Raw genomic sequence first — 121403 nt, 5'->3', positions numbered from 1 at the left:
AATGACTACCTTCTTTTCCTTAAAGGTAAAGGTACTCTTGATTATTCCCATGGTTTGGTTAGCTTTTTTTTACTGCTGCTACCACTTGTGCAATTTTATGAATGATGAATTCTGACTCCAAGGTCCTTCTCTTCTTCTATCTGTTGTAAGGTAGGACTGTTAATTTGGTAGTTGTGACGTAGATTGTTATGCCACCACATGCAAATCTTTTATTTATCGACATTGAAAAGCATTTGCCAGTCATCCGACCTTTTGTGGAGTTCATGTAGAAATCTTTGTAAGGTATCAATATCACTTTCACTTCCCATTTTACCATAGATCTTAGTGTCATCTGCAGATTTGATGATGTAGTTTGTAATATTCTCATCTATGTCATTGATGTATATGACAAAAAAGGGTTGGCCCCAAAATGTACCCCAGAGGCACCCCCACTTAGCACATTTCCCCAGTCAGATTCCTTCCTATTTAGCACGACCCTTTGTTGTTTTATGTTTTAACCATTGTTTTATCCATTCCAATATTCTCCCATTTATTCCATGTGCCTGTAATTTCCTTACCAGTCTTTCACGTGGTACCTTGTGAAAAGCTTTAGCAAGGTCCATGTAAGCTACATCTACCGGAAGACCTTTATCTGAATAGCCGCTTACCGTTTCCAGAAATGTGAGCAGGTAAGGCATGATCTATTTTAAACAAACCCAGGTTGCGTTGATTTTACAAGATTGTTCTCTGTGAGATATAGGATGATTCCCTTCCTTAGGATTTTCTCCGTGAGCTTGCAGATGTGTGATGTCAAGCTGATCGGACGATAGTTTTCTGCCGAGCTATTTCTGCCTTTTTTTTTAAATAAGGGTAACATTTGCATATTTCCAATCCAGGGAAACTATCTCTTGGTCCAGAGATTTTCTGAAAAGGAGTTTCAGTGGTATGCATAGTGCATTTGTCAGTTGCTTTACGACTTTTGATTTAAATCCATCCACACCCGGGGCTTTTGAGTCTTTTAGTTTGTCAATGCTGTCAATGCTGACCTGATGATTTATTTGATTTACCAGGGTACCCAATGAGTACCCTGTTGGTTTATTTGTTTCCCTTCTAAGTAAGGCTTTTGACACTTTTGCCTATAATAATCTTCTTAAACTGCAACATTATGGAGTCAGAGGTCACTCCCTCCAATACCTGTAATCTTGCATCAGTAATTGGATTCAGTATGCCTCTGTAAATTATACTACTTCTCCCACCCTACCAATCAACACTGGTGTTCCAAAGGGCAGTGGTTCTCTCCTCTTTCTTATTTTCATCAATGACCTTCCAAATACCTCTCTACAACTCGAGCCAATTCTATTTGCTGACGACACAACTTTCATTTTCTTCAGTCCTAATTATTCAACGCAAAATCAGCAATTTGAACAATAACAATCTCAAACCCAAAACAGGACTCAGGGCCGCTTACTTACATACTTTGCATATGTTAGATATTAAGTCACTATATATCCTCTCAAATGCATTCTATTATATATAACTGAACTGCAATGTTAATCCCAACCTTGATTTAAACGTTTCCTAGAGGGCTCTAACAGAACCCATGGGCACCTCACTACAAACAAAGATCTATTTGATATTCCAAGAATGCGACTTAACCAGAGCAGAAATGCTCTGCAAATCAAGGGTCCCAAAATGTGGAATGACCTCCCTAATCCAGACAAATTCTTCAAAAGGTCAGATGTAACATACAAGGAGCAACGGTTTTAAGCTCAATAAGCTGCAATGAGCATCTCACTCAAAGGGTTATATATACATGGAAACGACTACCCGCCTTTTTTTTTTCAGACGGGAGACATCTCCCGTCACGCAGGGTGCAGTCGCACCTCCACAGATCTCCAGTATCATCTATTGATACTGGTGATGGCTCAAAAGGGCCACCACTTACGAGCTATTCATGCCCGTGCCACCTTTTGGGTGGCTTCATCTTCATCTTAACACATTCACATGGGAGACATCTCCCGTCATGCAGGGTGCATTCGCACCTCCACAGATCTCCAGTATCAGCTCTTGATACTGGTAATGGCTTAAAAGGGCCACCACTTACGGGCTATTCATGCCCGTGCCACCTTTTGGGTGGCTTAATCTTCATCAATCAATCAATCAACCCGCCTTTTACGGGCTATTCATGCCCGTGCCACCTCTTGGGTGGCTTAATCTTTATCAATCAATCAATCTACCTGCCTTACGGGCTTACCATAGCCCGTACTTTTTTCTCATCCTCATATCGGACATAGACAAGAACACAACGTATAGCACTGTATCATCCTTTGCAGATGACACTAGGATCTTCATGAGAGTTGGCAACATAGAGGACACGGCAAACCTCCAGTCAGATGTAGATCAGGTCTTTCTATGGGCTACAGAAAATAATATGGTGTTTAACGAAGATAAGTTCCAGCTCATGCGCTATGGAAAAAATGAAAATATAAAAACGGAAACCACGTACAAAACTCAGGCAAATCATAACATAGAACGTAAAGGCAATGTAAAGGATCTGGGTGTACTCATGTCGGAAGACCTTACCTTTAAAGAACACAATAAAGTAGCCGTCACAACTGCAAGAAAAATGACAGGTTGGATAACAAGAACTTTTCACACTAGAGATGCTATACCGATGATGACACTTTTCAAAACGCTTGTGCTCTCTAGAGTGGAGTACTGCTGCACAATGACAGCCCCTTTCAAAGCTGGAGAAATTGCTGACCTGGAGAGCGTGCAGAGATCCTTTACTGCTAGAATCCACTCAGTAAAACACCTAAACTATTGGGACCGACTAAAGAGCCTAAATCTGTACTCCCTTGAGCGCAGGCGGGAGAGATACATAATAATTTACACGTGGAAAATATTAGAGGGGCTGGTCCCAAACCTGCACACAGAAATAACATCACATGAGACCAGAAGACATGGCAGGATGTGCAGAATACCCCCGTTAAAAAGCGGAGGTGCATCAGGTACTCTGAGAGAGAATTCTATCAACATCAGAGGCCCGAGACTGTTCAACTCGCTTCCGCTACACATAAGGGGCATAACTGGCAATCCCCTCACAGTGTTCAAGAGAGAACTGGATAAGCACCTCCAAAGGATACCTGATCAACCAGGCTGTGACTCATATGTCAGGCTGCGAGCAGCCGCGTCCAACAGCCTGGTTGATCAGTCCAGCAACCAGGAGGCCTGGTCGACGACCGGGCCGCGGGGACGCTAAGCCCCGGAAGCACCTCAAGGTAACCTCAAGGTAAGGTACTACATGGACATTTCGTTCTGAGTAGCTGAATCTAAAACAACAACAGCCTACCCGCCGAACCCGTTTATGCCAAAATTCTGCTTAACTTTAAAATCCAGCTAGAAAAAATAAAGACAAATGGGAGGCCTTTGACCAGTTGCCGGCTTCCTGTCCTCGACAAGACCATTAGTGTGTTAGTGGCCTCAGGTAAAACCAAAATTTAAGAAGTACAAAGGTTCGCAACGTGATTGGTGTCAGAGCTAAGAGGGTTAAGCTATGATCAGAATAGGCTACTGGAATTAACTCTCATAACCCTAGAAAATAGAAGGAACAGAGGGAATATGATCACAACATACAAGATAATGAGGGGGATAAGGTAGACACGAATAGCCTCTTCAAATTGAGAGAAAGTAGGACAAGAGGACACAGTTGGAAGCTAGAAACGCAAATGAACCTAAGGAATGTAAGGATATACACGTACCCTGTACGGTCGGGTAGTTAACAAGAGGAATGCACTGAAAGAATAAGTTGTGGAAGCCACCTCAACTACCCAACCTCTTGGGCTGGACGGTAGAGCGACGGTCTCGTGTCCTGCAGGTCGGCGTTCAATCCCCGACCGTCCAGGTGGTTGGGCACCATTCCTTTCCCTCGTCCCATCCCAAATCCTTATCCTGACCCCCTTCCAAGTGCTATATAGTCGTAGTGGCTTGGCGCTTTCCCCTTGATAGTTCCCTTCCCTTCCCTCTACAACTGGTCAGATTCGACAATGAATTTGAACGTCATAATAGTTCAGTTGTAATACAAGAAGGCTAGTAGGCGGGACATGAAGAGCTAGACCTCACTTCCCCGTAGACACTGCATGATTGAAATTGAAATTGAAATTGAAATAAGTTTATTGAGGTAAAATACACACAAAGGGATGAGGTAGCTCAAGCTATTCTCACCCCGTTCAGTACAACGTGTTAATATATACATATACACACATCACAAATAAACATATTACCAAACATTCTGAGAGGTAAAAATATACATTTCCTCCCTCACAAAGAGTATGGTATCAGACGTACACACAAATACTTTTATGACCTAGGTATACTGTATAGACAATTTGCAAGACACCTGCAGATAATTCAAAAAAATATTACAATCTTGGTGCAAAATTCTTATATCTCTCAAGAATATCATCAACCTTTCCGTTGTGACACATCCAGGCTATTTGTTCAGGAACAGTCCTTATCTCAGTGTTTCTATATACACTAATCAACGGACAATCAAGAATATAATGGGCAAGGGTGTGAGACCTTAACATACCACATAGTTTACACTTCGTGTCATTACCATGAACATCTATCCCATATTCCCAGTAATATTTGTACCCAAGCCTGAGCCGCATGTACACAGAGTCACTCCAAGCATTTCTCCTTTTACCATAAGTGAAATGGGTGTTTTGACTCACATACATGTAGTGTTGCATGGTTTGACTACTCTCATACATTATCTCTCTCCTCTCCACTCCCGCCTGTGCCTGAATATTTCTGATTTTGCTTCTTATTTGTCTCATTGTGAATTCACATTCGATGTCAACTTGTGGTTTTGATGTGGCACGTTTGGCCAAGTCATCCGCCACCTCGTTGAGCACTATTCCAACATGAGATGGAATCCACATGAATTTCACACTATAACCTTTCAGCTGTATCTCAGTTATTCTTCTCTTACAGTCCTCCACTATAGACATGAAGACTGGGTTTCTACTGTTTAAGGACTCCAGTGCTCCTCGGCTATCGACAAATACAAAAACATTTTTGTCGTCATGACGTACTTCCTCCAAACACGCCAGAATGGCCTGCAGTTCAGCTTGTGTGGATGATATATAATTACTAAGCCGGAGTTCAATTATCCTGTCCACAGTCCCAAACTCCGTATAATCCCTTATTAGGACACCACACCCTGCCCTGCCATCCTCCGCCACCGACCCGTCGCAATATACATGTAAACTGTTGCCTCTTGGTAACCGAGATATCATGCTTCCATACAAACACCGTAATTGTCCCGGTTCATGATGAATCTTTTTCACCTTGAGGGGTACAATTTCGACGTCTATTTTCTGTACTTTCCAGGGAGCAGACATATTACACTTTCGAGAGGGTTTACAGCAGTCAAGTACGTCGTATTCCCTGAGGTCATGAGCTAATCCTCTCGTATAGCGAGTCTCCCTCAGTTTCCTGGAAGTGTGTACGTCACTCAAGCAGGTCTGGACGCTCTCAAACAGCTTATCCCCTCCTTTTCTCCGCATGAAACGAATAGATACTCTAGTGTTAATGTCACGGACTCTATCACACACACTCTGTAAATTTAATTCCATTCTCATTATTTCAATCATTGCATTTCTTTGACATCCAAGAATAATCCTCATAGCCTCGTTCTGTATCAGCTCTATTTTTTGAATTCTGCCTTGGCCTGTGTAAGACAATACGGGTGCTGCGTAGTCTATCAGGGATCGAACAGTGCTTATGTATAACATCCGCAAGATAGGTACACCAACACCTTTACCAGAAAAAGCCAGTGCTTTTAGAGGATGCAGACGGGCTTTACATAAGGTGCTGATATGATTTATTTCAGCATTTTTACTCTCACATGTGTATCCAACATACATGCCCAGATACTTGTACTTCTGTACACGGCTCAGTTCCACACCATTTAGAGTAAGTGTTATATTTCTTCGTTTCCTATACTCGTATTTGGTTTTATCTGCATTTATAACTAAGCCTAACTTGTGACAGGTTGTACCAAGTATGTGAAGAGCATCTTGAATTTTGTTCCCAGAAGTGCCTTGTATAAGAATGTCATCAGCATATATGATCGTCGTGACCCCTGGAGGATACATCTCTGATGCTAATCTGTTCATTAATACATTGAATAAGGTGGGACTTAATACTCCCCCTTGTGGGGTACCTAACTGAAACCTCCGTTCCTCAGACATGTATCCCTGGTAATACACCTGACCTTTTCTGCCTTGCAGGTAATCCCTTATCCAGTGTAGCAATCTCCCTGTTATTCCCAGATTGGCTAATTCGTATAAGATTACTTCCCCATTGGCTTTATCAAACGCTCCTTGTAGATCAACAAAAACTCTACAATTGTCATCCACATTAGACAAACACTTTAAGAGACAATCCGCAGTACTTTTGCCTTTGATAAAACCAAAGAGATTATTGGACATGTTATCACCTACAAGGTAGAGTAGCCTATTTAACAAAATCCTTTCCATCATTTTACAAAAGCAGGATATTAAGGAGACAGGTCTGTAGCCTCCGTTTGACTTAGGGATAGGAATGATGACAGCCTCTTTCCATTTTCTTGGTAACTTTCCCTCTCTATAACTCATATTAAACAAATCAAGTAAGGGATTAGGTTTCATACCGGCTAAATAATTAAGTATGTCATACGTTACTCCATCTTTTCCCGGAGCAGTGGAGCTGCCACTTTTTATAGCATCCAGTAGCTCATCGTGGGTTATCTCAGTGCATGCTATAGATCTTGTATTTAAGGCACATAAAGTTACTCCATTTCTAATATTTTCCCATGACTCAATGGTGACTCTCGTGTCTGCAGGTAAGGACTCCATACCAGCAGCACTTGCCCATTTATCTACTAACTCATTAGCAACTTTCCCTGGATCTGAGTGAGCAATGAATTTAGTCTTACAACCCCTGACTTTATTTACTGCTCTCCATATGTCTTTAAGGTTCTTAGTATTACCAATGGCCTGAGCAAAGTCTTGCCAGTATCTGTCCCGCGCCTCCTTCCTCACCTGACTGCATTCCCTAGCCACTTCCAACATTGTATTTTTCTCTTCATCCCTCATTCCATTTTTTAACCATGCTTTATGCGCACCCCGTAGCATTCTCTCCCATCCCTTGACTTGCTGATCATTGGAATATTTAAATTTCTTAGGTCCGTGCGTCTTGCTTCCCCTGCCCCCGTTATTTTCCCTCTGTACTAATTTCTCTATGTTCTCGACCATGTCCTCGTAAAAACTATCAACGCAGAGCGGCGTGTAATGTTGATACCAATCTCCCATATTTTGAATAAAATAATTTTTCATATCTTTCTTAATATTTAGCCTTTTCCTTTGGAAGTGGACTTGTTTTTTCCCCAGTGGTAATTCAACGTTCAAGGCAAAGTGGTCACTAAGTAGTTCCCGAACAACCCGAGCCTCCCCCATAATCCCCTGAGAGTTTAAAACGCAGGCATAGTCAAGCCGTCCTCCCCTGATGTGAGTTGGTTCATTGTTTCCCAATAGACAGGTATCTGGATGATCTTGTAGAAACTGTAACCACTTGACCCCATTAGTATTAATACTACCCACTGTCCCAAGGCTTGTGTGCCGAGCATTAAGGTCCCCAATGACCAGTGAAGGATTAGTATAAATGCAGTCAGGTAAATAGTTAGCGTCGAAGCAGTTCCTGGATACATACAAATTAACTACAATAAATTCCCCTTCCCTTAATGATAATTTAACACAGACACTCTCTATACCTTGCGTTTTTGATGGCGGTTCTACTAACTCTGCTGGTATGGAGTTCTTAACATAAATCGACGTGCCTCTGATGTTATTTGCGGCGAAGAGGTGAAACCCTTTATAGCCATTTAATTTCAATAATCCTTCATTCCTATCCCCTGTCTCCTGGAGAGCTACAACATCAATATCATTTCCCATCACATAACAATGAACATCTGTAACCCTGTTTCTCAAACCATTAACATTCCATGACAACACTTTCAGTCTAGGGTGATCCATTATTAATCAATTCATTGCCTAAGTCATCCCCAATAAGTTCACTAAATGATAGCCATACCTTGTATAACATCTCCCACCTCCTCCCAAGTTCACCAGTAAAAGCGACATTGCGATTCTCAAGAGATTTTTTCAGCCCTGAGATGTCCATTATTGGCCCAAATGATTCCTTCATTTTATGTGTAATTATAGGGTTCTTCCTTTCACTACGACTACCATCATTCACACACACTTCACTTTCCTTCATTTCATCACTCAATATTTCATTTTTGTCCTCAACCACTATATCCTGACTATCCTTCACCGTTTTGTGATTTTCCTTGACCTCCTGAACGTTTAATTTAGCCTCGATGGACTCGATTCTCTGCCCCAGATTTTGGAGGAACTCACCAACTTTTTTAAGTTCAGCCCACACTTCCTTGACCATATTATTATGACCCTCTCTCTGAGCCACAGTAGCCACTTCACTCACCGTTACACTGTCACTGCCGGAGTCCTGAGTGGTGGCGTGGCTGCTTGTTGCTGGAGCCTGCCTAAGTAAAGGTGACTCCTTTACCCACGCATTCGTCCGGTTCACTGGCACTGTTTGGGGCAGACTGTTTTGCTGTGCTCCCGGTGTCTGGGTAAGAGCTCTTGCTTGCTCTGTAACATTCACCGGCCGGAGAACAGCCATACTCGGCCTCTTGCTACACACAGCCGAGCTCGCATTGTGAACACCTCCACAGTTGCAGCATCTGGGAACTATTTTCTCACCCAGATTCAGTCTGTTTCTACACACAGTAGAGAGGTGAGACTTTCCGCAGAAACGACATCGTGGATCATTTTGACATCTCCAGGATTTATGCCCCCATCTGCAGCATTTCAGGCATATTATGGGCTCTTCCACATACTTTGCTACATGCCTGTAGCCAGCCCCGGTGATGAACACTTTTTCGGGTACGTCACCTCTCACTAGAGCCACCACCTGACTCCTAGCTTCACCTTTAATAAGGTGACGCTTGGCCCACACAAATCGTTGGTCGTCGAGTATAAACTCGGGGTCCAGAATCTGAGGGTATTTATAGATAATTACCTTCGTCAGCTTCTCGTTCCCCTCCGGTATTTCCATAAGAATTCCATCGTATCCTTGCTGGGTAAGATACTCCACTGCCTCCATAGAACCTACCGTTAAGTAAGGTCTGTTTACACCTTCCTTCAGCAGGGGCTCGAACTTGCGGTGTTCTCTTCCGAGTTTGACGGTCCACAGCAGCTTCTGATGATAGGCCAGCGTGCATGAGGCAGGGAAGAGAAGCCTCCATCTCCGCTGATCCTCACCTTCCTGACATCGTTCCGTCCGTTTGTCTGCATCAGTCTCGGCGTCGTTCTTCATTCTTTTATCGTTTCCGTTAAGTGTATTACTGTCCACACTACGCCTTGCATCCTGTCTTCTTCGTTTCTTCTTATTCCTTGTCAGAACTTCTTGAAACACGCCCTCCTCGTCTGACTGGCTGCTTTCAGAGTCCATGTTAATATCTCCGTGGGAAGTAGCCAGTTCTACTGGTGACTGAGTCTCCATCTCAGTACCCAGCATGGGGGGAGGGGGGGGGAAGGTGCGGAGCAGGTATCTTGACCCGACCGCGTCCCAGGTAACACACCATTAGTGTGTTAGTGGCCTCAGGTAAAACCAAAATTTAAGAAGTACAAAGGTTCGCAACGTGATTGGTGTCAGAGCTAAGAGGGTTAAGCTATGATCAGAATAGGCTACTGGAATTAACTCTCATAACCCTAGAAAATAGAAGGAACAGAGGGAATATGATCACAACATACAAGATAATGAGGGGGATAAGGTAGACACGAATAGCCTCTTCAAATTGAGAGAAAGTAGGACAAGAGGACACAGTTGGAAGCTAGAAACGCAAATGAACCTAAGGAATGTAAGGATATACACGTACCCTGTACGGTCGGGTAGTTAACAAGAGGAATGCACTGAAAGAATAAGTTGTGGAAGCCACCTCAACTACCCAACCTCTTGGGCTGGACGGTAGAGCGACGGTCTCGTGTCCTGCAGGTCGGCGTTCAATCCCCGACCGTCCAGGTGGTTGGGCACCATTCCTTTCCCTCGTCCCATCCCAAATCCTTATCCTGACCCCCTTCCAAGTGCTATATAGTCGTAGTGGCTTGGCGCTTTCCCCTTGATAGTTCCCTTCCCTTCCCTCTACAACTGGTCAGATTCGACAATGAATTTGAACGTCATAATAGTTCAGTTGTAATACAAGAAGGCTAGTAGGCGGGACATGAAGAGCTAGACCTCACTTCCCCGTAGACACTGCATGATAGTACAGTATTAGTGACACGAACGCTTACTGTCAGAATGTTGGCTGGAGTTGACGAGTCAGCAGCCCGCCTCCCACCACCACCACACCGACAACCACAGCAATATACACACTGCTTACCACACACATTTTCTTGTCTTCTGCTGATCGATATCCGCACTTCATATAATTTATTACTGGTGAATATTAATAATCCAAAAAAATAATCTTAAGTTTAGCTATAGAACAGGGCTAATTATATAATTTTATTCCAGGCAACGAGGCCCACGCAGGAATATACCTGAAAAAAGCAGTAATTATATTGTAATGTTCATGTTTTACTGTTTAAGTCTACATATTTGTTTTATTCCAGTCAAATCATACCAGGATAGACCAGCACAAAACATGCAGCTGTGTACATCAACCCACACCAGATGGCACTCACAATATGCTACAATACCATACTGGGCACTGTACTGTAGATGCACAATCAAATTTAAAGCACCCGCTGGCTGCAGGAATAGAAAATGTCAACTGAAGATTAAAAAGAGGGAACCAAGTGCTGAAGCTCAACCCGCGTAAGCACTGTTAGGCGAGTACTACTTAGGTGAATATGCTGTCACTAAGATCCATTGTGAATGACGTCCCCCCCCCCCCCCCGACATGCTAAGTCTGCCTGTTGAGTAATCCAGTCCTTCCTCTGTGGAATTATATTCAATCTTTTAAATAAATGGCTTGGATTATTATCTTTCAATTGGTTCAGCATTTTAAAGGTCTCGATGAGATCATTCCTGAGGCCCTCAAGTTCAAGTATGCTTATTGAGACAAGAAAGAAATACATCTCAAGGCCCTCAACCTCTCTGGGTTTTAAAGTTTTATTCTGGGATGATGTTTGTCATTGAGCTAGTTAGGGCTAAATCCAGTTACATCTACGTTAGCAATTTTGCACACAGCTCAAATTGGTAATTTGGTGACGTGGCCAGAACCCAATAAGTGATAATAAACTGTAAAAATATATATATATTATCCACATGTGTCATTCTATTTTGGTAGCATACTTAAGAGGAATAATAGTGGGGAGGGAATCTTTGAAAAGCCGCCGCCTTCCTGTCCCCGTCGAGGGTCATGCACTAGAAATGGTGGCCCTCAGGCAAATTAAGATAAATTCAGCCGAGCTATATCCCTTCATAGCTCTTCTTAACCTTACCTATAATAGCTTTTCCTGGCACACGACCCGCCAATCGACTGACAACCAGGTTCCCAATTACTGTTGGATGAACAGGAGCGAACAAGCAACAAGGAGTGGCACCACAGTCTATCCTTCCCTGCAAGCACATGTTGGCAAGAGCGGCGAGGGAGGGAGGGAGGGAGGGGAAGAGGGGTAAACGTCTTGCAGACGCCAGGGCATTTTAGCTCGTTATTCAATCACTGCCCCACACTATCTACTCCGTAATGGAGATGTGTGGCTCTTTTCTCACATCATGACCCACTCGTCTCTCTCGATCGTCATGGTCCACTCTCCTGTCGCGATCGCCAGAGCCCACTCTCCTCTCTCTCTCTACTTCTCTCTCAATCACCATGACCCACTCTATTCTCTCGTCGCCATGACCCACTCTCCTCTCTCGTTGCCATAACCCACTCTCCTCTCGACGCCATGACCTACTCTTCTCTCTCGTTGCCATGACCCACTCTCCTCTCGTCGCCATGACCCACTCTCCTCTCGTCGCCATGACCCACTCTCCTCTCGTCGCCATGACCCACTCTCCTCTCGTCGCCATGACCCACTCTCCTCTATCGTTGCCATCATTCACTCTCCTCTCATCGCCATCACCCACTCTCCTCTCGTCGCCATCACCCACTCTTCTCTCAGTTGTCGTATGTACAGTTTTTCTCCTCTCTTGATTGTCAATATCCACTCTCCTTATTGCCATTATCCACTCTCCTCTTGATTGCCATATGATCCGTACTTCTTATTACAATTGGCATGGTCCATTTTCCTCTCACAATTATCATGGTCTGCTCTCCGCTTTCAATTGTTATGGCCCACATGCCTCTCTCAATCATAATATGCATGGTTCACTCTCCCCTTTCAATCACCATAACCCATCCTCCTTTCTCATTTGACTTGACCCACTCTCTTCTCTCAATTACCACACTTCGTTTTGTTTTTGACACGAGAGAAGTTGAACAAAGTTCAGGGGTATGCCATAAATCTTGTCCCAAAACTAAGAGGGAAATGAGTTACAAGGAAAGGCAGTAGTAATTAAACCTCACATCACTGGGAGTCAGAAGAGTTATAGACAACACATTACTACAAACATAATTCTCAAGGGAAATGATAAAACAGACAAAGTTTAGCATGATTGATAGTATATGGTTCTCAAAACAAGCAGATACAACAGAGTACCCAAATGAGTCAGAGAGAGAGAAGTAGAGGAGGCAGACTCCATGCACAGCTGAAACTGTAGGCACGAGAACCCGTACACCACACTTGACATTTCGTGTGATCTACCGGGTTTCCATACAAGCTGAACTGCCAAATATGTTTTCTCATTATTGGGGATAGAAAACGTGTTTGACTTATCAAGATGAAATTATAGGCTGGGTAGTCTAAAATCAAACACTGCTACATAATGAAAAAACATGATCTTTGAAAAAAAAGATGGCAATGGGTTGGTTTGAACTTGCCAAATATATATATGTAATATAAGTTGCTTCACCATTCTGATTAGCCTAATTATTTTTGTGTCATCAGCAAACACTGATATGCAAGAGTTTAATCATTGTTAGGTTGTAATATTTATTAAGACCAGGATGGGCCCCAATACTGATTCTTGTAGTATTCTACTTGTTACCTCTTTCCACTCTGATATCTACTTTCTCACTGTGACTGCTTTCTTTCCAAGACATACTTTCTTACTTTCTTCAGTGACTTATCAGATACACAAGCTTGTTTCACTACTTTAGTTCGTAGGTCTTTTGTTTGGCACAGTGTTAAATGTGTCACAGATCATGACCTAATACAGTGCAAATTACAAGATTAAAGTAAGTTGAATTTTAATGAATTTAAAAAGGCTGATATAATACGTGTATAAAATTTTGGTTACATAGTGCAATTTCAGTGTTTGCACTGATGATGATTCATCTAAAACCTTCCCTATCATTCTCCTAAGGAAGTTGTCAGCACAGGATCACTCAACATCCAGGACCAGGTTGTAGTTTAGGGACATTTAGTGACTACTGATATACCAAGATATTGATAGTCATTTTGATAAATGACTCAAATTTAAGAATTGAAGTGGTAGATGTCTCATCTACCACTTGAGTCTACACCAAAAGAGCAAATAACGCTTTGCCCTGTGATTGGTAAAAGGAGTTTATTTTGTTGTAAAATTTATTATTATTATTAATGAGGATAAATAACAAATATTCTACAATATCTATGAATGACATCATAGGAAAGAGGAATCATCTTTGTATACTCTTAACATGAAGAAGCTGCTGTCCTCCCAATTATTTAAAATAGAGAAATATAAATACAGTATAAAGAAAATATGGGCTGTCGGTTCTTTTAGTTGTGACTTGTTTAGTAAGTAAAGGATAGTGTAGTGAGTATTAGAGAGGCTTTGAGTTTTGTAAGGAAGTGTCTGCACAATTAGATCGACATTAGCCATATTACCAAGTTCCATTTCCCAGTTTATGTTACCAGCAGCAACAATAAAGTTACTTACCAAAGTGAGCCTTGAACTCATGACAACCGGAGTGAAAGACAGGAGCTCCCAGGAAGACAGGACCAACTCCCAGTTTCTATTGTGGTGCAATTTCAGCACAGTTTTTAATTTAATCTTGATACATGCACAGTTTGCGCTGAGCTCACAAATGTGAAAGAAAGCTTGAATGGTCCTCGAGTAATAAATCACTAAGAATGACCAGTCTCTATGATGGACCACCAGTAAACCACTCTTTGTCCTATATTGTAGTATTAGTTTTATAGAGTCCAGGAAAAATATAGCTAAAAACCAAACTTAAATATTCCTAGGCCTAGTACAGCACATATATGTACTATATTAGGCCTAGGACCAGGGGGGGGGGGCCCTGACAGCTGTGTGGACAGCACTTCGGAATCCTAGTCTTGAGGTTCCGAGTTAGAGCGGAAACAAAATGGGCAAAAAAAATCTTTCACCCTGATGCCCCTGTTACCTAGCAGTAAATAGGTACCTGAGAGTTAAACAGCTGCTATGGGCTTCTTCCTGGGGGCGTGTAACAAAAAGGAGGCCTGGTCGAGGACCGGGCCACAGAGACGCTAAGCCCTGAAATCATCTCAAGATGACCTCAAGATATTGTGCATTAAGTCTAGAATTGCTAGAAGAGGTTAGGTAAGCACTTATATTTATGTTGCAGTTAAACTGTTTCCAATTTGTCCAAATTCAATAATAAGGTCAACTTTCTGGTGGTCCGTGACTATATGATACCTGGTTGATATATATTGGTACTTTCAACCAAATAGTTACTATAACTACTTTCATGTAAGGAGGATGGGCTGAATAATAAGATTTTCTTCCTAGTGGGTAATATTTGCCAGAGATACACGAGTTCTTTACTACTGTAGAACAATATTATGGACTTACAAGCAGATTTAATTTTATCTTGTTTTTTTATGGTGCTAATTTTCATTTTTTTTTTTACACAGTTGGGTGCAGGAACAGATGACTTTTGGCTCCTGTTAGCAGACTGAGAGCTTTTCCTGTCCCATAACACATGGTAAACTTTATCCACACGTTTTCCCTGGAACAAAACCTGCTAATCAGTTATCAACCGAGTACCCAATTATTACCAGGTGAACAAAGGCAAATAGTTAAGAATTGGTCTTTTGTCAGTCCTCCCTGGTCAGGATACGAGTCTTGGACCAAATCGCTCACAAAACAAGTGTGTGTTACCCCTGCACCTCTGATGTTAATTGCTGTGTAATCATGTGCACCATTATATATAAATTGATGCATGTTGTAGTCTAAGGTAAAAAGCATAAATTTCATAAAAAGTACCATATATTATAGTTATTTTGTACTTGACCACTTACAAAAGGACTGACCAACAAAACACACACAATCATATTCAACAATAAGTACTAAAATTTGTAAAGCCTAAAAGGCAGAAGATTTAAAGCAAAATACAGTACAGGTATTCATAGTTTTATAACCTGCAATACCAGCAGGCTAATACTGTTCTTTGCTCTTTTTTCTTGTGTTTAACAAAACATTAACTCTTCCTGTATCACAGACTCTGGTGTAACTTTAATATTGTGTCCCAATATAAATACAAGCTTTAATAACTACTACAGTATAATTAAACAAAATTAGATTGTCTTTTCCAATTATAAATTAAATTTACAATTAATAGACACTTAGGGCCAGATTTAGGCATAAACTAAACAAGCTATGATTTAGGGCCTCACAGTCTGGAAGGGCCTCTTAAAATCTTATAAGTTTACAAAAGAATTTGACTCGTAGGATACATTGTCAACTCACTGAGAATCAATTTTCAGTACTGTATTACAGTATTTTCATATTAATATCCTGAACCTCAATAACTGAAGTGATATTTATAAAGTTCTAAAGGAGTAACTCTTTTCCCCACCTGGCACAGATTTGTTGTGCATCGTCATGGCATTTGTACCGTCAGTTTATTTGTACAAGTTCAGTTGTTACACAGCCATATTCTCTGTGAACAATAACAAAATAGGGCCTCTACAGCATCTCATACCTGTATTATATTAACCTATTAATATTGACATTTTCATTGAGAAATATACTTCATTTATTACAATTCCCTAAACTATTGGTGAAAAACATGTAATAAATAATACCTCACTATCCATGAACTACTGCATCTAAAGGTGAATTTCTTCATGAGAATCACTGTGCTGCACTTGTATTAAAATGTAATAGTCTGAGTTTTAATGTTTATGACATAAAAGCCATTGTGATCTCAGAATACTATCAATTTTATAAAAAATAGATTGTGTAAAGACACTGTCATACATTGCATAAATATTAAACTTTTCATTCCATCACAGACAACAGTCAAACTTTATACATATTAATTATGCATTCTGGTTACACTATCACCCTATTTTTAATTGTATTGTCACAGCAAGTAGTTTATTTAAAATTAAAATTTTAAACAAATGACATATATATTGTATCATTCTCTGGAAACTCAGACCAGTCCAGCATCTTTAGCCATTCCAAAGAAAATAGAATCTTTGTTTTGAAGCAGAGTAGCTGGTGCGTCAAACTCCTTAACCTCTCCTTTGTCTAAAACAAGTACCCTGGGATAAAAAAAAAAAAATCCACACATAAATAAATGGAAATTAATTTTATCGGGGGATAAAACACACACATGCAAACCAGCTTTTAACGTACGTATTTAAATAAACAATGTGAATTAGAGTAAATTTACCATAACAATATTTTTCTTCCTTTGCATATACAGTACAGTACTGCCAAAACTTCCTTTATCTCCTAATATTTACTCTTAGTATTGTCCCAGTTATCAAATTCCAGAGTTAACCAGAAATAAATACATTTAGTTGACCAGTTTTACCTATAATAAACTGATATATGCACTGATGGATTCCCGATTAACCGAGTCATCTCAGTAGGTTACAACATTCATTTAAATAAAACATTATAAAAACTCTACCCTACCTAACCTAATCAAATAAACATATCCATGTTATCTAACTGTAAATAAAGTGAAAGGTGGAAGAAATGCAATAGTTATTAACACAAACATCCATAAATGCCATGAGAATAGTTGTATGTATGATTAAGAGATTGCTTAACATTACTGTATTCTCAATATGGCTTTCACCAGCGTCACTGTGTGTTCAATCCTCAATAAACCTCCCTTTCTGTTTTTATACACACAATCAACTCATCCACAATATTTTATCCAAAATATATAAGATCATACAGACAACATTTATCTACTTTTTTTAATAAAATTGAAATGGGAAAATATTGTGTGTTTGATTGCTTATGTACAGTATAGTATTAGTGAAGAAGGGGGTTTTGAGAGAAGGCTGGTAGCTTACTGACTGGCTGCCTTACACACTACTGATAGTTAGATTATGTCTATATCTCGGGTCAAGTAAACACTATCCTATCCTAAATAATCTCAAGGATTAGACAAATAGAATACTTATTACCAGTTTAGATAACGCAATACTTTGCAATAAAATCCTACACAACTTCGATCCAAGTGTGTACTAAACATCGATTGTGAGGTGGTTGAAATATTAGTACTGTACTGTAGATCAAATAAGTGGGAACAGCCATGGCTTGAGAAATTACCACCTATATTTGGCAATTTTGTGTATGTCATGAGTTATTTTTGTTTGATAATGTTTGTATAATAATTTTTCATGTTAGCTTTTAAACTGTTAAATACAGTACAGCATTTTAAACCTATAAATTATGGCTACTGTATTATCAAAATGTCACCCTGATAATGCACAATAATGATAATTAATTAATTTACTAGTTTTTCTTATAAAATAACATTGAAGAAAAAGTACTGAATGATAGTTAATATCAAACATGACTAACTTACCTTACTGAGTCCATGATTGTATTAAGTCTATGGGCAATGGTGAGCACAGTACAGTCATCAAACTCCCGACGAATAGTTTGTTGGATGAGGTCATCTGTCTCCAAGTCAACTGCAGCTGTAGCCTCATCCAAGATTAGCACACGAGTTTTGCGTAGAAGAGCTCGAGCTAGACAAACCAGCTGTCTTTGGCCAACACTAAAATTTAAAACACATATGGACATTTGAAATTAATTTATTATTTTTTTAAGACATTCTATTTTTTTATGTTGAATACTCTAATCATTATATTTTACACACAGAACTTTGGTATCATTTGTTTGTTATATAAGCATTACAGTGTTTACAAAAAATAAAGCAAAAGCTGTTTTTTAAAAGTAAAAAAAAGGTCAAAACAGCTTTTTTTTTATACAAATTTAAGAAAGTCAATTACTGTATGCAATAAATACTGCATAATACAATATAATATATGCTGTATAATACAGCTTAATATGATAAGTTTTATATACTGTATATAGTACAGCATTACAATATTATACAAGTACTGTTCCTATACAATACACATTCACAGTCCTGCTCCTTTAGTCACCACCTCTCATTTGCAGTTCTTTCCAATTTCAAATATTTCCATGTTTAATGGAAGACATCTCAGTACTACATTTCCCTGAAACTTAACACCACGGCAGACAACAACTCATACAAGACTAACACCAATTGCCGATACTTCACTTTTGACAATTGACAGCTAATAACTTACACTATAACAGAAAGCACTCACCTGAGGTTTTCTCCACCTTCTGATATCTCGTGCTGCAAACCACGTGGCAGACCAGAGACAAATGTCTTGAGGTGAGAATGTTCTAAAGCTGACCACACTTTGGCATCATCATACAAATTGAATGGGTCAAGGTTCATGCGTAGTGTACCACTGAAGAGAACTGGATCCTGCATAGCACAAAACACAAATAATAATAAAATAATGGAAAGGTGGAAAAATGGTTTGTCATCCAGATAACTATTTTTACAATAAATACTGAATATTTCTTTCCACTGGAAATTGTATTTCTCTATCATTTTTTATTTTCCTGTCTTGTACTGTACTTATCTTAATTCAAGTCAAACCAGTCCCCATTCCACATAAAATAATCTCAATCTACTCTGTATTTATGCCAGAGTTAGCAAATATAAGGGTATACAAGACTAGCAAATATACTACAAAACTTAGTAAATTATCCTCTCAAACTCACCTGTGGAATGATAGTTAGTCTACCACGGAGATCATGAAGACCTATAGTTGAAATATTAACACCATCGATAGTGATGTTTCCACCGGCTGCTTCAATAATGCGGAAAAGCCCTAAGGTTAATGATGACTTCCCAGCTCCTGTTCGACCAACTATTCCTATCTTAAAGAAAACATGAAATCATTTATTTATTAGTTTATAATTTATGATTATGAAAAACAAAATGTTAATTGTTGCCAGAGTACCACAAAAATATTACAGGTGCAAATTACGTACCTTTTCCCCCCCAATAATGTGGAATGAAATGTCCTTCACAACCAACTCCAACCCATCACGATAACGTGTGGAGTATTTGTTGAATTCCACCACTCCTTGTTGTGGCCAGTCCTGAAACCAAATAGTGTACTATATACATAAATCTTCATTTAAAACTTCAAGATTGGTCAACAATGCACTCTAGTAAATGTAATCATTTTAAACATGCAGGCATTTTTTTTAATTTCTTAATCTAATTTGCCTTCCAGATTTAATCTCATTTATTTATATTAAACTAACATTATAAGTTCCTTCATTACATTCATGATAGCTTCATGCACTAAGCTTAACCCTTAAACTGCGCATGGCGTATATATACGCCCTGAGTAACATGTCCCATGGTGCGCATGGCGTATATATACGCCATAGGGTGCCAGGCCTGATTCAAATGGCCCGCGGCTACACGGGGTTCACAGTAGCTTCCTCAGGGCTCTTGTAAACAGATGCCATTTTAAAAAAAAATCGTGGGCAATATTCTCAGGTGTGAGAGGCACAGTACTGTTGGAGCAACCAAGGCCGGCGCACGCAGCATGAGCGAACAGCATTGATGTTCAGCTTGTGACCACAGCATCGCCGAAAAATGTCAAAATAAATATATAATTGTTATTATTTAGCGATGACAATATTACAGATGACCAATGACTGTGATATAAATAACCAGGGTTGTGATAATAGCAGGATTGTTGTAATAATTAGCGCTGTGTGAGGAGTGATGCTGAGAGACGGAGGGAGACAGCATCGTTTACTGACTGTGTGGCCACCTGTTATTGTTTGCGTTCACCATACCAGGTCAGTGGTTCTCTATGGTGAACACAAATGTAGATACTTATATATAATGTGTGTATTAGTGTAATAACAGCAAAAGGATTATGCTGGGAGGAGCCATATGGGTGACGGAGGTGACGTCGTCTGCACGATTTCTCTAGCTGTTTAGAGGGTGGCCACTATGCTCTTTGGGCGCTCTACAAGCTTAGGTGTACAGTTACGGTGCATAAAACATGTAGATATTTATATATAATATGTGTATATAGGGTAATAACACTGCAAAAGGTATTGTTGGGGGAGAAAGTTTAGTGCGTGTGACCTTGAAAGAGTGAGGGAGCCGCCAGCCGCCATCTGTGTATAGCGACGACTCTTGTGCCTGAACTAACTATATCTGCTTAGCTGTACAGTTGTGGTGAACAAAATATACACATACTTATATATAACGTCTGTATATAGTGTAATAACACCACAACTGGTATTGTTGGGGGAGAAAGTTTAGTGTGTGTGTTGAGGGAGTGGCAGCGAGTGGCTGGCTGGTGTGTGGCGGTAACTCCTCGTTGCTTTTCGACTCTCAATACCAACTTAGTGGTTCGTTATGGTGACCAAAACATGCCAATACTTATATATAACCTGTGTATAGAGTGTAATAGCAGCAAAACTATTTGTTTATTGTTTTATAAACATAATAATTGAATCACTAATATGCACATCATACTTTTGAGTATAGCGATTATTAACCACTTTTATTATATAAATATATTACAATACACACTATTGAATAATATTACTGCAAAAAAACTAAGAAAAAATCAATCGGAGACATTGAAACAATTAGGTAATAATATCTTTGTGGCAACTCCCATCTGTCAACGCGGGTGACGCTGACCGGGTCTGACGACCGCTCTGTCAACGCCCACTTTTTGCCAGACTTCCTCGGTCAATTGCGCCCAAAATATGTCACCTACGATTTTTTTTTATTTTTTCCGTGCTCAGGGGACACAAATTAACATGTTTAGAAGACGAAAAAAATTTTTTGAATTTTTTTTTTCTTGCGCACAGGGGTGTAAATGTCTATATGACCCCTGAGCAGTGTAAGGGTTAATAGAAGGGTAAAGGTGCCTGTATCTGACCACTTGAATAGCAAAATAAAAAATTCTCTAAGTGGAATAAAAATATAAATATTGGATTATGTTATTGAAAAACCCATTAGATAAATCAAAAGAAGAATTTTTAATCTATACAATTATCTAGATACAACACCTATGGAGATACAGTATTACACAAAATATCTCGGCAACTAGAATTATGTTGAGTGGTAGGTATCCAGCTACCATGATACTAATATCTGGTCAAATAAAAGGCAGTCTCCCTACTATGAATGGGTTACATTCTGAAAATGGGTTCATGTAGCATTTGTTCGGAACACAGAAAATAGATTTCCCACAGGCGCAATGCAGTAAATGGGGGATGCATTCCCAAACCATAAAAAATCCACATTTTTGGTTTTGTGTTTTTTTGTGGCATAATATAAAAAACACAACATATTATTTACCTTAAATTATGGAGTTATCCTGCTTGTTAAAGTTGGCTGTTTTTGAAGAGTGAAGAGGTCTAATTACATGAATAAATAAAAATGTGTGCGCACTATATTAAAAGTCAGCTACTGTAATTCGTTTCATGCCTAATCACCTCCCACCCTTCTTTCATCACCATCACATGGACCCCATCCACCAGGAGAGTAAACATGATCTGGTTTTGTTCAAATTATGTGAGTTTGTGGGGTTACTGAGGACACATAAGAGCCGCCACTCTTATATTAACACTGTCATCTTCCCGGAAACATTATTCCCACAGAGACCGCTGACACACCCACCCACTTCTAACACAACTCCTCAGATTCACTGAAATGAGGTTCGCTGAATAAAGTTTCCAATGTACTGCAATTCAATATTTATCTCCTGCATCTCTCGGCACTCAGCAACTTTTAGAACATAAAAGCTAATAAGAAATTATTATTATATCAACTACTTAAACAATGACAAAAGAAAATGCTAGATATATAAGCTGAAAGAAAGCTGAGCAGTCATGAACACTTACTAATCCCTGTCAGCTTGAATCATACCTTATGTGGTTTCTTGTTAGGAATATCCCAGTCAGCTTCTTGAGGTACTTCAGTATATTCTTTAATGCGTTCCACTGACACGATATTCGTTTCTACATCTGAGGTCATACGTACCAACCAATTTAGGGTCTGTGTCACCTAGAACAAATAAAAATATACAAATTAGTGTAAATACTATAAAAGCTTGGTAATCTGAATTCCGATAACCCAAATCTTCAAGCAACTTAAATGAATTCAGTTAAAACGTTGGTAAACATTGGGATTAATTAGGTAAATGACGTGAGTTCCATGAATAGGTGGTTGTGGCACAAAAAATTTGTGAATGTGTTCATTTTTGGATATCTCTAGTAAAAAATTTGGCCGAGTCAAATGTTTGGTTAACTCGCATGGGATGGGCTATCCGAGCATAGAAAGTACATATTACTATATCAGATACAGAAATATTAAATAATAATCAAATGTATTACTACAAGCAGGCTATAATGATTATTTAATGTGTATATAGTACTGTACATGGAACCAAAAATTTTCATTAAATAATAATGCAAGACAGGAGGAAAGGATGGATGGACGGACACACAGAAAGACTGAAAAATTGCTAGATGGATAAAGATAGACAAAGATATGACAATTGGGTGGAACCACATGCACAATCCAAGAGGTTGTTTTGGAGAGTGTAACATGGTGGAGTGGTGACAGGCAGACTGCTGACATGATGAAAAATGTTCTAACTGCCAAAAAGATGAGGGCAGTAATCAGTGACAATTTGTGAACTGGAGAAGTGTTACTAGCAGAGTACCACAGGATTCAGTTCTTGCACCAGTAATGTTCATTACCTATATAAATGATCTACCAAAGGAATACATTATTATACAGTATGAACATGTTTGCTTCAAGATGACTGACAAAACAAGTGTATAAAGCAACATTTGTCAAATGGAATTCAGTGCGAATAAAGAGGCGATATAATCACTGCATACAAAATAGTAATAGGAATTGAGACAATTAACAAAGAGGAATTCTAGAAATTTGCAACTTCAAGAACAAAAGGTCATAGATTCAAGTCAAGGAAACTAAGGTGCCAAAAAATATTAGAAACTTCTCTGTTGAAACATGAGAAAATACTCATAAAAATTGATGAAAGATAATAAAAATGCACAATTTCATGAAATCCAGAATGCAGTATTTGAATGTATAGAAAATATCTGGAACAATACAGTATACAATTTCTGTATTATAGAGGTTACACTATGCAGTAAGTATTTAAGTGTAATTTACCGGTACATTAAATTATTAAAGAATAGCCAATGTTTACTCTAATTAATTACTGCTATGACTGAATAATCTGAGGGACCTGTGAGACTACATGGAGATAGAATATTTTTAAACAATATCAAGTTTCACCTAAATAAAAATGCGCTTACATGGACAAGAAGTTATTGAAATAAATAATAATAATAATAAATAAACAACAGCATTAACTTACTGACATAGCATAGCTAACTGAAAGTCCAACTACTCCTCCTGAGATACTACCCCGGCTCATGACAGCAAACATGGCAGCAGAAAATGTCATGATGTTGCCGATGAATTCCAACCGAATAGCCAGCCACCTAAAAATATGTAGACAGAAGAAAAAAAAGAGATAAGAAATGGCACAGGCATGAATAGACTGTGGGTGGTAGAGGGGTTACAAGTTCTTGTGCTACAGGATATATAGCCAGGGACGAGATGAAGGCGAGGTGAAAGTGAAGGACCTCACTTATGGGTCAATAGGCCCATTGTAACTAATAGGCTTATTGGCTGATAAGTGTAGTCAAAGATTTTATTGTAGTAATGTATTATGTGCTGGCTTTATGGAAAACTAAGGTGAAAGGGAAGGATGAGGATGGGAAAGAATGAAAGAAAGGGAAGAATGGAGTACTGTAAATGTTATAAGAACAGGAATGAAAGAAAATGATAAATAAAAAATGGATATAAGGAAGAATCACAAAGTTATTATTACCCCATTTTCATCTTTTATGGGGGCTGGAGGGCCTGTGTCTAGAGAAAAACTTTAAATATTATAATGAAGGACGGTTTATATGTATAAGAAAAGAGATACGTCACTTGTTGTTTCATGATATTATTTACACTATAATCTATAAGATAAATAAGCACCACTACCATACATCAAAATTTAAATATAAATCTATATTTTCTCATTTCTAACAATAACAATTAAACAGTATATCCAATATAGTTAAACACAGAACATTAGTTGTTTCATTCAGTACAGTACCTGTTAGCCATGACACTTGGGTTGGAGCTACGGAGATTAAAATCCACTTTGGCCTCAGAATTTGCAATAAATTGAGGCTCCCTACCATACGCACGGATGGTTGATGCTCCTATGAAAATAGAAACCCAATTACAGGGATGAAAATCATATGGTAAAATATGATTTTACCAGGGTATATAAATAACAATTCAATTGTTATTAAAATTTATGCTGAAGAATGCCATTCAAGAAGAAAATTTTAATGAAATTATGTTTAAATAAATGTACATCCAGAAATGGTATTATCCTTAATATTTTTCTGAACCTAAGTATCTTGGTCACTTCCATAGACAAGTCCGACTTAGATGCAGGGCATTTTTACCTCTAGTCACGACAAGAACGACCTTTGTCTTTCTCAAGCTGTTAAGAATCTTTGCAAACATTCTTGATAACCACAAAGGAGAGAGACACTAGATAATTCTCAATCCAGCCATGAATGACCATAATAATGTGCATTTCTTTACATTAAACAAAACCTAAAAAATGCAATATGTGAGATCAAAGAAATCTCAAATAAAGCTCTGCACCCGAGTTTTTTCATGACACCTCTGGATGCTCAGAAGCCCGTCTCTGTTGTCCAGTAGGCCATGTGTGTTTAAGTTTCTCGATTGTGAATGTCTCAAACTTTACTGAACCTACATAAAGAGAGTTATCTTCTGGAACTCTCCTTTTGAGGAACCTCTTTCTCTTACATAATTTTAAGGATCTGATCCCAAACTTGGGCATTTAGGCTATGAATGCATTTTCATGGCCGTTTGGTTGTGCCTCTGCAATGTGGGTACAATACCAGTATGTGCATCATTCAGTTTGGGTCTTCTGAACTCATTTTCCACCCTATTTTTGTATTGTCTGCAAATAAGATCATGCAGTTTAATTGTGGATATTGTGGTTCAGAATGAAAATATATTTTCTCCCATATGAATGAGGTAAAGTGACGGTCTCGCTTCATGCAGATCGGCATTTAATCCCCAACCGTCCGAGTGGTTGGGCACCATTCATTTTCTCCTGTCCCATCCCAAATTCTCATCCTGACCCCTTCCAAATCCTATAACGTTTTAATGGCTTGGCATTTTTACCCCCTGATAATTCCTTCCCCTCCCATATGAAGGGAGATTTAGAAAAGACCGGGGTAAATCCTGATTTGAAATGGGGTCGTTCATTTTGGAACACATTGCCACGTAACATACATGAAGTCGATAGATTATTTCAAGAGTATGTTAGAAAATATATTGTACTAGTAATTGTGGTTTGACATACAGTATATATACAGTATATATTTAGGAAATTACATACCTTGTATACTTTCTTGGAAGTGAGAGTAAATAGGAGAACGGGACACAGATTCAATTCGCTTTAGCTGCCTTGAAGTAGAGACGTATAGAACCTAAAAATGGGAATATAAATCTTATGATACAGGAATGCAGTGTTCATCTATTAGCTTTTGATGTCTTCTTTTCTGGTGTCAAGTGATCTGTTATAGCTCATGTGTATCTTTGGTCATATAGTCATGGTCATCTCAAATCATAAATGCTGAAAATGTTAAATTTTTAAGTGTCAGTAGAATTTTTTTTAACATTTTATCATTTGATGCCAGTTTTTTTTTTTCCTTTTGCAGGGATATTCTTACACAGGCCCTAAGCTTCTGGCTTGCCCACTAAGTGTTACTTGTTTCTGTTTTACTTAGACGGAGTATGAGTATCTATGACTCAAATGGTCACTTCAGTAAGATTTGTCCCATGTGTTTAACAACTTCTTCTGCTCTGTTGAATCTAAATTGAAATCTTATTTGGTTTGTAACTGTACACTGTGTTAGATAATGTTCCAATGGTCTGTTGGGCACTTCTCCGATGCCAGAGTTGAACATGAACGAGCCACTTTGCACCAAAAGTGAACACTGCATCATTAGTTTAGGTTAATATAATGACAGAAAGCAAATTTGTTAAAAAAAAAAAAAATCATATTTACATAAAAATTTTCCCACATATAACACATTTCTTGAATTGATTCTAATGACATTATTTAAAGGGATAAAATATTTTTAGTTCTGGGAAAGTTAGTCAAGATGCATTCTGGCAGGCATATGTAAGATATATATATTTGACAAGGCTTGAAAAGGTTCAACAATGAAGGTAAAAGATTATATGCAAAATATTTAAAAATTTATATAAAGCCTATGCTATGATTTATCATTAAACCAGCATATGAAGTATGTTTGTAGAACAAGATAATACCATCGACATTTATATTATGGATTTTGCCTCGTGCAGTATGTATTTTGCTTACTCTGTTCTTTCTTGATTTACATTAGTTTAACTAATACAACTGTTTCAACACAATTCCTATCCTTCTTGACCAACTAAAAACAGTTAAGATGTTTCTTACTTGTACAAAATAGTAGATGATCATTGTTGGGATCATAACTAGAACAAACTCCGGAGTGGCACTGATGATCACCACAAATGTTGCCAAGACCTGCATGCCAAATAAAATTCAGATGGCAATAATAAAAAATGAGAACATATAAACTTTGTTAATAATATATAATAGTTTCCCTATCTGATATATAGAGCATGACAATAACCTTTTCATACTGCATGCTGATATGCAACTATAGTTAATTTGAATTATAGTAAATAATATATGTACTGTAATATGTCTCATACAAAGTCAGACAATTTAACTACAAAAAACATGTTTAGAATATATAACAGTATCAATGTGAAAGAAAACAGTGACTTCTTGAGAAGGAAGTTATCTTGGGCACCTTCCTGACTGTCATGATACTTGTCAGCTCTTACTGTAGGGAACACCTGAAGGTTACAGCTCAAAAATATATATACAGTACATCACGGGCAAACACTGAAAATAACTATATACTGTATGTAATTTGAATATAAAACATGCAAAACAAAACGTTTTTTATTACATACATTTCATAAAATGTTAATTTGATTTTCCATCCATAGTACTAAATATAAACACATGAACCAAACTGACAGACTTTCCACCAAATTCTAGAAGTACATGCAATAGGTATAGGTATAGGTAACTATGGTAATGAAGATTATATGTAATACTTATTCAGCAGGGCTTTCAAAATACAGAAGATTTAACTAAAAAGCTTGAATTGCCCGAAGCAGAAAAATAGTGAAGATTTACTAAATATGGTACAGAAAGCACAATACAAAACAGAGGGCATGCTACCTACTACATATTACATTCTCTCTCTTCTACCATTCACTTCTCTCTAACTTGTCTCTAGTATTTAGACTTGCTGACTTACTACTTTGTAGAATGTTTAGAAACTCTCTCATCTCTCTCTGCTTTACAAATAAAAAATAAAAAATAAATAACTTGAGTATTTGCATGAGACAATTAAGACCTCAAATATTGATGTTCAGGGAATATATTGGACACCATAAATAAATAGTGCTGTACAGTACTATATACTGCTACTATACTGAATGACTGAAAACCATATCTCATTCACTCTTGCAAACATGGCTAGACAGATAACAGACTTCCAGACGTTTTTCAACCACTCGAGACACTGCATGTTGATCTAAATGTCATATTTGGTTCAGTACAGGTATATAGAAAATATACGGTAATTATAAAATCTACCTTTGCTTTTAAAGCTTTTTTTTGCATAATGAATCATTGCAATAGTTTATGTTCTTTGAATCAGGCCAGCCAATATAAATTTTCTTGCATAAATTTATCTCCAGATAATCACTTAGGTCTATTACATTATAGTATGCTTTAATACATTGTATTACAATTTGTTCCTCGAAATACTGAAGATGACTTTCACACTGTAATCTCAACTGCATGAATGTTATGTTACTAATATTATTTAATCCTTTTCTGCGATTTCCAAAATGTAATAATTAATAATTAATAACAATTAAAATGTAACAATTAATGAGGGTCCTGGTAGCACAGTCGGATTTGTTCTCGACACACAATCTAGAATTCCAGGTTCGAATCCCCGACAGGACAGATGTGGTTGGGCACATTTCCTCTCACCTAATGTACCTGTTCACCTAGGAGTAAGTATGTACTCAGGAGTTAGTCAGCCTCTTGTGGGAAAAGGGGGGGGGGGGGTTGCATCCTTGGTGGGGTTAGTAATTTGACCTTTGGGAGGGAGGTGGAGACCTCAATATAAGCCTAACGTGTATGAATACACTCTGGCTTCCTGTCCCCCATTATTATTACTATTATTGTTATTATAATACGCTCTTAACTCCTCTAACATCTCTCTCAAAACTTTACTTATCTATATGCATTTTTATACATGCATAAAATAACAGTAATTAGTAAGCAAATATAGAAACAACAGTATAAAACCATGCATGTCTTGTCAACAGCTTTAAACCAGCCAGTAGATAAGGAACATCACCTGTTTTTAAATAATAGCAAAAGCTTTGTTCAGCAGGAATGGTGGTGCATGCAGTCACATTAACACTTCAGTGTTACATACCGTGAAAAAGCACACGAGCCAAGACCTTATTGTAAAAGGTAAGACATTGTCAAGTGTGTCAACATCCTTGCCAAACCGATTAATTAAACGACCAAGAGGATTTGTATCAAAAAAGGACATCGGCAAACGTAGAACATGTTGAAGCAGGTCAGTATGTAGTTTCCTTGCTGCTTCAAGAGCACCAAACGACTGGGAAAATGCTCCTCCAAGGATGAAAAGAGCTGTAGGAAAAATATATTTATGACTGATTTACTTCAACCATTTGTCTTCATGCCCTGAATTATTATGTGGCCAACTTTGCCATGTTCCTACCTCATCTACAAAACTAAGTTATTATTATACTCTGGTTTCATTCTTTCGTGTTAAATTCAATCAATTACATTCAATAAGTCAGTGCATATTCTTTAAGAAGCATACACAAATGTGTTATTCCAGATATATTATGAACATCTGAAGAATTAGTCAAGTATTTAAGGTTACTCAGGTGTAGAAATTTGGTGAAACCACTACCAATCACACTGTGGTACAATATTCTCTGCACCCCCTCTGTTACTGGCAGAAGGATGGGGCAGGGGGGGAACAATCATTCCAAAATTTCTTCCCATTAAACAGGAAAAATGTTTTGGATTTGAAGCCCACAGCTGCTAAGTCTCAAGATATTAAAGGAAGATTTATATTGTTTTTAATATTAGAGGAATAGATGAGAAACATAAGCTGGAGATGAAAGATTTGATAAAAGATAGTTTGATGTGCTAGATTTATCCAAAAAAAAAGATACAAATTAAGCATTGAATGTAATGAAATGCACTTTTCTAGTGGACTACTCAATAGCTACCTGAGCAACAGCTTTTGATCTCCCAAGACTTAGGGAATCACATAGGACTGAGACCCATTTGAGCATACTGGGAGCCAGGAACAGAAACTAGCTTTCACTACAAGACAAGAAGAGTAAGGATCAGAGATCAACCTGGCTGTACCAGACATACAGCCTGACAAAACATCTTTCTATTTTAAGTTTTCCTTTCGCTCACATTTTATGTGCAATTCCACCATGATCTCATTTGTTGAAGGCTTTTGCATTATCATCTTGCTTGTTTCTTTCCAACACATCTAAGGTCATATAATAATGGTCTCACACTCACACGAGGCAGGACCAGCCTACGCAAAATCAATATTTGGAAGGATTATGTTTTTGTGTCAATCACAATTTGATATAGTTGAGGTTAGGGACCTGATATTAGCTCCTCAATTTAATACCAACCTTGGTAAAACTAGTTCCATAATTTAAAACTACACTTGGTATAATTGCTGTAGCTTCTTAGTTTAATACCACTTAAGGTGAAGTTAATTTGTATATACAAAAGTTAATTTGTATACACAAAAATCTTTGGCATATCTTCAATTAATTATTAGATGTGGAATAACTCAATGTCATTCTTGATATAACAAGTGTTTTAACTTAATGCCACCCTTGGTATAAAGAGTTACTCAATTTATTACCATCTTTGGTACAATTAGCTTCTCAGTTTATTACCATATTTGGTACAACTAGCTTCTCATTAACTCATTATTATAATGAGTTAATGGATCATTAACTTCCTAACAAACAAAACCCAGAGTGTCATTGTCAACAAAGTAAAATTTGGATCATCCACCATGAAAAGCTTAGTCCCCCAAGGTACCGTACTTGCTCCTGTACCTCTCATCCTCTTACCAGACATAGGACAAGAATACAAACCATAGTACTGTATCAACCTTTACAGATGACACTAAGGTTTTTATGAAAATAGACAATATAGAGGACACAGGAAGCCTTCAATCTGATATAAATTAAGTCTTTCACTGGGCAACATAATAATACAGTATGATGTTTAATGAAGATAAGTTCCAGCTTCTGCACTAAGGAAGAATTGCAAATATTGTATAAAAATGGAAACCACATATAAAATTCAGTCAAATCACACAGTAGAACAAAAAAGCAATGTAAAGGATCTGGGAGTAATAAGGTCAGAAGACCTTACCTTTAAAGAATACAATAAAGTAGCTGTCACACCTGCAAGAAAATGAAAGACTGGATAACAAGAATTATTAACAAGGAATGCCATACCACTGATGATACTTTTCAAGACACTAGTGCTCTCTATGGTAGAATATTGTTGCACAATAACAGCTCCAATGAAAGATAGAGAAATTGCTGGCCTAGAGAATATGCAAAGATCCTTTACTTCTAGAATCCATTTTATAAAACATCAAAATTATTGGGAACGAATAAAGTTTTTAAATATGCATTCTCTATAATGCAGATGAGAAAGGTACATCATAATTTACACTAAGAAAATAGTAACAGGACTGGTTCCAAATCTGCACACAGAAATAATATCACATGAAACCAGGAGTCATGGCAGGATGTTCAAAATATCCCCATTGAAAGGCAGAGGTGCAATAAATTCACTGAGATAACTCTCAACATCAAAAACCCAAGACTGTTCAACACTTCCCCTCTTCACATACAGGGCATAACTGACTGGCCTCTCATGTTTATGGCGTTCTCTCTTGAACACCACCCCACCTTCATGCACCCTGCACGTATTGCGAAGAAGAAGACGAACACCATCTCCAAAGATTACCTGATCAACCAGGCTGTGATTCATATGTCAGGCCATATCCAACAGCTTGGTTGACCAGACAACCAGCCTGAAGGCCTGGTCAGAGACCAGGCCGCAACATGTTGATCCTTAAGATCACCACACAAGGTTGATAGAATCCTGTGATCACAGTAACTGGTTCACAACCAACAGGCCCTGGCTTCAGTTCCTGCACAGAATGAATGTAGTTGGGAACATTTCCAAACACATAGTAATAAGCAGATTTCCAAACTACCTAGTAATAAATAGATAACTAAAAAGTTAGGCAACTGATGTGGTTGCATCCTGTGGAAGATCAAGGGAGGATTAGTGAGGCCCTTGATAAGGCTAACAGCCTTCCAGTTCCAAAGAATGGGAAACAGAAATCAACTCTTCAGTTCAATTCACTATTTTAAATGAGATACAAAACTACTTCATATTTAAACTTCCTTGATGCAAATAATTCACTGGTGTGTCTTCACCTGATACAAACAATTCCACTATTTTACAAGCAAAAATTAATGCCAGCTACTGTTTTATATATTTCAGTATATTTCATGTTTCTACTGTTTTAGTCGATTCGCTAAACTGGACATTATTTGTTACCATTCAAGCAGTCTTCATGCCACAACAAAATAAAAGATTCAACAAGGCCTTTGCAAGGTTTTTTTTCATAACTATGGGCAAGACCTACTACTGCCACATATACTCTAAAGATGCATCATCCATCGTACAAACAACATATATAACTAATATATTATTTGCAATACGTAACAAGAAGCACACAAAACAAAATGTTGGAAAATATAGAACTTCACAAATATTTTAGAGCAGACAGTATAAAAAATAAGTTCCCACAATAGATTATTTAATACTCAAACGAATGATTAAAGCAGCAAAATCTCAAATCATTGCTTACCGATATTAAACACCCAATCCACGACCTTAGATTAGCAGGAAGGGATACATCGACAGTGTCCAAATCCTTGGCAAAACGATTCACAATTCGCCCAATAGGAGTCATGTCAAAGAAGGACATTGGGCTGTGTAAAACATTATTTAACATCAACTTGTGCAAAAGCCTTGATGAATTAACTGTTCCTTTTGCAATGATCATGGAACCAGTCAAGATGAACACCGCTGTAATTAGCAGGAAAAGGATATTAGCAGCTTTAAAGGAAACTTAACCTTCATTTATGTATATCAAGTTTCATTTGTAAGCTATCATTGGAACGGATATACAGTATACACCAAGAGATGTTCCACGTTTCTTGGTGCATATACTTTAGTTCCGGGCTATGCTTAGGATTAAGGTACGTTTTCTGGTTGGCCAGTAAACAATTGCGGTGTCTTTAATAATCATTCCACTCTTGATAGGCATTAAGGCCAACACCAAATCCAACTAGAATTTTTTTCTCAGTAGCTTTATATGTTATATTCTAAAATAAATTATTTCTTCAGTATCTTGAAGCATCACTTCCAATAACCTTTCCTGTTTGATCTTGTCAGAGTGTATCCTTATTATATAACGCATGTCTAATTTTTCCACTAAAAAAAAAAAAAAAAAAAAAAAAAAAAAAAAAAAAAAAAAAAAAAAAAAAAAGGGTTGAATGTAATGAAACGCCAATTTCTGGGCGAGTCTCGGAGGCTCCCTGAAGCTATCGTACATGGATCAGTGCCATACTATCAGGTGCCATCAGTTGTGGAGTTCTATTGGCCTACCGGGAACCATGAGCCAGAACCTGGCCTGGCCCCCCTCAGAAGAGGAGCAGGGAACGATGGCCTTTGAAAACTTTAAATATAACGTTTAATCATACTTGCCACCACCAGCAAAGCACCCAGAAATGTAGGTGAACCAAAAACTACATGGTTTAAAAACAAGACTGTAGCCTCAAAACTGTCAAAAGAACTCCCTCAACAATGAAAACAAATCACCAAAATTTTCATGATAAATATACTGACAAAACTATTACAAAGTTATTAAAAAGTTCTGAAAAGAAAATGTGTAGCCTTCCTCCTGCAGTAGAAACTTAAATGACAGTGAGGTCATAATTAAAACATCCCTGGCTTGATTCCCATAGGAGGATAGAGATGACTGGGTATGTTTCCTCTCACCTGATGCCTCTTTTTTATCTAGCAGGTGGATGCAGTCTGCAAGGCATGTCTGGATCTTGTTAATGCCTGGTGCTAGACTATGCTGATGCTTCCTGTTTTATCCTCTGTTTCACTAATTGTTTTATCACTGATTTTCTTTATTTACATTCAGAGAGCTATTATACCCAATTTGCATCATACATGTAAAAACCCAGACAAATGCTTTAAAAGCATCATACAATGACCGCATTCCCTTAGTAACATTCATGACAATAACCGCATTAATACTATGAAATGGGATATTTTGAGGTATTGTTTACTATACTTTACTATACAAAATACTATGAAATTTTGAGGTATTGTTTAAAAACTTGCCTATCACAGTAAACTGATTCCATTTTAATTTACATGTTAGGAGAGTGCCAAGAGATAGAATAGAAGAGAGGTTGTAGTGATAAAATAATACATTAAGGAAGAATAATTTGAATGATTTAACATTTGTAATACTTCTACAAAATAGTGTGGCTACAAAAATACAGCAGGTAAATACTACTTCAGTATTCTAAACTTAATTTGTATTATAAAAATAAGAAATAGAAATGTTCACTAATAACTCACCTTGTCCAATGCCAAGAGCACCATAGACCCCAAGATATTTGTCTCTAACTGATGTATCCATGGTGCCATTTATAACTGCCTTAGGATCTTGTGACCATGCTGTTAGCCACACATTGGAGCCTACAGTACAAGCTTGTGACAGCACATAGAATATAATAGTGAAAGATGCTGATAACACTCCAATAGCACGAATGTAGTAGCCATAGACTCCAAATGAAACCTGGCAGATTGAAAAATTAATGAAACTGTTAGAATTATTGTAAAATTTCCTTGTCTACAACTGATGCCTTGAAATTACTCTTTTTTAATGAAGCAGCCTTATAAAATATCTTTCCTAGACATCTCACTACCTCCAAGTTCTAAAGACACCTGAAAGAGCATTTAAAACCTTTTAAATATTTCTACATGCTGATTTGGCTATCATATTACAGTATGTACTTCAATAGTTTCACTGGTATGCACGAAAAAAAAGTATTGGGAAAACATAAGGATTGCCTTAGCAAGCACACACACACACACACACCTTCACTTTTCATGTGTGTGTGTGTGTGTAATTACCTAAGTGTAGTTACAGGATGAGAGCTACGCTCGTGGTGTCCCGTGCTGGGAAGACGGGACACCAAGAGCGTAGCTCTCATCCTGTAACTACACTTAGGTAATTACTTAGGTAATTACACACACACACACACATGAAAAGTGAAGGATTAAGAATGAGAAACAGTATTCATTGTAATAAAACATCCAATGGGTTACAAAGGGAGTTTAGATAAATGTTAGAACCATCATTAAGAAAAACAAACTTTACTTGCCACATGGCAGTGCTTAGAGTTGGCTTTAGTTGCCCATGGAAGTACCTAAATGGTGGAAGTAGAGGGACTACAACTCCTTCCACACTGATTGCTATTTTATGTGGTTTCAATTATGCAGTAATGGGAATAGCTGGGAATAGCTGATTGCTATTTTATGTGGTTTCAATTATGCAGTAATGGGAATAGCTGGGAATACTGGACAGCATATTTTCAATTTGTTTTCATTAGTTTTAATTTTCCTTTTTATTTTATCCTAATGATGCATTAGATGCCCCAACATTTAATTGCACCCTTGGTTCACTAATACAGTATTTTGATTTACAAATAGAGTACCAATATACCGGTATCTGTATATTTGCTATGTGTGCATTTCCAGTGTACATTTTACATTATTATTTTTGTACATGAACAAAGCTATCATCTAGTTTTGGTCTTTTGAACATATGCAAGGTGTGATAATCATTGTCACAGTTACCCCATGCACAAGGCAACAGCACATTCCTTGTACCATGGGAAGTTTCTTCCCCTTTTCACCTACGTGTATCTGTTGGAGGAATTCATTCTTTCCACACATTTTTGTTCTGGGCAAGCAAAAGACAATTTCTAACTGTTCTGATAGTTATATCAGCATGTAGAATTCTGTATGCGATACTTCAAGTACATTGCCGAGAGTTCTAAACACATGAAAGTGCTTGAAATGACTAGGAAGGATTCAACATGCAGTCATTTAATCAAGAATGAAAAGTTATTATAAAGAGCATCATCAAAGACAATAGATATACAAGGTCAAAATATTGAACAACAATTAAAAAAGTATGTTATTGAGTTTATTAAACATTTATTTTTGAGCAGCCCCATTGTTGCTCAGTGAGCCAGAACCTGGACCCATCAAGAGCACAACATTCCCGCCAGGCACTACTGACCTGTGCCCTACAGTGACAAGTAGAGTATCTATGCAAATGGTCTTAGCACCTAAATTGGAAAGCAGAGATTAAAGTTCCTTCCACGATCAAAAGGCTCACTCGCAATGACACCAAAGAGCAGAAACAAAAACTTAAATCCCATCTGAGAAATAACAAGAAACACACAGAACACCAGTTAAATCTATGCTAACTACCATATGCTACTCCAGCTATGAGCTCCTGAGGAGGAACAGAAAAAGTGGACAAGGAGAGCGTCTTTAGATTTAGACAAAGTGGGCAACAGAACATAAGATATGGAAATGGAAGCTGGAAATGCAGATGAGTGGAAAAATGTAAAGATATACCCATATCCTGCACTTGTGGTTAACAAGTAGAAGATAACCCTGATGCACAGCTGATGTAGATAAAAAATAGTCAGAAGCATGCAAACAACTGGTTACATTTTGTAAGGTGAACATTAAGTAATGAGCACCCTGTGCTGACAAAGCTAGACAGCTTAAATGAATTTGCCTTTGCAGAGTTGATGAAGACATCATCATGAAGACATGAAGTGAGCATCAGGTAACATGTGAAGACAGCTTGGTCCTCCGACCTGATAGTGAAGGTAGTACTGCCATCTCAATTAACAAAAGAATATAAAAATAAAAGAAACTGTAGAAGGCCTATTGGCCCCTTTGAGGAAGGAAGTAAAGTAGCATTTAGTGGGCTGCCAAGATGTAACTGGCATTTGGAAGGTGATTGAATTTTCTCTCCTATAATAAATACCCTCTTCAGCTAAGGCGGCCAGACCATTTACAGACATTTGTCACCATGAGGCACAGGTTAACACAATTTAATGAGTTTGTGGTATTCTGAGTGGTCCAAGGACCTGGTTTGGGAAGCAAATGATATGACCTTGCTCAGAAAAATATACACAGTGTATTGTAATAACAATAAACAATTCATATTTGCCACAAAATAAACAGATCTTACCTTGCCAGTCTCTGCCTTCTCAGCTTCAATAAGTTTCTGACCAACTTTGTCTTGTGCGACTGGAGCTGAAGGGGCTGTTACCGCCTTTCCTTTCTCAGACTCGCTAATGGTTTTTTGGCGTGTTATACCGCTACTCTTGACTTTAGTATCACTGTAAAATTATGTATACTGTATTAGTACTGAGTATATGTACAGGTATTCCTTATTATATGGCAACTCAGTTTATGGAATGCTGATAAATAATAGCTTATTAATTAGAAAACAAATTTGATATAAGGTATGTTAAATTAGCATGTATCTAATTTTTACACTCTAAATAAAAAGAAAATTAGTAAAAAATTAATAATGCAGGAGCTATCATTTACTCTTGCATGCACTTGAATCTATACTGCATTGATTTAATGCAATCCTAATGTCACCCAAGATTAACTTATTTTGGTAATAATCACCACTGGTACTGTACTGTTCAATATTTCACCCTTTTCTTAAAATCCCTACAACTGTAAAAGTCAAAATGTCTAGAATGAGGCAATTAAGTGCAATCAATAGCAGAAAAGTAAAAATAAGACTTTGAGAATACATGTAAAGCATTTTTCTGTGTATGAATCAGTTGCCCATTAAGGTAAAACCCACAGTGTCCTCTGGAATATGGATCATGGTCTTTAAAACAGGTGACATTCTTGGCATCAGTGCCACATGGAACATTACAAATAGTCTCTGTAGACATAAGAGATGCTAGAGGTCACTTAACATTAACTCAATACTGAACAACACAGAATAACAGACAAAAGGAACTTTCCATGACACTAAACCGTTTACAAGATCTAACCTGGAATCAAGAGACCACATAAAAAGGAATCTACTTAAAATGTTCATTGCTTGCCTCTAAACTTTGTATCCTTAACCTTTAAACTGTAAATCTGTAAATATGAGTTGAAGTACAGTAGTTAGCTAAATGCTTATGTTGCTTTCACACCTGACTTGATTCCTATGGGTTTTAATGCTTTGGAATTTAGCCGGGGGTGATCTTCGATCACGTTTACGCGATTCTTACTTGGCTGACTGACAAACCCAAGGATGGGGTTGCATGTGTGCTTTGCCAATAATGTTTCCTTTGTGCCTGGCATGATTGCCAGTCTGAGCAACAGGCCTAGTAGCTGATATTGCCTCCAGGAGGTCTGTTTATCTCTTTTCCTCTGTTGGCTTGATCAGGTTCTTTTCCAAGGCAATTCAGAGCTAAATTTTGATGCTTGCAATTTCAGATTATGAGATAGCTTTTTTTTTTAAGCATTGTTATTTCTTCCTGTTGCCTATATCATTTTGCATGTTGACTGAAGGGATGCTCTCTTGCTACAGCTGTGGGCTTTATTGGGTCTATGCTCTTGTAGCAGCAGCTGAAGAAGGCATTTTCATTTTGGTAAGTAGTTGTTGGCCTAGACCCTTGTGGCAACAGTGCTCAACCTGTGAGCTTATGATGGCAGCTGATGGCCTCTGCCCTTGTGACAAATGCTTTGGCCTTCTGCCTTTCTCTTTGTTAGTCCTGGTGATTTCTGGGCTATGGGTAACCCAGCAGGCTGGTGACCATCTTGCATGCCTTTGCCTTGCTATTCAGGCCTTGGTCTTTAGCTGCCAAAGGGGTGTTTGCTCTTACTATTGGAAACTCTTCAGAACCTCATCTTCTGTGCCTCCTGCTCTGGCCAGAGTTCAATGTTCTCTTTCTAGCTTCCCTGTTAATCCTCCATCAGATGGGGGCTTTGTACTGTTTCAGCTTCCCCCCTCCCCCTCTCATATTAAGGAGTGCAGATGATGAGTATGGCTGAAGATATGATGACCAAATCACACATCAGAAAATGAAGAAAATGAAATAACCACTGCCACCACCAGCACACTCACTCAAAGTGGGTGTGCTGGTAATGGTAGTGACCATTTCCTCCAGGGGTTTTAACAGCAGTATGAGTGTCTACCTTTGCTCTGAAAGTCCCCTGGTTTTGTAGTACTGTATGTTGCTAGGGGGCTTGGCATCAGGAGGTATAAGGTCAATGTGCTTGGAACTCCTCCCCCTTTTTTTTCTCCTGGTTTTGTGCTTCGTAGGGTTCAGAGCTTTTGGTGTTTGGTTGAGAAGGTCTTGGGTTTGCCTTTTATCCATCTTTGCAGATTTTTTTTGTCTAGGTCGAAGGAACTTAGACATAAACAAGCCATGGGTAACAACACCAGATGATCACCATTTGTAATTATTAAGACTTTATAATATTCCCTCCACCTACTGGTAGCATCATGTCCATCTGCTAACAAAATCTCCCTACTTTCCCAACATCTTCACTATTTAATTTTTCCTTTCCCTTGCCAGTACGCTCCATGCAGGTCGGCGTTCGATCCCCGACCGTCCAAATGGTTGGGGCACCATTCCTTCCCCCGTCCCAGTGCTATATAGTTGCTTTTTCCTGATAGTTCCCTTTCTGAAGATTAGGATCAGGAGATACTAATCTCCTGATTAGTATCATTGACCTTCTTGCATATACCAGTAATTTCTAACTCCATACAAAATCTCTATTCAACTTTCTCACAAATATCCTACAAATTATTACCCAAGATACCACCTGTGACTGTAATATCTTATTAGTTGGATGGTATTTTAACTCCCTCTGCCCCCTGCTCCATCACAACTATCTCAATTAAGAGATATGACAAAAATTCTGCCAAAATGGTTCACCGTCACCTATTTTTGGACTCCTAATTATGCTGTTTATGATTTAAATTAAGTTTCGTTTACTTCTCTTTTCACTTACCCTTTATCATGTTCCACATTTTCACTTTCACTATCCTGTCTCTTGCGAGAAATCTGTCGTTGAAGAGTTTCACGACCAATTTTACCCTCAAGTTGCAGCTTAATTTCCTCCAGACCTACAAAAAAACAATGACCAAAAACAAATTTAGACAAATTTAAAATACATACATTAGTAGGTCACTGAAAGATGAAAATCCCTGCTGAGAGTCTAAATGCAGCCAAATTAATTTCTTAAGTGCATGCTTTTGATAACATTTCTAGTAAGAGAAAAATCTGCTCTTTCCAAATGTGCAATTGAAAATGTAAAAAAATCATTGTTGAATGTAATGAAATGTCTCTTTCTAGATGAGCCCCGGTGGCTCCGTGAAGCTATCTCACTCAGACTGCTCCATGCAAATGGGCCACAGGGAGTTCTGTTGGGCCTACTGGAAACCAGAACCTAAACATGGCTAACTCACAGAGTACAGAGTGACTGACAATTCGGCACCACACTGGGAAAGCATCCAGAAAGTCACTGAAGGTTTATAGACAACTGGATGGTTAACAAAGACCAAAGCATTGAAAATGCCAAACAACTATGCAAACAATTCACTCAGACCAAGGGAAACATTCATAATTAACATAAAACTCGTTGAGCTAAACGCCAACATCAGGCGATGAATTTACTTACTGTACTTTACTTACTGTGGGTAACTATGAACCAGGGGCATATTATTTTATCAATAACAATAAGAAAAATATTTAAAGTTCCAGAAAATTTTAAAATTTGTAACTAATTTGTCCAAATTTTTAAGGTTGCACTGTACACTTAAAAGCCCTTTTAGCAAAATTTTCTACTAATACAAATATTTGGTGTACTGTATACAGTACCTGGATTTACAACCTCTTCCCCAGGCCACTTATAGAGTAAGGTTTTTAAGCCAATGACTTTCATCACAGAAATCTGCACACAATATTTTAATACTATACGTACCTTCCACAGTATCAGCCTCCTCTTCTTTTTCTGATAAATACTGCACAAGAAATTCTTGGAACTCTCCTTTTTTTTCGAGCAGCTCTAAATAGGTTCCCTGTTCTGTAACCACTCCATTTTTGAGAACCACAATTTTGTCAACTTGTGGTAGGTATGTAACACCATGGGTTACCAAAATTCGAGTCTAGAAGGAAATAAAGGCACTCTCGTTAAAAAAATACAGAGAACACACAGACTTGAAGCAAACCCATAGAAAGTGTTATACTGCACAGATTATCATATTCTCTCTGCACTATGAAATTTTGTTTTGGTTTGGTGTTGGGCCTAAGACTATCAACCTCTGAAGGGCTATTTAGGCTACCACAATTACTTTCTGACCAATCAGTGAGTGTTCATTAGCCCTGAATATAGTTAAATACCAAAGTAAACTAAGTGTACATGCACCAATGAACAAGCCACTTGATCTGGTTCTCTGCCTTCCCTCTTACACCAAGACTATTGAGAATGAATATGAGGAAGCATGGTGAGGTAGGCAGTACAGTATTATGGTTCAGAGGGCAAATTTTGGTGGCAGGAGTTGTAAACAGTTGATGAGCCAACCAGTAGTTAACTAAGATGCTCCCTGGCAATATCAGAGTTGTCAAGAGAGCTTTTAAAAGTTTTATTTAATTGTTTTATGATTTTAACTTTCTACAGTTCACGTTACCTGAATAACATCATTCAGTGCTTCACAGTACCATACTATTATCATATAACGTTGCAGACATGTTTTGAAAAATTCAAAGTGTTGATACCTTAAATGTTACCATGCCTGTGCATAATTTGCACCCCCAGAGACAATAAAATGTTACCTTTGGGGGCAACCAAGTGGAAATGTCCAGAAAAATGCAATTTGGATACAATCAGATGTAAGGAATGACAGCCATACTAGGATGTCAACCGGCTGATTATACTAAACTTTTTTTTAATATAGTAGAATCAAGTAAATTATTCACATGTTTAAATAAATATATATTGAGAAGTGTGTCAAAACTTCCTTTACTAGTTTACAAAGTAATTATAAATTTTACTTAAAACACTTGTTCCTCTTAAACTAGATATCAGATAAATAGATACCCTATCTATTTAAACTTGATACCCTATCTTGTCAGGAAAGTCAGTGTTTTTATTCATAATGAAAATAAAGATACACCCCTTACAAAAAATAAAATTGTAATCCAAATTTCAATTATTCAAATTTCTTCAGCCGTCCAAAATGAAACTAAAATAATGTTAAATGTCAGTCATTTTTGCCAGTGACTTTATATCACAAGTTTTTTCAGCTTTACCTTTCTCTTCAGAACTCCTTCTGGACCAATTACTTGCTCAAATATGTGCTTGCCCACATGTGAGTCTACAGCACTGAGAGGGTCATCAAGGAGGTAGATGTCAGTATCAGCATATACAGCACGAGCCAGACTGACACGCTGCTTCTGGCCTCCACTCAGATTGATGCCCTAAAAGACAAAAATGATACTGTATATCAGTTCATTAAAGGAAAAAGAGGATAAATGAAAAAAAAGAGAGATTAAGAAAAGACGTTGTTTTAGATTCAGCTACTCGGAACAAACAGTTCCAAGTAGCACGGGCTATGGCGGGTCCATAAAGAAAAACAAAAATGAGAGATATAAGAGATGAGAAAGGGAGAGATACATATGGGAAAGATTAAGAAATTATACATTAAAATGTCAGTACATCATACTAGAGTATCACAATAAAAACATGAAATAACAAAAATTTGTAAGATAATAATGTAAATTAGTCCAAATTTCCCTACAATTTGTGTTGTTTTATAAGAAAACAGCCGCTTTCTTATTACCATTAATCCATATAGCACTCATAATGGTGACGTAGTCTTGAACCGAAACCAATAATTAACGACAAATTTAGATCTACTGTACCAGGTAACATTTTTTCTATCACTGCCAAACAATACTGGAAGGTCAGATATTTAAATGGATGTCACAGGATGTTGAAACTACTATATTAATAAAAATAATAATTATATTTTATTTATAGGATATACAAAGAATCAGATTACAGTGGCTACTTAGAAGATGTAGTACAGTAGTTGAATGGTTTATAAAGCCACTAATTACACACAGCACTTGAAAAACTTGCTCATCACAGAGATCAATCAATTGTCCCATGAAGGAAGTGTGCCCTCTGACCGGAGCCAAAGAATTGAACAACTTTTAGACATATTCTCTAGGGGCACCCTTGATAAAGCTAACAGGTTTCATGTTACTGTTACTGACAAATAAAACTGCAAACAGAAAAATGCATTACAGTACTTACTTTCTCGCCAATCTCTGTCTGATCTCCACCAGGAAGCATTTCCAAGTCAGGTGCTAGAGCACATGTTCGGATGCAGCTGTTGTATCTGTCCATGTCCTTTTCATTATTAAACAAAATGTTATATTCTAAGGTAGAATTTTGAATCCAAGCTTGCTGAGCCACATAAGCTATGCTTCCCTGAAACAAACAAAAAAAATCACATTAGAACTCTGTAGAACCTAGAGAATAAAAAATTTCCAAAGACAAGAGTCATCAGTATAAAGTGTCATAGGGTCAGCCAGAGAGGTTATGTCAAGCTGCAGGAATGTGACAAGTAGGGTTCCCCAAAACTTGGTCCTAGGACCACTGCTGCTCTTAATTTAAGTGAATGACAAAACCAATGAGGAATGTAATACCTGATAATTACTGCAAAATATTACAAGAAATTACAAACTCCAGGAGTGAGCAGACAAATATAGCTATTAAAGTTTAACCCCAACAAGTGTAGGGTAATGTAAATGGGAAATGGTGAGAGGTGGCCAAAGGAATCAACACCAAAAGTGGAAGGCAACTACAGAAATCAAAAAGTGAGAGAGATTTGGAAGTGGTTATAATTCCAACACTCACATTCATACAGCATTCTATTTCAGGGTATTCCCCTTATCCAGCCCTGGACACTCCAATAACAGAAGGCACTGGAGCAGATCAAAGTCCCAAGCCAGACACAGAGAATAGAAAAACGTTTCCCCACATGGAAGAATCTGTGGCGGCAAAATCCCCAAGAAACAGAAGGCAACGAATCCTAGCCAGGAAGCTAGGATTCGTTGGATTAACTAAGCTTGGTTAACTAGGATTAACTAAGCTTGGTTACCTCCGTCATTTAAGTGCAAGGGATAGTCCACAGAGAAGGCCCAAACACACCTAAAGTATCACCACTTCCTAGCCTTCAAAACCTCAAACATTTCATAACTGAGATTAAAGGGGCAGATCCCCAAGCCTGCCAAACAACATCAGCTAGACTGAGGAAAGAGATGGAGAAGCAAACTTGAAGAGGGTAGAAAACACCAACTGCCTTAACTCTGGATTTTGAAAGGCACACAGGCCAACCATGAGATAACCACAATGGCAATAAGTGACAACCAACGTACACAGGCAAACTTGGCCCATAAAGCACCAGCTGGCCTCATAAGCAGAGTCCCTAGAATTTGGCCACACATCTGCAGGCTCAAGGTGGAACATATTCCCCATCCTACAGACAGCATAACAGAGGAAGTAAGAATGGCATTTGGAATACCTCAAAACCAAGGCAAATCCTTCAAACTCTCATCCTGTAAGGACAGAATCGTAGGGGTTTGTCCATAACAAACCCTCCGAAAATTGCAAAGGGCTTACTGAATCTCGAAGGGTCGACCAAGCAGGAAATACTGGGGACAGGAGCCACTTGCTGAATGCTATCCAACTGCTTATAAACAGCCTAGGGGAAAATGTGGTTGTTAAATGATGTAAGTGCCACACTATTTAATAAGAAGGTGAGCACCTTGTGTTACCTTTAGACAAAAAATCAGCCGACCCCATCCACAAGGCTTCGCAGAGGAGTCAAAGACCTGTGCACTGCTAAGGGTGAAACACATTCCACCAGAAGTTGGCCTCTCAGAGACCATCACCTGAACCCACTGGAGAAAGCAACTCTGGCTAGGCAGGGGCCACGCCAGTGAACACCTGTAAATGATCACTCTAGGTACGTCCGGTTCAAAGTGAACAGTTAGTCCACATGAAAAGTGAGGCATAAATATACAAGCATAATAAACCACTAACATACAGAACAATTACATAACCTGCAAATGACTCCTGCAGGACAAAATTAGGGTCTATAAAGGCCAGTGCTTAACTGAAAAAACTGAGACTCAAAAAGCAATAGGGTGGGAAATGCCAGGCAAAATGACTAAGGTTTAAGCCTAGAGGGATTCAGGACAATATGTATATCCATAACAGTAAGTGGAACTAACAAAAGAACTGCTTCAAAATTGGGGTGGCTTGTCCACCATGGGTCTTTGTTTCTTGTTTTCTAAGCTTGATTTATCTTGCTGTTTATATGTTTAAATGACGATTAAACTAATTATGTATTACATAAAATTCTTTATGGTAATGCTGAGTATAGTGATAAGACACAGTGAGGAGAGAGCTGACAAGGATGTTATTGTCATAAAAAAGAAATGAGAAACAAAATATAGTACATGTGGTACTAAAAATTCACACAAAACATATATGTCTATAATATACTGTGTCTGTAATATACGTTTATAATATGTAATATATATCTACAGTTTATGTTTTATAATATACCTTGTCAGTTTATTATGAAACACAAACACATGAAAACATGAACAATATTGCCAATACTGTATTTCAACACATTACTGTACCTTAATATTAACCCTTCCAGACTGTTTCTCCATTTCACCTAGGATTGCTGAGCAGAGTGAGGACTTGCCTGCTCCAACACTTCCCACAACAGCAACCAGAGAGCCTTCAGCCACAGTAATATTGATATTTTTCAAAATCGGATTTCCATCCTCCTCACCATGACCCCAAGCAAAAGTGCCGTCCTTAATTGTAACAGAACTATCTGTAGAAAAATATACAAAATATGATTATAAATACCCATAGATACTAGTTTTCAGAAGGGTAAATGCAGTACATGTATAGTATGTTAAAAATTTCAGGGGTAAAAATTAATATGTATCAAATATTGAGTTACATTAGAAAATTCAAAGAGCCTATAGAAAAACTATGAAAGTAATATGAAACAGTATTATCAATGAAGCTGTTATTTAATTTCAACAATTGAGATTATGACAATTACTTGAAATTCTGCATCATCTAAAGCTTCGCCGCAAATAACAACGTCAAGAAAAAACAAATCTGAATAAAATCTTGTACAATATGATTTGCAATAAATAAAAAGATATTCACATTTATCCTAAGTTTAGAAATTGTGGGAAATTTTGTTCTTTATGCAGGGTTGAATGTGGGTTATAAGATGGACCGAAATTTGGACTTTCACACACAAGATATTTTTGTATTTAATGAGCTTTATTGATTATATTCTAACATCCCAGGTTTGGGATGTAATAAACACAAGTAATAAACTAGTGTAATAGTACACAAATAATAAACTACAACCACATGGGGAAAAATGTACCTAGCTCGCTGAGATTGCTCCAAGCAAATGGGTCACATCAGATGTGGGCCAAACAGAACTCCTGCACCTCATGCAACTCATTTACATGGAGCAATCTCTGCAAGATAGCTTCAGGGAGCTTCCTGAGAAGAGAATGCAGGTATAAAAACCCAACATTAACTTACTCTCCTTGCTGTCTCTTGATACATTGTTAGGGTCCAATTCGTCAGCATTTAGGAACTTATTTAGTCGCTTCAAGGAAACACTTGCCTTAAGAAGAGTAACAATACATTAGAAGACCATATACTGCAGTAATATAATATGTGTCTACACTTTAAGTATATATTCAGCAATATATCACGAAAAATAGTTTACTTTTGTTTGTGTATTTATTTTACAACATAATATTTCAAATAAATATTACTAACAAATAAAATTTAATAAAGTAATAAGCCATACAAATATTGTACTGTATACATACAAAAATTATGTACTTACCCAATAAATTACTATATATACAAGTACTTTATATATATAATACATATATGTATATATACATACATGCAGACTTAGGTATACATTTGTAATGTATTTAGTTAATAAGAAATATTAAGGAAGCCACATGCATTATTTCAGACACTACAATCTACAGAAGTTCATTTTGATACAAAATGTTTATGGTAAGCTTATAAACATGCAAAATTAATGATGTGGAAACATTCACCAAATTAAAGGATTTTAAGGAAAATATCTACTGATTACCCACACTTAAGACAATGATAAAACAACATGCAGTGAACACATACTCATCTTAACAAAGAATAATGCATACTGAGCTTCCATCAAATTATAAGTAAATTCGATATACTGTACGTATAAATTGATATAAACTGATACAGAAACAGTCGTATAATTCAAAATTAAAGAGAAAAAACACACTGGCAATATAATGAATTGCAAATAAGTTTTAAACAATTTTAAATTGTGTAGAAAGAGAAAGATACTCTAAGAATAATGAAAGAACCAATCTTCAAGTGGGTGTGAATAATCCTGTTAACTAAGGTCTGTAATGCAAAGCGGAATAAAACTAGATAAAAGTACCCATGAAACAAATTGTAATAGTAAAGGTTGTGCATATGGTGTATATAACAGCACTCTCAAATACAGGATAATGAAAAATTTGGATGATTTGGAAACATTCACCAGATTAATGGATATTAGGGTTAATTAATCTCATTAATTGCTCTACTTAATAGAAGCACTGGGAACCTCTAATTGCAGGCTGGATCTGCATCCAGATCTGGAAACGTCTACTTGGAAATTTGATTATACAGTGTATGTAACATAATGAACATCTGTATGACACACATACTAAAGCCAATAAATATACTGTATACTGTACATCATTTTCTTTGAAGTGGCCATAGACCAGCATGCCCATGCCATCCATCCCAGACCCAGACTTCGAAAATTCCATATTCACCAATATTCCACATTCAACACACACAGATATGTGTGTTGTGTGTGTCTTTGCCCAAGGATGGGGAACCCTGCAGCCTTTTATGGTACTCTGTGCAGCCTTTGAAAGCAATTTAAATTAATGAAATTTGATCTGTAAGTTTGTTTTGGACATATTTAAATATACACAGTGCATACAACAATGTACGGCCTTATGAAATCTTTGCCAAGTAAAATGTGGTTTTCGTACGATGAAAGGGTCCCACCCCTGTGGGCCATGACTGGTTGTAAGCCTTTGGACAGGTTTTTCCATATTTAAAGCTCCCTCTCTCAAGCTGTTTTGTAATGCTTCTATAATGGGTTGAAGTTTTGCTTCAAAGATCCACTATGCAGGCCAGGGACATTGGTCTCTGTCATCATTCATGGCTTGCATTAATGTCAAGGAAATAGCAGCAGCTTGCATTGTACTCCAGAGCATCCTTCTCCTGATAGGATTGGATTTCCACTCCATTCATTAATAAAGTGTTCTGGCTCAATTGGAATAGGTCTGCCAAGCCCTTTCCATTATGAAATTAAACACTTGCTACAGCTTTCCTTCTGACTTTTCAGGATTTATTGGTCAGTGGTTCACATTTGAGGAGTACTGAATGTGCCGTGTCATATCTCTTGGGATTGACTAATTTGAAAAGATTGGCAAGCAGAAAAGGTCTCTTATCTGTGGATAAGCAACTCAATCATCAGCCATATGGTAACTTAGCAGTTTTTTAAGCAGTTAATCAGTGTTTCATGTTTGAATCTTTAACATTAATTATCAGTGACAGTAAACTTTTTGTTCGTTTTCCTGGTATGGGGTTCATAATAAAGGAACTAAACCAAAAACTTTCGTGCTCCACGATAGGGTTACTCTACGTATAGTACATATTTTCAAATATCAACAGATTACCAAAGAAATTACCACAAAATATGAGTAGATGATGGCCAAAATGCACATATCCTGCATGGCACTACTAAAAATATCCCATTCACATGGCCCACTGTGCTCCACTCATTTGTGCGGCATGCCATCTGATCACATAATGCTGCAAAATTTAAAGTTACAATAATTCATGATACCTTGTAGAAACTTGTTGACAACACATTGCATCACTGGAATGTCAGTATGTTAATAGTTTATTGGTGGTTATTGATATACTGTACCTGTACTTCATCATTTTTGCTTTGTTATTAAGACCACATGCAAATTAGTGATTAATATGAACATACTGGTCTCCTAAGTGTAGTAACAGCAGAGCAAACTTATTTAAAAGAAAAAAAGGCAAAATGTGTGAGACTATAATTTTACCATGCTTTAATTATTTGTGTGTAAAATAAATTGAAACCCATGGAGTACATTATTATTCTAGTCTGAGCACAACGAGCACAAAATTTAGCCTAAACAGTGCTCCCGTAAATTTACAAAGGAACAGATGTGCAGACTTTCCACAAATTGAAGTTTCTCAATTACTGAAGTACTGTCATTACTTCAAGGTTACTTCCCGTAAATAATAATCTTATACGGCTTATCAAGATCTTAATAATACAATAAAGTGATAATTCGAGTTATGATTAATAATGACTAAGAGAATATGTGTATCACACCTGATCCTGTTTTGTTTAAAAACATATAATCAAAACTACTACAGTAATAAATCACACTGTATCAACGTTGCATACCAATGATTGTGGACTATTAAAAACTAATTACTGTATATATATCAAAGTGTTCATGAAAAATGAGAGTACACAGAGCAACTGTGTAGTATATGCACAGAAATGTGAAATGTTGCACACCAAAAAGTCTGTTTTGTGCTATTGCTTGAGAAAGAAGTCAACACTTATAGCCTAACCTATACCTAGTATAGCACACATTATATATATATATATATATATATTATATTATATATATATATACAGTACAGTATATAATAAACTTTGTGCTCGTTTGTGCTTAAGCTTAAGCATCATATCTAAGACCTCCAACTAATGAAAAACCCACGAGTTTCTATTTCTTTACCTGTACCAGGCTGGAGATAAGCATAGGCAACATAGAGATCGGGAAACGTAGAAGATTAAATAAAGACAGGGATACGAATGCTGTTTTTGCATCCAAATTGTTTCCTTCTGACAAATTTACATAGGTCGCAAAAGAGGCCAAGGACACCTGTTGAAGGAGAAACCATGAGTCTAACTTGTTTACTGTCATGAATTTTTCCTTGTAGTTAGGTGGGTAAAACAAATCAGATGATAAAAGTAGAAAATTAAATGTACATCCTAGAAAGATGAACTTAGAATGGTGTCAAATGCATAATAAAATAAAAAAAAATCCAAAGAATAATCCTCTAGGTATACAATGATTACCTGGGCATATCTCCATATAGTATGAAATACCAATTATCCATAAGCACTTTATATTTTATCTGCACCTTCAGAAAGAACTCCACAACTTATGACACTAAGTAGTATCACAATCAGTATGATAGCTTCAGGGAGCCAACAGGGCTTCCCTCAGAAACCCTCAGACGCATTCTTAAAATCTTTGTCATTTAAGTTTTGTTCAGTATTTGCTCTTTAAATGGGTTCTAAAACTTCATTCTGTACATTTGATTTAATGGTGAGCTGCTGAAGTACTAATTTAACTGGAACCTGAGGATTAACTTTCTAAGCGAAGAAGTAGCTATCCGCACAATGTAAACATTGGGGTCAGGGGGGGAAGAGGGGGGGGGGGGGTGTTCACAATGTGATTATGACTACTGTACTGCACTCTAAACCCTGTGGATATGAGGGGTATGTGGATACAATTCTGTGAACATGGTATAAATGTCTGTATTCAATTAATCAATATCCATACTTTTTTCTCAAAACTGAAGAATATCAAGTTACAAATCAGTACAGTGAGGTACTATTGAAATACTGAGCAAAATATATAATGTCCAAAGCCATAACATACCCAAGCTAAAGATACTTTTTAAAAGCTATCCATATAATATCAGATAGAGAACCTACTAAAGCCTTTTTTTTTTCAATAAAGTTATGAACTAATTTTGAGATAGCATCATTTTACAATGTTTGCCAACACACACCCATGTATGCCATTACTCATTCCACTCCAACATTTGTTACACTGTAACTACACCAAGAACATCACTTCAACCTAATTCAACATCCCAAATGCCACTATTCATACTACAAAATCTGGCATGACTTAACCCTTTCAAGCATCAATAATCCCATGAATAAAAAGTAACCACCTGATGATTGGTTCCGTAAAATAAATTAAAAAAGAATACTGTACAGTATATTTAAGAATATAAGTAACTTTATGAAAAGAACAAAATTAATGATGGAGTACTGTATGCTAATTTTTGTAAGTGTGCATGACAGCTAAGGAATTGCTTCAGTTAGACACAAACTATATAAATTATGTACAATACAATATTAGTCATACAGTATTAAAACAGAGTATACTACAAAATTGGATTTCGGTTACTGTATATTAAATTTTACAATACCATTACTGCATATCTATAGTGCCTCAAAAAAAGCTTTCTTGGAAGTGTGCATTAGAAACAATAGATTCAGCATGCTTCTGTAGGTCAAGCCATTCACTGGGTTTACTGACAATCTTAGTTACCTGTACTGTATATGCTATAATAATTGGTGTTAAACCCAATGGCACACGAAGAATGTTTAACAAAGCAATAGTAACAAAAATTTTCTCTGCTGTCAAGGCATTTGTACTCTCTACAAGTACATGTGTAGTAAGGGAAGCAAAGACAACCTGTAAGTACAAAAAAATAGATACAGTAATAACAATAATAATACTGTACTAATAATATTTAAATAGAGAGATATAGATACACACACACACACACACTGTACGAGTTCGGTTATCCGACGTCGCCTGAACAATAACATTTGCATTATCTGGCCAAAATCAGGTAATGATAATTTTCTTCCAAACTTCACCATATCCGAACAGAAATTCGGATAACAGGAGAATAGGTTATGTAAAATTTTCAAGAATTACACATTTAAAGATCTACAGTATCATACATAAAGACAAACCTATGACAAGGTAAGTTGAAGTTTCTCTTTTAAATTAAATTTTTGATTTATAGTATGTGTGGAAATAAGAATTATGGTGGTTGTAGTACAAACAAATTGCAAACATGATCATTTTAGGACATCCCCTGTAAGAAGTCTGCTTATCTGAATGTCTGGCAAAACGGCTGGAATGCTTCCTATACAATTTGGATCAGTGAGCTTAGACTGTATGTCTCTACTGTATATAATATATATTATAAATGCTATGATCCCAACAGGATTTGAACCTGCAAAGTCAAGGATTATGCCACTGGCTACCACAATACTGATACTGTACCACTCCACCATCGGTTGCAAGTGGTGATGGAGTGATATTGGTGCTATCTCACTGAACAACCCACTCTTCTAATGGTACATTGCATTTTAATGCATACATAGCCCAAGAACTGATGTGCTAAAATTGTAGCAGATTGTGAAAGTGACATGATGTCCCTTTCCTGTTCATGGGTCCTTGGTTAGGTTTGGATAGGTCTGGGCAATTTAGTACATCAGTTTAGTCATGCTTGGGAGAACGGGCTACACCGAGTTCTCCCAAGTTCTCTCAGAGTTTGACCCTCCCAGCTACTAGGTCACATCAGCTATTAAGTTTTGTTTGGCCTACCAGGGACAAGGCCCAGAACCTGGCCAACCTCACAGATGCAGAGAGAGCAGGTAACACTCCGCCACCCCACTGGGAAAGCATCGAGAATGTCAGCGAACCAACAGAGACTACTGCTTGGTATAAAGAGAACGAAGCCTCAAAACTGCCAAACGAATTCCCCAACAGTAAAAACTAATTTTTTAATCTCTCGAAGCAAGTGTGAGTTTGTTAACACTATCCCCATCCAACAGTGGGCCCCCCTCCCCAGTTCCCTGTGGCCTTTGGTTTACTACTTCATTCAGGAATTTCAATAAGGAATCCATCAGGATACTGTACACCACAATGAATCCTTCAAGACACTCAACACCACATAACAATAACTCCATCAAGACACTGTACACTACATATGTGAGACCAGTGTTGAGTGCATACAATGTAAGGCTGTAGTGTGAAATCTAAACCATCTCCAGCACATAAGAAAACTCAAAGTTGAAAGGTTCACCACAAGGTAAGTATCTGAAATAAATGAATTATGAGGCAAAGCTTAAAAAATAATTCTAACATTGCTGGAGACACAAAGATGTTAAAGTATTATGGTCACGTCGTACAAGATTCTTAAGCAGCATTGCAGGCGATGAGTCACAATAACGTGGCTAAAGTAAGTTGACCAGACCACACACTAGAAGGTGAAGGGATGACGACGTTTCGGTCCATCCTGGACCATTCTTGAGAATGGTCCAGGACGGACCGAAACGTCGTCATCCCTTCACCTTCTAGTGTGTGGTCTGGTCAACTTAAGCAGCATTTATGAGGTAGACAAAGATATACAGTTATATACATCAAAGACAAAGGGACACACATGTAAAATTAACCCCGATAAAACAAATACAGTACATAAAATATTACGAATACTGTACAGTATTATGAAACAGCTTTCACTCGGAAAAATATTCCCTCTAAAGACAACTACATACCCAGTATTCTTAACACAATAAGTCACAACGCAGAGCATTTCTAATAAAAAACATGTAACCCACATTGCTTAATTTTTACGATTACAATACTTTCATTTCTGCCATAAGCTGTAAAATATTAGTAAGAATACCTGTACTGTAGCCACTATAAGGAATGGCAACATAGTCATGGGCATGCGTAGAATATTTAAGAGAGAGAGAGAAGTAAAAATCTTTTCTGCCGTCAGAATATGTGTTGGGTTTGACAATACATATGTGGCAAACATAACCAGTGTCACCTGCAATGTGAAACAATAAAACACAAAAAATTAAAAGGATTCATGTATCTGAATTTCTGAGCTGAAACACTTTGATTGTTCTCCCTAGACAGCAGCCTATATAATCCCATGAGACACATTTAAACTGTCAAATTTTAAAAGCCTGTTTTCCCACTATGACCAGTAACATTCTAAATAGTCTGGTCACTTAGCTAGGAATAGGAGACATTGGTGAATTTGACTTGAGTCACCACAGACACGAACTGGCTATCAAATAATAAACCACCTCAAAACAATACTGTAATTGAAATAAATGATGTCAATTATCATTACACTAACTACCAGCTGGGCCATCAGAAGCTACCCTGATCACAACAAGTCGACAGTACCTACCACAAAAAGGGTTGGAAGCAATAAGTGCTGTTGCTGGTTCCTCTAACTCTGTTGTGGAACTACCAATGACGGTGGTTCGGGTAGTGGCTGAGTGCCCAGCCTTAAGTTATCAAAGAGATAATTGGCTATTTTATTTAAAATTAAATTTGGAGAGGATTTTTCGAGTCTAGCATTTGTTGTTCAGTACTGTATTATAGCAAGTTTTGGCATCTTGATGGTGATTCGAGCTAGATTTGCCATTGTCAACATGACCTGACAAACTGGAATGCCTGGTCATAACAGGTGACCAGGTCAATATAGCCTGACAGGTAAAATTTGTCTATGTGGACCCATGTAGCCCATGGATTCAAGGAAACAATTGAGGAACTTGCTTAATAAGGAGCATTTCATTTTGCACAATGTCCTATTTTTATAGCAATAAAGCAAGATATATTTTTTATCTTTTTATGGGGAGTGTATTTTACTGCAAAGATACATTGAACATAAGATACAAGGAATTTTTCACCATCACTACTTGTTTCTAATTTACATGGCAAGGGTGAGAAATGAGCTCTTAATGGGGGGGAAAAAGAAAAGAAGGATGGGGTCCCCTTAATCTTAGCTTAGATTTGGATTCCATTTTAATATATATGTAACTGCCATACTTATGGATACATAACAAACTAGCTGTAATTTTGATAGTATATTGGGAAGCATAGTTTCATAACAAGAGAACAACTTACTAAGAAAGGGGTGCAGGTCCAAATGAAAGAACTGGCAGCATTGAGATATGCTGCATTCTTCAGCACTTTTATCTCCTTGGTTCTCACGCCCAGTACTTGGTCTTCAAAAGATGGTTCCCATGCATACAACTTTAATACCTACAGAATACACAAATGCTATTGTAAGATATTAAAGAGATGGAAATTTTTAAGTAAATAACAATACTGTACAGTAGTCTGGACAAATTCTGTGCATTATAATTTTGTTTCAATTTCAGTACAATATTTTAATTTAAAAAAGTTCTAATAAATCTTTGGTATACACACTTTTATTAATGATATTTACATAACCTAATAACTTTAACACCTCACTTAAAATTTGTTCAAATGTGTAAGATTTTATTTTATAATTGACTCCTTACTGCCTTTTATAATATCAAACACATTCTCATTCTACAAATTAATATGATGATATGATTTGTTCAGAATTTCTTACTAGTCTTTGATCCCCAAAGCACCTCTTGCCTCAGAGAACCAGATTGGGTTCCAAGCTCCCAGTAGGCTCTAGAGGATCTCAGAGGCCTGGTGTGATTCCCTAAGGCTTAGTTTGCACTGGGGAGCTACTGAGGGGAACCCTCCCAGAAAAAATCGGTAAATATTTTTTTTTAAAAGGTATTACTGGACAATAATTTTTTACCTTGAAAAATAAAATGCTGCATTTTTAGTCCACTTTACACCCAAGAAAAGAAGTGTATAAGGGCAGCAACAGTACCACCAGAACAAAACAAAAAAATTAAATTGAATTTCTCTTTGTACTATACCAGGAGGTACTTGGTCACATATAGTGAAGCGTGAGGATAGTTTAAGTCCAATCCCATCTGCACCCACTTTGAACTACAGTAAAAGCAGCATCATTATACAACAAATTTCAGTGACATCATCACACCTGTAACAACAATGTTAAAACTCAAAAGAATAAATCCATAGAAACTGACCTTTATTCCATTGAGAATTTCATTCATTAACTTCACACGCTGATCCTTGTTCTTCATTTGGCTCATTTGAAGTTGCTTAGTCTTATTAGCAATGACACCATTCACAGGGATCAGAACTATCATCACAGCCAGACCAGCAAGTACTGAGGGCCCTAATAAAGAAAACATAAACGTGAGTTTATATTAAAAAAAAATGTAGCACGACCTTTGGTCAAACCTCTGTATGTTTTGTATATTATGTAATATAAAAATAAAGACAAATTTACCATTTACCTCAACCTAACATTACATACAGTAGTCATACTATAGTTACTAATATATAGTAAATCACAAAATACTATCAATTATACTGTAAATATTTTATAACAATTGAGTACTCTATATATAAAACTTAATACTTTCATACAATGTATTTTACTTTTTATTAATTTTTAAACATAATAAAACTCAAAGGGAATTTACCCAGAATCTGCCACAAGAAAAAAAGTGCAAGAGCAATCTGTAGCGGTGCTGACCACAGCAAGTTGATGTATGTCGTCAGGTCCATAAATCGTTGTGCATCTACTGCCATTAAGTTAACAATCTCTCCAACTGTTGATTCTTTTTTGGCCGAGTTTGAAATACGCAAAGCCTGAAAAAATGTAAAAAATCAAGTAATATTTAGAGGAGAATATTCAAGTGTAAAGGGAGCTTTTCATTTACACTCAAACCTACCACTATTTCTTCCTAAAGGCCAGCTTTTCCGAAAGCTGTACATCTAGGGTTCAAGCTTGGGGAAGGCTTTCTTCAACATTTGTATCTCAAACTCCATGAAACCTGGAAACATGAAACATACCACACTTTATACGGTACTTTATTTTTATTGTTTCTAGCAACTGGCAGAGATGAGTGAACTGCATACTTATTTGTACCTTCAGGTTTCCTTTTTATTTTACTCTTTTGTCTTCACTCAAATCCCCTATTCTTTGCCAAGAATGAGATCAACACCTTCCAAAGGAAGCCAATTGTCATCAAATCATAATTAGTACATCCAAGAGTGTATCACACTTGTGTGTCTCTGAAAAGTCCTGCATAACACCAGCACCTTGAATGTTATCCTGTCTAATTGTCCAATTCCCTCCTTATATGGGAAGTGGAATCTTACCCTAAGGAACAACCAAGTGATTCTCTTCAGAAATGTGCTTTTCATATAAACTAAAACCATATTTTGATCTTATCATTGCATATTTTTGTGAGCTATTTCAATTAACAGGAAGTTTAATTTTTAATAGAAGACCACAGATAATTTCTCTACACAATTTCTTTAAATAACAAGAAACAACTGTGTTCTTGCCATAGATGTTTCAGTGCTATACAGTATTAGTATATACAAGAAATTTTAGTCTATCTGCTAACCTTGCGGTAAACAGCAGAAATGACTCCAGTGCGAATACGAAGCCCAGCTAAGAACATCTTCATGAAGTACTGCCCAAGGACAAAAGACTGTATTTGTGCAAATACAAGCATCAGTATGGCATAGAAGTATCCACGCCACTGTGGCTGGCTCGCATCATTATTTTCAGTAAAATTGATTAGCAAGCTGAAAAATATAATAAATGTTGAGCACAAATTAACAAATTTAATTTGAGTATATGTGCTCAAATTAATATATTTGAGCACATATGAACAACTTAAATTTGTTCAATACAATATACAAATCATGATATAAGGGTTTTACAAGTAACAAATTGTTATTTATTTATTTGTAAAGTGAAAACAAAAGAGAAATTTCTTGTTCACCGAGCATAAAACTGACTAAATAGAGAAAGTCAACCATGGCTACTACATCATTGGACTCACTCCAGCATTCACCATCAGTTGTGATAGAAACAAACAGAAAAATGTTAGGGTATAGCTGTAGTGATGTTTATGTTTGCACTGACAGTGTTTGTAGTGAGGGCTGCAGTTATAATGGTGGCTAGAGGTTGTGGTGGTGATTGCACATGGAATTATTGTGGCTGTTTTTCTTTAACACAGAAGGGAACAGGAGCCGATTACTTCTGACTCCTGTTGGCAGGCTTAGCACTCTCCCTTTCCACAGTATTGGTGGTGACATTTGTGGTGCTGGTAGAGGAAGTTGAGGTGTTGGTAGTAGAAGTTGTGGTGTTGGTAGTGGCAGCTGTGGTGTTGGTAGTTGACAACTGTGTTGTTAGTGAAGAGTTAGAGAAAGCCGAGGGGAAAAGAGAGATGGCAGATGAGGAAAGGAGATCAGTTAGGGTAATTACTGCCAGGCATTTCAAGCTGTTTATATAGGCATAGATACCATATCTGTATACGAATAGATATTATATCTATATAGGCATAGATACCATATCTATATAGGCATTTATATATGGTATCTATGCCTATATAGACCATATCTATATAAGCATAGATACCATATCAATATAGGCTGATCAGAGGCTGACATATATTTCACTTATGACAAATATCAAGACATGCAAAGAAATTTCACGATGCAAATGATTAGTGTCACATTAATGATAATTTACTACACAAGTGTATATGATGAGAACCTAAGACACATTTAAAATTTAAATATTGTACAGTTTACGCAATATTTTTTACCATTCTTGCAATAGACATAAATGATCATTCAGAGAAGTGAAAAACTTCATAGGGTAATGTCTAAGACAGACTAGTTGGAGTGGCATTAAGGTATGTGTATATAGAAATATTTGGGTAACTAGTCAATCTTTTTTTATCAGATACAGTACTGTATCGTTTAAAGTATTAAGGTGTTATTGCCTTAGTAGTATTAAAATGGTTGTAAAATCTGTTACCAGAGGGCTACAAGGCCAATAAGAATAGAAAATGTTCTGGCATCATCATATGTAGGTGCTAAAAGTTTCAAGTTGATACATGAAAGAGTTATCCATATCTTGCAGATACAGTACTGCAAATTTTGGAAGAGGAAATCAAATAATCATGTGAAAGCCATATCCAGTAGTAACCATATCAGTAATACCTAACAAAGACAATTCTGTATGTCATAAGGTTTCACAGCATAAACATACCTGAGGATCTGTGGGCTAACAAACTGTAAGACATCATATATGACCTTGAGTATAGCCCCAAAGAAGAAAGTTGGACCAAATGTGCGTGCCATGGTGGGTAAGATTGATACAGGCTTTTTTCTGCGGGTTCCATCATTTGCTACACCCACATGCACCACATTGTTTGTGTAGGCAGCCCAAGACTGAACATCCTGCTTTCTGTTAAAAGAAATATCTTTGTAGTTTTAAGCAAATAACCTCAAGTCACTATAAGATCAATCTGCAAATATCACAGTATTTTAAATTACTCAGTCTTCCCTAACAAATGTTAAAATTGTCTTGGTAATAAATATTAGGTCAAAATTACATGATCAATTCATATTGTTATTTAAGATGATGCAAACTGTATCACACACATCATTGGGATCATGATCTAGCCTCAAATTCATTAAGTCATTATCATTGGGGAAGGGGGGCCATCAGCCTGAAGACAATTGTGGAATAATATACATTATATAGACAGAAGGTAAACAAAATTGAAATATCACTTGATTATTGGATATACTGTACTGTTTCATACACATTATATAGCATTATTATACCCCAAGAGCCATTAACCTACCAACCTCTGATATTATATCTTAATTAATATATTTCATGAAGATAATTATCTGTAACTTTCCTTTATGTGATGCACTTATAATCCTCTCATTAGTACTTTTTTACTTAACAAATTTCTTAACCCTTTGGCTGTGCAGCGCCAAAGTGTTAAATGTCTGAAATGTGAATTGTAATGAGACGTGCTCTTTCAAAATTCAAACTGTGGGAAGCTATTTTTGTTAAAACTTTTAAACTCACAAGCTGAGTCATGTAAGTTTAATTTCATAAGTAGGGAAATGACTACTACATGTAACTGATTTGGGCCCATTGTTTTGAATACAGATTGCATATGGAATTACTGTAAACCACTGCTCATAAACCAATATAAACCAGTTGTTATGAATTTGCCAATACTGTACTTGTCAAATAATGCAGCCAAAATGTTAAGCATAAACTATATAAAACTAAGAAATTATTTATGAATACTATAATGCCATTAAAAGCTAAAAAAATAACTTACTTAAAAGTGCTTTTTAAGGTTTTCTTCCAGTTTTTGTCCCATTTTTTAATGGTGCTACGGGATGCATTTTCACGTGAGAGATCCCATGTGTCTCCTTGAACTAAAGGCTTTCTATAGCCTTTCCATATCAAGGGATCCATCCATGAAAATGTGATACGACTAAGGAAGGATGCACTACTTTCTGGGCTTGGTTTCTGTTGAGTGCACAAAATAACATATTAATCCAGAACCACCTTTTGTGTAATACTCACACTTACAAAATATTTTTTACACAAAAAAACTTCCAGAATGAGGAATTTCTTCATTCCTCAGATAAGCCAACTTGATCATAAAAAAATAAAAAACTCAAATTTTCCACAGACTTTTATGATAGTCATGAAAATAAAATATATTTAGACAAGTTTTAATTACAGTAAATCTTATACTGCTCTAATTGGACTAAAGTAAATGGCCATTATTATTGGCCACTTCATATTATTTTAATGTCCCACCAATTCTATGGGGATGTCATTCAACACAAAAGACCTTTGGCAATCATTTATCATATTGGAAAAAAATTGAGTCAACTGAAGGAAATTTGTTTCCACATACTGAAATAAAGACAGGCAGTAAGTCCAACCCCTCTTACCTAAGTCAACTCTATCCTGAGCAAAGAGAAGAGCTGACAGGAGAGAAAATGAACCAGCTCTGCTAAGAAAGCATGAGCCTTCAAATCAACTCACACTCTCTCTCTCTATCTCATTCTCTCTCTCTCTCTTTCTCTCATTCTCTCTCTCTCTCTGTCTCATTCTTCATTCTCTCTCTCTCATTCCCTCTCTCTCTCTCTCTCTCTCTCTCATTCCCTCTCTCTCTCTCATTCCCTCTCTCTCTCTCATTCCCTCTCTCTCTCTCATTCCCTCTCTCTCTCTCTCTCATTCTTCATTCTCTCTCATTTTTCATTTTCTCTCATTCTTCATTTTCTCTCATTCTTCATTCTCTCTCATTCTTCATTCTCTCTCATTCTTCATTATCTTTCTCTCTCTCTCTCTCCTCACTTTTCCTCCAATATGCTGATATTTCTTTCTCCTCTGTTCTCATCCATTACAATGGTTACAGCTGTTACAAGCACTATAATTACCCTTAAGGTGAGAATGAATACTGCATCAAACTCAAATTTTAAACAAACTATCACTTTTAATGCAAAACATACCCATTGGCTTACACATGTCCCAAACAGTTTCTTTCAGTCAAGATTTTTCATGACATACTTTATTAACTTTATAAAGCCAGTATTTAAGGAAATATGGGTCAATATTAACTCCCTTTTGAGTAAAACTCCTCTCTGGCAAACCTAACGCTAGTGATAATAATATCATTATCAAACAAGGCTCAATGACTTTCCCAAGCATAAAATCTTGCTTCTGATCAAAGATTTTATATGACATATCATGGTAACCCAATTCAATTAGTAATTTAAGATGATATGATCTCATATGAGTAGTTTATTATAACTTACTTCTCCGAGGGGAAAGTCGACATACTGTGGAAGAGCATCACCAAAGCAGTTCAAAAGGAACATCACAATAGTCAAAGGGAAGTACACTACATACAGGACAAAACTGAATGTGTCTGGATCTTCAGCCTGAAAAAAAAAAAAAATTAATCTGAAGTTAATTTTCCACTTGAATGTTGTCACTTTTATATGCAGTTGAACACCACAGAGTCTTATTCACAATGCAGTGAATTATACTAAGCTTTTTGAAAAGTGAACACAGCATATACAACTGTGAGATGCCCAATGGAAAGGAAAATTAGTGTTATTAGGACAGGTTCATGGGCATAAGCAGTTATACAGATCAATCATCATTATTTTCTAAAACAAATTGTACAGATCACAATACAATACTGAAAGAAATGACTAGTATTACTTACTTGGTCATAGAGCCTGATGCTTGTGCGAAATTCTGGAATTGCGCACACCACGACAAGCAGCCAGAATATAAAGAGGTAACCTGAGCTCTGAATTCCACGTTTCTTCTCCATTAGAACAAAGATTAGTTGAAGTAGCTGTTGAGAAACAATCAGTCTTAAAAATGGGAACCAATAATGACTGTGATAAAATTATAAATATGTATAGAATTTGATTTTGTAAATGTCATTCACACTGACCTAACGAAGTGATTTAAGTTTATGATGGTAATACAGTAGTGATCTTTATTTGCAAAAATAAACACAAGACTTTCTTACAGTTTTGATGAATACATATTTATAATCATATCATATACTGTATATATTTTCTACACAGTGAATCAGAACTAACTCTATACCTCTACTGACACAGACAAAGTGACAATATTTTGAATAACATCAGATTTTCAAATGCCTCTACATAAGGCAGTTATCCCAGATGGAGTTTCACCTTGGGTTCTGAGAGAATGCACTTCTGAGTTGAGCACCCTCACTTCAATTGATTTTTCAGACATCTTTGTGTAGAGTCTTGCCAGATATATGGAAAAAGACAGACAAAGTTCCAATCTACAAATATGATAGCAAGGATGATCCTCTTAATTATAGACCTGTATTGTTGACAAGCATGATTGTCAAAACACTAGAAAAAAGGTTTTTGACAAAGAATGCCATATAAGAGGTTGTTCTGGAAACAGGAACTTACTGGAGGGATGACAAGGAGACTGCTGACATGAATGAATGAATTAAACATTTTTTGACAGAAAAATGATAGTAATCAGAGGCAATGTATCAGATTGGTGAAATAAAACTATGATAGTACCACAGGGTTCTGTTCTAGCACCACGTTTTGTTCTAAGACAAAAAAAAAGAACCAAGAGATCTAGCGGGTGGTTCTGGATAGAAAACTCAAGAACTATATCAAGAACATTGTGCAAAAAGAGCCTATGATATGATTTCCAACTTCAGAATCACTTTTAAATACTTGGATGCCAAATGATTAAAGAAATCAATAGCAATGAATGCTATTCTAATAACGATCTGTAAATATGTACTGTTCTCACATGGATCTGTAACAATGAACATTATTATAATATGTATCTGAAACACTGTATACAATTTTAACACAGATCTGTAATATTGAACACTGTTATAACATGGATCTGTAACACTGAACATTGTTACAACATGGTTCTGTAACTTAACATTGCTATAATATATATATCTGTAACACTATATACTGTTTTAATATGGCTCTATAACACTGTATACTAGTCTAATATGGATCTACAACACTCATAAAAGAGCTGTAACAAGGCAGCACTATGTTAAAAGCTGTAACCAGCTTTTAACATAGCTGGTTTTCAGATATCACAGGAAAACTCACATAAATAAACTCTACTGTTTTTTCTAAAACAAAAAAATCTGGATTAAAGAGGGACACCCTAATAGCTGTTTCAACCACTGTATAGAAAGATCTGCTGTGTAGAAGTCCAGATTTTGAAGGCACCAGTGTACTGTATTATACTCTTATAACATGTACTGTAACTGTAATAATGTGCAATATGAGTACAAAAATATAAACTACTGTGCATTAATTATATGTACAGTACATGTAAACAAATTAATATAAAAGGGTAAGAGTAATTAGAGTGTATATGAATGAGACACCTGAAAGCAAATAAAAATGAGGGCAAAGTTAAGGAAGAGTAACTTAATTGAACTATAGTAATCTGTGTATGAAGTAAGAATTACAAAATCTACTTAAGCATGTTATATGATATAGGGGTTATATGATATACTTTACAAGATACTGTAGTTATAATAATAATAAATTTATATAAAGTAAAAACAATATACTGTATTTGATACCATCAAATTTGTAGGTCAGAAATGTACACTATATAAAGCCACTCTGGCCCCAGGCCAGGCTTGGGGAGTAGAACTCCCAGAACCCACCCCAGGTACAATCCAGGTGCAATATGCAGAGCATCTACAAAAGTATAAGCAAATATGTAATACTGTACTATACTTACAATAGTCACAAAAATGACTGATGGCATCATATAGTTCACACCAGGAACATTATTGTCAATACTATCTTGCTGAACTGCATAGAAGAAACTGATGCACTGTAAACTTAGTAACAGCACTGACACTACCTGAAAGCAATTAAAAAAATTTGAATAACTGTAATATAAAGGAGTGAACACATTTTTACAAAAACTTACACCTTTCCATATTATTTATGTTTAAATATTTTGAAAAGAATGATATTCAATGAACTTCAATTTTTGTCATTAATACTGAATAAATATTATGAAAGCAACACTTGCATATGAACATAAATCCTAGATCTTACAAGATATTTAAGTTGAACCTTTCATATACTGTATGAAGACAAAATGCCACAGGTAAATCTAAAGCACAACAATGATACATCACTGACCAGCTTGGATATGTTGAGCCAGGTCCATGGCACCAGTCTGTCAACGCTGTCACGGAGGTAGAAAATCTCTAGTGGAGCAAACAACCACAGAAACCCACATGGTACCCACACAAGCACTGTCTGCTCAAAACACAGAGTGAAGTCGGGGTCCGTTGTATTCCATGTGACATCCAAATCCTAATGCAAAATATGAATGGATGAAAATGCATCGATTTGCAAACATTAGGCTTATTAGACATCAGAAAAATATAAAAATTACAGTGTATGCCTGATTTGGGAAAATGAAATTACAGTAGTTACAACTGCTGCACTATGGAATACAGTACTGTATATGAACATTTCTGAAGGGAAACTATATATACATGAAGTGCATATATTTATATATATATGTACTGCATACCTGTACATACGTATATTTTTCAAAGTTATACATAATGAACACCACCACTGACACGTCAATACAATTTGTGAGAACAAAAAAGTAAATAAAATGAGAAACGACGAAAATAAATTAACAGTTCCTCATTTCCCCCCCAAAAATATGTGGGGGCCACTACAGCTAAACCACAAGAGAGAGATCCTTTTTACTTGGATTTTTGTGCTTCCTGAAAGGTTAACAATATAAAAAAAAATCAGGATTTTTTTTTGCACACCACACATTTAACAATGTGCACAGTGCAGGGGTTTATGACCCCTAAGCACTGAAAAGATTATGTTCCCCCATATGCCATATACTGTATGTACATAAATCAAAATAAAAACAATAATAAACTGTAAAATATATTTCTTAATGAATAAATATAATAATTTGTATGAATAAGACCTATTATTGCATTACCTTCTTGCCTTGAACTAGTAATATGTAAGTGCTAAGCCAGTATGACTAAGTAGTATCTTACTTTGAAGATAACATAGCATTATAACTTACAAGAATCAAACTTGGTGTACATGTTTACCGAAAAACGATGTAAAGTTATCGGTGTACACATTCCTTGAAACAAACATTAAAGTAAAGTATTGTATATCCACATAAGTATACATTACTACCACAGGACCAGAAGACAAGCACTAAGAATGTAAGGGGGCCCTGACGGCTTAGGGGACAGCGCTCGGGATTCGTAATCTTAAGGTTCCGGGGATCGATCCCCGGCGGAGGTGAAAACAAATGGGCAGAGTTTCTTACATCCTGATGCCCCTGTTCACATAGCATTAAATGGGTACCTGGGAGTTAGACAGCTGCTAAGGGCTGCTTCCTCGGCATGTGTAACAAAAAGGAGACCTGGTCGAGGACCGGACCGCGGGGACGCTAATCCTTAAAATCATCTCAAGATAACATCTCCAGAACACGAGCACTGGTTAATGAGCCCTAAGCTCAAGCACTAGTAATGAGCCCTGAGCACGAGGACTGGTAATGAGCGGAAACATGAGCCGTGCAGACAGTTGACCTGTTGCTTGGGGTTCACGTGACGTTTCGCTACACACCGGATCCTCTCGGATTACTTTACACAGCATGAGGCTCACCTCCACTTTATATTCACACTATATTACAAACACAATTTGCACTCTGAGCGGTGTATTATTTCCTTCTGTCCACGTTTAAATGTTCAGTACAGGCTCAAGGCACCGAAACGTGATTAGAATTAATAAAGATAAAAAAACGTACCCAAAATGTCGAGTTACAAAACTCGTCAAGCCCACCCCCGTCAGACATCTCGACAACACTAACACTTGCTAGGGAATGTTTTGTTGCTTGACCACAAGCTCCGCCCTCAAGGCCACGTCATATAGAAAGCTCCGCCCTCAAAGCCACGTCATATAGAACGCTCCACCTCCTAAGAATAATGTCCGGAGAGCTCCGCCCTTGCAAATGACGTCACAGGAAAGAGTTTGCTTGCTCCGCCCATAAAGAAAACTTCACAAGCTCCTCTCTGTGGGTGATAACACACGAGGTTCCGTCCTTTGTACATGCCGTTACACGAAGAAGCCTTGTCCTTGATGATGACATCCTCGCCTAATAAATATGATTGATGTCACAGGAAGAGGCTCTATACGTGGGAATGTCAAAGGAAGAGGCTCTGCACGTGAGAATGTCACAGGAAGAGGCTCTACACGTGGGAATGTCACAGGAAGAGGCTCTACACGTGGGAATGTCACAGGAAGAGGCTCTACACGTAGGAATGTCACAGGAAGAGGCTCTACACGTGGGAATGTCACAGGAAGAGGCTCTACACGTGGGAATGTCACAGGAAGAGGCTCTACACGTAGGAATGTCACAGGAAGAGGCTCTACACGTAGGAATGTCACAGGAAGAGGCTCTACACGTGGGAATGTCACAGGAAGAGGCTCTACACGTGGGAATGTCACAGGAAGAGGCTCTGCACGTGGGAATGTCACAGGAAGAGGCTCTACACGTGGGAATGTCACAGGAAGAGGCTCTACACGTGGGAATGTCACAGGAAGAGGCTCTGCACGTGGGAATGTCACAGGAAGAGGCTCTACACGTAGAAATATCACAAGAAGCTCTACCCTTGGGAGGAAGTCACACGAAGCAGCTTTGCTCCTGAAACGGTTATATACGAATAGACCAGAGTCCCCTAAGGATGACGTCCAAAGCTTCCGAGGATAGTATGTGGCACGAAGCTCACGCCCAATATATGACGTCACACGAAATAGCCTTGTTCCTGAGCATAACATCATAAAACGCTGCTTCCCGGTGACGACGACACCCGAATTGTGTCGTAACTTTTTTAAAATACATCAATGTCAGAAGAATAAATAAATAGTGAATCAGAAGAAGTTTCTCCCCTTTAAAAACATAGCACTTAGAAGCTCCGCCCCTGGGTATGACGTCACAAGAAGCTCCGCCCTTGGGTATGATGTCACTAGAAGCTCCGCCTCTGGAGACAATGATACAGAGAAGCTCCGCCTGAAAAAATTGATTACACATCAGATTAATATATTAATTCAAGTACACCTACAGGGAAATTAAGATTAAGTGCCCATCTGAAAGGCTATGCGTGCTAGTGGCTTTACAAGAATGTAAGTGCTTTTGTATATATAATTAATAATTATATATACTGTACAAGTGAACAAATCCACAAGGGCCGTGATGAGGGTTGTTCATTGTTCATTTGATGTATCACGCTATTGTGATTTCGTTGTGTATATATATATACAAGAGTTCTTACACTCTTGTAGTAAAGCCACTAGCACGCATAGCGTTTCGGGCAAAAACACATTCGGGCCAAAAACAATGTAAACACAAGTACAGTACTCACCTAACACTTTTAATATTTGAAAAAAATATTTTGTTTAATGATATATTTAATTTATAAATATAAATATTGATGCTGGTTACCAATAATAATAATAATTAATATAAGTGTACATTTGTTTTAGAGTTTGTATACGCAACTACAATAACATCATAGTATTTCAAGCGACCTGTCCTCAGGTATCTCGAACTTTCAAAACATGGAGAAGAAAAGCTCTTCAGTTCTCGAAATCGATGAAAATATAATACGTAGAAAGCTAGTGTTAGAGGTAAGACCACTAACATACGAGTGAAGATGAAATTTTGTTTATATGCAGCTTCCGCATGTGACCAGAATAGCAATGTGTGCTTACCTTACATCACAGTGCATTGTTTATAGTGTTGGCTCCACGAATTCTGGAAGAATTATGCAACTATAGCCCCCCAAAAATTCTACAGAACCTGAAGAAATAAATCTAGAAGACTCAAAATCACTTCAAGATAATCTATACAGGGTTTTGAAATGACCAAAAAGATTGGCAGGTGCGGTTTAATGTTACCCAATGTGGGGTTCTGAAGCTAGGTAATGATGAGGCTATATAGAGTTGTTGGATATGAACTGAATAGCATTGAAATTGGAGACAGGCCAATTGGGTGCTCTATCTATTTAGATACAGGTCAATAGTATCTGCTATACTATTAAGTATAGCAGATAGTATCTTCTATCTGCTTGGATACACTGGGAACCTTACCTACCTTGCGATGGTTCTGAGGATCAGTGTCCTAGTTCCCCGGTCTCTGACCAGTCTGGTCAACCAGACTGTTGGACAAGGCTGCTCACAGCCCGACAAATGACAAATGAATCACAGCCAGGTTGATCAGGTGTCCTTTGGAGGGATTTATTGAATTCCCTTTTGAACACCATGAGAGGTCGGCCAGTTATGTCCCTTATTTAGACTAGTTGACTAGAGGGCCCCTCACACTCTAGTGGCCTCGACTAGGATAGGAAGCTGGCAGGTTATCAAAGGTCCCCAATTTGTCCTGATTATTTTATCTATTTGGATCTTAAATTGCAGCAGTATTTTGGCATTATGTGTAGAGGGAGAGTGTTGAAAAGTTCCTAATTAATCTGTATATTATTGAAATTAAATTTGGTAAATAATCCTTCTCATGTAGGATATATACTGTTATCTTGAGGTTATCTTGAGATGATTTCGGGGCTTTTTAGTGTCCCCGCGGCCCGGTCCTCGACCATGCCTCCACCCCCAGGATGCAGCCCGTGACAGCTGACTAACACCCAGGTACCTATTTTACTGCTAGGTAACAGGGGCATAGGGTGAAAGAAACTCTGCCCATTGTTTCTCGCCGGCGCCTGGGATTGAACCCAGGACCACAGGATCACAAGTCCAGCGTGCTGTCCGCTCGGCCGACCGGCTCCGGCTCCGACTGTATATATATATACAATATATATATGTATGTATGTATGTTTGGCTTATATTGAGGTCCCCCCAGGGTCAAACTACTGACCCTTCCCAGGATGCAACACCACAACATGCTGAATAACTCCTGGGTACTTATTTACTGCTAGGTGAACAGGCGTATTAGGTGATATCAAATGCATCCAATCATTTCTGTCTCACCTGGGATAGTCCTGAAGTTGTGCTGGTTTAATACTTTTCACTGGGGGAGCTGCATTATAGTATATACTTATTATACAGGAGTTATTCTGGTGCATCCAGAATAATATTCTATTGGACTAATATTCACTTAATACTTCACTTAACACAATAATATTCACTAACACCAGAATATTCTGGTAGGGGTTTTGTATTATTGTAAATCTAATTTACTCTTTATTATTAGAAAAACGGCATACTGTATAGACAAAATTTAAAGATTTGTTATTTACAAGTTATCCAATAGCTTTATATTATATATAAGAAAAAAATTGGTACAGTAGCTTATTTGAGCTTAAGAGCCATCCATTAACAGCAGAGGTAATACTTCATAAACTGACTAATGTATTCCATGCTGCCTTCCACATGGTGGAACATAATATTGTAATGCTTGCTGTTTATGTACAGTATTTTTGCAGCCTATGGGTTAAAAAAGAATAAATGTTTACATTTTTTGAGATAAAATATAACATGATTGATGAATACAGTTACTGTATTCATTATGTATTATGCTGGGTACTGCAATAAAAAAAGTACCATATTCGATTCTTGTTGAGATGACAGTGTTGTTTCATATTTTGTTTTATTTACCTGAGAGCCACCATCTGTCTAGTGGCCTCGATAAAGACAGGAAATTGGGGGTTTGTTGAAGGTCCCCTTATTTTTCCTGAGGATTTTTTCCAACTTAAATTTTGAAGTGCGGTGATGTTTTAGCATTTATAGCTTCGGCAAGAAGGAGGTTCCATGGGTTTATAGCCCCTATGAGTGAAAAAGGATCTCATATTTTCTGTCTTATATTGTGACTTATTGAGCTTGAAGCTATTGCCCTTGTATGTTTCTGGAGTACAATCATGTCCTCACTAGCTTGTTGTAAATATCTAACTGGTTCACATATATCCAGCTAAATGATGAAGATACAGTATATATTTTCTGCCTTAGTTTGCAGTAGTGAATCCAGACATATTAATGAAATGAATCAAAAATAATTCAATTCCTTGCAGTGTAGTTAACAACTTGCTCCTTGCTAGGAACCTAGTCCATGAAAAGTTTGTTGTATAAATCAGTGGGGTAGTGCTTCAGAAGTTTTGCTAGGGAGTAATGATGGTTAGTGTGAAATATATACATGAATAGATGAGTGTCTTCAGTCATCTTCTCTCTATACAGTGCTCTCTTATATTCCTCTAGGCTGTTACCTACCCACCTTATGAAATTGGAAAATGGGGGGTAATGATAATTATATGGTCTGCCTTGGATACACTGGATAATATCTAGTGTCCCGGTAATACAGTCAGGTTCATTCTCGACGCACAGTTGACAATTCCTGGTTCGAATCCTGTGCGGAACAGAAATGGTTGTGCACATTTCCTTTCACCTAATGCCGCTGTTCACCTATCAGTGAGTAGGTACTCAGGAGTTAGTCAGCTTGTTGTGAGGTTGCATCCTGGGTGGGGTCAGGAATTCGGCCTGGGGGGAGGGGACGACTTCGATAAAAGCCAAAACGTGTATGAAAATACTCTGGCTTCCTGTTCCCCAACATAGTGAATTAAATATTATATGACAAAACATATGTACTGTTTGTACTGTATTTAATATTTTTTATCTTGCCTCTTCTAAGGGAAATGTGCCGCAGGAACTAGATTCACTGTTTCCCAAGGCCTCGCCTTATGAACGAGCCACTACAATTAAACCTAAGCCTGGTAAGTACAGATAATGATTTTTAAATTTTCTTTGGTTATTTTGCTGATAAACTACTTATCTATATATACAGTAGTAAGTTTTTTAGCACTTATTCAGTATTAAAATATAAGAAAATTTAATACTAATTATTACAGCTGGATTCTGTTTTTCATTATCCAGTACAGTATTACCTGCATCATACCTGGAGTGGGTTCTGGGCATTCTTCTACATACATTACAGTATTCCCAAAATCTGGACTGACTTGGCTTGACTTATAACTTGGTCGAACAGACTGTTTCCACATTCATTATGATTATTTAATTTGAATTTTATAAACATTATTATACAAGCTTATGCTACTGAACAGAATATCATTCAAAAAATCATCTATTCCTATAAGAGAGAGACTGTTTGTCCAAAAGTTGGAGGCCAGATGCTTGAGGCTAGCCTCACCAAAATTTGCAAGGGAAATGGTCTTGGGCATGGGATGGATATAGTCTGGTCAAGGTAGGCCTAAGTTAAAAGCTTTAAGAAATATACCTGTAAATCAACCCCCCTTCCCCACCCCCCTGTGTGATTTTCATGAAGTTGTAAATGAAATCGGGGATGTGTTGTCCTTAGAGGTTTGAGTTACGCCTACTGTTTGCCCACACATTTTCATGATTTACTATATACAATACAGTATATAATGGAAATGTCTGTCTGTTCGAGGTTGGATGGGGGGAGTAGGGAGATGGGGTGAGAGGGTGGGAAAATAGAGGGAGATGGGAGGAAAAGGTGGAAGGAGTGAAGATGAGGGAAGAGAGGGAAGAAAATGGGGAGGGGGAGTGAAGATGAGGGAAGAGAGGGAAGAAAATGGGGAGGGGGAGTGAAGATGAGGGAAGAGCCGTGGAGGATGTGGGAAGAAGGGTGGTATTGGGGGGAGGGGAGAGACAGGATGTCCTGGGCACCACCGGATACTCCTCTTAGTGCAATATACAGTACTGAAATAATATAGCATTATCAATCAACTGATTTGCATGATTTTTTGTGTGCTTGGCTTAGCTTGGGCAATGAAAGAGAGACGTGTGGGGGAGGGTAGGCCGCTGGAACAAACAGCAACACCAAATGCAGACGATCAGTCGCAATAACATGACTGAAGATATGATGACCAAAGGACACACCAGAAGATGAAGAGACGACGACGTTTCGGTCCGTCCTGGACCGAAAAGTCAGTTGATAATTGATAATTTCAACATTGACCATTATTAAATCGATTATTACAATTGACTTGGTAATGGTTCAGGACGGACCAAAACGTCATCGTCTCTTCATCTTCTGGTGTGTCGTTTGGTCATCAGCAACACCAAATGATATCACTGATAACCGCTAGCAAAATACTGGTACAGCTAGATGAATGTATCATACAAGTCATATTATTAGTAATGCGTTGATAACGAAGGAAAATTATCGGAGGATATTCCAGAGGTTCGTGTTGGTGGAGAGGAAAAACGTTACCAGGGTTGTTTATGTGCATCATCGGTTTGGATTGATGTTGGGCTTTACGACTATCAACCTATGGTAGGTTATTAAGGCAACCACAATACCATACCGACCAACCAGCAAGTATACTTTAGCCGTGAACATAGTCCAGGACCAAAGTAAACTCATTGTATATTCACCGAGAATTAAGCGGGTTACACCCTCTCGGTATACATGTCCCCGTGTCAATGGGTCCAGATATTAGTGGTAGTATTAGTAGTCAGGTTCGGTCTCGATGCACAATCGAGAATGCCGGGTTTGAATCCCTGGCGGGACAAATGGTTGGGCACATTTCCTCTCATCTAATGCCTCTGTTCACCTAGCAGTGAGTAGGTACTCAGGAGTTAGTCTGCTTGTTGTGGGGTTGCATCCTGGGCGGGGTCAGGAATTCGGCCTTGTAAGGAGGGGGGGGGGGTGCGATAAAAACCAAAACATGTATGAATACGCTGGCTTCCTGAACCCAATATATGACTTGTAACTTTTCTGCCACCGCCCACAAGTCCGTAACGAATTAATTAAACAGTCTTCTCAAGGGAAGTTGATCTGCTAAGTTGTAAAACATTTATCCATTAATTCTCAAGGACGTTTCAGAAATTGCCAAGAGGTTATCAACAACTGTTGGCTGCATTTTCACGATGACGTGTTGAAATGTTGCATACATACTGAGAACTTGGTTTGGGCGCCGCCGCTGCCATGTGGCGTGATTTCACTCGGGGTGGTTATCTTGAGGTTATCTTGAGATGATTTCGGGGCTTTTAGTGTCCCCGCGGCCCGGTCCTCGACCAGGCCTCCACCCCCAGGAAGCAGCCCATGACAGCTGACTAACACCCAGGTACCTATTTTACTGCTAGGTAACAGGGGCATAGGGTGAAAGAAACTCTGCCCATTGTTTCTCGCCGGCGCCTGGGATCGAACCCAGGACCACAGGATCACAAGTCCCGCGTGCTGTCCGCTCGGCCGACCGGCTCCCTGTGGGCTCCCTGTGGGCCTCACTTACCCAACATGGTGAAACAAGAAGACTGCTGGGCTCCACTTTCAGCTGTGGGGGGGGTTATCACTTGCTGTGATATTGCACCATAGGGCACAAATGGCCTCCATTTATTATTTCAAACTCCCTGATATGTGGCTGGTGGAAGATATGCAGAATGCAGCAAATTTTAGATATGTTTAATAGTTACGGATATATAAGTATTCTCTAGAATAAATGTTCTTGGTGTTTTACAGCTAAGTATTTACCTTTACTAAACATGTCTCGTTAAGCGTGATTATTAGCATGGCAGCAGTATATGTGGGGAAATTATATTTCAATTATTGGGGGGGGGGGTTATCTTGAGGTTATCTTGAGATGATTTCGGAGCTTTTAGTGTCCCCGCGGCCCGGTCCTCGACCAGGCCTCCACCCCCATTAAGCAGCCCGTGACAACACCCAGGTACCTATTTTACTGCTAGGTAACAGGGGCATAGGGTGAAAGAAACTCTGCCCATTGTTTCTCGCCGGCGCCCGGGATCGAACCCGGGACCATAGGATCACAAGTCCAGCGTGCTGTCCGCTCGGCCGACCTGCTCCCTGGGGGGGGGGGTGAAGCATTGATAATAAGGTAGTCTCGGTGCACCTGGAAGCATTAGGGGCGCCGACCCTAATATAGTTAGACCAGCCCGTGCTGCACTTCTCATTTACCCTTATCTCCTACCATAGAGTCATGTTACCCCTTAAGAGCCTCATCCTCTGTGAAGACTCGAAGCCTAGAGGAATTGGAATAGGAGTATAAATGCAACCCGTCCTCCTAGGGTTTCCCAACGTTAAGAAACTGTCGTACTAAAGTCCACTGGAAATATTAGGTCATTAGGGTAATGCGTACATATAGATTGATGAATGAGGGAGGTGGTGAGTGGTGCAAGTCGGCAACACCACGAATAGTCTTCTCTGTTCCATTCTCTTGGTGCTGCTGGGCCTTTCAACCTCTTTGTGGGTTATGAAGGCCATGCCACTAACTTACTGACCAATCACCAAATATACTGTACTTTGGCTGTGAACATGCTGCAGATCTATAGTAAACTCAAGGTATACAGTATACACCAAGAAGCGGTGTTAACCCTCCCACTTCTCGGTGTATGCAGTATATGACATCCCTTTCTCCACCTTGGGAAGGACCCCCATTTGTGTTGTTGACCGTCGTGTTGCTGCCGCGTATTTCCGTCCATCTGTGCTGCACACGTGATTCCTTGTCTTCTCATCACCTACCAAGAGATAGTAACTGAAATTGCACTGGGAATATCCGTATTTTCACTCACAATGTTCTCCCCCTTGTCCTCTTTACGCACGCACTCGTACATCCTGAGCTCAAAGATATGAGCTACGAGGAAGGACTATTGGAACTAAACCTCACGACACTGAAAGACAGAAGAATTAGGGAAGACATGATCACCACCTATAAAATTCTCAGAAGAATTGGCAGAATAGATTGTGACGGTAACGCGTTGGTGTTCGGCTGTTTGAGGCTAGGGGTATGGCCTCGTCACATAGTTATAAAAAAAAATAGAAAAACTGGAACTTCGTCTGTGGTAAGGTAAGGAGAAGACACACAAAACACAAGTAAAACTTTAACAATGAAATTTTAATTACGTTAAATAAATCAAAACATGAAAATAATGCACAAACAAATTCTTATAATAAAATCAATGAATCAAAATAATAAGAATACTTAAATGACAAAATGAAAAGTTACGTTAAGGCAAAATAACAAGAAGTGCAATACAACAGTAAGTGGGAGGTGCTGGAATATTGGCTTAAAGCCACCACCTCTCTCAGTACACTCTAGAGTCTAGCTGGGAGGTGTGCTGGCTACGAAAGCACTGAACATTCTGAGGACTGATGTTGGGGCGACCCCAGACATCAGGTAGTATTGGGGGCGAGTGCAGGTGCAGCCAGACCGGCGACCAATCAGCGGAGCCGTAGCGATCAACGGGTAGTTTGGTGGTTGGAGTTCGAACAGGTGGCTGGTTGCATACGTTTCTGCTCACCCTGGCAAGCCTTGCTGGTGCTGGTGTTGTTGTCGTTGTTGGACATTTCTTCCATAGTCTTTTTATATAATTGTGAAGACGTAATTTTGGAGGGAAGAGCAGGCTCAATCTCTTGAAGGAGATTATCGTCACAACTCTCCCCCGAAGCCTGCGGTTCTGGAAGAAGTACGTCGTTATGTGGTGGAGTAATGGATGGAGTCGCTTCTACTTCATAAACTCTGGAGAGGGCATCGGCTATGGTGTTGTCAGAACCCTTGATATAGCGGATCTCCAGGTTGAAGTCTTGTAAATACAGAGCCCATCGTAGAAGACGCTGGTTGGTGAATTGGGCTTGATGTAGGAAGCGGAGAGGGTTGTGGTCTGAGAAGATGGTGGTAGACCTGGCGCCTTGTAGGTACGGAGCGAAGTGTTGGAGGTTCAGGACGATGGATAGTAGCTCCTTTTCAATAGTGCTGTAGTTCCTCTGGTGTGGTTTCAGTTTGTAGCTGTAGTAGCTGACAGGTAGAACCTCCTCGCCTCGTAGTTGCATCAGGACACCACCAACGCCGGTACCACTGGCGTCGACATGAAGGACGAAAGGCTTGGTGATATCTGGAGAGGCGAGAATGGGGTTAGAACAGAGGAGGAATTTGAGTTGTTCGAAAGCAACGGTTTGCTGCATGGTCCAATTATACCGTTGCTTGGGACTGGTTAATAGAATTAGAGGTGTGGCGACTGTACTGAAATTCCTCACAAACCTACGGTAGTAAGAGGCAAGACCAAGGAAGCGCAGGAGCTGCTTCCTGGTGGTAGGCTGTGGATACTGTAGGATGGCTTGAGTGTGTGAGTCTAACGGAGCTATGCTGCCACTCCCAATAACATGACCCAGATAACGCACTTTACCTTTCGCGAAAGTGGACTTGCCCAGGTTGATGGTGAGGCCGGCTGTCAGGAGCTTGGAGAACAGACGTCGCAGCTGGAGCAGATGTTCACTCCAGGAGTTGGAGGCTACGACGATATCGTCCAGGTAGGCGTATGTGTTATCCAAGCCCTGGATGACACGGTTGACAGCTCTTTGAAAGGTGGCCGGGGCATTACATAGTCCGAAAGGAAGGCGTTCATATCTGAAAAGTCCAAAAGGAGTGATGAAGGCAGATATCTCTTTAGCGCGCTCCGTTAGGCACACTTGATAGTACCCCTTAAGCAAGTCCACTTGGGACAAGTACTGGGCACTACCAATGGCATCAAGGATGTCATCTATCCTTGGCAAGGGGTAAGCATCCTTGACAGTGACAGAGTTCAGTTTACGATAGTCGGTGCACAACCGCACCTTACCTTGGGGTTTGGGCACCAAGATACAGGGTGAGGCCCAGGGGGACTCACAAGGTGTAGCCAGTCCATGATCCAAGAGGTATTGCACCTCAGCACGCATGACTTCCTTCTTGCTCGGGCTGATTCGGTAGAAGGGTTGACGAATCGGCCGGGTGTCGGGGAGCAGTTGGATGTCGTGCTGGGTAACATTACACTCTTGGGGATCATCTCTGAACAACTCTTGATGTTCTCTGAAGATCTTGACGAGAGGTGCACTATGATTATCCTGAAAGTATTTGGGAAGATCATTAAGGATTTCGGAATTAGAAAGCGCTGACTCCTTGTCAGTGCTTTCGGGAGGAGAAGCTGGGAAGGTCTCACTGTGGATGTAGGGTTCTGTGAATGTGGAATAATTAGTCAAGACAGTGGGAGGAGTACCATTATATTGCTTCAGGAGGTTGACGTGGCACAGCTGGGTCTTCCGCCGCCTATCAGGAGTCTCTATCACATAATTATTATTATTCCTGCACTCTTTGACGCAGTAGGGTCCTGAAAATCTGTTTTGTAAAGGTGAACCTGGGATAGGGAAATAAGCAAGGACGAAGTCTCCCGGCTTGAATTTTCTTACTTTGCTGGTCTGGTCGTAATGAGTCTTCATTCTCACCTGGGCTTTCAATAGATTATCATGAGCAAAGCGGTGGACTCTCTCTAGAATGTGTTGAAGGTTTTGAAGAAACTGGGGCACATTCTGATGCTCACTGAAGGTGGCATCTCTGAGAGAGTCTTTGAAAGCCTTAAGGGGAGTACGGCACTTACGGCCGTAGAGCATCTCATAAGGAGATACTCCTAGGGACTCATTGGGGAGACTTCTGAAAATACACATTATTAGGTCAATCTGCTTATCCCAATCCTTTGAGGTTTCACTACAAAACTTTTTCAAGAGTGCTTTGATGGTCTGATGACTACGTTCAAGAGAACCCTGTGAAGCAGGATGATAGGGGCTGGACAATACCTGTTTGATGTTGAACTCCTCCAGTGTCCTTTTGAAGAGATCACTGGTGAAGTTGGTGCCACAGTCACTTTGAATCTCCCTGGGAAATCCGTATTGAGTGAAGATCTTCAATAGATGTTTGATAACCGTAGCAGCCGTGATGTTCTTCACTGGAACTGCTATGGGAAATCTGGTGGTAGGACACAGGATGGTTAGGATGTAGGCGTTACCTGAACTGGTCCGAGGTAAAGGACCAACACAGTCTATTATGAGTCTGTGGAAAGGTTCCGCAGGCACCTGTATGGGAATCAGTGGTGCTCTGGGAATGGAGACGTTCGGTTTGCCTGCCATCTGACATGTATGACACTGTTTTACGTACTGTTTGACGTTGTTTACCATACCTGGCCAGTAGTAGTCTTGACGAATCCCATGGTAAGTCTTGTTGAAGCCGTAGTGGGAGAATGCTCCATGGGCCAGGTGTAGAATAGTGGGCCGCAGGCTGGTGGGAATCACAAGTTGTTCGGTGTTGGCCCAATCGTCCTCCTCCTTCAGTTTACTGGGTCTATATCTGCGGTAGAGCAAGTCGTTCTCTAGGAAGAACCCAGGAATACTGTCGGGTTGAGTCTCAGCCTGGAAAAACAATGGTGTTAAAGTAAGATCTTCCCTCTGCAACTTACGGAACTCCAACTTGGTCAGATGCGGGGGTAGTTTCTGAGGGTCTTGAGGGACAGCGGTAGCAGTAGAGTCAGCTGGCTGTGGACGTGCGGCTTGTGCACGGGTGGTCACGAGAACCGGAGGAGAAACTTCATCACTCTCTTGAACCTCTGCTGGAACATACTCAAGAATAGGGTTACTTGGCACAGAGTTACACACCTGGGGTTTGTCCATGACGATCAGGTTGGTCGGTTGCAGGTCTTCTGCCAAGTCGTTGCCTAGGAGAAGTTGCACTCCAGGCATGGGAAAAGGCTTTTCCCTGACGGCGACTTGGACTTCCCCGTTCACGTAGGGACAATCCAGGTGGACTCTGGCGAGAGGGTATGGAGTGGTAGCAGTGAGGTCAGTGATGAAGACTGTTTCCCCGGTGTAGACTATGTTGGGCACAGCCGACTTCAAGATGATCGATTGTAGAGCCGCTGTGTCCCTCAAGATCTTCAATTTGAAACGTCCCTCCGGATTTGAACCGTTGGCAGAGACAGTTCCAGTATACAGGTGGTTACTGAAAAGAGAAAGATCATTAACATCAACACCAACATTCATCACAGGCTTACCGGACTTAGGAGGAGTTGGTTTGGGTCGTTGTTGGTCAGTGGTTCCCTTGTATTGAGACTTACCACACTTGTCTATGGTATGTCCATAGAGTCTACAATATTTGCAGTACAGTTGTGAACCAGCTTGATCGGGGCTCACCTTCTCGTAACTGTACCACGACTTCTTACTGGAGGATGGTTCGGGTGTCAGCCGGTGGATGAGGCTGTAAGTGTCAGCCGACTTAGCACACTTCAGGTAGTCGGTTTCTTCTTTATCTGCTAAGTAGAGGCGGACAGGAGGCGGCACACGTCTCAAGAATTCTTCAACAAGCATCAGGTTCACGAGTTCTGTAAAAGTAGAGACATGTGCTGCTTCCAGCCATTTCATGAAATACCTCCGTTTCGTGTTAGCAAACTCGAGGAAGGTAGTGGTACTTGCCTTCAGGTGGTCACGGAATTTCCTTCTATAACTTTCGGTGGAAAGTAGGTAGGCGTCTAACACTGCTTGTTTCAGAGTGTAGTAGTCATTCTCAGACGCCAAAGTACTGAGTGTGACTGCAGCTCTACCTGTAAGATGGACTCTGAGAAGTGTTGCCCATTGGTCGACAGGCCAACTGAGTTGATTAGCAAGGGTTTCAAAGGTGGTAAAGAACACATCAACTTCTGCTTCTACAAAGGATGGCATTAACTTACTTGCATGTGATATATTAAAACTGACGGGAAGATTGGCAGTAGCTTGTTGGCGTTGAGTGAAGTGTGAAGTTTCCAAGGAGATTTCGCGTTGACGACACTCTAGAGCCAGAGTCGCTTGTTGCTTGTCATGTTCGCGTTGCATCTCCAACTCGCGTCGTTTGGTTTCAAGCTGTACTCGTTCCCGCTCCTGGAGTAGTGTAACCTCACGTTCTTGTTCGTCTCTCCTCAAGGCAGCTTCACGTTCTCTGAGGGTGATTTCTCGTTCTTGTTCTTCCCTCCTCAAAGCAGCTTCGCGTTCTTGTTCTTCTCTTCGTATGGCAGCTGCTTCTCTTTGCTGCTCACGTTCAATCTTGGCCAGCTCTAGTTTAAGTTTCATCGTTGCCAAGTCAGTTTTCTCTGCAATATAGTAAGTTTCATGAGTTTCAGAGTCTATCTTACCTTGCTCTAAATAGTAATCCAGCAACAGGTTGTGTAGGTCATTTTTGTTGGCTTGGTAGGGAACTTCTAGTTGATACTCATGTGCAAGAGTTTGTAATTCAGTCCTCTTGGCACGACTTAAAGTCCCTATTTCACCTGCTGGATTTGCACGGAAAGTTTGGAGACGAAACATGGTGAAATTAGCAAATAAAGGTACACGAATGTTCAGTAGTGAAATGTCAGAAACAGGACAACGTGGCAACTGGTACCTATCCTGTGTGATCTTTAACAATTAACGTTAAGTGAAAGATATTAAATTAAATCAAGGGCGCAGGAAATCTTGTACCCGGTACTCATGTAAGAGAATAAGGGCAAGAAAATCCTACTAACAAATGAAACAGAGTTTCGAAAACAAATGAAACAGTTAAATGCTTCAAAAGTAAAATTGGTAGTCCAAGGATGTAGGCATACCTTGCCAAGTCTCTATAGGACATAAAGCAAGTTTTTCCTACTGAATTTAATATGATACTTACAGAATTAGCGAACTTTTGTGCTCTGAAAAAATAAGCTAATTCCCTACCGTTGTATGTATCATCATCTCTGACTGACGTGTAGGGGTGCGAGGTGTCAACTGGTGACGAGAACTGCTGCTGAGGTCCCAATTCAGCAACTAAAGTTCGAGCTAGAGGAACTATGGCCCTCTTTATCCTCCTACAGTCAGATTGCAGAAGATTGGGTACTCTTGACCCGGGGCAGACCACAGTACCAGGGTACCAATATGATGATCTGTCAGAATGAGAAATATTCAAGGGACATAGATGGTAAATACGAGTAATAACATGGAGGGAGAGATGACCAATTAAGAGTATGACTGAGGCCTACAGTCACCACGTAATCCAAAGTTGTCTCACCTTCACTATATGTTACTCTCGTAATGCACAATACACCGCACCTTATAAAAAATGAAATTGAATGAAAAATAGTAAAGCTACGTTAACAAAGTTAAATACGCTTACCATAAATTACCACTTGGCACCAGTACCTGAGTGAAGCTCCTAGGACAGGCCCCCATATAACTTGTGACGGTAACGCGTTGGTGTTCGGCTGTTTGAGGCTAGGGGTATGGCCTCGTCACATAGTTATAAAAAAAAATAGAAAAACTGGAACTTCGTCTGTGGTAAGGTAAGGAGAAGACACACAAAACACAAGTAAAACTTTAACAATGAAATTTTAATTACGTTAAATAAATCAAAACATGAAAATAATGCACAAACAAATTCTTATAATAAAATCAATGAATCAAAATAATAAGAATACTTAAATGACAAAATGAAAAGTTACGTTAAGGCAAAATAACAAGAAGTGCAATACAACAGTAAGTGGGAGGTGCTGGAATATTGGCTTAAAGCCACCACCTCTCTCAGTACACTCTAGAGTCTAGCTGGGAGGTGTGCTGGCTACGAAAGCACTGAACATTCTGAGGACTGATGTTGGGGCGACCCCAGACATCAGGTAGTATTGGGGGCGAGTGCAGGTGCAGCCAGACCGGCGACCAATCAGCGGAGCCGTAGCGATCAACGGGTAGTTTGGTGGTTGGAGTTCGAACAGGTGGCTGGTTGCATACGTTTCTGCTCACCCTGGCAAGCCTTGCTGGTGCTGGTGTTGTTGTCGTTGTTGGACATTTCTTCCATAGTCTTTTTATATAATTGTGAAGACGTAATTTTGGAGGGAAGAGCAGGCTCAATCTCTTGAAGGAGATTATCGTCACAAGATAAATACAAACTATTTAGTACAGGTGGTACGCAAATAAATGAACACAGGTAGAAACTTAGTACCCAAATGAGCCATACATAAGGACGTTAGAAAGAACTGGTCAGCACGGGAGACATTTCCCGTCACGCAGGGTGCAGTCGCACCTCCACAGATCTCCACAGATGGCTCAAAAGGGCCACCACTTACGGGCTATTCATGCCCGTGCCACCTTTTGGGTGGCTTAATCTTCATCAATCAATCAATCAACTGGTCAGAGTAGTTAACAAATTGAATGCATTAGGCAGTGATGTGGTAGAGGCAGACTTCATACACAGTTTCAGATGTAGATATGATAGAGCCCAGTAGGCTCAGGAATCTGCACACACAGTTACTGGGGTCTGGTAGATGAGCGGACAGCGCGCAGTGCCCGTAATTCTGTGGCCCGGGTTCGATTCCCGGACCAGGCAGAAACAAATGGGCAAAGTTTCTTTCACCCTGATGCCCCTGTTACCTAGCAGTAAATAGGTACCTGGGAGTTAGACAGCTGTTACGGAGCTGCTTCCGTAACTGGTGATAGATAGATCCGTGTGTGTGTGTGTGAGAGAGAGAAAAAAAATTAGTAGTCAGTTACAGTTGATTTATTGGCAGTTGAGAGGCGGGCTGAAAGAGCAGAGCTCAACCCCCGCATGAACAACTAGGTGAATACCAGTTGATTAACAGTTGAGAGGCGAGACCAAAGAGCCAGAGCGCAACCCCAGCAAACAGAAGTAGGTGAATTGAAATTGAAATAAGTTTATTGAGGTAAAATGCACACAAAGGGATGAGGTAGCTCAAGCTATTCTCACCCCGTTCAGTACAACGTGTTAATACATACATAGACACACATCACAAACAATAAACATATTACCAAACATTCTGAGAGATAAACATATACATTTCCTCCTTCACAAGTAGTATGGTATCAGACGTACGCACAAATACTTTTATGACCTAGGTATACTGTATAGACAATTTGCAAGAGACATGCAGATAATTCAACAAAATATTAGTCTTGGTGGAAGTAGGTGAGTACACAAGGCTGAGTGGACAGCGCTCGGGGGATTCTCGGCCGAGGGAGAAACAAATGGGGAGTTTCTTTCACCCTGATGCCCCTGTTCACCATGTAAATAGGTACCTGGGAGTTAGACAGCTGCTACCGGCTGCTCCTGGGGCTGTGTGTGCGTGTGTTAGAAATACAGTATATGTAATAGACATTATAGAGGGAAAATAGATTGGGTAGTAGGTCCAAGGGGTCCAAGAGCTAAAGCTCAATTCTGCAGGCACAAATATTAAATGCAAATAGTAAATACACACATCTATGTATGCATACATACATACCTCACGATACATATATACATAAATCCATCCATACAGATACATAAATCCATCCATACATATACATGCCAACATCCATCCATCTCCTTGCACGCATACATACATACATGTATATATATACATACATCTATCCATCTCCTTGCCATATGGTTTCCAGGACAGTTTAACCATCCTGTTTATACCAACAATGAATTGACGCTAGCACAATGGGTACGTTCGTACCCAGACTTGGCGTCCATATAAGCATGAGGGAGTCCACGAGGCCCCACACAGAATTGTAGTGACAGCGAGAGGACAACAAGCAGATAAACATGAGACCGGACTCTCTCGCACCCTTTTTGAGTTTGTACAGTATAGAATATGTGTGTGTGGATCAGAGACTTGAAATTGAAATAAGTTTATTGAGGTAAAATACACACAAAGGGATGAGGTAGCTCAAGCTATTCTCACCCCGTTCAGTACATCGTGTTAATACATACATAGACACACATCACAAGCAATAAACATATTACCGAACATTCTGAGAGATAAACATATACATTTCCTCCTTTACACAAGTAATCAGAGACTTGGGTTTGCTTAACCCTTCTCTGGTGATATTAGGGTACTAAAGACCTTTAGGTAAGGGTAACCCGCATCATTATAGCAGATATTTCATTCAGGCCAAAAGAATTTGACACAACCGTAGTGTTGGTGAGAGGGTGATAGCGGGGACCGGGTGTTAGGTTCGTGTGGAGAGGGGTGAAGGCGGTGGGTGTGATAGTGGCGAGTCATGATGAGTAGCTGGCCACAGCCGGGGAAGGTACTGGAAGGTATCCCTCTCCCACCACGCCCCTCCCACACCCTGGGGCCTCTCTCCTCTACTCTTCTCCTCACCTCTTCATCCGCATGCTTTACTTTTTATTTATTTATTTATGCAAGAGTTCTTACATTCTTGTACAGCCACCAGCATCCACACCGTTTCTGGCAAGTCCTTAATCCTAATTTTCCCCGGAATGCGACCCGCCAAATTGTTTAATAACCAGGTACCCATTCACTGCTGGGTGAACAGAGGCTACAGTTAAGGATTGACGCCCAGTAAATCCTACCAGACCAGGATACGAACCCAGGCCAAAGCGCTCGCGAAACGCCAGGTGAGTGTGTTACCACTTCGCCACGGAGACTGTCAGCTATACTGGTAGTTTAGGTCATTCTTATTTCCACAAATATATTATTTTCAGTGGTACAGTTGAACATCATGAGCAGGATGTAAGCTCATAATGTAGAAGCTAGCAGAGGCATCGTTGTTCTGTATCGACATACAGGAGTGTTTCAAGGTCATCACTAGCGAAGAGAAAATGAAGAACTACAAATTAATGGTGTAACACTTGAGTGGGTTGACTACTATCGGTACCTTGGCGTCACTGTCGGCTCTTAACAAGTGAAAGAAAGAGGAGCTCAACCAATTCATAGCAACATGAAAAAGTCGACTCAGGGCACTGAAAGCTATGACCTGGAATGGGTATGGGGCCTCTATTGCCGTGCTTAAAGTGGTGTACACAGCCTATGTGCGCTCCGTCATAGACTATGCCGCACCAGTTTTATGCACCCACTCCCAAAGCGATATGAAAAGGCTCCAGGGCATACAAAATGAAGCCCTGTCAATCATTCTTGGAGTCCTAAGAACTGTCAAAGCATCCAATTTACGAGAGGAGTTCTCTCTCCCTAGTGTTAAAAGCAGACTCAGGGAACAACTGAATACTATCTTGCAATTAATATAGCCAGAGACTCCCATTACAATGATGTTGCCAAGAAAAAAATGAGTTCTGTGCTACTTACAGGAGGAAACAGGAGAAGCAAAAAATGGACACCGGTCAGTCTGCTACCTGGAAGACCTTCACCTGCTTCAGTAAGCCCGTGAGCTCCCGCCTGTAGAGAGGTTGCCTCCCTGGGAGGATGACCCATGTAGGATTATTATCAACGAGATGCCAGTGAAAAAGTTCAACATGATATCACAAGAAATGAGGCACAAGTATCTTGAGGAAATTTATAAAGAAGCTGGGACTGAATTGGATCAAATCTATACTGATGTGTCATCTAATCCTACCAATGGCAGAGCTGAGGCGTCATACACTGTAATTAGGAGTAATGGCTTTCAAAACGCAATTGAAAAAAGTACGTATTGAGAACTATGCCTCTTCAACACAAGCAAAACTAACTGCCATTGTTATGGCGTTAAGATTTCTTGAAAGAAACACCAACCGTGCAGTGATCTGCACTGATTCAAAAGCAGTACTGCAAAACCTTAATAAAAATCGGGCGGAAAATCTAGCGATAGTTGCTGAAATCAAGAAAGCTCTGGGGGGAACTAACCAATCAGGGAAGGGTCGTCAAATTCCTGAGGATCCTCTCCCATGTTGGAATCTGTAGAAATGAACGAGCAGATGTGCTGGCTGCTGAGGGCGCTGAAGGAGACCATATTGAATATTTCATATCCAAGACTGCTACAAATTAGAGGTATTATCAGGCAACATCATAGTGACAAGGTAACTGAGGAAAGGAGGATAGAAGCACAAACCAGTCAATCTGTACGCTGATACAATGGGTTGCAGCAGACAATCCCAATCATTATGGAAGAAGAGGAGGTGGCCGAGGGAGAGAATCAGTAATAGCGAGAATTCGTCTTGGATACAAATATCTATAGAGTTTCGGGATGGAAAAAACTGAGCAGCGGATTTGCAGAATGTGGTGAGAGTGACGGACACCGCCTTGACCACTACCTGAGATAATGTGAACATCTAAGACACATTATAAATGTGTGTAGCATAGTAAACCCCACATTGTTTGAGTTAGGTAAATACTATCTGTCAAATATAAATGATGTTCTCAAAAGATTCCCCCATATTGCTCCAGCAAGATAAAGTAAGTTTTTAAGGGTTGACAAATGTTAATCTTCTTATTTGATGAGCTGTACACTTGAGACAGTTAAGCAAGTTCGAGCTGTGTCTGGGTACAAGTGACAGGATGAACAACCCAGTGGGTTTTCTTCCTATTGGGGGTTGTTGTACATGCTGCTATGGTGGTGTGTCCACTCACAGGATGAGTGGCGCTTCCCAATAAACTCGCCCCTCGGGGCAAAACTTAAACTTACTGGAGTGTGGACGGTATGTTAGGAAATGCAGAATAGACCCAGTGAAGAGTAGAGGTGCCATAGGCACAACCAGAGAACATTAAAATGGACATGAGGTAGGTCCACGGCTGTTCAGTATTCTCCCAGCAAGCCTACGATTTATTTTTAGTTTAGTTCATTTATAATGTACTCCATGCCAATCCTGCAGGCAGTAGTGGAAAGGGTTACAGAGGCACATAATGCAGGCTGTCCTCCTACGGTTTCCCAACGTCAAGAAAACGGACAAATTAATGTGTCCTTTCCTAACCTATCAGAGGACCCAAAACAGAAAATGGGACAGTACGTCACTGTCGCGGGCCGCTTCCATTTTCAAGTACAAAAATGTTTGGCCTTATGTAACGTATACAATCGAAATGTGACTTTTTTTTTTGTAAGCGAACAGGTTGCATATTGGGATCAGGGACAACCCCAAAATTTATTTAGCTAAGCAAGTTACAATCTTGATGAGCTAGTTACAAAATTCAATGCACATCGTCACATTAACAATGGGCTCGAGACTGACCACAAGTACAGTTTCTAAATTAAGCAATTGACATATGTTGAGAGCTGGTGTCACAATTGATATAGTTATCCTGCACACCGCCCCCCATCCAGTGGGGCAGCGGTGGCTAGGTTACAATCACTTAGTTACGACTTACAGTAAACAACTGGAGATATTTGGCCAAGATTTCTGGTTGTAGATCATTTTTGTAGATCATCGCTGTTAGATCCAACAGCGGATCTGTTGATGGACCATTTTGATCTATCCATCGGTTAGGTTCGGCCAATTGAGTACATAATTTTTGTGAGGTGACAACTGGAGAGGATGGCTGGGTGCTCAACCATGTCTGCTCTTTGTGGCTCCTCGCCCGTGGGATGCGTGGACCCTTATTGTCTGAGTGTTGTGTCTGTAATGAAATGTGATCGACAAACTCAATTTCTAGTTGAATTATTATTTTTGCAATTTTAGTTAATTTTTTTAAGTATAATGTTAAATATCAGATGGTATTATAATTTCATTATCCGATTTATATGTAATAGGGGGTACATTTTCTTAGTACTGATTTACTGTTTGTTACCATGTGTTATCAGTAATATATTGTCAATGGCAAGCCTTTAATTCAGTAGTCAATTTGTCGTGACACGCAAAAGGCTATCTAGCTAGAACGTTATTGATTATCATTGTGACGTCACAATTTAGAGTTGACATCTCGAGGTGAACCGGGTATTTATCCATCAGAAAGTCGCTGTTCTGTTCCAAGGTTAAAGTCATTGTATAGTTTTACCTACCACATACCGGCAGGTGGTCTAAAGGGGCTAATGCTTAAACATTCAGTAATGTAATGTTGGATAGTATAACCCAGTTTCTGCTCACAGAATGTATATATGAGATATTCGTCTCTTGCAGCCACCTGCCAGAGGTAACGTTGGCCTAACATAATCATGGCAATTACCGCCATAAATTTCTTCCACCTCCACCAAAGGTGGGGAGCATACCCACCATACACCAGGCATTTCCTCTCTGGATTCCGACGATGAGGCGATGGAAAAGGAAAGTGGCTGCAGTTGGATCTCTGATTTGCCTAATGAGTTCCCCAGTTAATTTTTTCTATCATTTAAGGTGCACATTTACCCCACGTGCCATGAACTTCTTAACCTGTAACAATGTTTTTGGCCCGTTTACTTATTGGTCTACTGGGTCTCCCTGAAAGTGGTAGCCCCACCACCTTCATATACACTGAACTGTAGATAAGTATCAGTCAATTTAGATGTAACTGTGCACTCCCAGACATTGTGTTAACCATACATGAAATGTTGCATGGTGATCCCACCTGCACGCTAGTGACTGCTGTGGGGTCTGCACGTTTGGGGTTCCCATTGTTCTGGACACTTGACTAGTCAAACTTCCTCAAACTTAACCTACAACTTACGACAGATCTAATGGTGGCCATATTTGAATACTGATGCATTGCCATAGATACACTATTGCCCGGTGGGGATACGGGTAGGATGGCGTAGGGCAACACTAATAGGGCCCCACAAACTAGGCTGGTGCCCATGGAGGAATGAGAGGACAGCAATTAAGAAATAGCCACACGAGAGGCTTGCACCTTAAAAAGGTGTGCTTTATATATACGTGTGTCTCAAATGTAAATGAAACAAAATTTATACTGCTTTTAAAAAACAGAGGTAAGGGGGTTCTGAGGTGTGGTTCAATTAATTTTTTTTCTACTTGATTTTGCTGCTTTAGCTGTGTCTTGATGAGTTAGCTTTGTTCGAGAAGGTATCCATGTAAAAATATATTTTGAAACCTTTATTCTGTGCATCGTGCATGGTTATTACTACCAGATTTCTGTTGTCTTGGAAAAAATGTTTTTAAATATTGACATGCTTGAAGGGGAGACCTTGAATAACAGAAAGCTGCTACTCCTGGGATTTATATTGTGCTGGTAGTAATTGTAGTGCAGCTAGTTCTGTTGGATTGGCTGTTAGCAGTCTTGAGTGCAATAATATACAGAAACCTGAACAAAATGTAATATAACCGAGTCATCATGAAATCAGCACTAGCTACTCCATCATCATTATACTACTACACATTAAGAGCCACATATCTATGGGTCAGCTGATGTACATTTGGCCTACATTATTATAAAAAAATTGAAACATCAAAGAATTTTGAGACAACTTTATCACTAACATTTCAGAAATATTAAAATATATATTCTGGCGTCGTGTTAGCACCACTTAATACTGTAAATCTTAGCTAAAGAAAATATAGACGCATTAGATAAGATTGTGGAAACACCTTACTTCCTTGGAGGTTCAAGGACAGTGTCATCATCACAACATTAAATCTTGAAATGTTGTAAGATGAGATATGTGTGCAGGGAAGGTTGCAAGAGTCATTTAACAGTTCCGAGAGCCTAAATATACAACTCTTGTTCAACGAACACGAGCATGTAAACGAAAGGGGCATTATCCAAAAGTATGCTCGGTGTTGTGACCAAACCACACATCAAAAAATGGAGAAAGGACAACGTTTCGATCCGTCCTGGACCATTATAAAGTCGTGTGCAAATCTGTGCCCGTGGTGCGTACGTACGTACTATAAAATAAAATAAAAATAAAATGTTTATTTAGGTAAGGTACATACATACAATAAATTTTTACAAAGATTGGTTGACTTATAGGTAGAGCTAGTACATACAATGCCTAAAGCCACTATTACGCAAAGCGTTTCGGGCATAACGCTTACTCACTACTCACCTAGTTGTGCTTGCGGGGGTTGAGCTCTGGCTCTGGTCCCGCCTCTCAACTGACAATCAACTGATGTACAGATTCCTGAGCTTCTCGAGCTCCCATCATATCTACATTTGAAGCTGTGTATAGAGTCAGCCCCCACCACATCATTTCCTAGTGTGTGTGTGTGTGTTTGGGTGTAATGTGTGTGAAAGAGAGGGAGTGGGTTGGGGTGTTATTTTTTTATTTTTTTTTGTGATCCTCCGGTTTTATCATACAGATAAGAGCCCACTTGGCCCCCAAGGGTGATTGTAATCATATGATATGACAAGTTGGACACGGTCATTTATGACGACATAAATGGAATAATAATAAAAAAACGGTAATATAACCGATGAGAGTATCAGGATTATAAGATTAAAAACAGAAATACATCGCTGAGAAAATAAGAGGGATTATTAGGATTGTTGTAAGTGATTGCAGTAAGAACTCTTCCAGAATCAAGCAGTAGGTCTAAGACCTGGAAAAAAGTATAGGCTCCCCTTACGTCATCGCTACTCTAACCTAACTTCAGGACTCACAGTCGGGGATCTAGGATTCGATCCCCGGGTAGTACCAAAATGATTGGGGACGTTTCCTTTTGCCTAATGCACCTGTTCACATAGCAGTAAATAGGTATTATATATAGTAAATAGGTAAATAATATAGTATATATAGTATTATATATAGTAAATAGGTACCATGGAGTTAGGCAATTATTGTGAGGCTGCATCCTGGAGGTCAGTAGTTCGACTTTAGGGGACCACAATACATGTCTTAAGTGTGTGTGTGTGTGTGTGTGTGTGTGTGTGTGTGTGTGTGTGTGTGTGTGTCCAAGAGAATAATATTTGAGAAGATGGTATCCGGACAGGGATAAGAGCCCATAGTGAGTGACATGCCACCTGGCTAACAAATACGTACGTTCAATAGCCTTAACCAAATGGCCAGGTGCATGGAGCTAACCTCAACCAAATTTGCAGGGAAAATGGTCTAGAGTACAGGACAGACATAGGCTGGTTGGGGTCACCAGAATTCAAGAGGGAGCAGCATACCAGGAGTCGCATTCTGACCCCCACAAACATTTTTGACACTGTCCGGCGGCTGCATCTATGAAAATGTTTTGAAACTAAAATTAAAAAAAAAATCTTAAAGAAATATACGTACACCATTATTTACTGATCTCAAGAAAGTTAACATAAATATTCGCCTATCCTTACTTTGGCCATAATAGCATAAAACAAATGAGTTTTCTACAGCTTCAAATGCTTCTCAAGTCCCATCCCTATCCCAAAGCGAATGGATAACTTTTCCTTTTTTTAATATTTCACGCCGCTAAGCTCCTCCCATCGGTGGACCACCCACACGGCAATGGTAGAAAATTATATTATTTAAGCGAGAGAGAGAGAGAGAGAGAGAGAGAGAGAGAGAGAGAGAGAGAGAGAGAGAGAGAGAGAGAGAAAAAGAGTCTGCCCGAAACGCTGTGCGTACTAGTGGCTTTACAAGAATGTATATACTGTACTATCCAATGTATTCTCACAAACCCAATGTACCTTCTTGTATATATATAAATAAATAAAATAAAATAAAATAAGAGAGAGAGAGAGAGAGGGGGGGAGGGTGGGAAGGAGAAAGAGGGAGAGAAGGGGAAGGGGGGAGGGAAATACAGACAAACAGATGGACCCGAGCAATGCCTGGTACCCCTCCCCCCCCCCCCCCCCAACTGTATACTATGGGAGAATATCTGTCTGTCCAAACTTGGAGTCCAGACACTCTGTGCTAGCGTCAACCAAATGTGCAGAGGAAATGGTGTCGGATGTGGAACAGACATAGGCTGGTTGGGATACGCCTAAGTTAAATGTTTTAAATTTTATTTATAACACCCCATGCAATTTTCACTGAGCCAATTTAAATATATGGTGTAATTTCCCTAATTTTGGTGCTTGTAATAATATATTTTCTTATATATTAACTACATAATTTATATATACAGTACATTTATCTACGTAAACAACTGTATGTAGACCCATACAGTTATTTCAGTGTTTCTTAATAATACATTTTCTAAGAGAAGGGAAAGGGGAGAGGGACAAGGAGAGAGAGACAAAGGGTATGAGGAGCATCAAGGGATTGATGGGATGAATAGTAGAGAAGAGGAGGAAAGGGTTGAAAGAGGGGAGAAAAGACCCGGGCACAGCTGGGCAACCCCTTCTAATATATAAATAAATATATCTGTCAGTTGAAGGTTGGAGGGGAGGGTTGGATGATAGGGGAAAGAGGGGGTGGGGAGGGAGAGAGAGACTATCCTGGGCACTGCCAGGTTAACCATAATAGTATACCTATAAGAGAGATTACTGTATCTTGCCTGTTCGAGGTTAGAGGCAAGGCTCTTGAGGCTAGCCTCACCCAACTTTCATGCATGAAGCATGTCGGGTAGAGGAGTGTCGTAAGCCAGTCTGGGTTAGGTATAGGGTCACTCTTTGGGAAATATCAGCATCTAACAACCTCCCTCCCAATGCAATTTTTATGAAATAACATCTGAAGTATTAGTTCTGTTGCCCATAGACTTATTCACCACTTTCAGTGATTTGTTATATAAGTTTTCTGAGAGAGAGGGGATGTTTAAAGAGAGGGGAGGAGAAGGGGAAGATGGGCATGCTTGAAGAGAGGGAAGGAGGGGAGAAAGATGGAGAGGGAAGAGAAGGGTAAATAGGGAAAGAGGTATGAGAGAGGGGGGTTGGGGAAAGACTGGGAGAGAGATATAATAAATGATACCCTTGCTACATTTGTACAAAAGGGCTTGGACCTATGCTACATAGGTTTGAGTTCTTGAGAGATCATTGAGTGCACTTATGTACAAATGTAGTTAGTGTACCATTCAAGCTAGCCACATACTGTACTTTTAAGGCACGATTGCAACATGTTCATAGTACTGTATTGTGTTGACGAAATAACTGTGCCCTTTCTCAATGACTGTAGAAATTAGATTCACGTAGGTCTAACAACCTTGCAGCTGTATCCATGTAATATTCAAGACCAAGATTGCATCTAGTAACAGTAATAAAATATTGTATCTGTTATTATCATGAAATATGACTAAGTCCTTCCCTTGTGAAGATAATTCTTTAATATTTTATTATAATTTCCTTGGAAATTTGACCAAAATTCTGTGTTGCAGGGAGCTGTGTGAAGACCTTTGATGATCAGAAGAAGAAAGTGTTCATCAATATTTGCACTTCAGATGCCATCCCTGCTCCTGAAGATATTACTGATCAAGAGCTGATTGCCATCCTTGAGTCGGATGCACCGTCAGACTTCCGTGTGCCCATGTCTATTGGTGAACTGCACTATGAGAAGGCAAAGTGTAAGATTTGTGACATCACAGTTCCCAGTTACCCTTTTGTCTGCATGTTTATTAAATACCGCATCCTTGAAACCAAGTCTTTTTGAGGCTCTTTGGATTTTAATATCTTTTAATTGAATTTATATTAAAAAAAACTCTGCCCTTTTCATATGTACTATTAAAATTACTTGAAAACTAGATGATGAAAGAATTTTCTAGATAAAATGTGTATGTTTGAGTCTTCATGCTATAATAGGGAAATGGTGCAAGCTACATGTGTTCCCAAAACATGGAATATCATTGTATATTACAGAATAAATAATAATCACCAATGACACTTGTGTATTTTAGGTGAAACATAGAACAAAAATTACTTAATTTTTGAGCTCCCGTGCCTCAGTGTTTGACCCGTAGTAGCCGTAGTAGCCGTAGCCACCGCAGCAGTAGCCGTCACAACTGCAAGAAAAATGACAGGTTGGATAACAAGAACTTTTCACACTAGAGATGCTATACCGATGATGATACTTTTCAAAACGCTTGTGCTATCTAGAGTGGAGTACTGCTGCACAATGACAGCCCCTTTCAATGCTGGAGAAATTGCTGACCTAGAGAGCGTGCAGAGATCCTTTACTGCTAGAATCCACTCAGTAAAACATCTAAATTACTGGGACCGACTAAAGAGCCTAAATCTGTACTCCCTTGAGCGCAGGCGGGAGAGATACATAATAATTTACACGTGGAAAATAATTGAGGGGCTGGTCCCAAACCTGCACACAGAAATAACACCACATGAGACCAGAAGACATGGCAGGATGTGCAGAATACCCCCGTTGAAAAGCAGAGGTGCAACAGGTACTCTGAGAGAGAACTCTATCAACATCAGAGGCCCGAGACTGTTCAACACGCTTCCACTACACATAAGGGGCATAACTGGCAAACCCCTCACAGTGTTCAAGAGAGAACTGGATAAGCACCTCCAAAGGATACCTGATCAACCAGGCTGTGACTCATACGTCAGGCTGCGAGCAGCCGCGTCTAACAGCCTGGTTGATCAGTCCAGCAACCAGGAGGCCTGGTCGACGACCGGGCCGCGGGGACACTAAGCCCCGGAAGCACCTCAAGGTAGCCTCAAGGTAAGGACCCTCCCAGGACTGATTGTTTTTTGGCCCCAGCAGGATGAAACCTTTTTAGATTATCTTGGCCACAAAATAAATTGTAGGGAACTCAATGGAGAGCATACCACCATCCACTAGAGCTTACAAAACCACCCAACACTGTATAAACATTCCTTGGCAACTATAAATTGCTAAGACCCATTCTGAACTACCAAGTCACTCGTTCAACTCTTATCTGAGGCTGGTTGGGTACGCTTCAGCTGGTACAGTTTCTCCTAAATTAAACCTCTGCTTTGGCAGTGCAGTAGGACTTTGTTTCCAAGTCAAGGGTTGTGTGCTTGGTTCATTATGACAAAAAGCTATGATAAATACCATGAGCATTCCCTGCATACCCAGAAGACCAGACCAGATTCCTAGAACCTTAAATCTCTGAAAAAATAGTACCTTGAATACCTAGGAAAGTACCCCAAATCATGTATTCTTAGGCATGTTTACTGGTTTACCATATGTTTACTTCCAATTTTTCTGAATGAGTACCTTAGATCCTCAGGAGGCTTTCTCAAATTCCTGGGGATGCACACATGTTCTATAACATTTTATTCCATATCCCATGTCATCTTTTTTACTGCTTCTTCACACACACTCATTAGGTGTGCAGAACTTCAGTGTCATTTTTGTATTGCTTGAGAAGTACAGAAGTGACTGGTTTCTGTTTGTTTGGGTTTTCACATGCTGCTGTATGTAGCTGGTTGCCTTGGGTCCTACCTGGGCAGGGTAGGCAAAAACAAAGTACAGTAATCAGAAAAGGGATTGAGAATACAGTAACTGCAAAGTAAATAAAGGAACAGAGAAAAATAGAGAACCAAAATAGACACACACACACACAGATAAGAGAGCATGTATTGACAGAAGCTGATCATTCTTTCTAAGAAGATTAGAGCATTTAACTGTGTACCGAGAAAGGCAAGAGTCCACAGCAAGAAAGCCTGGACTAAGGGTTCATGTTGTGCATGTTGTGTATAAGAGCCAATTCAACAAGATGGCATCTGTGAGGAGTAGATGCAGGAAAGATTATTTTGGATTATTTCCCTAACATAACAGAAGAGAACATATGTTTTGCATTTACAGTATGGTGCTCTCAGTCCCTTCTCTGCTTACTTAATTTAAGCTTTTCCTTTCATCTAGGAAGCTCCCGTTAGCTTTGTTTTTCATGCTTCACTTTTTCCATTTACATCTCACCATTTCACCCACCTCATCTACTCACTGTCTTTATAATGGCATTCTTCACTCTACAGCCCCGCTCCTGTGCTAGGTAAGTCCACCACGGGCTCACTGTAGCCCGTGCTACTTGGAACGTTTTGTTCCGAGTAGCTGAATCTAAAATGAGAACATCAACTCTACAGCTATATATTTACGGGGTACTCATGCCCATGTCACCTCTTGGGTGGCATAATCTTCATCAGTCTACAGGTATGTGACCTGTTAAGGTTCCAGGACAGGCCAAAATGTTGTCACTTTTCTTTCTTTTCATGTGTGGGTTGGATTATTTGTTTTCAGACATGTTAGTGTGACTTATTCTCTATATATAATACATGTTGTCCTGTATAAATTATGTGTTAAAATTAATACAAATATTTCAGCTGGTGAAGATTGTATGGCATTTGACGTCATCATTAATGAGCAGTTTTTCCTCAAGATGTTTGACGATCCCCTCTTCCATAATTTTTTCATGATTGCTACTCTGGAGGGTATAGAGGAAAAATATTCTCTCAAGTTAGACAAAAATGGTAAGTGTGAAATATAACTTTGTTCTTGACTCAAACTTGGGGGATCCTGGGAACCAATCCACAAATGGTTGGGCACTTTCACTCATTATGGGGTGGCATCTTGGGGAGGGTCAGTAGTTCTACCTTGGGGGGAGGGGTGCCTCAATACAAGCCTAAAATACTGTATATACAAATGCTTCCTATTCCTGACAAAACAAGTTATTATACTGTATTGACATCTTGTTCAATGCAGAACTTTCAACAAGTAAATGAGCATGTCAGAACATTCTCCAGATGCCTTACCAAAACATCCCTTATATTCCATCTTGTTTCCTTATATGTCCTCATTTAAATTTTCTTTTACTCTTGTATAGTACTTTAATTTCCAGTCTTTTCATCTCCTACTCTGTACTATTCGTCACTTGTAAATTGTCCTAGGTAACCTTACCAAGGACAATTTACTCTTAACATAATGTTTCCATTGCAAAATATTTACATTTACCCACTCCACTATCCAATATATCTCTTAACCTATCTTATTCCATTGACTTTTTATTCCTTCCACTTTATTAACAAAGGTGGCTTGCAATTTGTGAGATACTGTATTGTATCTCACAAGTTGCAGAATCAAGTTATTAGAATCATTCGTTCATTAGAGTTGAAGCGAAGGAAAGAACTTAGAAAATTTAGAGACATTACCTAGGGACTTAGAATCAAGAGTCATCAGTGAGATTAAAGTGTTATGAATATAATCGTAAATACTGTGTGGGAATAGTGTGATTATATTTGTTCATATGCAACAAGCCATGTGCACCTGTCGACATTGCAAATCTGCGCTGTAATGTCATGCGTCACCTTCACTGCCTGACCATTATTCCAACCACTACCATCTCCTGACCATTGTTACCTCCACCATCTCCTGACCATTGTTCCCTTCACCAGCTTCTGACCATTGTTCCAGCCATTTCCTGACAATATTTTCATCTATCATCTCATTGTCAACATCATCACCAGACATTATATATTGCCAGTTATCCTTGCACATGTGAGAGAACCCTGCAAGTTCATACAATCTATGGTGACTGCAGGAGAATGCAAGTGTGAACAATACTAGTATAAAGTACAATACTCAGATTTGAATCATAGGGGGTTTTGTTTAAGTCGCTGTATAATAATCTCTTGGAGGTTAACCCAGTCGAACTCTCCTAGGGAACACTTGCAACAGGTGAAGGACTGAGATAAAGACAGTCAATGGACATCGTTACTTACCTGAGTGGAAGCAAGTATTGTACCCAAGTGTCGTTCAGTATAGTAAGTGGTATGGAAGGTTACTACACACACACACACACATAGCTGAACTATATTTGCATATATATAAATATCCCATTGATATCGTAGTGGTTTATTGATCCCATATGAATATGTTAACCCAAGCATCTGATTAGAACTGTGTGTTCTTTTGATAATGGTAGTGTTAGGAGCCATGTTAATTGGGTGGTTATTACAATGTTAAGGGAGGCCGTTCCTTAGGGAATCATTAATTGTTCGGTTGGGCTATGATGTCTCTTTCTGTTTGGATTATTTTTGTATGATTCCAATTCGAATAAAGAAACCCAAGTATATTAAAGTTTTATGAATAAACTTGTTAACAAATTGAAGTGTTTCGGTGAAGCCTTCTTCCATAAGAGATACTGCAACTCCCTTTGTATAGCCAGTGAGTGATGCTTGTGCTATTCATATTTAGATATTAAATGTGATGAGGACCCTGATGTTTCTCCCTGCCTAAGTACTGTATTGTGCAGGTGAATCTCACGACCTCCTTGTCTGAGGGAGGCCATCCACTGGGAGGCCCTACCTCAACAAATTGACCTTAGAGCATGTGGCGTTCCTTTGGCAATCTACAAGCTTCCTGGAGAGCCTCTGCAACTGGTCTGCCCTAAGTGATGTAAGCAGAGATGGCCAGAAAATAGTAGAATCCTACAAACGCTGTACTGACCAGTTCAAGTGGCTGGTAGATAAATAATAACAACAGATACAGCATTGTATTTACTTGCAGGATGGACTGTGCTGAAAAATAAAAAGTACCATGGAAGCATGTCTGAGCAAACTGTTCGTACAACCATCCCTCTAGTGCAAGAACTAAGTGGAGCAAGACATTGGAAGCCAAAGGATGTACCAAGCACTTCCTCGAGCACTTCTCCCACAGCAAACCCACCTAGCAAGCCACTTATCACAGAACTTTCAACAAAAACCATTGCATCAATCTCTGAGACAGCAGAAAAATCCAAGCCAACATTTTTGATGAAAAAAGTTCAAGAAGAGAATGGTCATGAAGACTTGATAGTTGAAGTCAATTTGCCCAGCATGGTGAGCACAACTACACTAATCAATTCACCGTTTATCATTTTAAACACATTTTATTCTGTTCTTGATTTTTACCTTACTGAAACAAATTTTGAGGAACATGGTTCCCAGCTGAATTTCCTGAACCCATAATGCAGAATGGTTGACTATTATGTATGCCCATGCTGTGGTCATCTTGCAGCAGTTGGTTCCAATTATGAAAAAAAGTGTTCAATGCTGTAGATGTTTTGTGTACAGCTCATATACAGTATTGATATTGCAGAACTGCATAATATTAAATTTGGTATATTGTAATGGCCTTCCTCTTACCACCATCATCTGTAGTACAAAGAGCTTTTCTTTGGCTGCATATTGGCCACACATGGGTACTTCATGGAGCAAAGACCTGTTCCTTATTTTCCAAATTAGTCGAGCACCTCCTCAAGATGTTCCTCAACTCAATTAGTTTTGTTGAGGAAGGGACTTGGGTAATGTAGATAGTTTCCTGGGCTTGGTACCTTTATTTGATAATTGCATACTTGCATTTAATTATATAAAAAGTGCTCAAGATTTTTATGTATTTATAAAATCACTAAAATTTTAAATGTGAACTCTCTCTTAGTGTTTACTCCCCTAAGGGCTTATGATATCAGTGATCAGTTTCTGTGATATCTGTTTCTTACAGGTATCGGGTAAAGCTATCAGTGTGGATGTTGGAGAGGATCGTTTAGTGGTCGAGAGCTCCAAGAATCTCCTTGATGTATTTGTTCCATTTTCCTTAGACAACGACAATGCTGAGGCCCACTTCATCACATCGACAAGGGTACGGTTTGTCTTATATAGTTAACAAAGTACAGTAAATAATATCAGAGCACATTAGATTTCCATATAGAGTATCAACTTAATAGTAGAATATGTTATCGTGCCTGTGTTTGTGTCTTTGTCTATATTGTTGTTGCTCTACGAATAAACCCTTAGGCTGCAGACATCGTTAGTTGTTGATTCACAGGGCAATGTGGTTATCATATAAAGATTTAAACAAATTATCGTCTGGGTTTTACACCTATGATGCAAATGTGGATATAATACCACTCTTTGGATGTAAATAAAGAAAAGTGATAAAACAATCGGTGAAACATTTGACAATAAAACAGGAAACGTTAGCAAAGTTGAGCACCAGGTGTTGACAAGTGCCAGATGCAGTGAACACCTGGTGCTCACCTCCACCCAGTGAAACTATGAATATTCACCTATTTTTGTGCTTTTTCTTACATTTTGCATACAATTTAATTTTTTTTTTTTTACATTGGTGGGTATGACCATATCTCCATAGCTGCAGTCTAAGGGTTAATTATACTTAGTGTAGAAATAAAGATAAGCCATCCACATTGTCAAAATCAGTACCTTCCTCTGTTAAGTATGGTATGAATTTTAGAAATTGAAATGTAGTTACTACACTAGATTCTTATTTGTTATGTTTATTTTCAGGTTCTCATTGTGAGAGTCCCAGTTCTTCATGCATAATGCCTGCAATTCATAGGATAAGATTAACCATTACTGTATTCATTACTATTAAATCTATAAAATTAAAACTTATTCCTGGCATAATCCATTTTCTTGTCCAAAGTAATCCACCCACTCACTCGGTAATATATAAAATGTTTTAATTATCTGAAGCCATTAATAGCGATAAAATACTAACTCATATATGAGTATTTCAAAATAAAATATCCTTAATATACAGAAGCTGTAAATATAATTTGATATACTGCACTTAAACATTCTACTGCTATTTTCATGGATGAATCTAAATGTACAGGTATAAGCAGGGAACTCTCCCAGACCATGCCTTTCCAGTGTGTCCCCAAGTAGTTCCATCCCTGCTTGCACCCTTCTTCCATATTCTATGATGATCGGGTGGTATGAGAATGATGATCGGGTGGTATGAGAATGAGTGGGGTGGCATCACGAGACTGCTGGTGCTGCCACTTGGGCGCACCAGTAACTGACCAGTGGTTGAACTCTGATAATGATTACATAACTAGGAACAGCATTGCCAATGGTTACCTTGCAGTTGTCCATTTTTGCTGTGCTCTATCTTTCCAATGGCATTTCTCCTGGTAGTGGTTGATCCAAGACCCCCCTCCCCCCCTAATCTTCCCTTCCTCTACTGAAGGGACCTGGGACCAGATTCATGAAGCAGTTACGCAAGTATTTACGAATGTGTACATCTTTCCTCAATATTTGACGGCTTTGGTTACATTTATTAAACAGTTTACAAGCATGAAACTTCCCAAACAACTGATGCTACTGTTATAAACAGCCTCCTGGTGCTTTGGAGGTTATTAACTGTTTAATAATTGTAAGCAAAGCCATCAAAGATCGAGAAAAGATGTACAGGCTCGTAAGTTCCTGTGTAACTGCTTTATGACTCTGCCCCCAGATTCTTGGGCCTTAGTAGGCTCTTGTAAATCGATGGAGCCTGGTACAGTTCTTAAATACTGTATACCAGTAGCCTAGTGGGATGCTCACTGAGTTACTGAAAGACCCACCAGAAAGCAGCATTTCATTATATTTAATGCTGGTGTCTTAATGATCCCTCCACTTTTCAGTGAAATAAATGTTCTTAATGATGTCCAGAATGTTTGGGATGTATAACAATGAAATATAATCCAAAAGTTTATAAAACAAAAAATGTGGCATATGTGTGGGAGGACAACAGGAATCTACACACTGCTGATTATGTACTAGAACTGCAAACTATTTGACATCTGCCCTCTACCAGTATTCTGCGCAAAAACACAGTAAAATCCTTACCTCACTGCAAGGTAACCAGCACACCACTGAATCTGCATTTTCCAATAAAGCCACAAATCAAGGGCTGCATGTTACAAAATAATCTGTTCAATGGTACAATGTAGAACAGGACTGCATAATCGTGTTAACATTCTGCACCAAAAGTGAATGGCAAGAGTAGGAAGAATGCCAAATGTGGATGATAATTTTAAGTTTGCTCAGCTGTGTCATTCCATTTTTCTTTATCCTTGCACATGTAAATATTCTAAAATCATTGCTCTATAACATGGTCATAAAACAAATAATATGCATAACTGATGTTACTGTAATTTTGCCTGCTAAGTAGCAAGTTGCAATATTTAAAGATATTTTACAGCTGTTATTGCCATATGCATGGTTTCTTTACATGCAATAATCATAACTGTATTTTCCTATTGTAGATTGAAGAAAGAAAGAAATAGGCATAAACAACTTATCACTGCATTCAGTAAATTTTCAATGGATGTTGCAGCTTAAAATTTCTTTATCTTAGTGCAACAAATTAGAATCACAGATAAAGTATATTACATGTAGCTTTAGATTGTAACACCATACATTCAATTCCTACAAAAGTCACCATAAACATGAGAAATTGCTGGTGGTTACACTTCCATGAGAGTACTACTGCAAAGGCTAGGGAGCGTGCACCACTCACCATATGGACGGCTGTGTGACGCCCATTAACGCATCTCATTCCTTGAACGAGTCTGTACAACATTATCCAAAATTTATTTTTATGTTTAGTGACGATTGAGTTTATACAAATAATAGTAAGGTTTCATAGTATTGCACGCTCATCGTGATTTTTAATGTTTATATTTAAAGGCATCTTCACTTCACTTGTAACATTTCATTAACCTTAGAATATTAAGCATTACATTCAATATAAAATATTACAGGGTAATGATTACAGCACCAGGTGCATGGCAGGGTGAGAGACTAGTGTCATGAATTCAAATATTGGTAAGAAAATGTAAAGTGATTATATACAGTATAACAAATTTCAAAGGTATTTTTTTTTAAATAAATAACGTAAATAAATTCTATAGCATTCTCAAATCATACTGCAAATAAATTCATTAATACAAAAACACACTAGACATCAATAAAATTTATTCTTTTTAAAAAGTACTAAATTAAGTTAATAATGATCTAAATGATGTCTCTTAAAAATAATAAGGCTCAAAACTTGTGGAACAAAAATTCCCATTGGCTAGCTATAACACGAAGGAACTACAGTGCGTAAGTATACAACATGCAGCCTGACAACACTTTAATGCTTTAAAATACCACTGAACTGCTGGTGTACTCTGTCTTTCACACCTTGGATTTTAGCTTGAAACATCGAATTGCTTAAAAACCTAGCAATTAGGTCATGGGAACATGAAACATCCTAACAGTACACAACACTGAAAAACACCCATTTTTTCTCAGTTTTGTTTTAAATTAATATTTGAAAAATTTAACACACTGCAAACTGCTATAAAGCAACACATCAAAAAATAAATTATCTTGCAAAGCAGATACCCAGTACAAAGTGTCTTGCTTATTTTAATGTCAAAATGGTACTCCAGAATAAATATTTTAAATACATTCTGTATTTGTCAAGTACTTTTCTTTTAAATACATTCTGTATTTGTCAAGTACTTTTCTTCTAATTGAGACTATTATAAGAAAACGGTTACTTTCAAAATTCGCCTTTAATCTTTCACTCTCATTCTTATCTCGATGCCTAAACTAAATGTCCTAAAAGCCAAACATCAGTATCATTCATTCCTTCGTTCTTACCTCTTTTCTGAAGAGCTTTGAAAATTATGTATTTTAGTATCTACACCACAAATCTAAATGTATATTTCTTGTGCTTGTAGATTCTTCTAAAGACAAGACAGGTGGACAATATACAATGTTATATAAGGTCAAATGATCCATACAGTGTATCTATCCTATATATAATGCACAAAGTAAACTGGTTTAACAATTCCGGCAATGGTCGAGGGGTAATATTAGTACTTCACAAGCACAAACTTAACAGTGTAATGTGTTTAAGCTTAAAATGTAATACTTTTACAAACATCTTTCCATATTTTCAGTGCCAATAAAATCCTTAGAGTATTATATCATTTGTACATTTTTTCTCTTGCTAAATTGATGACAATCTCATCTTTCATACTCAAAATATTGCCTTGTTATTTTGGTGATCATTAACAGACCCATTAATTTTGGGTCAAGCTTTGCTGTATGAGCAGAAAAGCTTGGCCAACCATAAGTAAATCGTCATAAAAAAATTTTATTCGGAATTTAACCTCAAGTCTTTAAGAGGTAAAGAAATGTCATAAATAAAAAATAAAAATGTTAATGCTTTATCACCCTGCAATATTATCTGGATATACAGTACACTATATTTATCATTGTCAACTATTGAACTAAATATTATTTAAGACCTGATAATATAAAAGGTTAAAAATTACTGTAAAACTTAAGTAATAAATGTGTACCAGGATACTGTAACTCAGGACTGTATGACTATAAATTAAGTCATGTAGAAGTCATGTGTGAATCGAGTTAATTTTAAGTAGTAGTTACATTAAAGAGGCCACGTTAATATGCTACAAAACTCGAGCAAACAAAATTATAAAGTAGATATCTCTCTCTATTAATATATGAATTTAAATCCAGTAATGAAGTACTGTACTGCTGTACAACATATATATTCACTATTGAAATGTATCAATATATTTGCTTTCTGATACAGAGAGCCACATGGTACCCGAACCCCCTCAGAACTGAGACTGAATGAATAATCTTTTGTGTCCAGGTAAGTGATTCATCATCCTGAAAAGCTAGGGGGAAAAATGTATAATTTTGTTGAGAAATTCAACAGTATTTTGTTAGTACTCACCAATATGAGAAGTTCTGATCTGCTTGTTAACTTGAAGATTATAGTTGATGGAGCATTGTTATTTAAATAGAAAAGGTGGTGGTGGGTGCTGATAGTGTTGGGTTAACTAAAGTAGAGATTAATAGTGATTAGGTAACCTCATCAGTCTGCCTTTCACCGTGTACTCTAATGTACCTAATGCCATGGCAAAGTTTAAAGCTTCTGAGCCATCCATTAGTGTATGAACACTGCTAAAGTGGTGTTGTATATGGTCAGTGGGCAAACTAGTTCCATCTTTATCACACATTTTTATTCATATTGCCTGCCCCACCAGTTAATCAAACCTTTTTTTTATTAAGACAAACCCAAAACGAATAACAGACATTCAGATAAGTGGCATCCGGAAAGCATGTGGTCATCTATATCTAATAGTAACCCTGAATTACCTAATCTCCCAAATTTAATTCAAGCTTTTATTATTAAAATGCAATTAAATACTGTAAGTTGCAGAAAACTTAGCTAAAACCACATTCTTCACACAGTGTCTCCAGGCTTGCATTAACAATGTCATATCTATAATCCAACTTTAATCATAGGCTTTGGGTTTTCTTGGTCCATTAAGATGACACTTTGTCATTCACACTATAGAGTATGATATTTGCCTATACAATGTGACTAAATTAATTATATTATAAGGTTCATAAATCTTATTTTGTATTATTCTTAGTTTTGCCAAATACCAAGTTTTTTGCCCAAATTTACAAGTTTCTAAATTTTCCTTCTACCTTTGGTCTTTATATTAATTTAACACAACAGTACTGTACCTCTAGGTCTTACTAAATATTCAGTATATCACACAGTAAGTTTTATCAGGTCATATATTCATAGAGAAAATCTTGATGTTGTTCTGTATATCTTATTTTCAATTTCTCAATTTAATTATATGACAAGTCAATCTATGTTTCCATTTCTTGTGAATCTGTCCCAGGTTCATCCATTTCTACATCAAGACTAACAGTACTTGGTAACGTGCTATGATGATACTGATCTAAGGACATGCCATAAACAGGGGTTTGACCTGCCAATTCCCGGGTAACTCCATTAGGAATATCTGTAGCAACACGAAGTCCAAGAGTCCCTCTGATTGGAGAACCAGAATGAGACATTGGCTCCTCTGTGTTTAATCGTATATGATGTGATGGGATTGGAGAAGAGTTTGGAGATGCATTCACTCGTGGTGTTGGCACTGGAGAAGAACTGGGTGATGATCTATGCAGAGAAAGAGGTGATGAGGAGGTACTCGAGAGCCAGCCTGTGTATGATGGAGTTTGATCACTTGGCAGGCCACCATTGCCAACATTTCGCATAGAGATATGCGAGTACAAATTTGCTGGCATTGGCAATTGTGAATGAGATTGGCCATCATTGCGTACTGAAAACAGAGATGAATTTACAGAAGAGTTAGAATTCGTTCTAGTTGACAGGCTAGGCCTCCCAGGGGTTCGACAAATGTTATTGTCCGAGGATGAAGACGACCAGGAGGATGTGGATATTGCTGACTCTGTAGAACCAGAGGAAGTAGGACATCGATTTTGGCTTAGACTATGTTTCTCTGCATGATAGATCCTGAGCACCTGACTCACGACTGGGTGAGTATCAGGATCACTGAGCCACATATTAGCATTATTAGGGCTCTCATACAACATCATCAGAGCTGGAAAATATAAATTATACTTCAGTTCAAGTACAGCATTTTACAGATATATTGATAGTATATTCTAATAACCTGAATGTGTTATGCAGCAATAATACAAGGTAAACTGCAATTTTTAAAGATTAATGTTAAGAAAAATGCCCCCCAAAAATTATTTTAATGTAAAAGAATGAGATTTCATTTTAGTGCTATAAAATACATTCAAATCAATATAGTTATGGTCACCAAGATGATTACTAGCTTGAGGGTCATCATTTAACCTGCTGCATCCATCGTAAAAACAACGAACATAACGTTTTAATAACTTGTACTCTTTTAAACATTTCTAGACAACAAATATTTGCTGCCTCTGTATGGAATAACTTACTGTGCTCTAAAAATTGTAAAACATGACATTCACGCATGACACGACAAATGGACAATATTTCAGGCTCTCTCCCGATCTTCAAGTATGGAGTTTCTAGGTCAAATCTATCACCCCCTAAATGGGGGACAGGGAGTCTAGATTCATTTCCACCTCTTCTGGGATGCCTCAAGTCATGAGTAAAAGAAGTAGTTTGAAAGATTGCTCAAAAGATTTCTGGCTCTTTTTCTATTCCTTGTCCATGTTAATGCCTCTTGTTATGCGCATTTAAACTTAGCTGTTTTGGAGTCTTGCCTTATGCCTAGTATTGTTGCATCCTAAAGGGCAGCTCTAATAGAGCCAGTTCAGCTGATTTTAGGTCATTATGTTCATTTAGGCCATTTCACCCTTCAGCTGTGGTAAACATTCTTCCACTTTAATCCTTCGAATGCATCACTGGTACCAGCCTGGTTGTTGAATGCAGTACTAGGCATTGGTAAATGTTTATCACATTCGTTCATATTACATTTTGACATCTCTCACCATTTTTTTCTGAGATTTATATGAGCATTTGCATTAGCCCCTAATGATGTTCTTGAACCTTTCCTTGTAACACCTAAATGTATATTTCAATATTTCACTCCAGGTGACACTATAATTCTCTGTGTGTTAGGCATTACTATGGATGTAATATTCTCCCCGCACCTTCAATTAAATTTCAAGGGATCAACTCGTGTCATTTTGTTGAGGGAGGTTCAGTTACAGGTGAAGGCAATTTAATTTTGTATGAGATTAAAGTGCTTCACTTCCAGTTTGAGGCATTCAATTCATCCAGCTGATTGACTCATCACTAAACTTTCCCTAAAAAAAGATTGCGATTCTGATAATTATAAGTGTTTATAATAAATGCAGAGCTGCAACTTCCTCTGCTGATGCCAAGATTTCTCTCTAGCACATACCTACAATCAGTTTAGTTTAATACAGTGATGCAAAATACAAAGATTATATATATATCCCTAATTATTAATTACACTGTACAGTACTCTGGAAAATGGCTTAAACCGAGTTATGAAGTACCGTAACACCGCTTCCTCAGCAGCAGAAATCAAACTCAAGATTGTTAGTATTCTAAGCTAATATAATAAGCACTCCTTGAACTGTATTCTCACTTGCATTTGTCACCTAGCTATCTTTGCATCTGCAACTGTATATAATGTGTATAACAAGTCTTGTAGGTAACTATTTTCTCAGTTACAGGTTTCATTAAACAACGTAATTTCATACTAACCTAATAGAGTCTTCGGTTTTGGTAGAGCAAGCTGTATAACAGGAGAAGCAAGAATGGCAGAGATGATAGGAGAATCACGCTTGAGGCCCTGGTCATCTGTAACCACAGGCTCTTCACGCAGGAGTAACTCGCACTAAAAAACATTAAAGATCTGTGTAATGCACAATATTCCTACAACACTTTAATATACATGTCTACAGTACATCATATAGATAAGCAAAATTCTGAGAAGACAACTGTCAATATCTTTGAAACCTTGCCCCTTTTACAACCTTTTAAGCACACAAGATATCTCCCAATATACTGTACAGCATACCAGTTTCAGCTGTTGTATCAAATAAATTATTTACCCAAAAACTATTCACTCAATAACAGGATTTGGCACAGTTGATAATCTTTCAACTTTTCTTTGCTGTTGATGGTCCGGATTTTACTTTGTTTGCTATTACACATTGGGTTGTTAGTTAGGAAATTGTAGATCCATCATGGCTTTTCAGGTAATTCTTTTTGGCCTCATTTTGTACACAATAACACCATGGTCCCATTTGTTGAAGGCATTTGTGAAATCTGTGAATTTCACAGTTTTGTTTGTCTTCCATGGCATTTATGGCCATGTAGAGTGGTCCAGCAATTGTGATATGCAAGAGCACCATGTTCTGAAACCATGTTCAGGGTTATGTAGTCATTCTACAGGGTCATACCATGTGTTTAGTGATCTTACTAATCACTTTCAAAGATTTTTATGATATGATGTTAATGCTATTGGCCTATAGTTTTTTTGCCTCTGCTTTATTCCCTCCTTTATGGAGTGGTGCTATTTCTGTTGTTTTTAGTATATCAAGGATAACACCAGTATCGAAACTCTGGGTCCAAATTTTTTTTAGACCCAGTGATAGTGGTTTTTTTTTTTTTACAGTTCTTGATGAATATGGAGTTCCAGGAATCAGGGCCTGGTCACAGAGTACATGGGCATACTGTCTATGGCTACTTCAAAATCAAGTGGGATTAGCATGACATCTGATATTTGGTTTTATGTTGGTATCACATTTAAGATGATTATATTGAATTATTAACCCTCAGTGTGTTTAGGGGTGCACTAAAGACAAAATCATACTGCTGCCTCAGCTCATTTTTTTTGTTGTCATCTGTGAAAGTTCCATCTCCCTTTCACAGGAGCCCAATACTAGATGTAGTGTTTGTTCTAGATTTTGTACGGGTGAAAATATTTCACCTATGTAAGAAAAGTAAGTTATAGATACTGTTAACATGATCCAAGAGAGAATCTTGGTAGCGAGACACCTGGACAGAAAAAAGCAGGTGGTGAAAGGAAAATGGTACCACAGGAGGGTTGACAGTCAAAGCATGGCATAAGTGAGAGTGAGGATGCTGTAGGGAACATGCAAGATAGCAGAGGCAGTAACAATCACAATGATCTTGTATAGAGAGGACGCAGGTTTCTGTACACTGGTGTACAGGCTGAGTACTATCTGAATTCCATCAGGAAATTCAGCATGCCATGGGAGATATAGTGAGGAACAAAGTGGAGGGCTTTATGTTTAAATGCTGATGTGGCATAATTTATACAAATAAAGAATCAGCTATAGTAGTAGATATAGGCAATGTGAGAAGCACGTGTTGTGTTTGAGAACAGAGATAGTAAGGAATGAGAATGTCATATAAAGATGCAGAGTGCAAATGTTGGCAAATTGCATGGATGATAAACTGTTGAATTTGAGGATAGGAAGGCCATGATGACAATGAGCAGACATGATGTCTGAGGAAATGGCAATTGAATATCTATCGGAATTGTTGCGAGAACAAGGTAGTACTGTAGTAAACAAGTAGTAGTTTATGAACGAGTTTCTTTTGTTGTTATTGATGATGATGATCATCATCATCATTACAGTAATATTTTGATACAGCCAATAAAGCAAACTAGTTAGGATAACTTACTGCTACATTCTGTTTATTTCCACTAACACGCAGTGCATTGATAACATTTTCTTTCTTGAATCCCATTTGCATCAGTTTTTCTAGGGCCTCTGGATTTGGCTGGAAAAAATTAAACAAAATTATGCCTTCAAGCTTTACATACAAAATGCTATGAAATTATGATAAAGAAAGCACAGGGGTCATCTGAAACTACACAAATATAACTTGATTCCATTAAACATTTCCCACCCCTCAGGAGGTGGTAAAAACCCTCTCCTGCATTCTGTCCTTCATGTTGACCTTCTGTTATAATTCCACCCCCCTTTTTTTCAAGAAATACAGTACCTGCGAAAATGCACGAAGCCAGTTAAAACTCAACCCCATATTCCTGAGAAAGTACCCCTTCAGTAGCTCCCCCACAAAGAAGGAACTACAATACTAAAAAGAAAAGACATTTATTGATACTCAATTGTCAAACTAGAGGACCCAGGAAACCTATGGCTATGAGAAGCTATTATCCAAGAATACACTGTACAGGAATTGACAAGTGGAGAGTGCCCAAGGCCATGCAGCAGTGATTAGGCCGAAGCAGATGAGGGAGATAACAGCTGGCAAATATCAGTTCAATCTTCATAAATCCACCCCCATGTCCCAATTTCAGTAAATGATATGGACAAAGGAAATTGCATTGGAAGTTGTGTGAAAGAAGAGATGAGAACCAAGGGGCTGAAATGACCACACTACGCTACAACTTCCAACAGGATCTGACCGACCAAGCTCTTCATTTTAGATAAAAACGAGAAGCATCCAAATCAGGGAAGAGCAATAAATGAACTGATACAAATACCAGTCGCACTTAAAGCAAATGCCTCCCTGTTGAGTAGAGCCACACAGACTGGAAGCTTGTGGTTCCTTACAAAGTTGAACAGGTTTACCACCCACTCCCATTCAGTCACAGCCAAAACCAGGAGAGATCATCACATTCACCACAATGTAAACAACCTGGAGGATCAAATAAATAATAGTACTGTACAGTAGCAAAATATACCCAACTACTAAGCACAGAAATATATATATGAGCATCATTCAGTTTACAGCAAAGATGCCAAATACCTGTTTATTACTTAAACCATTTTTGGTAACCTAAATTATAGTCAAATGCCATTTAAATACTTCAGAAATGTACAGTATTAACTTTGTATTACAAGGCAAGTTTCCCATGTTCATTGTTAATTAACCCGACAGCAGATTTGATAACCTTTTGTGGATACTGTATATTTTAAGTTTTCAATCATTCCTTCATTAATTTCAGCACAGTTTTTTTTTACTTTGCCTGCTGCCAGGCAGTTCATATATTTAATATACAGTATTAGATTCCTGACATCTTTAATGGTCCACATTACACAGGAATGAGATACATTAATTCACAACTGAAATAACAATTTCTTCTTTAATAAGCTTGAAAAGTAAGTTTCCCCTTGCCAATTATCAAGTTCATTTTATATTTCAGGATTAACATATTTATTCATCACAATAAAATCATAATGGTGTGATATATCTATGAAAATCTTTTTGAGGCAATGTAGTGACTTGAATTTGGGACCTGGCAATTTCCAGACGCCTCCCTTAACTGCTCGGCCACAGTGGTACAGAAGTTGACTTACGCAGAACTCTGCTGAGTTTTCTGGGAAGTTCTGGAGGCACCAAACTGGGAACCAACCAGGGTTTCACAGTCAACCCAACCACACACTCGGGCATACGGTAAAAATGTTCCCATTTTTATGCCCGTCAGATTTTTTTTTGTTTTTTTTATATCAAAACACGTTACATTTTCATTGATATAACTCACCATTGTGATTTGATTGCAATCTGACCGAGGCGTAAGAGTGGAAACGCCATTATCATAGGCCCGAGTGCCATTTGTGGCACTCTGAGGACACAATCATGTGGTCGGGATTACTGAAATCCTGGCTGGGCACCAGTTTGGGACCTCTATAACTTCCCATAGTAAAGTTTTGGGTTGGTAAATTTTTGTAACACTGTGGCTGAGCGGTTAAGGCAGGCATCTGGGAATCACTAGGTCGCGAATTCAAGTCACTCCTTTGTTGACCAGACCACACACTAGAAGGTGAAGGGATGACGACATTTCGGTCCGTCCTGGACCATTCTCAAGTCACTCCATTGCCTCAAAATGTTTTTCATATTTGTCCATACTGTATTTGGATTAGTAATATCTAATGTAATTTGTATTAATGCATATTATCAAGGAAATTTTGCTTGAATAAGCCAGTGCCTCATAGACAATTCAATGTTTCCAATTCAAATGAAGTCTGCTGAAAGGAAAAAATCAGAGTTTAGACATCAAAGACAGTATTGAAGAGTAATGTGTTTGTTTTGCTTGTATTATTCCCTTCCACACAGTTATATGAAACAAGGCAGTAAAAACCAACCTGGAACCACTTCTTTCTGTACTGAAGAAAGGTGTTAAGAACTCTCTCTGCAGGGTCTTGAGAATGGTCATTTACTATATTGTTGGTGGAGACCAAGAGATCAGAGGCAATATTTTCTCTACTTTCGGCACTGCCTCCACTGTTGACTCCAATTATAGAATCATTTGCACCCTCTTCTAAGCTACCTTGACCTAAAAGCCATTCTGTTGCTTCCATGACAGTTCTAGAAATAAATTATATAATTGTTACATTCTGTAAATCAATATAACACCTACACAAATTACATACCAAATGCAAGTAAATATTTCTTCTCACTTTCAAATTTTGTATTTCCCCTATTTTGTCAAGAAATCATTTCAAAACCAGCATTCTTATTAATCATTAGCTATGCACATTAGGAAGTATCTAATGATGGGCTTTAATAAAAAATCCAGCATTGAATGTAATGAAACTTCTTTCTTGAAGGGGACGGGGGGGCCCTAAGTATCTTCTTGTGGCTAGGGTGTGATACAGCAAAGCCTTAAGTAAATGCACCACACATCTGAGAGCCATAATCATCTACTGGGAGAGAGGACCACAATCTGGCTCACTACCAAGCGAGAGGTGCTTGCGGGTTATGCGCTACAAAATAAACCACCATTTGAAGAAAATTTGATATCTAGAGTCAGCAAAGCAAACAATCACTGCTGCAGGGGTGAACACCCAACTGTGATGTACCTGACTGCCACCTGGTAGAAGTCCAAGTCAAATTAGGCTCCAGCCAGCCTGCCCCATGACAAACTGGCTAAGCTAAGCTCTCCATCCCACAGGGAAGAGGGATAGAGGAAGGTACAAGAGGCTGCTGAGGGCCCACAACAAAAGAGCAGTTCATTATATTTAGTACTGTTCATTTTGTGCTTGTTTTCTGGTTGGGCCCTCTCAGTAAACACAGTAGCTAACTCTCAACAGTGTCCACAGAAACAGCCAGCATTACTGAAAAATAACCAGGGTTTACTTATGTGAGAGAAAAAAAAAAAAAGATGAGTGCCCAACCAACAGACTGGAACAGTAACCCAGAACAAAGAGCCCCAGAGTCCAGGGAATTAGCCATCAGACTCAAGGACCAAAAACATCAAGTGGCCGAGGCCTCAAAACATATGCCAGAGGCCTGTACCAAAAAAGAACAGGATAAAACCTCCAAAGACAAGGACAAGAAGCCCAGAGAAACAGGGAAAATACCCAAAAACCTTGCATGGTGTTTCTAAAGCGTGACAGCACTGCCACATTCAGGCCAGCAAGACAGCTACCAACACCCAGACAAATCAAGACAAATCAGCCAAGAGTCTGAGCCCGGAACCTTAAAGGCAAGACAAGGAAAACCTCTACCTCTTGCTAAAAGGTGCACAGCCCAGAAAATGAAAAGACACACAGCGCCCAAAATGTTCTTCAAAAGAACTCGAGTTTCACTGATGCCCAACATCACTTGGATTAAGCATGAAGAAGAGGAATGCCCCATCAGAGGAACTGTGACCCCCTATGTTGTGACCAGGTGAGTGAGGGGACAGTGGCTGGAGCCTCAGGTAACCTGGGCAGTCACCTAGTGTAAGGTGCATTATAATTAGGGGTTTACCTCACAGCAATGATTGTTTGCCTTGTTATCTCTGGGTACCTAATTTTCTTTTTTGTAGTTACTCGTTTTGTTGGGCTTAAGCTTTCTGATCGGTTTCCTTAGTTTTGGATTGATGTCTAATTCCAAGTTTCCCTCGCACTAATCTAGGGGGCCAGATTCCAATCCTTGCTCGTGGCTCGATGGGCATGAGCTTGGCTACAGGAAGCCACTGAAAGGGCCCCACCATAGAAAAATAAGCAATTAGCATGACAAGGGTAGACACAATAATACTGTATGTCTATAGCCCTTCCCTTGGTGCAGTAATTAAATTACCTCTCTGTCTCATTGACACAGTATAGATTTTGTCCTGGCAATATTTTACCATTTATGTAAAATACTAATTGAATGACAGCATTTACCAAGCAATTAGCATTATTCCAGTGAAAAAGAACTTAAAATATTGTAGTACAAAAGGTTGCAACAAATGTAACTCAGTAGTGAACACTTATCTACTACAGACAAATCCTTTAGAATATAGTACCATAATTATTTACCATTCTAAAATCACCACAGGAGACTCCAGATGCATTTTCCAGTGTAATAGCAGCCAATAAAACAACACCTTTTTCAGCTTAGGTTATTTCTTATTGGCTTCATTTATCCCATCACTGACTGCTTTCGCAGTGAACAGCATCTTAAATCCAACATCTTTGGAAATGTTAATCACTTAGATTTTCCAGATTTTATTTACAGCATCTTTTCTCATCATTTACACTTTTAATCTTATTTATTTATTCAGTACACGTATCATACAAAATATAATTTTTTTTTAAGGAACAAATTATTGTTCCATCACGTCATCAATATAACGTACAGTACTCTTAAAACATCACACACACAATCATTCCTTACACTTAATCTTTCCTTCCTAGTCCCTCATTACACATATTGTCTTCCTTCTATAGCTTACAGCTCTCATGTGTAGCTTTGTTTATGCTATCTTAAGTGAGAAAAGTATTAAACACACTATGCACGAGTGCAAGGGTTAGCTGCAGTTTATAATAAAATATCTATTGATACCAAATACTACTAAACCTTTTATCATAATTTGTATAGTTATAAAACATTATTTTAAATAGATTAGTTACTAGTTACATTCTTACCTCTTAACCTGCAAAGCTTTAGTAGCTTTGGCTTCAGGGAACCCCATTTCAGTAAGTTGCCGGAGATAGGTGAGGTTAACACGTGGGCGATGACGACGTTCCAATTTGTCAAGGATTTGGTTGAATACCTCGTCTGATTCAGGATCAGCACTAATAAGACGGACTGAAGCCTCTATCATTGTAACCAAGATTCGACGAAACTCTGTTTGGAACTACAGAAACAAATTATATTAATCACTTTTGACATTCAGCAAATAAGAATTAATGTAATTTAATGAACTTTATTCTTCTGATGCTTTCCATTACAGGGTATAATAAAATCTGCATTCACTTCTGTATATACACTACAGATTGTACCTGACGAGATGAATTTGGTCAAAATGTAGTTTTAAATTTTATTTAATACACCCCTGTACTTTAACAAAGTTAATATTACCTTCAAACTTAAATGCTATATCAGATTCAATAATTTGCGTAATACTGTACTCTATAGTTTAACTACCATTAGCTGAAGTAGAGTACAGGTACTGTTAACAGATTAATGCTCTGTAATATGTGATGAGCATTGAAGCTATTGTTACCAATAAAATTAAATTCATAAAGCATCTATTGATTTTAAACTGAAGAATTCATAAAGAATGAATATACAAAAATCAAATGTTGACTGTAATGAAATGCCCTTTTCTGGATGGCCTCAGTAACTCTCTGGTGCATTAGGCTTGATTGCCACAAACACCTTTAACAATACCAGGGTTCAAAGAGTGGTAAGCAGGTGTGGCATACACCAGGAACAGAATCCTGTACACTAAAACGAGGGGAGCATGGATTTGGTGTGCAACCCAACAGCGAGAAAAACAGCATAAGTGAAGTGAAACAAACCACAAATCTTTACTAGAGACAAAACAGTATTACAAGGTAAGCAGCAGTTTGCTAATGGTAATTGTGTTAGCACCCATGAATGTCACCACATGGCAGGTCAGATCATACAGGGGCCAAACTGATCTGCACTCTTGCTAACATGCCGCACCAAGATGCCCCCCTCTTCTACACGAGAAAAAAGGGAAACAAAGGACAGGTACAGGAAGCTAGTGAGGCTGCCCTATAAAGGACATTTCATTATAAACAACCAATTTCTGGGCTGGACCTTCAGCAGCTCCCCAGTGTATACCAACAATCGTGCCTCAGAAACAGAACTAGCTTTTCAGTGAAGACAAAAACGAGAAAGATGGAAAGCACTGACCCATGAGAGCAGAAGGCAGGAGACTAGGGCTCTATGAAAAATAAGCAGAATTGGGTGCGACACCTGCCCACCTACCAAACTAGAAAGTCAATAACAAGGGACAAACAATTTCTTCAGTGTGGAAAAAAACAAAACCTTAAATGGTGTGCAGGATACAAGTTAATCGATCTGACCAAGTCGAAGCCATAACATTTATAGAAATCAATAAAGCAGTCACAGTCTTTAAGTCCACTTTTGTTCTGGCAATATTCTTTATACGGTACTTGTTGGGAGAATGCTGAACAGCCATGGACCTTACAATGTTCTCTGTGCCGCTGGCTCCTCTAGTCTTCACTGACTTTATTGTGTGTTTCCTGTCATATCATTCACTCCAGTACGTTGTTATTTTACTGTGCAAATTTGGGGTTTGCCTTCCAGTATTTTTCATGTACAGTATATACTGTATTATGTGATACCTCTCTCATCTCCTTTCCTGAGAGTACATTTTGAAAGCTTTGAGACAGTCCCAATAATTTAGGTGCTTTATCGTGTCTGTTGCCAACAGTCAGCTTTAAATAGCCAAACGGGCTTCATGCCCCTAACTATGGACAACCATTGGTCTCCTCTGAACTGCACAACTCACATCTTATAAAACAGCAGGTTCACATCTTTCCTGGAGGACTATGAACTTTTCTAACCAAACAAATTTAATTAACACTATCCCTCTTTTTATCTCTGTTGCTTGTACAATACTTTCAATGCAATAATAATAATTTGTTATAATACTGTATAAAACTGATCTTCCCTAGAATTTTAAATAAATAAATGACAACAGCATAACTACTCATTACATCCATATTTACAGAGCCTTAAATTATATTAAGCAATGCAAAACTAACATCAACAGTATGGTGTGCAGCATCTGGGTCACGATTATCATTTCGTTTTGTAAGATGGATCGTGGCGGTGTCAATGTCCTCTTTAGTTGGTGCTTCTTCTTCTTGTGCAGCTACATCTTGAGGTGGTGGAGGGAGTCGCTTCTCTACCAGTAACAGTTCATCTGTCGGCACACATCAATTTACAATTATGTATTTAATAACTTTCCATGTAATACTGATACTGTAGTGCATATGAATAAAACTGGCACACAAAAATTACATGAGCCTTTTTTTTATAAAAATGACAATTAAAATGTCCTATAATTAAAGACTTTAAAATAAACGGGAAGAAACCCACTTGCAAGGAGGACGTTTCATCATAACGATACAAAAATAAAAGTTTAAAGTTAGATGTTTATAGTGGGCAAGTATGAAATTTAAATGCCAAGTGACAAGTAGAGTGAAGATCTATAGGCTACGAAAATTTTGAAAGATTTAATCAACAGAAACCTGGAAGGTGAATAGGCATAAAGTGACTAACACTGCACTATAAAACATTCATTACATAGCCGATTGTTTTCTGAATTTTTTTCCAAGAAAAAATTCGAGTGGAATGCAATGCCCCTTGCTGAGTGGCATCTTGGGTGCTCCCAAACCTATACAGTATACTGTACTTAATTTATTAACCACTGCACTGCGCAAAGCGCCTTTAGGCGCTCAGAGAGTTGTGCTTTTTGTTTTTTAATTTGGCTATACTTTAATGTTTTTTAATGTTTTCATTACTATTTGTGTTTTGAAATGGAAATAGTTGACTTTGGAAACATTTTGACATTAAATTTACCTGAACATTTGTAAAAATAACAAAAATATGTCCTTGACAATTGCACCAAGACGTTTTTGCCGAAAATAGGTGAGCAGTGCAAGGGTTAAAAAAAAAACATTATAAAATAGTGCCTTTTCAAAATAATTTAAATGTAGGTGGATTACTTTCTCTCACACTTGCTACATTTCCTTCGCACTGAAATATTCCTCCCCACCCACACCCATCATATCTGTACACACGCATTCAACATTACAATATAAATACTGTATATTTTTTAATGTTCAAGATGAACAGCATTATAATAAATCAGCACTGATGGAATGGAGTTAAACAAGGTATGTATTTACTATTTGTACCTGCAGGATTGAGCCGTTAGCTCTTGGACCCTGCCTTTCTAACCGTCGGTCACCTAATGTACCAACTCCCGATCTATTTTCCTCCATCACATCTACTACACATACATCTCTAACACAGACACACACACACAATCCTCAAGATGCAGCCTGTAGCATCTGTAACTCTCAGGTACTTTTTTATTGCTTGGTGAGCAGGGGCATCAAGTGAATGAAACTCTGCCCATTTGTTTTTGCCTCTGCCGGGAATTGGACCTGTGTGTCTTATGTGTGTCTTAATGTATACTACATATGTCCCTACTGAATAATACTGTGTAAAATACTGTGTAATGCACCGAGAGAAAATGGGAATGAGGAAGGTTGGGGTGCAGGGGATTTGTAATTTCACTAATATTGTATTTTATATTGGATGTGTATCATGTAAGTATGCATTTGTATTTTTCAGAATATTTTATAACATTTGTACTGTACTGATATGGCAACATGGGGGTTGGGGATATTATATCTATCTAAACAGGCAATTCTAAAATATCTAATTACAATACTGTACATTATTATTACAGTACAAGCACACTGAACTGATTCTTACACAGACAGGCAAACTGTATATGCCCATTATTTGAGTGTTCCTGCTATTTGCCAAAAGCTCTGACAACATAAATCAGGGACAAAGGTAAAATCTTAAATATGGTACTAATGGTATTACTCACCACTATCTATCAACTGCTCCAGCTGGACTGAATTGGTTTCAGCAAGTGGTCTAGCTTCACGCACTAGAACTAAGCGATAGGTTCGTATTCCAGTTGAAGCTTTTGAGCCATCAATAGCAGCTCTTTCCTCGCCTAAACTAACACCCACAGCTTCCCGAGGACTAAAAAAGTGGCACACAGCCATCTTCTTCACTCTTTCCACCGTCATATTTGTGGGAACATCCAATGAGTATTCCCGCCCTTCACTATTTAGAACAACCAGCTGAGAGGGAAAAAAATTAATGTTAATGTGACTCTTTAAAAATATACTGTACTGTACCTGGAATTTGTATATCTTCCAGAGATGCAAATAATATTCATAACTAGTTCAAACACTTTAAAAATCAGTAAGCAGAGATATCTTCAATAATTTATATAATAAGCAACTAAAATAGAAAACACAAAAGTTAGCTTAATTGTTTTATTAAGGACCTATACCTCGTATTGCAAACAGTGGCAGGAAGGTTTCAGAATCATGTAAGGTCAATGTTGCTGACGAAGCTGAACCTTAAAATACGAAATTTACATTTCCAGTGAACTAATTAACAGTTTTCATTTGCCACAAACTTGTAATGAAGTTACAAGTGAAATACACAAGTCTAATTACAGTACTGAACAGTTGTTAATGTTACAGTAATTATGAAGTAAACAGATGGGCAACTTAATTCACTGTGTTGGGGGACAGGCAGCCAGAGTGCATATATACATGTTAGGCTTATATAGAGATCCTCTTAGGGTCAAATTACTGACCTCTCCAGGATGCAACCCCACAACAAGCTGACTAACTGCTGGGTATCTATTTGCTGCTAGGTGAACAGGCGCATTAGGCAATAGGAAATGAGCCCAACCATTTTTATCTAACCCGGAATTCAAAGCTGGAATTCTCTATCATGAGTCGAGAATAAACCCAACTGTACTATCGGAACCCTTTGGCACCTATATGTACTTGTTGAAATCTTGCAATGCATATATGTAATATCTACAAACTTGTGATGCTTGGTTAGAATTACTTTGGGTAATACTGGACCTGTTCTCCTGGATAAAATATTACCATTTCTTTTTTCAAATTGGGGCTAGAAATACGGGTAATCTCTAAATTCTTTAACATGTTCACATTCAATAAGGGGAAGGCCTCACCTTGTGGCTGGGGCTGACACAGGGAGGATGGGGGGTTACATTGAGGGCTGTCACAGGGGAAAGGGGCTCGCCTTGAGCCTGGGGTTGACAAGGCGCTCAACTTGAAGCTTGGGCTGACATACGGGGAAGTGGGGTTCACCTTGAGGCTGGGGCTGACACAGGGCACAGTAGGCTAACCTTGAGGCTGGGGCTGACATATGGAGGGCTCACTTCGAGGCTAGGGCTGACATACGAGGGGCTCATCTTGAGGCTGGGGCTGACATACGAGGGGCTCATCTTGAGGCTGGGGCTGACATATGAGGGGCTCACCTTGAGGCTGGGACCGACATACGAGGAGCTCACCTTGATTCTAGGGCTGAGACAGAGCACAGTAGGCTAACCTTGAGGCTGGGGCTGACATACGGGGGGCTCACCTTGAGGCTGGGGCTGACATACGGGGGCTCACATTGAGGCTGGGGCTGACATACGGGGGCTCACCTTGAGGCTGAGGCTGGGGCTGACACAGTGCACAGAGGGCTCACCTTGAGGCTGGGGCTGACACAGGGCACAGAGGGCTCACCTTGAGGCTGGGTCTGACATACGGGGGGCTCACCTTGAGGCTGGGGCTGACATACGGGGGGCTCACCTTGAGGCTGGGGTTGACACAGGGCACAGTGGGCTCCGCCACGAACATCTCGGGCGATATGTTGCGACGTAAGAGGTTAATGTAGCGCGAGTTGATGGTCACTCTTGCTCTCCTTTTCAGCCAGCTAAGCATGAATCCTTTTGACTACCAACCATCACGAATACTGTCCGTGTTGCCTGCTGCTGCTGCCACAACTGCTCCCTGCTCACTGCTGGTACACAGCCTCGCTCCACACTCCGCCCCTCACACCTACCATCCTTACACCATCTACTGCCTACGTTATCTTCGCTAATGTTCTCACTTCAGAGCCTCAGAATCTTGATAACTATGTTCTACTTCCGTTCGCACTTGTAACACGAGCAACCTCACTGTTACGTACAAGGAAAAGTCTAAAAGAAAACGTTCACATATATTTCCAGCATAAACTGGGGTAGTCATGGCGCAATACGGCTCCTCTCCCTATTTAAACTCCTATAAGTGCATACATTAGGTATTGCTTAGTTGGTTTACGCTGCATTTTGTGCATTTTCACGTACTTGAAGATATCCTCATATTCTTTGGCAGATTTCTTAATGTTGGCTGACCGATTTTATGATTTCAATCACTGAAGAAACCAATTGTGAGATGGATATCACAGAATAATACAATTAACTACTTCTTGACACAGAACTTTATAGTTTTGGGTAGCTGCATAAATATGGATGCAGCGGTATGTTAATAAAAAAATGAGGTATTTGCTCCCCGGACTCCATGAATGACTATACCATCCTGTGAGATGGGAATATTAGGTGAACTTATAGCTAGTTTTTTATCTACACTTTTTAATCTTCCATACAGAATAGGGTAGCAGCACATTGCTGTGTATACCTAAGCTTGTTAATAAAAATAAAAAAAGTTCTTTAATTGTTCCTGAACTCATTCATCTCTCAAATACAATTATTGTTGATTTATTTGTAAATTAATGAATTATTAA

General features: G+C 38.6%; 3 protein-coding genes across 18 annotated transcripts; 1 reads left to right on the top strand and 2 right to left on the bottom strand.

Annotated features, from left to right (window-relative positions):
* Positions 1–15375: 15375 nt before the first annotated feature.
* LOC123764412 (multidrug resistance-associated protein 1) lies at positions 15376–67261 on the bottom strand. Of its 15 annotated transcripts, none has more exons than XM_069315823.1 (31): positions 67079–67261; positions 64553–64729; positions 64140–64265; positions 62071–62205; positions 61655–61780; positions 60160–60353; positions 59061–59258; positions 57400–57583; positions 56467–56635; positions 56005–56156; positions 55031–55168; positions 53790–53936; positions 46689–46773; positions 45746–45948; positions 43344–43520; positions 42335–42502; positions 41007–41190; positions 40035–40149; positions 37249–37399; positions 34545–34764; positions 32752–32972; positions 27108–27197; positions 26019–26109; positions 24687–24795; positions 23892–24018; positions 22406–22543; positions 19480–19590; positions 19207–19365; positions 18738–18904; positions 17963–18157; positions 15376–16676 (listed from the first exon to the last, which is right to left on the bottom strand). In XM_069315823.1, exons 1-31 carry the CDS (start codon positions 67247–67249, stop codon positions 16565–16567), a joined length of 4740 nt encoding a protein of 1579 aa, XP_069171924.1. In that variant the 5' UTR covers positions 67250–67261; the 3' UTR covers positions 15376–16564. The 15 variants fall into 15 exon arrangements, with proteins under 15 accessions (XP_069171924.1, XP_069171925.1, XP_069171927.1 ...); XM_069315824.1 differs by lacking the exon at positions 32752–32972 and adding an exon at positions 29209–29429; XM_069315826.1 differs by lacking the exon at positions 53790–53936 and adding an exon at positions 51632–51778.
* Positions 67262–67939: 678 nt separating this feature from the next.
* Pih1D1 (PIH1 domain containing 1) lies at positions 67940–100063 on the top strand. Its single transcript, XM_045752263.2, has 7 exons — positions 67940–68095; positions 71097–71178; positions 93067–93252; positions 95987–96133; positions 98169–98479; positions 99141–99278; positions 99944–100063. Exons 1-7 carry the CDS (start codon positions 68027–68029, stop codon positions 99977–99979), a joined length of 969 nt encoding a protein of 322 aa, XP_045608219.1. The 5' UTR covers positions 67940–68026; the 3' UTR covers positions 99980–100063.
* Positions 100064–102090: 2027 nt separating this feature from the next.
* On the bottom strand, positions 102091–120820 carry Kpc2 (Kip1 ubiquitination-promoting complex subunit 2). 2 transcript variants are annotated; one of them, XM_045752262.2, is made up of 8 exons: positions 120431–120820; positions 118630–118891; positions 116765–116925; positions 114647–114858; positions 111896–112118; positions 109467–109565; positions 107514–107646; positions 102091–105882 (listed from the first exon to the last, which is right to left on the bottom strand). In XM_045752262.2, exons 1-8 carry the CDS (start codon positions 120560–120562, stop codon positions 105125–105127), a joined length of 1980 nt encoding a protein of 659 aa, XP_045608218.2. In that variant the 5' UTR covers positions 120563–120820; the 3' UTR covers positions 102091–105124. The 2 variants fall into 2 exon arrangements, with proteins under 2 accessions (XP_045608218.2, XP_069171935.1); XM_069315834.1 differs by lacking the exon at positions 120431–120820 and adding an exon at positions 119945–119992.
* Between the last annotated feature and the right edge of the window lie 583 nt (positions 120821–121403).

This window comes from Procambarus clarkii, chromosome 82 (genome assembly GCF_040958095.1).
Source record: "Procambarus clarkii isolate CNS0578487 chromosome 82, FALCON_Pclarkii_2.0, whole genome shotgun sequence".
NCBI classification, from domain to species: Eukaryota; Metazoa; Arthropoda; class Malacostraca; order Decapoda; family Cambaridae; genus Procambarus; species Procambarus clarkii.
The sequence above is the reverse complement of the archived record's forward strand: the minus strand, read 5'-3'. Positions and strand labels throughout refer to the sequence as shown.

What these genes read in the sequence shown, in the direction of transcription:
- LOC123764412 (XM_069315823.1), bottom strand. Translation starts at nt 67,249, where the DNA reads ATGATGTTATGCTCAGGAACAAGGCTATTTCGTGTGACGTCATATATT. An exon ending in TTATAGTGGCTACAGTACAG is followed by an intron (nt 46,774 to 53,789) that starts GTATTCTTACTA and finishes ACTCTTCTTAAG; the next exon opens with GCAAGTGTTTCCTTGAAGCG. An exon ending in AAGGAGTTCTGAAGAGAAAG is followed by an intron (nt 41,191 to 42,334) that starts GTAAAGCTGAAA and finishes ATTTCCTTCTAG; the next exon opens with ACTCGAATTTTGGTAACCCA.
- Pih1D1 (XM_045752263.2), top strand. Translation starts at nt 68,027, where the DNA reads ATGGAGAAGAAAAGCTCTTCAGTTCTCGAAATCGATGAAAATATAATA. An exon ending in TACAATTAAACCTAAGCCTG is followed by an intron (nt 71,179 to 93,066) that starts GTAAGTACAGAT and finishes TCTGTGTTGCAG; the next exon opens with GGAGCTGTGTGAAGACCTTT. An exon ending in GCACTATGAGAAGGCAAAGT is followed by an intron (nt 93,253 to 95,986) that starts GTAAGATTTGTG and finishes CAAATATTTCAG; the next exon opens with CTGGTGAAGATTGTATGGCA.
- Kpc2 (XM_045752262.2), bottom strand. Translation starts at nt 120,562, where the DNA reads ATGCTTAGCTGGCTGAAAAGGAGAGCAAGAGTGACCATCAACTCGCGC. An exon ending in GTGTCAACCCCAGCCTCAAG is followed by an intron (nt 118,892 to 120,430) that starts GTGAGCCCCCCG and finishes TTTCCCTCTCAG; the next exon opens with CTGGTTGTTCTAAATAGTGA. An exon ending in GAAATAAACAGAATGTAGCA is followed by an intron (nt 107,647 to 109,466) that starts GTAAGTTATCCT and finishes AATGTTTTTTAG; the next exon opens with TGCGAGTTACTCCTGCGTGA.